Source organism: Muscardinus avellanarius (genome assembly GCF_963383645.1).
Source record: "Muscardinus avellanarius genome assembly, chromosome: 8".
Taxonomy (NCBI): domain Eukaryota; kingdom Metazoa; phylum Chordata; class Mammalia; order Rodentia; family Gliridae; genus Muscardinus; species Muscardinus avellanarius.
Window position 1 is genome coordinate 80,219,089 of NC_137794.1, and position 144,179 is coordinate 80,363,267.

Below are 144,179 nucleotides of genomic sequence, written 5' to 3' on the forward strand. Positions count from 1 at the left end.
AAAATGGGGGTGGGGGGGGAGAGGGCACCAAATATAGTTTAAATGTATACTATTTATGTTCAATAAAAAAAATTGTTAAAAGAAAAAAAATAAAATGTTTGGGACCTTAAAAAAAGTCTCAATTTTTATTTTATTACTTGGGGTAAAGTTTCTTTTTATTTTTTCCTTTGGTACTAGACATTAAACTCAGGGGCATTTTAACCTCTGAACTATGCCTCCAATTCTTTTTATCTTTTTTTTTTAAACAGAATCTCGCTAAGTTACTGAGGACTTTGCTAAGTTTCTTAGGCTGGCTTCAAGCCTAAGGTCCTCCTGTCTCAGCCTCCCAAGCACTGGGACAAGTGTGTGTCACCATACCCAGCTTCAGCTCTTTTATAATGTGATCCGTATATACCACTTCAATGTCAACTTTCATTCCTTGTATTTCTGTTCCCAACCTCTCCCAATGAACTTGTATTACATTCTCTCCTTAGAAAGTATTCATTCTCTCTTACTTGGTTCACTCCCCTCACCACCTCTAGTCAGTTGACCTTGGATCATATTTTTCTGTGGCATTATATATAGACCTAATTATAACAATACTTGCCTGATGCCTCTACTGAAATCTGAGCAGAGGAAGGCTGTACCTCTTTGCTATTATTTTTCTTCCCTGTATCACTTAGTCTCACTCAGTTGATATATTTTAAAGAAATGATCAAAAGTTGAAGATAGCTGAAGGAAGCAGAGATATGTAAAGAGATAAAGAAAATTCTTTTATTGAATAATATGATTTAGATTTAAATGTCCCCCAAAAAACATGTGCTAAGGTATATAGCCATGTCCAGAGGTGGAACATGGCTGGAGGTGGCCCCCAGAAACATGGGTAGAGTGCATGTATTTTCTTGGGACCTACCACTGCAGCAGTCTCTTTCCTCCACCACTACTAGGTGACACAAGCGCCCTCTCTTTCTCTCTCTCTCTCTCTCTCTCTCTCTCTCTCTCTCTCTCTCTCTCTCTCTCTCTCTCTCTCTCTTTTGCCCTGAGAACTTATAGCTGTGTTCCTCATAGAAGCTATTCTAGGGGACTGAACTCTCCAGAACTGTGAGTCCCAAAATAAAATCCATCTTCCTCTAAGTTTTTTGTGTTAGGTATTTGGGTCACAGATGTGAGCAGAATATTCAGCTTGGTCTCAAATATTTAATTTGTGAAGGTCACTACTAAACCATAATTTGAGAGTGTACTTAGACCTTTGCGTGTGTGTGTGTGTGTGTGTGTGTGTGTGTGTGTGTGTGTGTGAATTACTGGGAATAAACACAAGGGTGTTCTATCTCTGAGTTGTACCCCTAGCTATTATTTAAATTTATTTTTACAGTTTAAACAGGATCTTGCTAAGTTGCTAAGAGTCACTCTAAGGTGCCAAGGCTGGCCTTGAATCTGGAATCCTACTGTCTGAGCCTCCAAAGTACTATGATTATAAGCCTGCACCATCACACCCAGAAGGCCTTCATTTTTATGTTAATTTATTACATGCTCATTCTTGCAATTAGATTAACATTTTTGTGAGGTGGTTGGTTAAACAGAATGACCAAGTCAAATTATTCCATTGTTTCCCCTCCTACACATACTCTCCCTCTCTCTTTCTCTCTCTCTCTCTCTCTCTCTCTCTCTCTCTCTCTCTCTCTCTCTCTCAATGGGCAACAATATCATGCTCTTACAAACTGAAATAATCATCCTAAAATCCTAAAGACCTTTTCTTTATTTTCATGCAACAGCCAATAGCAAATGAACCAATCAACAATAGCAAGTGAACCAATCAATCAAATGATCAATTAAGAAGTTAATATTTGTTCTACACTCAGTACTGCACTAAAATATTCAATATATACTAAATGAATATAAATCTCAAGAATTTGGAACATACTCTAAAAAAATTTTTGTCTAAGAAAACAAAACTAAAGATAAAACAAGAAAAAACTTGCTAATGAGGTGCTTCTGAATGCATACATTATAGTAATTCAAAAGGACATATCAACTTGCTATTGAATCAACAAATATCAAAGGAATATGCTCACCTACTAAAACTTCATAAGTAAGTAATAAGTAAATGACATTAACCTATAAATTAGCCCAAGGGAGTTCATGCGGTAGATGTTTACTCACCAAACTGTCTCAGTAGTCAGTTAGGGCACAGTCATGAAGGCTTGTTCTGTTCTCCTCACTATTTACACAAAAAGCAGAATGCCAAACACAAGGCACTCAGCAATCACTGACTCAAGTTGTAATCTTCAGCCAAAAACATTTTGCTGCATGGGAGCTGTGGCCAAGATGTTTTGGTCAGGCACTGGGAAACTGCCTTGGCTGACTAGGCTTTATGTGACTCTGGTAAGGAAATAGTGCCGTCTTGCTGCTCCACCACTGAGCTCCAAAGGAAGAAATGCCTTCTTGATTTCAAAGAATTCAATTATCTTAAAAAAAAAACACACACATTCAAATAGTATAACCTAATGAGATATAAATTCTCTTTCTAGTTTCTCTTCCCAATCAATAATTATTTTTTAAAATATTGAAAGAAAATATGACAGCATATATAATAGCTCTAGGCAAATAAAAAATTTCTTTGATTGGGAACTATTTTACTTTTATCAACTTTGAGATGACTTAGAAGCCATAGGAAATCAAAAATCCTACTACACATCTGGGTTGCTAATGTTGAGGGCTGGGATGCAGTCAATAATGCCATGATGAACCAGGATGAAAGGAACAAGCAGAATCAGAGAACCTGGACTATTATATACTTCATTAGTCACTAGGGTTATTTATTGATGTGAGTAAAATCCTTTAAATTGCCTATTCTTTTGATATTGTAAGTATGAGACCAATAAGGAAGCAAAAACACTTGTGTCTAGATAATAAATAAGTATTATTCACATTATATGTGTTATGTAGGGTTGTCTTGATGAATACAACAGTAAACATATAGAGAATGATATGAGGAAATTTATTGATTTAATTACAGGTTCAGAGGCTAGATAGTCCACAATGGCTGTTCAAATATCGGGGAGCTGGAGGAACCAGTAGCTGCTCAATCCAAAATGATGGATATCTCAGAACCAGAGAGAAGCATGATACAGCCCCAGTCTGAGGCTGAAGGCCTGGAAGACCCTGGAGAGCTGCTAGTATAAGTCTACACTGAAGGATGAAAGAAGCTTGAGTCTGTGTCTATGGGCAATGGCAGCAGCGAAAGACACACCCACTCAAAAATGGAGCTTGAAAGTGCTGGAGGGTTTCTGCCTTCTGCTTTTAATTCTTCTGTGTCCCAACCCTATTAGATGGGGCTACACATATTCAAGAAAGGTCTTCCCTTCTCAGGTTGCTGTCTCAAATGCCAACTGTCTCTGGAAAAACACTCACAGACTAACCCAGATGTGAGCTTTACTCATTCTCTAGGCATCTCTCAAACCAATCAAGTTGATGAGCGAGATTAGCCATCCACAGTCCTTTGGATTAAATTAACTCAAATTAAATTATATAGAGGAGTATGACAGAGCAATAAGGAGAGTAAATGAGTCGGTTTGCACTTGACCAGTGTAAATCTTGATCAATTTGTTGAACATCACCATAGTTTTTTCCAATTATACTAAATGGCATAAGGGGGTATTATAGAGCAACAAGGAGAGGAAATTGAATTTGGTTAAGACGTGCCAGTGTTTAATTTTTGGCAATTTGTTGAACCTCTCCAATTCTTTCTTTCCCCATTAGTAAGAGAGGATCGATAGCAATGTCTACTTCATGGAGCCATTCTGAGAATCAGTTAAGGTAAGTAATTGTCACAGTGCCTGATATATGATAAGCTTTACTATATATTAGTTATATATTAATATACTTATACCTTTCCTGTTTCTAGTTCCTTGACATTATCTATAGATTGAAGATAAATTGACTTCGAGATCATGGGGTCTTGGCACTTCCTTTAGAGAACAAGGGAATCCTCCTATTATCTCTTCCTGAGTGTCAAGAGACTCTTTCAGATCAGTGTACCTATGGGATACCAAGGTTGTCATGTTACATAAGTAAGCTACATGTGCAAATATATACAAAAGGTAATTCTTTTTAAGTATTTCTTGGATAATCCAAGGATTTCTCAAAAATGGAATCCAGACAATCTCAGTTTCATACTGTTTGTGATACTAGTAAGCAGAGAGAAAATGGAAGAGGGAGATTGGGATGAGCGGAGAAATTTGGGTGGAAATAGGGATTGGTGATTAGGAAAAACTAAATCTTAAAATTTATTAATAATTCAAATACTGGAAATAAGAATTAATAAGTATTTAGAACTGAGATAGCTGCTGGAATAATTTTATTCAATTCCCATTATTAACATCACAGTGAGGAAAAAAAAGCCTCAAAGTGAAGTGGCTTGCAGATTCACAGTCTGGCCACAGACAGGGCAGCAGATAGCTCCAATGCTTCCTGGCCTGTGTTCTGTTACAGCATCTCCAACAGCTGAGCAACTGTTTATTTGCTGTAACAGATCAAATTAAACACTTAGAAAATTTTAAAACTATATACTTAAGTATATTTTAAAAGTCACATTAATATTCTTTGCCCTGATTTTTAAGAAATTCTTTTTTTCTACTAATATTACAAATACAAGTGATCAGCAATTTTAGAAACAGGTGGTCTTTTTCTCTTCAATATGTGGGTAAAAATGGGTCAAGGCACCTATTTCTTATGTTTTGTTTCTCTTCTTTTCTTCTTTTCTCTCTGATTTCTCTTCTTTTTCTTCTCCAATATTCTTGCCACCTGACATATCCATTCTTCCTTCCCCATGGATCTAAAGTCTGTCTTCTTTATAAGTCAGTTGGGCCATTTACTAAGATCCTCCCAAGTTTCTGAAAAAATAAAATTAAAAAAAACTTCTTTTTTTGTAATTCATTTCTTTTTCTTTAAAAAAAAAAATGTTTGTGTGAGTCCATGGGTTTGCTAGAGGTTGAACCTAGGGCCTCTTACGCAATGCTATTTTTCTTTTTAATCCTACTGAAACTAGTCCATTTTTTATAGATTAAATAATTCTGAGGAGTTAAATTATGGTCAGAATAGGTAAGAAAAGGCCTTAAAAAACAAATGAATAGAAAATGCTTTTCACATAACAATGCTTAGTGCTTTGTTTCCCTAAATTAAATCACTGAAAAATTCATTTCTATCATCCACTGGGATTGAAGGCAAATCACTTATTCCCTCCTGCTTGTTTTCCTGTTTCTACAACAGCTTCCCTGAAAGAAAAGATTTTGAAGTGTTGGAGATATTTCTATGACCACAGCAGCTAATAATAACTGTCCCTTTTATTAACTAACTCAGTCAGCATTCAGTCTACACTGGTGTTTACATAGGTATCTTGGAAGCGGCTAATATCTCTTTATTTTCCAATAAAATGTTATTAAAGCATGACATGCTTTTCTTTTTTTTTCTTTTTTTTTTTTTTTTTTTTTTGGTGGTACTGGGGTTCCTGGAAGCCCTTCTTCCTCCGGGCTACACTCCCAGACCTATTTTATATTTTTGAAACAGGGTCTCTTAGGCCAGCGCGGCTGGCTTCGAACCTGCGCGATCCTCCTGTCTCCGCCTCCCAAGCGCGGGGATTACAAGCGTTCGCCACCACGCCCGGCAATGACATGCTTTTCTGAATGTGGTCTTTACAACACCTAAGTCACTAGCACCTGGGAAGTGTGCTAAAAATGTAGGTTGAGACTTAGCATCAGACTTCTGATGCTATAGATATGGCTCAGGCATCTATGTTTGATGCACTAAAATTTGAAGTGAACCAGAGGATTAGGGTGGGAACAAAAAAAAAATCACAAATGTGCACATGAACACACACATATCCAGCTTCAGGTTAGAGCAAGCTAAGTAAAAGCCATGGACCAAAACCAAATTGTTCATCTTCAAAGTTCTCCTGAGTTCTTTTCCACTTACTGCTCTGCAGGTTCATGGCACAAGTCATTTCTCACCAACGATTATTAACTTTCCTTATGTGATGAGATTTCCCTAGAAATGTAAAATCCTTCTGCCAAAAACATCGCCAGGATTTTCTGAAGAAGCTGGCTCCAGACAGGCTGCCGGCTAAGTGAGCAAGTGGACAGCTACACCTTGGTTTCCCCAGGGACTCCAAGAAGCCCTGTAGGGTTGGGTGGTCTCTGCAAACAGTAGTTCAATGAGGAGGACAAAAACACTAGATGTAATTTAATATTCCACATAGTCTTGGCCAGGACAAGGCCCAGGTCTGAGTCTGAGTGAAGATCAAATTACCTCTGTCCACAGAGGGACATCCAGTCCCCCCACCACTATTGGCAGCCTCTGTGGGAAAACGTACCAAGCAGCTGTGCTACCTTATCTAGTCAAAGGAAAGAAAGAGGTCATCAGATTCCAGGGCTGCCAGTTGTTAAACCTTTATAAGAACCACAAGGGGTTGGGGTAAGGGGAGCCTAGAGGGTTTTAAGGAAAAGAAACACAAAAATATTTCTCATTCCTTTGAGAACATAATCCAGGATTTATTTTCTAAAATAAAAATCTGGAAGGAAAAAAATAAACGCACATTAAACTATTAATGACTAAACGTCACTTAGGGATTTGACTCTATTTTCCTTCCCATAATAATGTTATGGAGCCAAAGCCAGAATACTCAGAAAGACTAATTACAAAAGAAATCGAGACTGCAAAGCATTTGATTTAGTTGTATGAAATTTATTTAGTAAATTAGATTGGGTTGCATTAGTAAGATATAAAATAAAAAACAAATCACTTAATCAAACTAAAAAATTGCTATTAAGTGAACCAAGAAAATCCACCTAGTAAAAGATTTAAAACTACATTCATAGTAAACTTTGCCTGGATAATAATAAATCTCATCTACATAATGCAACTGAGCCTAAAACACACTGTAAGCCTAGCATTTTATTTAAATTTTCCCTACAAAAGCCTAAACTTAGAACTTCAAGTTCTAAACTATTCTTGAATACCAAAGTGATGGGAATTTTCTAGAAGTCAGTTTATTTTGGAACTCTGCTTTTCCCAGCCTCTGGGGCCCATTGCTCTGCAGGTCCGAGACTGACTGCTTTACTGTTATCTTACATTTGTTTACTGATATCTTCAGGTTTAAGCCTTGTAGGTCAAGGTCCCTGTCTTTGGTGGTTTATACATTTTAGAGCAATATATTTCTCTGTAAATTATGTTTGCTCATCATATGACACTTCAATTGGATTTTCCCATAAAAGAGAACATTATTTAAAAGGTACCTTATAGGTAAAGTTCAGCAGAACATTTATTGAGTCTGTTTCTATGAGTTCCATCAGTATATACTCAACCTGGGAAACTGGAGGCATAGCACAGTTAAAATCACAATCAAGGAAATTTCAAATATTTTAGAGTCTGTGTTAAGGTCAGAGAAGTACTAGAAAATTCTTATGACTTATATAAAAAGTGATGACTCTGTTCATTATTGTTATTTCAGGATAATTTGAGACCTAATGGACTATTTTATTGAATTGACTATTAGTTTGGCTGTTAAGGATGCAGCCAGAACTTTGTTTACTAGCAGAGTAATTAGTACCTATTTGAAGCACTTCATTATATTTTGTTTGTCTGATTGATTTAGTTGTGTTGGGGATTGAACTCAGGAGCATTCTATCTTAAGCTACATCTCTAGACATTTTTATTTTGAAATGGGGTCTTGCTAAGTTGCTGAAGCAAGCCTTGAACCTGTGATGCTCCTATCTCAACCTACCAAATACTAGGACTGAAGGCATGAACCACTATGCCCAGGCCTTTAATTTTTTTCTAGCATGTATTAATGTTGTGATTTTAAACTCTATGGGTCATTAGAGTCACTGAGAAACATTTGCAAGAATTAAAACAGCCACAACCAGATTTCAGAGCTTTGCCTACTTATTGATAGGGCCCAGGCATCTCTATGTGTACAAAGCTCCAGAGATGGGTCTGCTTTCTAATACTCTTCCTTGTTTGAGACCCCTACTTATACCCAATACTCAAATGCCTTCCCATGATGTGCTGCTCTGCACTTCTAAGAACCTGGTGTTCTTCTGGTAAGTAATCCAGAAGGAGAACCTGGACACTCAACTCAGATTTCTGGTACACAGTCAATTTATCACCACGCAGACTTCTCACATGAGAAGAACTCACCTGGGAAGTTTTATCAGACACCCATGCTTGGTCTTTTTCTGATTTAATTGGTCTGGGGTGAGACCCTGGCATCATTATGTCTTAAAAGCTTCTCAGTTGATTTTAATGTGTAGCTAACTTTGAGATCTACTAGAAGAGATGAGAAAAATATTTTTAAAAAAGAGCATCAATGAAAGTACTCCATGATAATTACTATAATAGCCAACCAAGTACATGGCATAGAATTTTAATATTTAAGCCTCACAACAATATTTTGAGGTAAGGAGCCAATTCTAATTAAGCAAGTAAAGAAGCGAAATATTTCAAGTATGGTCCCCGCATCAGCAGCATCCACAGCATATGGGATCATGCAAAATGCAGAATAGCAGGAACAAAAACCAGGTTTTCTAAAGCAGAATCTAATCTATTAACCATATTCCCCAGTGATTCATATACATATACATATACATATATATTTGAAAGGTGAACTGTGAGAGGGAGAATTCATATCCATAAGGTTTGTCATGAGAGCTGGTGGTCTTTCCTTGCACACCCTTACCTTACAAATGGAACAGTTTGTATTAATTAGTTTCAACCAGGAACCTTTCCTTTGATGGGCATCCACTGAGCAGAGAATCCAGTATCATCGATTTCCTTATCTGTAATTTATTGTAGATGACTTAAAATAAGAATGGAGTAATTGATAAGAGATCAACTTTTGTCAGGTTACCTGAACTAATGGGTTGTGTTTCACACACCTTGCCTTTTGGTTACATATATGATGCCTCAACCCTGGTTTGAACCCTAAACTCTTGGCCCTAGCCCTGACTCTTTTCAAATCCCAGCAGAGCAGAAGGTAAAAGGATCTTAAATTCTATACGGAGATGAAGTACTTGGTTTGGTAATATTAATTCATCCATTATTCACTAACACTACACTGGTGTTGATTCTAAGATGAAGAGCCTAGCATTCCTCATTTTAAGAAATTCATAAATTAGTGGTAGAGAAAGACAGTAACAGATCGCTATGACACACATGACAAATGAAAATTCTGTATGTTGGTGAAGGCATATAAGTCTTAACATGTTCTTGAATTTTCATAGTTTATACATGACACATAGAGGAACCAATGTGTGAAGTTTAGTAGGGAGGACAATATCAGATTTATACTTTGAAAGTTTACTTTGGCTGACTGTAGGGAATGTATTTGAGGGGCACAAACTATAATCAGGAAGATTAATTAATAGGCTGTTACAGCAATCTCACATTTTTCTAATCTAAGAAAATATGATACCTTGGAGTAGAGCCATGATTATATCTGGCTACTTTGAGCCTACTACATTTTTAGCTCTCTCAGATGTACCTTTTGTAGGAAACAGAGATGGCCTATTAACAGAAAAAGATTTACAAATATATTTGCCATGATAATGTTTATAGTACTTAAAATAATAACCAACCAATATCCAAGTTATCCTTAAATCATAATAAAACCATTTATAGAACTTGTACACAATAATTCAAATAACATTCATAAAGAATTTTAATGAAGCCAGTAGAGGATATTCCAGCAAGTTTTGAGTGCAGTGTACTACTTACACAAGAGAGGCATCCTACACAGGAGTCTAAAGTCACATAACATCCTCCTGGACTCTGAAGCAAATGTCAAAGTCATTAACTTTTGGCTGAGCTGCCACTTCAAGGCCAGATACACGCTAACTACCACCTGTGGCATTCCCTGCTACTGTACCCCAGAGGTCTACCAGGTCCAAGGTAGAGCTCTGGACCCTGGAGTTTATCCTCTGTTTTATGCTCATAGGCTGCATCTCATTCACCAGCACCTAGAAGCAGTTGCAGAAAAAAGCATGGCAAGGAAGAAATTTGATGCCTCCTCACGTCACTATCCAGGCATAAATTTTCCTCGACTGCTTATTGACTCTTAATTTGGATGTGAGGACCATGGCAAATGAAATTTTGGCTAAGACAGGGTAAGGAGCATCCACGTCCTCCTAGGGAGCTGTTCCCCAAACTTTTGCATCCTGCAATCTTGAGAGTCATGCATTGCCTGGGTTGTAACTAGACCTGGCTGTAAGTGTCCAACAGTGTCCAACACTGACAATATAGTGGCTAAAAACCTGCTGATCCAAGGCCACGTGAGCCAGAGCAGGGTGCACATTCCAGTCTGGGCCCAAGGTGTGGTATGTCATGCTGCCTCCATCCCTGGAAGATCCTTCCTTTTTTTCTTCTACTATTCAAGAGGAGAGCCAGACAACCTGACCTTTGTGTCTTCCAGTTTCTGTCTTCTAAGGACACACAGTAAAGACATAAGAACATAAAAGACAGCTTGAAGAGGACTCCCACTCTCAGCACAGTCCCCAAAAATGGCCCTGAGATCCTCCAGGTCAGCACCCTGAAAGCCCATGCATGGTAAGCCCACCTCCAGGACCCAGGACTACAGAAGACCTGGAGGTGGACCACTAGCAGGATTGTTACCTGAATCTTCCCTACATGTTGCTGCTGTGTGCTGGCTTCTGGAACCAACAGAGTCATTCCAGAGAGAGGGGGCAGAGGTACCTCAGACTAATGAGCAACAGAATTGCTCCAGAGAAACCAGAGAGAAAAGGTGGATGAAACCAACTCCCTGGATCCTTACTTTGTCCAGAGTGGACTCAGCTGCAGAATGAGGTGCTCTAACTGCCAACTGCCCCAGGTTTCTCCACACAGATTCCCATGGAGAGGCCCCCTCCTGGGAGAAACCAGAGATGATTTTTCCCAGGAAACTCACTCCCCTTTTGCCTGAGATGATTTTTAATAAATTGTTACAAATTTTATAATAAAGGTCAGATGCTTCTTAAAATGAATGAATGAATGAATGAATGAATGAATGAATAAATAGAGTGTTATATACAAAAATAAAGGTAATGACATGCTCATATCTGAGTTTTGGAAAACTGCAAGTTCATGAGGATTCCAAATAGGAGAACCTGGAGGCTGGCTGTTCCTAACTGGGTTTCATGCATCCAGAAGTTCAACTGAACTCTAGATTCATAACATTCAGGCCAAAATATCCATGTATGAAATGGAGTTTATCAAAGTCATATATTTCTCCCATTAAATAAATACATGATTAGCTAAATATACACATGAATGTTCAAAAATGTTAAATGTTCAAAATAACCAGAATTGGAGAGGTCTGAAGTGCTGTACTGGGGTTCATGTGTGCTGGAAATTTAGAGCAGATGAAGAAGATGCTCTGATTTGCCAGCTGGCTGCTGGGCCTCATGTTAAGGAGAAAGACACAGAAGGCCACGTCTTGAGGTAAACCTCAAATTCAATCCAGACAAGCTTCCCAACTAAGTCTTGGAAGGAGTCTAGGCAAAGAGAGATAATGTAGAAAAGAAGGGAAAACAGATGAGGCCGAAAGATCTGAAACAAAAGTGAGAAGAAAACTGAGACACAAAGGAAGTGTCTCAGGTTGACTATGACAATTTTCTAAAGAAAGTTTAATGTATCAGGCCCGGACAATGAAGATGTCCAAATCACTGTTCTTATCTTTCACCTTTTGTCTTTCAGAATAAATCCAATTTTCTATCACATTTTTCTATTGTGTTTTACTTTAAATATCTTAGAATCATATTCTATAATTTACAAAAAACCCTTCCTAAAATATTTATGCATCTTTAGAGCTAACATTTTCTAATTTCCTATATTCACTCATCCTCTCTCCTCTGTTAGCTTAAACTTATCTATTGGACTCAATGTCTGTTTTAAACTATTTCTCTTATTCCATCTTCATTTTTTCTGGCTTCATCCCATTGCAATTCATGCTCATATTCCTTGTTTTTTTTTTTTTTTACTGGCATCATCATATATAAGCCTTTAAATCCATCTCCTGCCATTGACATTGCTTTTTGATATGTGATACACATAATGAAAAGTTTTCTAAACCAAAACCCAACATGAACATGAGGTAGTGGCTATACCAGCTGCTAGAATTAAAATCATGCCCTGAACCTGTTCTTGGCTGGAGCCAGATATTCACTGAACCTTTCCCAGATGCTTTCCTACTCAAGTTCTTTCATCATAAGAGGTTCCTTAGTTGTACTACATATTTTGCTCTTTAATTAATACCATGACCCTGTAAAGTGACAGTAGCCGATTTAAAAAAAATATTCATTTAGCTTGTAAGAAGGTCTGGCTTGCTGATGGCCTAACAATTAGCAAATCCAGATATAGAGTTTATTGAGATACATTAATATTCATTTGTAGAAGGTGGGGAGTTTCTCTTAGAGTGTTATTCCCATTGAATGTGGATGAGGCTTTGCTCAGCTTATACATTTTTATAGCCTAAGTTTGTAAGAGAGACAATAGTCTACATACTGAGGTTTCCATAGAGAAGAAATATTACTTCAATGCATTGTTCTACAGAGTTCTATTCTGATTCTCAGAGGAGTACAACATGCCTAACCTTTGCTTTCTTGATAAGTTAATCTTATAAAAAATTAAATGGGCAAACAAAAAATTCAAAATAAATAAATCTATCTCACATTTTTCCTGAAATAATGTCTTGATACTGCACGGATTCATTGATGAGTCCTGGGCTTCAGTAAGCTCCAAAACATGCCCCCAGTTTCCCTTCCACCAAAATAAAAGGAGACTTCCTTTTATTTATTGTTATATTTGAAGAGAAATTTCCCATACAAAGATTGAGAGTCACTTCTAGTTTTGTGTGAATTTTAGATAAAAATGAAAACTGTAGAAGTGACTTTCAACATTTATATGGTAAACTTCCCCAAAAATGTAATTTAAAAGATTTTTAGTTAAAACTCACTCTGTGTAGTCTCTGTGTATATCCCCACCATGTAAAGTAATTAAAACTCAGAAAGTTTACTTTATACCACTAGGATGGCTAGACTCAAAACAAATAATTGGAGGGGAAGATGGCGACCGAGAAAAGCGGGGCTTAAGAGCCCCGCTAACAACAAATCTCCATTACCACAAAATCAGCGCCTTTCATAGCCAGAAAACACCATCACCAGTGAAACAAAAAATCACCAGGCTCCAGAGAGAAAGCGGACTGAGAACAGAGCTACAGAGGAGATACACCGGCCTCGCGCCCGAGGACGCAGCAGACGCGGCAGCAGCGCCATACTGCCGGAGGCACCGGCGAATTCACCAGATGGCTACAGCAAGCCGAGGTGAGCCACTGTGGAACAGCTAGGTGGGATTTCTCCGCGCAGAGAGCATCTAAAGCTCCCAGTGGCCGAGCTCAGCACACGCTCAGGGATTCAGAGTAGAAATCAAAATCAAGAAGAAAAACGCCAGCCCCATAGCCGAGGGCGTAGCAGCGGTGCCATATTGCCACCGGCGGCAGCAGCAGCGAATTCAGCGAGGCCAGTACAGCTACATCTGCGTACTCAAGAACAGTGAGTCAAATTGCGGGCCACAGAGGAGAAATCCCAGTACTGTACTCACTGGGACTTGACCCAGTGGGGGAGGGGCGGTGGCAGAGATATCACACCATAGGAGAATGTGCAACCTGGCACCCCCCCACAGTCTAAAGCAGCCTCTATCGACTCTCTGGGTCGGAGACTCTGTGATAAAACCCAGTAAAGGAGTAGTGGGGTCCGAGATACTACTGACTCGAGATACAGAACACCTTAAGTGAAGTCATAGTGACCCAAGGGAAGAACCCAGAGAAGGCACAAACATCGGAAATCATGGGAAAGAGGAATAATACTGGAGCAATTAATGCCCACATCCCCACAACATCAGAACCCGATAAAACAGAAAATCAGAGATTTCTAGAAGATCAAATCAGGAAAATAACTGTAGAAATAATAGAGGTGCTTCGAAAAGAACTCAGAGAGAGCCAAAAAGAGATAAAGGATGCAATTAATGAAGTAAAGGCCTCAATTAAAAGCACAAACAACCGATTAGACCACATGGAGAACAGAATCTCGCTCTTAGAAGATGAGCAATCCAAAAATGAACTCATAGTTTCTAATCTAGAAAAAAATATTTGACAGCAGGAATCTGATATTGAAGAAATATGGGCCCATTTTAAGAGAGCTAACCTAAGAATAATTGGAATAGAGGAGGGAAAAGAAAGTGAAACCAAAGGGATCAACAATCTCTTCAAAGAAGTAATAGCAGAAAAATTTCCAAAGATAGAGCAAGAGGTTGATACAAAGGTCCAGGAAACGTATAGAACTCCCTTTAGACAGGATCGGAGAAGAGGATCCCCACGCCACATAATTGTCAAAGTGACCACTGTGGAAGCCAAGCAGAGAATCTTAAAGGCAACAAAAACAAAGGGCCAAGTGACATTCAGAGGCAAGCCAATTAGAATCACTCCAGACTTCCCAAACCAAGTCATGAGAGCCAGAAGGGCTTGGAGTAACATATTCCAAACTCTGAAAGAAAACAACTTCCAGCCAAAAATTTCCTACCCAGCAAAACTTTCTATCAAATTAGATGGAAAAATAAGAAGCTTCCATGACAAACAGAAACTGAAGGAATTTATGTCTTCAAAACCAGCACTAGAGAAAATACTCAAAGAGATTAACTACAAAGAAGAAATAGGTAACACACACCAGAACCAGAGAAACAAGAGTTTCCATCCAACAGACAATTAAGATTGGTTATCTGTGGAGATTCATTACTTATGTTAGTCTTTTACCTATCTCTAAATGGTATTGTTTGCCTTTATTGTTGTTAATTTTTAGGATTTCTAGTTGGAATATTAATATACCTTCAGATATAGCATCTGGAAATATTTTATCCCATTCTATTAGTAACTGTTAACTCTGTTTACATTGTCTTTGGATATACAATTTTTATTTTTTTATTTTTTAGGGAGTCTGTATACTCCTCTGTTGCCTGTGTCATTGAAATCATAACCAAGAAATCACTGCCAATTTCAATGTTGTGAGGTTTTATGACCCAGATTTTCTCCTAAAAGTTTATAGTCTTAAGATTTGTATTTAGGTCTATTATCTATTTTGAGTTAATATTTGTATATGGGATTAGGTAAGGGTCCAATTTTATTCTTTTCCATGTAATTATTATTTTTTAACAATATTTAGTTAAAAGATTATCATTTCTACCACCAGATGTTCGTGGAAACCTTGTCAAAAATAACTTGACAATATAGGGAAGAATTTAGCTCTAGGCTTTTATTTAACTCCAATGGTTTATATATCTGCCTTTAGAATAGTACTACACTGTTTTAATTATTGTAGCTTTATATGGTTTGAAATCAGAAAATATATATCTTCTAGTTTTGTTCTTTTTCAAGATCGTTTTGGGTACCTAGACTCCATATTCCATATTAGGATAGATTTTTTTCTGAAAAATAAATATATAAATATATCATAGTTTCACCTAAAAAATAGAAAAAAATATTCTCTGGTAAGAAAGAAAGCAAAAAGAAACATTGAAATGTTATCTTTAAGTCATCAAAAGCTTGGTATCAGACAAATGAAACTGTTATGTGAGATTATCATTTTTAATTTTAGATAAATTGCCATAATACTAGATGTCAACTACTAAGCCAAGCATGGGAGGGAGGGATAGGGAGAGAATGGGGTGGGGATTGGGTGGGGGCTGACTGGGAAAAGTGTACATGTATGTCTACAAAAGTATGTATCCTACTATGATGTATGAATACAGTGCACCAATAAAAAATAAAAAAAAAAACCAAATAATTGTTTTTTTTGGTGGTACTGGGATTCCTGGAAACCCTTCTACCTACAGGTCACACTCCCAGACCTATTTTTATATTTTTATTTGAAAACAGAATCTCTTAAGCCAGCGAGGCTGGCTTCGAACCTGCGTGATCCTCCTGTCTCTGCCTCCCAAGCGCGGGGATTACAAGCATTCGCCACCATGTCTGGCTTCAAAATAAATAAATTGATGAACAAGTGCAGAAGATGGAGTACTTGTGTATTGTGGGTAAGAATCTAAAATGGTAAAGCCATATAAAAATATTGTATCAATTCCTCAAAAATTATAACTAAAATTATGTATATGGCCCAGAAATTCCACTTCTACATATATTCATGCATAAATCAAACTAGATGACTTAACATTGGAGAGGATAGATTTTTTTTCTTGTTTCATACATGAAAGTGACTATTAATGATGGGATCTAGTGGAGAGAATTAAATTATTGTGAACTACATAATTTTAGCGATTTATCTTTTATTTTAGTGAGAAAGATCTCTGATGAAAACTAAAGATATCAAAATAAATGCATTCATGTGTGGAAAGTTCTATACTGAACTAAAATACATAATTATTAACCGGGCATGGTGGCGCACACTTGTAATCCCTGCACTTGGGAGGCTGAGACAGGAGAATCGCACAGGTTTGAAGCCAGCCGCAGTGGCATAAGAGACCCTGTTTTAAAAATATAAAAAAATAGTTCTGGGAGTGTAGCCCGGGGGTAGAAGGGCTTCCAGGAACCCCAGTACCACCAAAAAAAAAAAAAAACATAATTATTTTAGTTGATCAAACTGTCAGTTCACAGATTTGAAAAAAAATCAATGAAGTTGACTATGTGATTCAAATGAACTGTTATTTGGTTGATGTTATCATTCTGTTATTTCGCAGCTAAAATTTTTCTACTATTACTATAGAGATCCATGCTTCATTTGAAGTTAATAAAAACATATTTGATGATTAGAAAAATTTTAATATCAGTTTAAACAGCTTCAGTTCAGCAAAAGTTTATGAAAAAAACATCATGTAAAGGGCATGTACAAGTCAGGAATAAAAATAAGATGTGCTCTACAGTTCTATGAGATTGTGATTCAAACAAGAGAGAACATCATAGTAATTGTTTGCCCCATTTAAAAATAATGAAAGGAATGGCTCCATGTGACAGAAGGAACATACATATCCACATCATCTTATGAGTAAAGTACCATGAAATAAGGAAACTTGGCACTTATATTTCTTATAATTATCCCTATATCTATCTCTGGATATAGTAAGAAAGACTATAATAATCTTATTTTAATAAATTCAATTTATGAGAAGGATTTGAACAAAAGGAAGAAAAAACATATATGTCCAGTTGCTCTTCTTTCTAAAATACTATAAGGTAAAACATTCTTATATTTAAAATAATAAATCTGTAGTAGCTCTTGAAAAACAAAAAAAGAGCTTAGAAGTAGCCTATGAAATTTGAAATATTTTTATCTTTCACCAAAAATACTAAAAGCAGTTTATGAGAAGCATAAGTAGAAACCATATTCAGGTAGGCAAGAATAATCACATAGAAAATATTTAGAAAATAAAAGATTATGAATAATTTAAGGGAAATTATGACAAAGAAACTTCATGTAGGCAAATAATTGTAAAAAGCAAATTCAATAAAAGTAAAATTTTAGAAATAAGCTCAGTACTTTTAGTCTACATCCAAAAAAGGAAATACAGATTCTGGAAATTAAAATTAGGAAATTAGAAATGGCAAAATAAAACCTCTATAAATGAATTGAATAGCAAATGGGCCCAGCTAGACAGTAAATCCATGAGCAAGAGGGTAGAGCCAAGGAAACCTCCCAGAACACAGCACAAAAGAACAAAGAAATGGAAATAATGAGAGAAAAGTGAATAGACAAGGAAAAGAAATCTCAGTATCTATTTAACACAAGTTCCAGAAAGAACAATGAGAATAATAAAGTGGGAAAAAAGACAAAGACATCACAAAGTATAAAAAAAAAACTGGATCTAATGTTACAACTGCAAGGGAGTATAGAACACCAAGAAAGATGAATAATAATAAACATCAACCTAAATCACCAGCCTGCAGTTTCATAAGAAAAACCTACTAGATTTCAGATGGAAAAAAAATAAATCAACTACAATGAAATCCCTCACAATTCAGATAAATTCAGATGGACAAAAATGATCTTGGCAACTTTAAGCACCAAAAGGTAATGAAGCAACAGCCTTAAAATTATCACCCCAAAGCTATTCGAAAGCTCAAATACTACACTCAGCAAACTGATTCAAATCGGAGGGCAAAACAACATTCTCAAATGTGTAGTGAGTGAGTCAGAAAGTTTGCCAACCACGGTTGTTCTCTGAAAAAATTAAATTCAAGTTAACATAAGAAAGTGGAACTCAAGAAATGAGCTACCAGGAAAAGGATGACCAAAAAGAAAAGTTGACCTTTGTTGACCTAACATAATTTATTCAAGAATCCAATCTTCAGTGGTTCTGGGTGGTACACCCAGCATTTGGGAGTCTGAGACAGGAGGATGGTGTTTCGAGGACAACCTCAACTAATACTTACTAAGGCCCTTTGCAACTTAGTGAGACCTTGTTTCAAAATAAAGACTAAAAAATAGGACTGAGGGTGTAACTTGGAGATAGAATGCCCCTGGGTTCCATCCCTAGTACTGAAAAAAAAAAAAAAACTGCTCTTTTTTTTTTGGTGGTATTGGGGTTCCTGGAAACCCTTCTACCTCTGGGCTACACTCCCAGACTCTGTGTGTGTGTGTGTGTGTGTGTGTGTGTGTGTGTGTGTGTGTGTATATTTTTTTTTTTTTTAAATTGGAAACAGGGTCTCTTAAGCCAGCAAGGCTGGCTTCGAACCAGCGTGATCCTCCTGTTTCCGCCTCTCAAGCGCAGGGATTACAAGCCTGCACCACCACTCCCAGCTTGTGCTCTTTTATTCTATAAGGATTTCTTGCTTAAAAGAAATCATCACTCTGGCCTCTGTGTTTAGTCTTGCCTTTCCAAATAATGCAATAGTAAATAATTACTACATCTCACTTCAATAAGATCTGTGGAGATGATAAGGCAGGGAGATAATACTCTCAAGGGTAATTCTATGGACAGAATACTCTTCCCTAGTTTGGCATGGTGAAGCATGCCTGTAATCCTAGTATTTCAGAAACTGAGACAGGAAGATCACAAGTTCGAGGCTAGCCTTGGCAATTTGACAATACCCTCAGCAATTTAGAGAGAACCTGTTTCAAAATAATAAATAAAATAGGGCAGAGGGTATAGCTCAGAGCTAGAACATCCCTGAGTTCAATTCCCAGAACAGAAAAAAAAAAAAGAATGGCCTTACCCCTAATTAGGTTTGGATAAAGTTATAAGTATGGGACTTTGTGATAAGATTACTTCCCTTCTAAGAAGACACACCAGAAAGAGACTGCAGCTTTCTTCAAGCCAGGAAAAGAATTAGGTACAAGAGCCCGGTCATGCTGGTACTCTGTGCTCAAACTTCCAACTTCCAGGACTTCAAGAAAATTAATTTCTGCTCCTTAAGCCATTTATTCCATGCTATTTTGTTATGGCAGCCCAAGCTAACCTATATAAATAGTATTGTGAACAAGTCAAAGACAAAAAAGATGTTCTGGGTTAACTAGGTTCACATATAAAGATATAAGGATGAACTGATCTCGATGTAAATTCATGTAGCAATATATTTTTAACTCATCAGACATTAATAAAATTCCCAATAGGGTAGTGTCAAGTAATACCAGTAGAGGTCTTTTAAGTGCTAACTTCTTTGGTAACCTCTTGGTTTATTCTAATCAAGTGAATTGTATAGATCCTGTGTCATAAACTATGTCCTCATAAACCCCACTCTTGGCCAAATTCCTCGTAGTTCCTTTCCCCAGATTTCTGTGTGAGACCCCAGAGACACCTCTCTTAACCTAAACAAACTCTCAGTAAGCATGCAGCTCTAAGAAGTTGTTGCCAACATTTTTTTCTTTTTCTAACTTTTGCACAAATATGAATGAAACAGAATGTGTCCCACAGGCACACCAAGCCCATTAATTCTGCTACTGTGGCTAACTAAATAGAATAGAATCCTTATAACAAAACACATCTTACATACCACTTGGTAAATTGGCATCTTACATACCACTTGGTCCTCAGCTCTCTAAAAACTATATACCTATAGCTATATACCTACAGCCCTTTTTAAATTTTTTGCTCTGTGCTTCTTGTCTCCTTTTGCATATCTTATTTCTTCATAGATTTTAATGTTTAATCACCCCACTCACGGTAGTATTTCTCCTCTCTATTCCCCATGTTTAGTCTGCTCATTTATTCTTTTTCATCCATTTTAAGTGACCTACATTTTTTTCTTAAAATTATCTTTCTCTCATTCATTACTTCAAAACATACATAGTTGTTAGTTGAAAAATTTGACTACATCTCTTACTAAACATGATCTATTACATTGTCCATCTCTTCAAAAATGTCTGCTTCTTCCCATAGCCCATAAACCTCCAGTTTATTTTTCTGCATTTTCTATTAACAAAGATGATTTTTCTCACCACACTAAAAAAATATTAAGGGCCAAAGTGGAGTAGAAGGAGTTTGAGAGAATTAATGAAGGAAGAAGGGAAGGGAGCTGTCCTCATCACTGAAAGATTGCCTATTTCTTGGGTACCAAGCATGAAGCCTTGACAAATGCTGTTGGCTCATTCCTACTGCACTCTGCCAAAGCCTACATTCCTGTGTACCAAAATTAAAAACGTGTGCTTGTATTTTTCATATAAATGCTATTTGGTTTAAAGAGGGTTCTTGAATCTGGACCCTTTACCATAGACTGCTTAATTGCTAATTAATCAATTAAAATAACCATATATATATATATATATAATCAAAAATTCATATGTTTAAGACTCTTTTTTTACAAAACTGAAATGTTCAGGTTTTAATAATCAGAATAATAAGTAGAAGATTATATAAACTTTTGGTTGCTTATTCAGAGGTGATTCTAGGATGCTGAGACTTACTCTGGTGAATAAAGATTCTCTAATACTGAAATCCAAATCTGGCCATTTCTTTGAGTAATTAAATGTTTTGGACTAATTATAACATTTAATATTGGCTCAATTTTTCTGGCCTTGAGTATTAATCTACTATAGTAAAGCAGAATACACAGTGGTTGGAGCCCAGATTATATCCTCTAATGCTGTCCTAACTTCTCCATTCATTTGTTATATGATATTGGGAAAATTACTTCTTGTAGCTTCTATTTTCTCTTCTATAAATGGGGATATCATTTATACCTCTTTTTTGGAATTTTTAGAGAATTTAAGGAGTTAATACATGAAAAACTTAGACTATTTTTTGTTACCTACAAACCACTTAGTGTAACTTAGCAATTTCTTAAGACTACTTCAGTTGTCCCCCTTAACGTAATATTGAGTCCTTCAAGTATCATCCCATATATCTCTGCTTAGTCATTTAAAGTTATGTATTTGCTGGGCGTGGTGGGGCACGCTTATAATCCCCACGCTTGGGAGGCAGAGACAGGAGTATCGCCCTGGTTCGAAACCAGCCGTGCTGGCTTAAGAGACCCTGTTTCCAAATAAAAATATAAAAATAGGTCTGGGAGTGTAACCTGGAAGTAGAAGGGTTTCCAGTAACCCCAGTACCACCACCATAAATAAATAAATAAATAAATAAATAAATAAATAAATAAATTTATTTATTTATTTTTCAGTACTTATGATAAATATCTTAACCTCAAGATGGGTGTGATGGTGCATGCTTGTAATCTCAGTACTTGAGAGGCTGAGATCACAGGTTCACAGCCAGCCTCAGCTACTTAGTGAGGCCCTCTGCAATTTAGAGCCTGTTTCAAAATAAAGAATAATAAAAGGGCTGGGAGTGTAGTTTGGAGGTAGAATGCCCCAGGGTTCAATCCCCAGTACTGAAAAAAAAAAACCTCACCTAGCAGTTGAACAACAATAATGTTATGAGTAAAGGTTCTGAAGTATGATTTTGTCACCATGAATAAAGAAATAAAACTGGAATAAGAAATTATAGAAATTGAGCAACCTTTTAAGAAAGACAAGTTGTGGAAATTAATCATGATATTTATTCATTGATTTCAGCATTTATAAAATGTAAAATATAGAAACATATATAGAGATGTACAGATATATAGAGTAAAATACAGAGCTGAGCCATTGTGTAACATGAACTTTAAATTATAAATGAATAATTCAATTCAAGAAAATTGAAATTCATTCAATAAAATTGAAATCACACTAGCTTATTTGATATCTGCATAATGATTAACAGTGCCAGGCAGTTGTGCAGAAATAAGAAAGTATCTTTTTTGCATTGCTTTTATAGGACCACATACAAATTTAGGGTTTTTTAAAATTATTTTTCAGAGAAGTTGCAAGATGTTGGGCTATGGAGCCAGACAGCTGGCATTCGAAACCCATTTCCACCACTTTCTGGTTGTGGGAAGCTCCAGTAACAACCCTTCTTTCAACCTTAATCCTTTCATTGTCAAGTTGAGAAAAAACTAGTCTTCCTCAATTGTGATGAGAAATAAATTATACAATATATGCAAAGCTCTAGTCATATAGTAAACACCCCAAAATTATTAGTTTATATCATTATTTCTCACTTAGCATTTTATCTGGTCGACATTCAATATTAGTATGAATGCTTTTCTTCTCAAACTTCATGATATAATAATGATCACTTAAATTCAATCCATTTAAATTGAATATTTAATGGCAATCTATTACCTCACCATTACACACACACACACACACACACACACACACACACACACAGACACAAACACACACACACACACACACACAGAATTATATTAAGGCACGATGAGCTTAAGAATATACTCAGAAACACATGCACATGTGCAAGAGACAGAAAAAGAGTATGATGGGTTAAGGCACAATGGGCTTGAGAAATATTCTAACTAGACTTCTTTGGATCATGTCCATGGTCCATGGCTTGGTAGCACTTATTTAATTTATATCCATCCTCTTTTTTTCAACAGAACTCTGTGAGCTCATGTTTGGCATTTACTAGTCCAGGATTAAGTGATTGTGGGCAGAGGGCTTAGGGGCGCAGATCCTTAGATTCCCTGTACCTTGAGTCACCTACATCCTTCCTTGAATTGTCTATAGATGCAAACATTTAGGAAGATAAAAAGAAAAACTAAAAGTTCAGAGATGAGAGCACAGAGGGATGAGAATGAAAGAATCAGTGGAAATGGCTTTAGAATCCAGGTAACATCAAAGCTTAGGGAAAAAAAAAAGAAAAATGGGAGAAAAAAGGGTTTTACTAGTCCCATTAGTTTTGAATATTTATTATCAGACACCATCCAGGCTTCCTCTGATCACTCAATCAATTTACGCTTGTGGCTGGGAGCTGGAGAACAGTGTAATTGTTCTTTTGCTTTAATTCTTCAGTCAATTTTGTTCCTTCAGTATGCCATTACACAGCACTTTCTCTGGACTAAGAAATCATTCTATTAGTATTAGAAACTGAAGAAGAAAGAGGTAGTTGCAAAGATGGAAAAAGAGAGGACATGATTCCCAAACTCAAAGTCTTTATAGGTTGGTGGCAAAAACTAATAAGAGCACAGAAACAGTACAGTGACCTTGAGTTAATGAATGAGTGGACAGAGGAGGAAAGACTAATAGGTCTGAGGGATCTGAAATATTTTCACAGAGGATTTAGGACTTGAGGAAGTCTCTAAGGCCAAAGAAATATTCCTCACCCCCAAAATATTTTATATTTTGCAGGACCTGAGGCATGCAAAAAGCATGTTATGTTTTGGAAATAGTAGGCCATGATGGTTGGAAGAGAGGGAGTGTGGGTGGAGCAGAAGATGATTAGGAAGAGATGGGATAGATGAGAAACCATGTGTCCAAATAGGTTTAATATGTCTCTTTCATCTTTCTCCTCCTCCTCCCAACATCCTTCCTAGTGTGACTAAAGAAGAGATGCGTAGAAGTTCCTATTTCTGGTTGTGAAAGGCTGTGAATCAATGCAACTCTGAGAAGAGTGGCCCAGGGTGACCTGAGCATCTGGAAGGGTTGTCTTCCGTCTCTGAGCTGGGCCTACTGAGTTGAGAGTGGTGTCACCATGTGAGTCAGCAGGATTGAAATCTGTAATGGAACTGTATCGTGTCATAGCTAATAGTGCCAAAAATATAAAGCATTACTTAGAAATTATTGTCAGGTGGACATTTTTAGTTGCTTTTTTGAAAGTTTCATGTATGTTACATTGGTATAACCAGTCCTCTATGTGTGTGTGTTTATATTTCTTAGAGATGCTGAGACTGGAAAGACATGACCAGTTATTTGTTCTCTGGTGACAGAATACGGCAAAGGCTCTGTTTCCTCTAGCCAATCATCTCTCCTACTCTGGCCTTTACAGTATGATTAAAACAAATACTCCTTTTTCATGTATAATCTATTCTAGATTGTTCAAAATCCTTTGATCTGTTAAAGAGACAGGCCATTCAGCCCAGAGATTTTTTTGCCTTGTTTTCCTGGGTTCAACCCAGAAACACTCCCTGTAACTCTGCCTGCTGGTCCACACTAAAGAACTTTGAATGGCTTGGTAGAAAAAGAAACTGATACGAAAAGTGAACAGGAAGTTGCCAAAAGAGACTTTATTTTCACAACAGCACAAAAATGCCAAAAGGCACAATTAGTTAACAGGTTTGTTAATGCTTTAGGAAGTAACTCAATTTCTTGCTACCTAAAATGGTGTCAAGTTAGGAGGAAAACTTTCAACATATGATGCTCCACAAACTAAAAGTTCCATATTTCAGCATGATCTACATTTAAGGTATCAGAAACTAAAATTTAATACATTTTCCGTTGGCATCTTATTTAAAAAGTTCTTACAGAATCTCACTCTTAATAGTTCAGCATCAACAGTACCAATTTTGTGCAGTTCTCCTGAAACCTTTCAGCAGTAAATCTCTAAAAATGTTCACTTAAGCAGTAGAAGTCATAAATACTTCGTGAGAGCAATAAAATAGAACAGAATTTTGGAAGTTATAATTTTAGTGGATATAACTGTACTATAAAAGGAATGCCCCTGGGACCCAGAATAAATGCAAAACTCTGTCTAAGTGAACTGCAGTGCTAACCCATCTGCAAGTGGTAAATTATCCCCAGTCCCAGGTGTGGTGCATTATCCTCAGGGTGTCCAGTGATTAAAGGTAAGAACGTGGCTAAAATCCAAGGGAGCACTGAACATTAATGATGGCTGGAAATTGTCAACAATTTCTCTGGAAGTTTGATTCGTTTCTATTTGCTCCTATTAGCCAGGCCCAAAGTTCAGCAGGTTACCTCTGATCAGTTCCTGGTGATACTCTGGTGAGAGAGGCCTCCAGGGTGAAAAGTAGACTTTGGCGCTTCATTTGCCCAGGAAGCAGTTCATACAGGATAAAAGTCGAGTGATAATCCCATTACCTATAATCCTTTCAGACTTCCACAAAGGATAGACACTCACTGAAGGCCATTATTCTAAAATTCAACTGATGCTTGTAAAGCAATATAAAAATGTCATTATGCTGTGCTTTCTGTGATAACAGCATTTATTCTGTTTACTGCACATTTGCATAAATCTTCTTTTACAGTGAAATCCATGTGGATCTTAGAAATTACAAAAGGGTTAAATATATATCTAAGTTATTTCTTAAACTCACCTCCTGCACCACCCCCACCCCACACACTCATATACACATTCTTTCTGTGCCTTTTGAAAGGAATTGACTATTTTTCACATCTATAATTTTTTGCTAATCTTTGGAGCCAAAAATGTCCTTTATTCTTTCCACCAAGTTGTTGAATTTTTCCCTAAGTACCAAACTAATTTTGATTGCCATATTCTAGCAAACTTATTATTACGATTTCAAATAAGGGTGGCAGGGATAAGAAAGTTACATCTGAAGAACAGATGAAGAAAATTTTCATGCAAAGAGGTCCAAGCTTCCAATTTTTAATCAAGATTTGATTGTGGCCTATTAAAATGCCAAATCGCTCGGCAATAGTGTGCTCTGTCTTCACAGCTTAAAATAATCGCTGTGAAATAGTCATTCCACCCCAGTTTCCCCATCTGAAAATAATAACACATTGTACCTTTTGCTGTTGCTTCTCATTTTGGGGGTTTTATTATTGTGTAACTGAAATGTCAGCCTCCTGCCTCGAAGGGTCACCTTCTGGTTTATTTGGAAAATAAAGGAATAAGAGGGTTTGTCTCGTGTCAACTCCTGAGTCATGGGCTTGGCAGCAGCTGTTCATATCATGTGTCTTCTCACTAAGCCTTGCTTTCTACATAGTCTTTGGTCACTGCTTCGCTCACTGCTATTCACCACCTCAACCTTGGGTCTTCCTTGGAGGTGTGGAACCAATCCCAGGACGGCCACACTTTCCATCAGGAACATATCTATCATTTTGCTCCTATTAATACCTAACCGTAATGTTTATGTGTGCTACAGATTCTGCTGCAGGTTTGGGGATCAGTCCAAATCAAACTCTCCAGTTCTCTAGAAGGAAAAAAGAAAAAAAAAAAAAAGAATGTGCCTGATCTTCACATGGATTGGTTTCCCCTGAGGCTTTTTCTCAATATGCGTACCCCTAAGACACCATAATCATCTCCTAGAGCAGATCCCAAAGCTTTGGAGAGTCCACAGTCAATGAGTGACAGCAGGTGTGAGAGCTGGATCTGGGAGGGGGAAGGCTGCAGAAGATAATCTATAATGGGTTTTGCAGCTTAAAGCTTGGTTACCATCCAGTCCTCTGAGCCGTGGAAACTGAGGCGAGCCTAGGCTCCTGGGTGGACCTGTGTTGTTTGTGCATACCCAACATTATTCTCCTGACTTAAAAGAGTGTCTCGCATTTCCTTGGGGATCAACCACACCCACTTTCATTCCATGTGGTTTAGGTGGGGCTGACTCCACCTCTCTCGAATCAGAGGTGAGGTCATGACCTAGATGGGGACAACTGATACTGTGGTCTGATGATCATGATTGGTTAACTGTTGCTATAATTAAAGTTGTCCCAAGAATTTTTCTGAAGCAGCTAAAAAAGATAAGTTTTATGTATGTGCATTTCCCAAGAAAGCTAGTAGAGAAGATGAAGCCAGTCTAAAATGCCATCAGGCACCATAAAAGCAAAAACTAAGGGCAACTAAGAGGAAAACAGAACTGAGATGTGAAGAGAGGCTGGCTCTGATGATGGCATTTGAGACCCCTGGGTCCAGCCATGATTAAAGCTGGTGCTGCTGGAATTTTCAGTATGGGAGCCAAGATTCTTTTTTTAACTTAAGCTAATTTGAGATGATTTCCTGTCACTTACAATCCAAAGGTTTCTGAATAATATATTCTTGAATGTTTTTTATTTACACCAGATCTCCAATGTATAAAAGAATAAATTCTCCCCCCCCTCTCTGTCACTTTTACACACACACACACACACACACACACACACACACACACTCCCCCAAGGATAAACAATAATTTCAAAGATCTTATAATGAGTTATTATAGTGTAACTCCACATCAAGTATGAGAATCATTTTATGTGAAGGTGCACAGAAATCTGTGTGAACAATGACTATGGTACTATATACATACATATAAATGACAGTTACCATCTTTTGTTTTTAGACAACAATTCTAGATCTTAGTGATATATAAAAGAAGTGAGCTCCAGCTGTGTGTGGTGGTGCACACTTGTAATTCCAGCATTTGGGAGGCTGAGACAGGAGGATCATGGTTCATGGACAGCCTCAGCTACTACTTAGATGAGGCCCTTTGCAACTCAGTGAGACCCTATTTCAAAATAAAGAATAAAAAATAAAAAAAATAAAAAAAAAGAAACTGTCTCAAGATACTGTTTTATTCTTCCTTTTAATAGTTATTGCTATTTGGTGCAATTGGATATTATATTCATTATTTCTCAATTTTGCCTGCTATAATATAAGCTCTAATTAAAATAAAAAAAATAGGGCTGGGGTGTAGCTCAGAGGTAGAATGCCCCTGGGGTCTATCACCAGTACCACGGGAAATTATATTTCAAAAGAAATGAGTTCCTCTAGAATTCTAAGACAAATAGCATATTGATGCAGTTCTTTCTTTTTTTAAATTTTTTATTGGTTCATTATATTCATACATCATACTGGGGTAAAAAACTTGTGTGTACATACATGTACACATCACTGATTTAACCCCTACCCAATTCCCACCCTATTCCCTCCCTGTCCCTCCTTCCCTTGCTTGACTTAGTGGTTGACTTTGATGTGTTTAAGTACATTGTGTGTTTTAGAGATTCCCCCCCCCCTTTCTCCTCCTTTAGGTTGCCTTGTTTGCTCCTCTATAGGATTTCCTTTTTCATCTAGAGTTCCTCCTATGACCCATTTCTCCCTAACTCTCACCTATTAGGGAAAGCATCTGATTTCTTATTTTTTGTGACTGTCTAATCTCACTTAGCATAATGTCCTCCAGTTCCATCCATTTCCCTGAAAATGATGTAATCGAGTTTTTTTAATGGCTGAGTAAAATTCCATTGTGTACATATCCCAGTTTTGTAATCCATTCTTCAGTTAATGGACATCTTGGCTGGTTTCATAGTTTGGCTATGGTGAATTGTGCAGCTATGAACATAGATACATATGCATTAGTTTGATAGTTTGGTTTCCTATCTTTTGGGTAAATACCCAGAGATTTGTTCCCATTCTTCTGAGGATTCTCCATACTATTTTCCAAAGTGTTTGCACTAATTTGCAATGCCACCAACAATGTTTTAGAGTTCCCACTTCTCCACATCCTCGCCAGCATCCATTGTTGTTTGTGTTTTGAATGATTGCCATTCTAGTTGGAGTTAGGTGAAATCTCAGGGTAGTTTTGATTTGCATCTCTCTGATTGCCAGTGATGTTGAGCATTTTTTTCATGCATTTATTGGCTATTTGAATTTCTTCTTTTGTGAAGTGTCTATTTAGTTCATTTGCCCATTTTGTTACTGGATGCTTTGTTTTCTTAGTGTTGAATTTCTAAAGTTCTCTGTATATTCTAGATATGAGTCCTCTATCTGTGGTGTAGGTGGTAAAAATCTTCTCCCATTCTGTTGGCTCTCAACTGAGGTTCTTGATAGTTTCCTTTGCTGAACAGAAGCTCTTCAGTTTCATGCAATCCCATGTATTGATTCGCCTTTTTATTTGTTGTTCCTTTGGGGTCTCAGTTCTTTCATTATCCAAAAAGTTAACTGAAATTGAAATGAAAACTTTTAAAATGCAATGTCAATTTATTAGGTAGGCATCCATCCTCTTGCCTCACTCTTTCACTTTACAAGCAGGAGATCACAGGATGGGATTTATTTCTGTGTTCAAATTTCTGAGGCTAAAGGAATGAGGGAGACACAGGGAAGAACCAGAAAACTGGTTCTTCCAGAAACATTTTTAATTTAGACAACTTTAACCATCGTTTATAAAGAACCCAAAATCCATTTGCGTTATTTCGGATTCATTATGATCTTTCTCAATACACATATATTCATCTCTATTTATAAGAGTCAAGTGGTTTATATCAGATAAAAATAAACCAATAGAGGGAGAAAAAGTTGAGAAATCACTATACAACTTTAGAACAGATGGCTTTTGTTGGAAAATCTTTATCATTGAGTTGAAGACATGACTTAATTCATTATGCTCAACTTGAAAAGATTTCCAAATTTTCTTAACTTTATGTGAGAATATTTGTCCAAAGGCTAAATGTTCTAGCAAATCAGACTTTGGTTAACAATACTATTAACTTGTTCCTGGTGTGGCATGTGTCTTTGTGTACATGGTGGTAATGAAGGGAGAGGAAACAAGAACAAACAAGGCATGGGATCCCTGTTAGAGCATCAGAGATTATTTCTATTTTAAAGATCCTAGTCTGAGCCGGGCGTGGTGGCGCACACTTGCAATCCCCACGCTTGGGAGGCTGAGACAGGAGGATCTCGCGGGTTCAAAGCCAGCCTCAGCTACTTAGTGAGGCTCTCAGCAACTTAGTGAGACACTGTTTCCAAATAAAATATAAAATGGGTCTTGGAGTATAGCCCGGAGGTAGAAAGCCTCTGGGTTCCACCCCCAGTACCACCAAAATTAAATAAATAATAAATAATAAATAAAAAAATTAAGATCCTAGTCTGGGTTTCACACTAATATGACACCAAATTGCATGGAATTCTGGTCATGATAGGTAAGGTATAACACCCTGCCACCAGAATCCTACCATCCATATTAAATATGTTTAGCTCATCAATAATTTGGTGGCTTTTAATTCAATGCACATTCTGATCCAACATATGTATTTAGCTGAGTTGTCTTTTTAAAATGTATATCAAAGTACTATGGTCTCAGGAACAAATAATTTTGTGCTTTTTATTTATTTATTTATTTTTATTTTTAATTTTTGGTGGTACTGCAGTTCCTGGAAACCCTTCTACCTTCGGGCTACACTCCCAGATACCTATTTTTTTTTATATTTTTATTTGGAAACAGGGTCTCTTAAGCCAGCGAGACTAGCTTCGAACCTGCGTGATCCTCCTGTCTCCGCCTCCCAAGCATGGGGATTACAAGCGTGCGCCACCATGCCCGGCTATTCTGTGCTTTTTAAAATACCTTTTCTGGTTTCTGGTATTCTGTTTCAAGCAGTTTTTTTTCTTAGAAGACCTAAAGCATAAGGGATATTTTAAATTTAATCAGGATAGAATACAAAAGTTACTTGCCCTAGAAATTTTTAACTGCCTCGATCTTATTTTTTGAGACATTGTTGACTTATCCTAATCTGTAATGCCTTTCTTTGGAATGAAAAATGTTCTTTTTCTGTTCCTGTGACTTAATCCCTGTTTGACTTGACTGCTCAAGTCAAATCCCTGTTTGACTTGACTTGACTTCTCTAGGCCTCTCCACTTTTAACTGAATCCCTCATTGGCTCACCTTCCCTTCCAAAAGTAAAATTCAAAATCTTTAGCAGAGTACTTGAGAATCTCCATTATTTTAAATCCTCTCATTTTAGTAGACTAAACCATCTATATTTCCCATCCAGACTTCCATGTTCCTGGTTTATAATATTGAGGCAATTCTCTATTAATGCAATACCATATACAAACATGATTATGTTGACATTTTATTCAACAATTATTTTTAATCAGTGATTATTATTTAGTAGCATGCTTACTATTTTTCCTGTTAAGGTGTTGGATTCTGCTAATAGTTAACTTCATTTTAGGAAAGTTTGCTTCTTAGAATAAACCCCATATGGTCACACAGAATGGTATGTTCTGTTAGAATTTCATATAGAATTTTCACACTAAAATGTTCATAAACAAGGTAAAATCGTGTAATAAATTGGCCTTTTTGGGTTTGGGTACTAAAATTAAATATATCTTATAAAGTCAATGAGATAGTAATGTATTTTACTTTCTACATTTTTCAAGTTATGTAATATGGGGAACATTATTCTATAAAAGTTTTGGACAATAGTCCTTAGGGAAACAGTCTCAAATAATAATTTTAGGAGTAATTTCTTAACATCCCTTTGGTGATTTTAGATTATGGTTAAAGGAACTCTTCTGTTTATGTAATTGTTATATTTTCTTATAAAATGAATTACGTTTCCTTTGCCCCATGCTAGGTTGTAAATGGATCTAAAGGGGATATGTTACAGTGGTTAAGAGCATAGATTCCAAAGGCCAGCCATGTGCTGCTTATTAATGTCTACTGAGGTATTAAACTTTTCTGTGCCCCAGATTTCTCATACCTAAGACAAGGATGATGATACTAATAGTTCTACATAAATCACAAAGTTGCCCTGGAGGTGGATTTTAGTAGACGGAACACTTATACGTATATAGTGTGTAGAAAGTACAGTGATTTCTTTTTCTACTGTTTTTTTTTTTTTTGTGGTACTGGGGTTCCTGGAAGCCCTTCTACCTCTGGGCTACACTCCCAGACCTATTTTTACATTTTCATTTTGGAAACAGGGTCTCCTAAGCCAGCGCGTGCGGCTGGCTTCGAACCTGCGCGATCCTCCTGTCTCTGCCTCCCAAGCGCGGGGATTACAAGCGTGCGCCACCACGCCCGGCTTCTACTGGTTTTTTAATGAGCACCTTAGAGTTTCAAAACAGACTTTTGATTTACTATCCATCCCTCCAAACTGCTCTTTCTATAATCTTCTCAGTAAAATGTGCCATATTTTTACAAATTTGCTTAATACAGAAAACTACTTGCAATCACCAACTCCTCTCTTTCCCTCATCTCTTGCGTCTAATTCATCAGAAAGTCTCAACAGCTCTAAATTGAAAAATACCTTCTAAGCTGACATTTTCACTGTTTCCATCATTGCTGTTCAAATTCACAACCCTTTCCTTTTTCCTATTGCTGTGGCCTCTCTGATATAGCTGGTCCAACTCCTGTTCCACTTCATTCCCTTTCTCCACACAGAAGCCAAAATTTCCTACTTAAAGAAAAAGTTGATCAAATTATCTCCATAAGAAAAATCCTTTTGTTCTTTCTATAGTATCTAGAATAAAATTCAACTTCTTTCTTCTGATCTAAAAGGCCTGCTCATACCAGCCCTGCCCTAGGTTCCCCCAACCTTGGCCCATGTCAGGCCCTGCTTGCTCTGTGCACACTGAGTGTGTTCACATATACCAAACTGGTTCTTCTTGTGGTCCTGAGAGTGTGCTGCTTGTTTTGCCTAGAATGCTTTTTCCCAGATCTCAAGTGGTTAGTTCCTTCTTTTAACTTTGATCCCTGTCCAGATGTAATTACCAGACAGTTCTTCCCTGACCATCCATTCCAAACTGGTCCCCTCTATAATTATTTATTCTGTTCATATTTATCATAGCTCCACTAAACTTAAAAGTGTATTTTAGCTGGCCATGGTAGCACATGCCTATAATTTCAGTACTTGCAAAGCTGAGACAAGAGGATCACAGGTTTGAGACCAGTCTCAGTAATACAGTGAGACTCTCAGCAACCTAGCAGGATTCTATTTCAAAATAAGGAGGAAAGAAAAGGAAAGAAAGAAAGAAAGAAGAAAGAAAGAAAGAAAGAAAGAAAGAAAGAAAGAAAGAGAAAGAAAGAAAGGAGGAGAGAAAGAGAAAAGAAGAAAAGAAGGAGCTGGGGATATTGCACAAAGGTAGAATGTCTCTGAGTTCAAATCTCCAAGTATAAATAAATAAATTTTTTTATTATTTATATAATTATGGCCTTTCTATCACCTAAAAACCCAGAGACTGGGACAAAATCTTTCTGTTTAATACTAAAACACTCATTGCTCATCATAATACTTAGAGCTTTCTAATATATATGCTATATATATTCTATATATATATGCCATATATATATTTGCAGTACTGAGGATGGAACCCAGAAGCATTCTACCTCCGAGCTACACCCCCAGCCCTGATTTTTATTCTTTATTTTAAAACAGGGTCTAGCTGAGTTGCAAAGGGCCTCACTAAGTAGCTGAGTCTGGCTGTGAACCTCAATCCTTCCATCTCAGTCTCCCAAATGCTAGGATTACAAGCGTGCACCACCACGCCCAGCTCTCAATCAATATTTCTTCAGTCGTTATTTTAATAAATATTGCTCCCCTCCCTCCTGGTATCTAGGTTTTTCTTTATAGCAACTGAATTCTTCTCTTCCATGTTGGAGGGAATCAGGCCTTCTGCTAGGAAATATTTGTGGTTTCCTGTATTGAGACTTCCACCTGGTTTAAACATCTCTCAAGCAGAACTGATCCAGGTTTACTCAGCACTTCAACATTTGTGTGGAAAGCAAACACAGACCACCACGGGGCTGTCAATACCTGGCACAATGACATCACTTCACTATGGAAAAGGCAGGATTTGGAGTGATAATTTGTCCTCATCTGTGTTCTTATCCAGTGGAAAATAACAATACAGGAAACTATAGCTATTGCTGTATCTGGAAGAAATGAGACAGAGAAGGTATAAACAAAGAAAAAGTGAGTTGCAGAAAAATCTATCGAGGCATTCTGAAAAGCTCCGAGTCTTAGAATCAAAAAATACCAAAACACAGACTTTTCTGTCCACAGTTCAATAGGACATATCCTTGTAAATACAATCTTTGGTTTCTATTTGCTATGGAAAGGGAAGGAAATGCAACACCGATACACCCAAAGCAATAACTGAAAGGGCCACATAACAAGATCCAGTAACCACCTTTGAAAACAGTCTTACCAGAAATTAATCATGAAAAACAGGAGTCCAGTTCACTGCTTGTGTTGGGATGCTTTTCCATCCACATAGCTGGGCACCAAAGCCTTCGGTGCTGCTCCTCCCCTGCTTTCTTGATCTCACATTTCTTCCAAGGTCCTCCCTTCGCCCTGTCACCATCTTTGCACACAGAGCAAAGATAAATTAAAATCCATAAATTGAATTTGCATTACATTTACTTTTGAATGATGAATTTTCAAGACTGCCACTTCCTCCATAAAAGTCGTCCTCATTGTCAATATTAGTCCTCTGTCATAGCATAATTTGGGTGCATTTATAGTCGACCTGAAATACCAATATTTCCATATAGATACAAAAGATTTAACTTTTTATATTATCGCTCAATTTAATCATTTTATATAGTTTTACCATTCCATCAGAAGATAGAGAATCAAGTCAGCATTAGTAAGAAAAGGAGTTTTGCCTTTAAATTCATGAACTTATTATAAGAACTAAGTCTACAAAATATGCTTAAAAACAAAAGGCCACTTAACTTTTGCCATATAATACTAAAGACAAGCTAGTCATTAAAATTTTTTCTTGACTTACACAGTTTATACTGCATATGTATTGTGAGAAGTTAGGTTGCATAGTAAAAAATAATGAAAATAGGATTAAAAATGGATCACAGGCAGTATTATTTATGTTAAAATTTCATACGTTATATGTCTTTTAACCCTTCCCATACAGTCTTGTCGTGTAGAGCTGCAGTTTAGGTATGACTAGAATCACGGAAAGCAAAGTAACTTGGCCAAAGGTACAGAATCAATGAGCAGCAACCAGAGGTCTCTATTCTTGTCCTTTGGCATGCAGCACTTATGCCTTGAGTGTATGTGTGGCTTATTCCAAATCTGTATTTTTAAAAATTTATTTATACAATTTAATGTAGGAGAAATAGTTGTGGAATAAAAATGTAATTAATCATTTAAAATAAACAAAAACATTCAAAGGATTGAATTGAGTTGCTGTTTAACCCCAGCTGTAGAAATATTAGGCATACTGAGGACATTCTAAGAAGTCTTAAATTCTATGATAGCATATATGAGCAGTGGACTTACAAAATATTTCGATTGATATTTATATGTCACTGATCTAAGTGAGAAGAAATTTATTGAACATAAACACAGGTTATTTGTTGAGTCCACAATATGCCTGAGGGAACCTAAGCATAGGAAAGTTAAGTGATATTCAAAGGTCACTCTCTGGTCAACTACTATAAACTGTAATAAATCTGAAAATCTGAATATTAACTACTTTGTTTCCTCTATGAAAATGATCTTAGAAATGTAATCTTTTGAATTATTTATCTCACTGAAAGGTCTAAGATGAATTAGGAAGGATAGAGGTAGAGTTTAAGTATTTTCCACCTCAGGCATATTCCCAATATTTCTTGGTTCATAAACACAACAAATATTGGAATTGCCAAGTGTTAGATGTAATAATATTTATTCCAGGGATGTCAAAAATGGTACTGAATACATGTTAAATTTTCATAATAAGTGGTGAATTGTTTAATTATTTACAGGAGGATTGAAGGTTTGAGAACAGTCTCAGCAACATAGCAAGATTCTTAGCAACCTAGTAAGACCCTGTTTCCAAAGTATTTTAAAAATGGATGGAGGTATGACTCAGAGGTAGAAGGCACCTGGATTCAAACCACAGTACCAAAACAAAGAAGTAATTAAGATGAATAAACATACATCTATGCTTATGTCTATCTATATTTATGTAAAATATGACTTTCCAATAATTCCTAAGTAGGGACAAAGATCCATACCACTTTGCAATCCTAGTAATTCTTCTATTGAATTACTAACAGAGAAATGACCATATAAGTAGTAATCTTTACTGATTGGGGGGGGGGGGAGAAACATACACAACTAAATCTCTTTTTGTTACTAAGTGGTTTATTTAACCCCTATTATGAAAACAAAGTCAATTCACAACAGACGGCAGAAAAAAAAGTTGTTAAGAATTAATCCTTCTGTCTGTTGCCAAAATAAGAGTCATCTTTGTGACAAATTTTATCCTCACTGAAAAATCCTTGCTTTACACAATACTAGAGAATCTCCATCAGTTGACATTCCATAGTATTGATATAGATATAGATATAGATATAGATATAGGTATCTTAAAGCACTCATCACCTTGGTAGCAATTTCAAATGTATCTATATCCATCTTTTTTCCTCCAGCAGACTTTTTTAATGGCATAAATTATGGCTATTTACCTTAGACCCTTCAATTTCCAACAAATTTTTTGTCACCAAATTTATACTGACAAGAAAAAAAAGTGCTGAGTGAATGAATGAATACCTGCAATTTTAAATCCAAGAAGTATTTTGCCTTATTTCTCTACTAAAATAATTGGATACTTTTGGAAGTTTTTTGAATTTTTTATTCTTTTGTCTAATATGTAGAGAGGTTGTTACCATTATTTATGCATGGAAATATTAAAAGTGATTGACAAACTAAAACATAACTGCTTAAAGTCACTTTGAATAAATAGGATATGATAGAAAAAAAAACATCATAGAAGGGGGACAAAAATCACGGAGATTTGATATTGAAGATTTTTCTTTCTCCCAAGCACCAAGACATGAAACCCTGAATTTACTTTTGCTTTCTACTCTCAAGGAAACACAAATTAGTTAAGGATAATAAAACCAACACTCAGTGTTATGTTTGTGGGTTGAATTGCTACATGGAATCAGAATATCTTTTCTGTGGCATAATATTTTTATAGTGAAGCAGCCAAAATACCACAAACGCATAGCATGGGCTGCAAGCATTCTGTTCCTTCCAGGCATTTCTGTGGCTTGGCGTTGATAAATGCAGGTAACATATAGGCTGCAGTTAGGATCAAATTACCACAAACACTGCTTTTTCCAAAAACCTAAGAGTTGCTAAAACAGCTTCCCTATTACCTTGGGAGGGGATGCCTGTCATTCAACAAGCCAGGACATTAAAGGAAATTCTCACAATTGTATCTTTTCAGTGGGCACAGTACCTGAGCCTAGTCAAAATAAAAACAATAATAAAAGACCCTTGCCTCAACATTTCCACAACAAGCTTATGGGGTGAACACCAATGCATTGTGACTCTCTTGTCCTTTTATGATCCTGCTCTATTCTTAATCATATCCTTTTGCCTGCTACTGAATTTAGGTATAAAATGATGCCTTAATTTCAGAAATGATAAAAAATGTGTAAGAACAATCCTTATATATCCTATGAAAACATTTCCAATAATTTCTAGGCCCACCAAACCATGGCATATATCTAGTATATGATTTTCTAATCCACAGGTCATCATTTATAAGCATATAATTTGTTCATGGGTTGTGTGCGTGCGTGTGTGTGTGTGTGTGTGTGTGTGTGTTTCCATTAATTACTTCCTGATTTGGTTACATCACACAACAAAATCATTTGGTGTGGAAAACAGTATGCACATGTGACAACACAGTACCTTCCAGTTATCCATTGATAACCGCCTATTGGCAATTTAACATAAGATACACTCTTTTGAGAATGAAAAAGTAAAACATCTGTTTTGTATTCATATGACTCTAATTTTGGTATCATAAATATAAATATGAAACGCATTCTGTAGTTCTCCTGAACTGTTATTGGAGTTCATGCTGTACTTTCAGTTATTCTTTGTGACTGGTTATCTAGGATGAATGTGTATTTTGGAATGATGTGGCTTTTCTGAAATTGATAGGCTTTTACACTCACCACGTCTCCTATGCATCAGCTTCTAAGCATTTGAGAAATATTCCTGGAGAATAAGAATATGGCTCTTTATATAGCAACTAAAACTATTATTGTATTTCAAACAATGAACCAAAGGTTCATACATTTGGCACCTTATAAGGTAAAGCTGTACTAAACATAGTTCTAATTTATGAGAGTAGAAAACAATACTGTTTTAAATGATTTTCACAGAAAGAAATCCTCACACATCATCCATCATTTTTCTTTGTTTTATTTCTCTGTGATGTCCCTCCGTACCACTTTCCACAAATTCCCTGTGGATATTTTGACCTTAAGACAACTACCACCATTTTTACAGCTACAAAAAAGACATTTATTACAGTCAGATCAATGCAAAACTGATGTGGTTAAACCATCTTCTAATTAGTTCCCTCCCCAATTAATCTCTGATGAATGCTTTCCACTAACTCAAACGTTCCAACCAACTGATGTTTTGTTCTTTTGTTTTTTATTTTGACAAAGACAAATTGAAGTTTTTCATTGCTCAGGAATATACTTGCAACCATCACAATTACTTATATGTGCATTGGTAAAAATTTCAACCCTCAAGAGCATTTAGTAATAGAGTACTGCTCATGTTGGAAACAGTAGAAAGATAGTTACCACATAGTCTAAATTCAGCCTTTGTATTGGATATTTCCATTAGCAACGTAGAAAATGGTGGGTAAGTTGCTGGTAATCAAATTGAAAATATGAATCAGAGGGGACAAGATAGATATTAGGCAATGAAACAGATTTCTAACTTTCCCATCATTTATATATCCCTATGAAGTCTAATGGAATCTAATGGTCCGTTGCCTTCTGATATTAGAACCAAGAACTTGTGTTCTGAAGTTAGGAAAGAGTCTGGGTAGCTTAGACATAGTCTTGACAATGCCAAAACAAGCTTGGAAAGGGAAGTAGTCAGACTAACCAAAGATTTGGCAGCATAAAAACCCAACAAATATGTTAATTGATGTTTGTTTTAATATTGAATATTGTCAATCCTTTTTATGTAAAACCAACCCATTAAAGGAGACAAGCTCTGAAGGAAAATAGTTGAGCAACAAAGGTCAAAGTGTCAACTGAGCCATTCTTCCTGAAAAGTAATAAAAAGATACTGAAACTCTTTTTGATGAGGTTTCAAAATAAGAGAGAAGGGAAAAGCATATGAAAATTATGTGTCCCTTTAGATCATATTTGTCATCATTAGTCAACATATGTACAATGAGAAAAATTTTTCTCATCATATTTTAGTTCTCAAAGGCTGTGAAGTATGCATGTGTTTGATGAATATGCCTTTTCAATATGCCTTTGAAATACTAACAGTTTAATTCAAGAATAAGTCTCTTTGTAGGTGTGAAATATTATGCACTGAGATTCTAATTGGATGAGGGAAACTTTTCTCCATTAAAATATAGTGACGCATGCTCGTAATCCCAGTACTTAGAAGGTTGAGACAGGAGGATCACAGGTTCTCAGCCAACCTCAGCTACTTAGTGAGGCCCTCCACAACTTCGTTAGACCCCTTTTCAAAATAAATAATAAAAAGTAGGATGGGGGGGTGTAGCTTGTAGGTAGAATGCCCATGGGTTTAGTCCCCAGTACTGCAAAAAAGCATATATATATTATTGCCCTTTTTCTCTTAAAACTTTTTTACTTTGTCTAGTTTTGCTAACATGCTGTTGCAAGATGTGTAAATTCAGTTAGTAAAATTATGACATATATAGGCACACTATTAATTCCTAAATAAAATCATCATATTCAAGACCAAAGAACCACATGACCCTTAACAGGTAAGAGATTATGACTGACTGTACTGTGGACTAATCAAGGACTATGGTAAAACAAGGTAAATGTCACACATCAGAAAACTTAAATCTAGGATAATAGCACTTGCACTTAACTAGGAACATAATAATGTTACCATTAATAAGTGCTAGGGGTGGTGGCATCCAGTGCTTGGGAGGCTGAGGCAGGAGAATTACAGATTCAAAGACAACCTCAACAGTGCTGCAAGACTCACAGCAACCTAGTGAGACCCCATTCCAAAACAAGATAGAAAAAGGCCTGGGGGTATGGCTTTGAGGTAGAATGCCTCTGAGTTTAATCTCCAGTAACACACACACACAAATTAATTAGATTAAAAAGCAGTAATAACAATAACCATATATCAAGGACCCATTGAATACCTGACTCAGAATATGGCAATGTAGATATTCTCTTTAAGCAAATCTTAAGGTCAGTATTATTATTTCCATTTTATAGATAAAAAGCTTACTATGGCTTATTATACCATTAATGCAAAGATGAAACTCAGATCCAGATCTGACTGTACTGAAAATCTAGGCTTTTTGTACTCAGAAACCTTGAAAAAAAAGTAAAACTTTTGCTCCCAAGAGAGAATGTGATATCTTCCAGTTAAGCTCATGCTGCGATTCTATACTTTGAAAACACACTCGCCTGCCCCTACCCTACCCAAAACACAGTGACTATAAACAAGAATTCCTTTTTATTTTTTAAGTTTTGGAGAACAATTACATAATGGAACCAAATTTAGGAAAACTGAGACAGAGATCTCCGTAAACCAGAAGTAGAACAAAAATAACTAAGGATCTCTCTCCTCTTCTCTTCTCTTCTCTTCTCTTCTCTTCTCTTCTCTTCTCTTCTCTTCTCTTCTCTTCTCTTCTCTTCTCTTCTCTCTCTCTCTCTCTCTCTCTCTCTCTCTCTCTCTCTCTCTCTCTCTCTCTCTCTCTCTCTCTCTCTCTCTCTCTCTCTCTCTCTCTCTCTCTCTCTCTCTCTCTCTCTCTCTCTCTCTCTCTCTTTCTCTCTTTCTCTGTGTGTGTGTGTGTGTGTGTGTGTGTGTGTGTGTGCGCGTGTGCGCGCGCGCATGCTGGGGTTGGGTTAGGGCATGATTGCCATCTCCCTGTTCCTACTCCAGTTTATTCCCCAGTCCCACCTTTCTCTTGTCTGTATTGCAGGTAGCCATGTTTCCCTGGGGTCCTCAACAGCTGCTTTGGTATGCTTGGGTTAATGACAAGAAATTGGAGAGCAGAAAAAAGAAAAACAAAGATAATCTGACTGCTCCCTCTTCCTCGCTGGCATCTGGCAGCAACAGTCCCTAAAGCCTCAAGCTTCCGCCAGACCCACTTTGTCCATAGCCAGAGCCCACGTAGGTTGGTTCTAGTTTCTGTCCTGTGGCCCCATTGGCCTCTGCAAAGAGCAGCTGTTCTCATGTCTCTCCAGTCACCAGAAGGTATCATCTTCTCTCTGATGATAATCTCTGGGATGACTTACTGCCCTTTGTTTATCTTTCCAACTCATCTGTGTAACCAATCATCTAGACTTCAAACCCTCTCTGAAATAACCAGAATGACTTCTGTCTTCTGATCCCTGACAAATATGGTATGAGGTGGTAGCTGGAAGTGGGAAAACTAAAAGCTGAAGCCTTTAGTTTATGACTTCAGAAGCCACAGGAAGTTTAAGACCTACATATTTCATTTATTAAATTATCCCATATTCAGTGTAGGAGTAAATAGACTATAGGAAACTGGCTTGAGGATGATATTAACAAAATCTCCAAGTAATCATGATATAGGAACCCAAAGCCACAATATAAGCTATGGTGCTGTAGCAGAGGTTTTAGGATGAAAGATGGAAAAAGGGTGTAAGTGGAAGCAGCTGTAATGTAGGGGAAAAAGAGAGAGAGAGAGAGAGAGAGAGAGAGAGAGAGAGAGAGAGAGAGAGAGAGAGAGACTTCTATTTAGATGGTGAGCATCAAAACTAAATTTTCAAACCATTGAACTAAATAATCTTAAGAATGGAAGTGCCTACAAATCCAGGGTGTTAATTCACTACAGACAAAAATTAGGATAAAAACAATAGAATAATTTCAAAGGAATGGCTATAAAATTACAAAATTGTTTAAGACAATTAAAGAAATAAAATAACAAGATCAATTTAAAAGAATTATAAAAAGAGCATGATTGTGAAACTAGAGCTGTTGTGAAAAAATAAATGGAAACAATAAATACCATATACTTAGCTCCCCTTCCCCAAATCCTGAGATGTCAGAATTCCCCACGTTTTTAAAAAAAGGCAATAACTATGTTTAATTCCACTCAACTGAGTAGAGCCAAATGCTTTGAGCATGCTATAATATTCTTCCAACTGCACCATCCTGCAGTAGGTTAACTCATTAGGACACTGACAGCAATTCAATTCATATTTATGGAATCTCCACTTTTCTCATTGAACGAAACCAAATACATTGTGAACTCATTCTTTTATATTTAGGTTGCCCTGGATGACATATCATGGTTTCTGATTTGAAAACTGTGCAAGTAGAAATCAGCTCAGCTGTGTTTTAAGTTGTCAACTTTTGAGGATTTTTTGCTTATTTATTCATATACTGTAAAGGATAATAGGCTAATTTTTATTTTTATTCATTAATTTACATCTTAAGGCACTGCCTACGGATATTAGTGTGGTTAATCACTGTATAGAGAGGCTTGACTATTTATTTACATAAGAGCATAGCTAAGATCCTCAATTTTCACAGTAAACTTATCAATTCTGGCATTTACATCATTTCAGTAGATAGACTTTCTATTGATAAGCAACACAGAGTTCCTACAATTCAAGCTTATCAGAGGACAAATCTTAATTTTTCATTGTCCTTTATTAAAAAATCCAAATGACACAGAATATCTTTATAGAAGGAATTTTCAAAACTAAGTAATCCTCTAGTCTAACTAGTTGATATCCTTAATTTTAATTGCACCATTAGAAAGCCACAAACACCAAAATACACCATCCTAGCTCTCTTAGAGACCTATTGTCACTGGAATATAGCTTAGTTTTGTGTCCTAGACTTGTGCTTTGGGCTGCTGTAAGAAACACAAAACAAAACAAGCGAGGCTGAGACCAGAGAATGGCACTTCACAGACAGCCTCAGCTACGTAGTGAGGCCCTCTGCAATTCAGTGAGACCCGGTTTCAAAATCAAGAATAAAAAATAGGGCAGGGGGTGTAGCTTGGAGGTTGAATGTCCCTGGGTTCCACCCCCCAGACCTGCAAAACAAAAAAACAACAACAACAAAAAAAAAAAACAAGCAAGTTCTTTGGGTAAAATAAAATAAAAAGCTTTAACAAACAGGCCCAATAACCTGTCTGAAAGACATTATAAGCTCATTTCACAGTCACATATCAGTCTGAAGTGTGTGCTCTTGCACAGATGTTCAATTCTCACTCATATAATGATATGGAAATATGGTGTGGCTGTGTCACACCCTAGGCCCATAAGGCATCCAACCTATAGAAGACAAGGAAGAACCAGAAGTGGCACATCTCCTCTTAAATGCCCTTGGCCACCAAATAGCATCACATCTTACACTCACTTTCTATGGATAGAAATTAGACCAATTGTCACACCTCACTACAGAAAGTGCAGGTCGATGTGTTTTCAGCTAAAAAAATCTTCAGATCGATATCTCTACATGGTGCACAAGAAGAATAGAATTTGGTGGGCAGGTACATAATCTCTGACCCACTGTTACCTGTGCTAATTGCAGAAATACACTTAGGATTCTTACTTTGGAAAGATACAAGCATCAGTTGTTTGTTTGTTTGTTTTCAAATATAAGCCAGAGAAAGCATCATGTCCTTTAAGAGACTGGGGCACCTTTCCATTTGAACAGTACAAATCACATAAATAATTATGCCTTTGATGGTTGTTTTGTTCAATTCCTGTTTTTTAATTCATTTTTATGTTTTGCTCTGGTAAAATAGAAGCTTCAAGTAAGATTATGACTAGAATTTAACAGATGTGCAGGATTTGGGGATTACATAAAATAAAAATAAAATAAATGCATGTATTGCATAGATAATACATTAACATGGCAAAAATTCAACACGACAAAACTAAGTAGTTCCTCTCTGTGGAGTCACATGCTTGTACAAGATTTTTTAGTACACTTCAGAGATACTCTCTAAATAAGCAGCATATGAATTTTCCTTCATTTTCCTAAAACATAAAATTTCTTAGTTTCTTTTCTCTCCTGCTAAATATATATGTATAGAGCCGGGCGTGGTGGCGCACACTTGTAATCCCTGTGCTTGGGAGGCGGAGACAGGAGGATCGCACAGGTTCGAAGCAGCCTCTCTGGCTTAAGAGACCCTGATTCCAAATAAAAATATAAAATAGGTCTGGGAGTGTAGCCCGGAGGTAGAAGGGTTTCCAGGAACCTCAGTACCACCATCACAACCACCACCACCACCAACAACAACAACAACAACAACAAAACATACATATATATATATATATATATATATATATATATATATATATATGTATATGTGTGTGTGTGTGTGTGTGTGTGTGTGTGTGTGTGTGTGTGTGTCTAGGAAGAGGTAGAAAGGAAATAGGCAGATAGGGAAAAGGCCTCAGTAGAAAAAAAGTTAATTTCCTGAGTTGCCTGAGTTTCCTGAGGGGCGATGAAGTATCTGAAATTCCAAGGGCTCAGAGATAAGAAGGACCAGAGCTTCACAAGGCTCAGAGATAAGAAGGACCAGAGCTTCACAAAGCCATTGGTTTACTAATCAACAAACCCAGAAGCTCAAACCCAAGAGCAAGTCTCTCACTTCTGCTGAAAGGAGATTCTTCAAGGACTTGCAAATACCCTATGCAAATTCTGAGAGCTACTTCCCAGAATTCCCATCGTCATCCTAACCAAAAGAGGACTCGCAAACGGTCAGGCCTTTGTCCTAGTCGGATGGCAAATTGGGGCTTTTCCCTCTTGGGACCCCCTCCTCTTTTGGGGAGCTGTTCTCTCTTGAAGGTCGTGTTAGCCCTGAGAGAAGGCAGAGTGCAACTGAGGGCACGTGGCTCAGGATACTCTTGGGTAGTGACCTGAAGGCCTCTGCTGGACATCAAGGCTGACCAGGGCCCGTAGGGGTGACCTGCTTCTCTTTTCTGGCAGATCGTGTGGACTCTGGGAGAAAGTAGTTTGCAACTGATGGCACTTGGCTCGGGCGACACTTGGGTAGTGACCTAAAGGCAACTACTGGACACCAGAAGACCCAACAGCCCAAGTGGTGTTCTGCCTCTTTTCCTATTCTCTTCTGGCAGATCACGTGGACTCTGGAAGAAAGCAGCCTGCAACTGATGGCAATTCGGCTTGGGCTACTCTCAAGTATTGTCCTGAAGGCAGCTGCTGGACCCAGAGTTCCAGCCCCTTTGGGGTGTTCAGCCACCCTTCCCCATTCCCTGCTGCTTCCAATAAACCTTTTACTCCCCTTCCTGAGGTCTGCGGGTGTCATTCTTCGCTCACCGTAGACAAGAACCCTGTAAGGAAATGCCGAGTTTCTTCTCAAGAAACTCTGTTTCACCTATGATGAAACCCCAGGTTTCTTCTCAAGAAGCCCCCGTTTCATCTTGGGGGCTCAGAAGAAATCCCTGTTTCATCTATATATTTATATGTATAAATAAATGTATATATGTAATATATATATATACATTATATATATATATATATATATATATATATTTACACATCTCATTAACATTATTCCTAATTACTTTTGCCTCTACTGTAAATGGGGTTGTGAAGACTTTCTTTCTATTTTACATTCCAATTGTTTACTATATGACATGTGAAAACTACTGTTTTTTTCAGTCTCTTAGGTTTTATAAGTATTTTGTTCTACCTAAACTTCTATAATTGTTTTACTCCAACCTGAATGATTTTTATAGTTACATTTTATTTCTCTTACATAATTGAGTTAGTACTTCTGGAACAATGTTAAATAAAAGCTATAATGTTAATAGATTTGTCTTGTCCCAACATTATTGGAAAGATTTCTAAGATTTCCCCCTTTTAGCATTTATTGGTTGAAATAAGATTTTTTATACCATGAACATATTTAATTTAAAAATGACATTTTAATTTAAAAATGACATTTTTGTTTATTTTTAGAAATTTGCTGTCAAGTTTACTTATGAAAATTAAACAGTTCAAAAATTTCTTTCCTCTTTCTATACTCTAGAACATTTAAATATATTAGAGTTTTCTGCTCCATACACTAAGAATCATGGGCTAATGGATGGGGGGGGGGGAATCAGCAAAATTCGAATTCTTCCCTTGCCTTTATGACAGTTCAACTGCTTACATATTTCTATCTTTTGGGAGCTATGTTGGAAATCTTTTTAGAAAAGTCCTATTTGAAAGCTGGGCATGGAGGTGCACGCTTGTAATCCGAGCATTTGGGAGGCTTAGACAGGAGGATGGCAGGCCCTCTACAACTCAGTGAGACCTTGTTTCAAAATAAAGAATAAAAATCGAGTTGGGAGTGTAGCTCAGAGGTAGAATGTCCCTGGGTTCAATCCTCAGCACCACAAAAAAAAAAAAAAAAAGAAAAAGAAAATTTCTATTTGAACACAATGAGCAAAATCATTAGAATAACGTTAAATGATATCATATCATCCTTTAAATTTTTTGCATACAGTAATTATTTCCTCTCTCATCAATTCTTCCTTGTGCATTCATAATTTCTTCTTTTTATTTTGTCTTATCTATTTACCTAGTTTTTTAAAAAATGTTCTCTTGGATTAACTCAGTAGTTCTTTATTTTCTCGTTTCTTAACTTTTTCTGTACCTCTCCCACTTTACTTGAGGCTCTTTTGTTGTTCCTTTTGAACATTTGCATGATAAATGCTCAATTGATTTCATTATTTCTTCTTTAGTAATTTAAATATTAAGCCTGAGAAATTCCCTACACAGTTATCTAGCTATAGTTCACTGATTCATAGGATATTTTTGTGACATTTTCTTTCCTTTGAATTCAATTTTCTTTCATTGTTTAAGAACAACTTTTGTTTGTTTTTATTTCCAAGTGGTGGCACTTGTTACTTTCAATTTGGTTATTATTTCAGCTTGTATTGCATTGTGACCCAAGAATGTTGTATTCCCTGTTTTTCCTCTTTTACATGTACTGATACATTTTTGTATCATATATAATTAAGTCTTATAAACAGCCATTATGCCTATAAAAAGTACATTTCTTTTGTCTCCAAGTCACATAGAGAGTTTGTCATATCAGTTAGAACTAAATTATCTTTTGCTTATTACTTAGGTATTCATATCCTTAGGAGTCTTCTCTAAATTTTTCAAGGGCTAAGAATGAAAATAAATTAAATTAAATTAATAAATTTCAAGCGAATGAAAATAAATTACCAATGTGTTCTGTGTATTTTTCTGTGCATGTGATTTTATTTTTGCTTTAACGATGTCATTGCTATAGTTTTTGCTGAATAGATATTCACAGGCGTCATATTTTCACTGCAAAAAGCACTGTTAAAGATCACCATTAAAGATTCTTCTTTCTCTTATTTAATGTTTGTTCCTTATTTTCACTCATTTATAATATGATTGTATATTTGAATTCGTATAGTATGTTGTTCTCTATCTTTCCTTCTCAATGTCTCTCAGTTGCTTCTTGTTAAATATCCATGCTATTCCTCATTTTCCTTGTAATACAACCTAATAATGCTCTTTCCTTAATATTGTGGTGAGCTTCATTCATTTGCATCTGTCAGTATGGGATTATATATGTTTATTCTTGTTTGTCTTGTCACGTTTTATGTTCTGGCTTTTATTTTATAGTACATTTTGACCTTCCTTTATACTTTATCATTCCATTCAAATTGCATTTTCCCTAGCTTGGAATTTTATTTATTTGTGGGTTTTTTTTTTACTATATTGTCAAGCACTATTTGAAATATATTGTTGAATAAGATGGGGTAAATATAAGCTTATGCAGATAAATGTGTACATATGACATGTATATATTTATATATACAAACTCAGTTTTTAAATCTTTTGTCAAATATTTTCAAATTTCTCATGTCACAGATGGCTAAAGTGGTAGTTCTACAGTAGAAAAATTACTGAAATGACGCAAAAAAAGAACCTGGATTCTTATTCTGGTTTGAAATTGTAGTAGCAAAATATTTTGGGTTATGTCACTACACCTTTTTTGTATTATTAAAAAAAAATAGACCTGTCCTATATACCTTAGGGTGAAAGTTGAGAGATACCAACATTGCAAAATTTCTTTAAAAAGAAAAAAATATTTGTTAAAATAATATTTGCCTTTCGGTTTTTCTAAATTTCTCAAATGATCACCTGAAACAACAAAATTAGAAGTCAAAACCTTAACCTTCACATAATGAGTGAACCATACTTGCAAAATGAAAATTTCATAGCCTCTCTGAGATTTATCAGATCAGTAGTTCTCCGAGGTGATTTTGACACATTCCTACGTTGAGGTCACCTTTGCTGTTGCATATAGTCTGCATACATGCTTTTGGTGACTTTTAAGAACAAGCCACAGAATGTACCTAATGACTGCCACCCTGAGAACACACTGTTGTGTGTTATGAAAGGACAGCAGGTGATTCTGGGCCTGGAAAGTGATGGGTGGCACGTCCTCGGTCACTCAGAGATAATCATCAGGCTGCAGGAAGGGGATATATGCATTGCAACAGGAAAATAAAATAGCAAACACTTCTCACACAGGAAAAAATCAGAAGACAGACCAGAGTGTGAAATGTAATGTGAGCATAGTTGGTGTCTGGGCCAGTATGTCATCCCTGGGTCCTTTGTTGTGCCTCAAAATAGAAAACAAAGGCGGCCCGCACCTCCTGTACCACCATCCAAATCTACATTAATTTACAATCTCAGTTTCCTTGTCACCTAGGAGCCTCATGGACATAAATCATGGCTGTAATGTTACTGTAAATAACAGCTCACTGGACTGTTGTTGATTCATGAACTTCTCACTGTTTCCAACTGCACTTAATTTCATGACACACGGGATCTCCACAGGCATGAAGGAAAGGGAATAAGTAACAATAACAGGACACATCATAACGGTGTACATGTCATGTATGGCCAAGCTCTTTCTTTCTCTAAATAAAAAGAACACCAATAAAAAAAAGAGAAAAAAAAAGAACACATGATTGTTTTTAGAGATAAATAAGATATTTATGATAATTGCCTATTATAGTTTGCAAATTGTTACATGTACAAGAAAAGTATAGTTTTTATGTGTATCTTAAAAAGCATGAAATAGTTTTATTGAAATCTTGAAATAAAAATTAACAGATTCTTTTCAAAGATAGAAAGAAACAACAATCAGTTACTACCTTCTAAATGTACTTAAATATGCTCTTTTCAAAGTAAATCTGCCAATTGTGAGTTAGTATTCTTGCTTCACAGGTGAAAAAATTGGGCACAAACAGGATAATTATATTTTTTAAAGTCACTCAGTAAAGGAATTGAAAGTACAAGAGTCAAAGTCAGGTTCTTGTTTCTAGTAAAACATACTATTTCTTTGGGAGACCTATTAAATAAGATTCCCATCTCTTCAACTAATGATGTTTAAACACTTAATACAGAGTATATAAAACTATTAAACCCTAAAAAATAGAAAATAAAAGTCCACATACAAATAAAATACAAAATATAAGAAGAAATTTAAATAGTATTAAGAGATTAAAGGAAGGTGGATATCAAATTTGATTTGTAAAGTTCATAAAAGATTTCATAAAGAAGGTTGCATTTCAAATCTTTTTTAAAGACCAACCAGAAGAATTGTGTAAAGAGAAACTGAATTACTAAGCATCTCTTATAAATTTTATTACATCAGATGTGTTATCGACTTTCTTTTTTATTTCTACTAAGGCAAATAGTCTTCTTACCTGGTGAGTTTTGTGAAATAATTCTTTGATAGAAAAGAGATTGTTGTAGGTTAAGGTTTATTAAGTCTACACTTAAACCATGCTACGAAAAAATTGCGTAAAGAACCTAGGTTATCATATTTGTATCTGAGCCAAATTTAGAGTAATGAATCTGCTCTTGCTTAGAAATGAACATGCCAAAAACAGTTTCAACAAACCCACCACAAAGAAGAATGTAGCACGACGGTATGCCAATTAAAGATCAGAGGTATCGATTACTGGTGCATATATGTTGAATACCTGGATAACTTGTTGACATGTGTTCCTGGGAAATTGCTCTAGCAGTTTAAAGTTCAGCTGTGTCGAGGTTCTGGGATGAAGACTGGACTTAAAGGACCTCAGCAAGCCAGGTGATCTGTAGGACAGTGGGCCAAATTGTCACATACAACTGCTACTGACATCCAGCAATGGATCAGACTTCAGAGGCAGGTGACCTTGAGTGGTTTGGGACAGTGCCTGCCCTCCAACTTATTGTGTTATTATGTCATCTATGTTTTTATTGCATTACATTTTAAAAAATATATTTTCATTTTAATTGGCACATAGCAATTTTACTATTTATGTATTTATGAGGTACAGTGTAGCATTGCAAGATATGTATAAAATGTGTAGCCATTAGATAATTGGTGTATGTATCAACTCAAATATTTATCATTTCTTTATTTTGAAAACATTAAAAATTATCTCTATTAGCTATTTTGAAATATTCCATTAGTGTTGTCACTGACAGTTACTTGTCTTTCTTACAAATATATTTTTCATTGGTGTAATAATAACATTGCCTCTTTCTTAAACACAAAACAAGGTCCATGATTTTTCAGTGAGATCTGAACATTTACTTACACCTTGTTTTTTTGCCTCTCTTATTTTAATTTCATATAGTAGACGCTGAGTACTACGTTACCTGAAGGTGGCACTGAAGCTTTTGAAGCAAGGAGAGCAGATGCAGCACATTACTAAAAGAAAATCGATCCAGAAATGGTGGGATACTCCTGTGATTCCAGTTCTTAAGAGGCTGGAGGCAGGAGGACTGCAGGTTTGGGGACAGCCTCAGCAACATAGTAAGACTCAGAGCACTGTAGTGAAACCGTATCTCATAAAAATATACAGAGCCAGGCATGGCAGTGCACACTTGTAATCCCAGCATTTGGGAGGCTGAGACAGGAGGATTGTGCTTCGTGGATAGCCTCAGCTACTTAGTGAGGCCCTCTGAAACTCAGTGAGTCCTTGTTTCAAAATAAAGAATATATATATATATTCTTTATATATATATATATATATATATATATATATATATATATATACTCTCTCTCTCTCTCTCTATATATATATATATATATATATATGTATATATATATACATACATATATACACAAAGAGGTCTGGAGGGCTCAGTAGAATGTCCCTTTCAATCCCCAGTACCATAAAATTTTTTAATAAAAAATATAAAGAAATCAGAAGGTTCCACAGTTTTTGAACAGCAAGGGTACAATGGAAGTCCCTGGGTGAGTGAACATCTGAAACCCCTTGCTTCCTTTAGTAGCTTCTACTTTTGCACTTCTCTCTTCATCTTTGATGCTCCAGCCAGAAAAACCCACCTGTAGCTCCTGTCAGTCAAGCCAAATAGCCAAATCTCATCTTTAATCCTTTTCTTGTGCCATGACCCAGACACTATCTATTTCAAGTGGCTAACCTTATTAACCATTCAGGTTACAGTCTGACCAGCACTTGTCATATCACCCTCCTTTTTACTCACTCCCCTGCATAGCCTTGGTGCATGCCTACAGTTCATGCACCACCTTTACTGAGCCCCACTGCTGCAACTGTCTGCATATTGGTTTGGATATAATAAACTCAGTAGGAGGCATGTACTTGGTTGTTCCATATATATATGTATATATTATATCATGCTAGGCACATGGTAGGCATGCAATGAATATCTAGTAAATGAATAAATAAATGAATGGCTTTCATATAGTACCTGTGCTAACTATACCAAAATAATACTGGCCAACTTTATATAATAGTGTTTCTCCAATTTATTGCTATCACAGCTAGCAGACACGAATCAGAACATATAACATATTGTGGCTTTTAAACAAGCTACACAGTAGATCAAGCAACTGGGCATAGATGGAATTTCCTGTGCAGGGAGGATTAAGAAAATTAACTTTCTTGATGGTTCTGAATTTACCTAATTCTTGTAGAGTCCATCTGGTCTAGTCTTTCTTAAGTTATTAAAAATTCCAGAGCAATTCAACAGGAGATTAAGTCCATTGAGAATTTGTGCTGGCTGCTTTATGCTGGCCAACAGTGCTAGACTGAAGAAAAGTGACAAGTTTAAGACCACACACCTGAGAAGGTGTTCTTTTTCTGCACCCACCTGTAAGTACACTTAGTCAGAATGTGGGACTACTTCTTACTGATAGAGTTATGTCAGGCATCCAGTCATATAGATCACTTTAAAAGCTTCAGTGCTCTCCTGGCTAAATACTGATGGATTGTATGAGACAACTTTAACCTTTGCTGTGCTTTCTACTTTCTGACATCTGTGAATGACACATTCACAAATTTAATGCAATTTCAACTTTGAGATAAACTGGAATGTAGAATATTTAGGGATCTTGGGGCTAGAGAAAGGAAAGAAACAAGATGTTGGAATTTAAAAAGGATCTGTGAATGGAAAGGGACCAGGACGGCAAGGGAGTAAGGTTGTCATGTGTAATGAAGATTTAGTGTTTCAGCAATAAATCTAATTCGGCTAGAAGAGCACGCTGCCAAAACACCGTGCAAAAAATACCCCCAAGTTATCCAACAGGGTCTTTTTAAACCCTGTTCACTTCACGTTGCATATTTGAACACAGACAGTTGGAGTTCAGAGAGCACACATCTGGGTCACTGTGCAAATCCCCACTCTCCTTTAAAAAAAAAATAAAATACACGCACTCCACCTACTCTAGACTCTTTCTACTGCTGAGTCTGCCAAGGAAAACTATCCCATTTTGGAATACAAAAGCCAAAACACAAAGTGGAACCAACCCACACAGAGTCATGCTCTGCTACTTTATATATCCAAAGAAAGAAAAATATTCACAGCACAAATTCTCAGATTACTACTCCAACAGGCAACTGTACCCAAGGTTATTTTTTTTATTACAATTGTCTTCTCCAATGAGGACCAGAATTCTCCAGGAAATCATGAGCTTTAACAAAGCAATATCCAACTCTACCTACTCTTGCACTTAATGTAGAATTGAGCTTCATAATCACCATTTGACTTTGCCATGCTACTGATCCAATGTTTTTAGATTTATCTTGATAATGCAAGGAGAAATTCTGTATGAGCTTTAAAATGTTATACGTAAAAGAAAGAGGTTCTACGTTGGCAAAGTGCTTTTGTCTAATATTATTTTGCACTTTGAGACTTCTTTATAGGAAAGAAAATGTAGGACTGTTTCATTACTAAGATTTTCAAGGCCAACTCTTTGTATGGAATTGCTGTGTGAAAACAGAACCAATGTGAACCAGCACAAACATTGCTTCTAATAGGGATGATACACAGCATCAATTTAAATAGAACCTACAGCAAAAGTTATGTTTATCCTATCTTGGATTGTGTTCTTTTAAATGTAATAATGACCATATCTGTTCATTTGAGAATTCATATCTCTTACAACCAACCTTCAATCTACTATCCTCACCACCTTTCAACAGTTATCTCAGCAACATAATCCAAACACCGAAACAATAGGCTAAGAAGAGCTACATCATCCCACAGTCTAATTTGTCTTATTTTCACCTTATGTAAGGTCATATTTACTTTGGATGAGTGATGGATACCCAAGAAACTCAACCAAAAGGCTTATAGAACTGATCAACAAATTCAGCAAAGTGTCTGGATACAAAATTAATCTTAAAAAATAAGAAGCTTTTCTGTACACCAACCATAAATCCACTGAAAAAGAAATCCAGAAAACACTTCCACTCAGGATTTTTCACAAAAAATAAATACTTAGAAGTAAACTTAACCAAGGAGGTAAAAGACCTCTACAAAATAATTATAAAACATTAAAAAAAGAAGGGATTACGGACAAAGTCTAAGAAGGTCTTTATAATAATGTAGGCATAATATAATGATGACTTAGATTAGAAATAAGACAATGGACATTGAAAATTTAATAAAATACTCAGGAATAAACTTAACCAAGGAGGTAAGAGGCCTCTACAAAGAAAATGATAAAACATTGAAAAAAGAAATTGAAGAAGACCTTAAAGATGGAAAGCTCTTTCATATTTATGGATAGGCAGAATAGATATCATCAAACTGGCCATACTTCCAAAAGTGATCTATAGATTCAATGCAATATACCCATTAAATTACCAAGATCATTCCTCACAGACATAGAAAAATCAGTCCTTAAATTCATTTGGAACAATACAAAACCCAGAATAGCCAAAGTAGTTCTCAGCAACAAAAACCATGCAGGAGAAATGATAATCAAGTATTTTGGTTTTAAATATATTTAACATTACTTACATTTGATTTATTTACTAAGAAGTAAATTGAAAACACAAAGAAGCAAAACTTCTTAATTATGATTGACCCTCCCATAATTGCCATCTGTCACCTTGGGACAAAATGATTTTTGCCTTCCAAACTGAAAGACACCAAGCATAAATACTTGAAGAGCTACATAATTTTAGATACAGCAACTAAAATATTTAGCTATCATAAGAAATGTTTAGATAACCAATAGTAAAACAGCAGATCACTGGAGAAAACAGTGGACTGAGGTTCTAGAAACCTCTGGGGTATCATTTCATCATCTCACAATGTCAATGCACTGGCTGTTGTATTTGTAGTACAAATAAGTCTAATCTGAACAGTTTACAGATAGCATTTTATAGTGAATTAGTTCATGTAGAAGGTACTAAAGATTAATATTATTTTAATGTCTTAAATATTGGTATTAATATTACCTTCCTGACCTGCTACTCAATATGCACAATTATTTTAGGCTATGAATGCTATAATGAATCAACTACAAACTATCTCTAGTGGTAAAAAAAAAAGCTCTCTCTTGCTTTTAAATATTTTATTAATAATAAATATAGGGTAGCAGGAATACATTAAAATATAGATAAACTAAGAAAATATAGAAAAGATAATTTTGGACAGGCTTTAAATAATTTAGCTAAGACATTTAAACTAAATGCAACTGATAAAGTTTCATTGCAGTATTTTAAATTAAATTGACATAATTCAACTTGTGTTTCATAAGATTAGGAAAAAGGCAATTCTGGGGAATAGACTTGAGGAAGAGAGATTAGCAAAGCCTTTGCAGTGGGAATATACGGACGAAAATAAAAACAAAAAATATTTAAGCATTGCTTCAAATGTGCCAGACAATGTTCTGAGCACATTATGCATCTTAACTCATTTAATCTTTAGTACAACCTTTCTGGGTAATAACACAAAGCTTACACCTTAACACAGCAGCCATTTATTTAGCACATAACTGCAGGTGGCAGTTCTTTCTGGCTGAGATCACACATAAATCTGTCATTTGCCAGGTTGACTGGGGACCTGGGGAAGGGGTGGTCTACATTTGCATCATCTGGGAGGGCTTGTCTCTACCCCATCTCTTGTTCTGTTGAGGGTTAAGCCAGGTTTATTTACAAGGCAGCTACATAGGTTTGGAGAGAGGAGAAGCAATCAAGGCCTCTGAAGAGGCAGGTTCAAAACAGGCACACTATCATAGCTTCCTCAGTCTATTTACCAAAGCAGATCACAGTCCAGCCTAGATTCTAAGGTGGAGAAATCAACTTCTATCACCTGATGATAGGAGCTGCAAAGTCACGGTGCAAAGGGAAAGAGTAGAGGGGAGAAGAAGAGATTGTAGGGATGTTTGCATTCTACTTCAGACAGATAATTGTCATTATCATGCCCATGTTACAGATAGGGAAACAAAAGAACATCGTTGTTAAGTAATTTGCCTTAGGTGGTCCATCTAATAATTTACCAAACTGTACAGCTTCAGTGTCTGTTGCCAAAGGAATATACCTAAAGGTCTTTAAGGAACTGTTTTGTTTTTTGTTTTGACACAGGACCATTCGACATCTGCATTTTACATTCTATGGCCCTTTTTATTATTTATTTATCTATCTATTTTGCAGTACAGGGGATCGAACTCAGGGGCATTCTACCTCTGAGCTACACCACCAGCCCTAGTTTTTTATTCTTTATTTTGAAACAGGGTCTCAGTGAGTTACTGAGGGCCTCACTAAGTAGCTGAGGCTGTCTCCGAACTGCAGTTCTCCTGTCTCAGCCTCCCAAATGCTGGAATTACAAGTGTGCATCAGCACACCTGGCTTTATTTATTTATTTATTTTGAAACAGTCTTGTTACTTGCTGGGTCTCACTAAGTTGCTAAGGCTGGCTTCAAACCTTAGCAACTTCTTTGAGATCCTCCTTTCTCACCATCCCAAGAAGTGGGATTACAGGCATTCAGCACCATACCTTACTTAGCTCCAAGATTCTTAAAAAGAAAAAATAAAGCAATATGAGCATAAAGGATCCATATGATTTAATAATTGATTCGACTGGGAGTAGAGACTCAAAGAAGAAATAAGAGAGAACTTAAATTTGGAAAAAATAGTGACACCATTGAGAAGTGGCAGAATTCATCGACAGAACTATCTAAAAATTAAAAACTCAGAGAAAAGTAAGCAAAGTAAAAATTTGACGGGTGGAATTTTTAGTAATATATTAACAATTAAATAGATAATTGATAATCTGAAAGAGGGACAAGAAAATATAACCAGAATAAATCACAGTCTTAGCATGAAAAAATAAAAGATCATAAAGGTCACAGTGAAAAAGGCTACCTAAAGATTTTAGAAAAACAGGCCGAGTAAAGGAAACAATAGAGAAAGATACTTGAACAGGTACTTCAAAAAGTCTATGTCCATGTGGCCAACAGCTATTTTTAAAAATGTGTTATCAGATTAACACCATTCTCACCTACTTGACAAAGTGAGGAAGATTTAAAAAAAGACTAAAAAATCCCAGGTTTAAGCAAAGCAAAACTGTAGAGTAACATGTATTTCCAGGCACATAGGGAAAAGAAGAAGCCATTGAGGAACAAGACCTCAGAATGGAAATTATGCAAATATACAAGGCCAGGGGAGCCCTGGAAAGGTGAAACCTACCTTATCTTTGAGAAGAAGAAATGATAGCGAGAGACACAAATTGACTTTGGGCCAAAATGTTAAAGAAGCTTTGTGTGAAGAAGTTCAGAATGGGCTCTTTGTTTTTTTGTCAGCTGGAGTGAGAACACTGATAGAGGGAGAAACACCATGATGGGTTGGGAATTTGCAACTGCTGGGCAAAAATTTGGGATAGCTTTACAAAGAATGAGAGTGAGAGTTGACCAGGCATGTGTAGGAAGTGGCTCCGAACACTGAGAAGTGGGCTGATAATGGAAACAGTGAAGTTTATGAAGTTTATGTGCCCCCAATATTAACATCTTAGAGATTTTTCTAGTCTTGGTGATGCAATAGTATTCAAAGCATCAATTCAGCTGTATGCAAGGCCCAGTATCTTCATTCCGTGAGAAATGTTTCTACACTATACTGATTGTACCATTGCATTTCCATTATCTTTTTGGAAACAATTATACTTACTTATAGAGAAAAGCATGCAAAGAAAGTGAAAGCTGAGCAATTACCTTGAATCTGGAATCGAGTGGTAAACTTAATAGTGGAGAGCTGTTTAATCCATGTACTTGCTAGAGGCATGTAAACCACCGTAGATACTATGGCTTCTGTGTTACTTAAGCCATTTAGAAATAGTACAGATATTAAATAGCTAGACATGATCACGTGAGGTCACCTGGGATGAGCCAGAAGTTTACTTGCAGAGGCTTGCTCACCTTAAAAGAAACACAGGGTCACTAAGGTGTGATGTACAAACAGCAGTCAATCACCCCACATGTAATAAATATAAAGGGATCCAAAGGGACTATGAAACACGAAATGTGGAAGAAACAAGCTGCTCTCTCATGCTGGGGGAGTGGACTGCTTCAGAACCCATCTCTGGAGTGTAACCTATTGTCCCAGGATACCTTTCCATTTCCTGGAATGTCCCATTCCAGACGCTTCCCTTGAACTACAGCCATTCTCATATGGTGCCTTCACAGGGTGTCTAAATAAACCTCCTGTATTTCCCATTTATGCTTTCTGTTTGAATGTTTTCCAAGCAGATAAGCAAGGACTGAGGTTTATGAATAGTTTTAAAATATCCCATCCAGTAACACAGGCCCTCAAATGTCACCAAACTCTCCTACCAAGAAAGACTCAACCATTGTGGTCCATTCTAATTTATCCCAATTCTCATGGCCTGGGCATACTTTCTTACATGTTTCATGGTCTATTTAACATTCTCCTAAGTCTGGAAAGCCTCAAAAGCCTGTTGACAGCAAGGATTTTTAAAAGTCTCTCCTAAGACAACCAAAACTGTAGCTTAGAGCCTGCATAGAAACCTTGATTTTTACAAGCAGACCGGTGATATAGGTTTCCCTCCCACACTCAATTACATGCCTTCATTTTAGTTCAGCTTTGCATATGAGTTTTACAAAGCTGAGTTTGAAGAGATGAAATGTTGTTAGGAACTAAAAGTCAGATCATGGAAACACCTCACCAGAGATACATTAAATTAAAATGACTCACCCTAACAGCACGAGAACAGGTAAATTTTGTAGGTTGTTCCCCAAACTAACTCTTCTCATTACCCCAAACTTCATGCAATCTTAAAAAAGAAAATAGTTTGACCCAGAGTACATGAGATCTGGAAAGGTAGCCATGTTTAGTTTGCTTGGTATCCTTTTGCATTTTGTTATCCCTCCAAATGCCAGAACAGTCAGGATAAAGTTTGCAAGCCCAGGAGACTTTCAAGAGCAACCTTATCTTGTTTGAAAATTTGCTTCTAGGTCACATGGGGCGAGCCAGAGTCCAGCCGACAGTGTGTCAAAAGGCCTTAGAGCTAGTGCAGAAAGCACCAAGTGCACAGAGGTCGAGCATCTTTGGAAGCTGGCAAATTAAAACAAGATGATATGCCTTGTCTAAAAACATATTCCATTTTCTAATTTTACAAAAGCAGTTTGCAGCCAGATTCCTAGCAGCAGAGAAAATGAAAATGAACAAAAATAAGGTAATGTCAGACTGCTGGGGTTTTTTCTTTCTCTTTTTTCTTCTTTTTTGGGGGGTTGGAGGTAGTGTTGGTAAAAATAAAAATAACACAAATACATACATATTTAAATATGTAGACAACAGTTTCTACAAAAGTGAAAGTCTGGGACAAACTACCATCTACTTGGTGGGAAGCAGGACAGCATTATATTTCACAGATAGCACCAAAGGCAACTACTAAAGTCTAATCCAGGGTCACATTTCTGCCCAATGCCAGCTAAGTACCAGTCCAATCTCCTGACTTCCCTTGTTCTGTGTTTCTTCATTGTTTCAAGCCAGGCAGAGACTTATCTTAATAATGGGTCAATCCTCAGCCAAATGTGTTCAATTGAAGGCCACCATGGGAGAATGGCAGGATATTGTCTTTCCAACAGCAAGTGAATTGCAGGCAGCTTAAGGCAATATCCATTTCACTATAATGCTGGTTTATGTTACAGCCCTTTTCAAACTTCTAATTGCCCTGTATTGCTGACATTTATAGACATGCCCTATTTTAAATGAAAACACAACACTAAGGTCAGGAGGAGGTTCTGGGACAGCAGAGACCCTAGGTGAAGCCAAAGGGGGAAATTACTTTAAAACTTCTAAATGCCAAACATGTTTTGAGAAAAAGAGGGAAAAATAGTCTTGGGGCAGAAAAAACATTAATCATGACCCCATGGTATAAATTAATAATAGCTATATTTAATACTCTTATGTAAACATTCTATGGTTGGATTATATAATTTTTAAATGAAAGTAAATATTATTCATTTGGCTTGGTAAGTCTGGTAAGTCTCAGATTATATGGAATAACTTTTGAGTATGATTTTTTCTCCCTATTTCACTTTGATTTGTTAAAAGCAAATACACCAAACTAACCAGATTTGTCAGCTGCTTTTGGCAATCACTATATGTTATGAGTCCTTCAGATCATCCTAAAAGTCACAATGAATAAAATATTTCACATTTGCACAAGGTTTCTCACCTAGTATCTCATACTTTTATAAGCAGTAAACAATCCATTCCAGAGTCAAAAGTAAGGAGTCTCAAATGTCATTCTAATGACCAACTTCTCCCAGGTAGCTCCAGAAGAAGCAAGGTGCACCTAGAGCATAGTCATTAGCCCTTGCTTAATCACACATTCATTCACTGTGTTTAGGCATTGATTCATAGCCTGCACAAATATGTATTGCATCTGTAGGTGTGTTTAACACTGTAGATTGCAGGCTATATAAATAAGTATTAAAGATTTGCAGTCTAGGTGGGTTCTGGTTAGGAAATCAATTAAAATCCTACTCTGAATAGCCAAAATGAAACTTTTCAACATTCTAACCTCTTATGCTCCCTAGAACATTTTATTAAATAAAAGGAAGCTTAGGGATCTGGGTGTGGTGGTGCATGCTTGTAATCCCAGCATTCGAAGACTGAGATAGGAGGAGCGTGGTCGGAGGACAGCCTCAGCTACTTAGTGAGGCCCTTTGCAACTCAGTGAGACCCTGTTTCGAAATAAAAAATAAAAAATAGGGCTGGGGCTGTAGCTTGGAGGTAGAATGTCCCTGGGTTCCATCCCCAGTACTGCAAAAAAAAGTAAACTTAGGAATAGATGATACCAGTTTTCTTTTTATAAAAGTTACATACATTTATATAAAAATGTAGAAAATGAAGAGAAAATAGTGAAACTGAAAAGTGATGTTTTTGAGGAAGTCTTTTAGCTAAACTAAACAAAAAAAAAGTAAAAAAGTTAGATATGGGAAAGAGAGAAAGGAAGAGAGAGAGAGAGAGAGAGAGAGAGAGAGAGAGAGAGAGAGAGAGAGAATTGCTAAAATCAGCACTGCGAGGACCTCTTTCTAACCTAACCAAAAAATAGGATTATGAAAGAGCACTATGAACAATATATCCCAACAAATTATATAACTTAGAATAAATAGACAAATGCTCAGAATAACACATACTAAAAATGATGAAATGAATAGAAAATTTGAATAGACTTATAACTAGTAAGATATTGAAGCAGTAGTTAAAAAAAACCTACTAAACAATGGAAGAAATCACATGCTCATCTCAATAAATGCTCAAAAAAGTATTTGGCAAAATGCAATATCTTTTTATGATAAAAACCTCAATAGTTATGTTCAATAAAAATTTTATTAAAATAACACTCAATAGACTACAAATGAAAGGAAACTTCCTCAACTTGATAAATGGCTTCCCTTGGAAAAACTACACCTTACATCATACTTAATCATGAAAGACCAAACATTTTCTCTTCAATATAAGGAATTAAACAAGGATGTTCCCTCTTCCACATCTATTCAGCATTGCATGAGAGGATCTATCCAAGACATTTAGGCTTGAAAAAGAAATAATGGTATACAGATGGGGAAGGAAAAAAAACAAACTATTTCCATTGGTTAACGACATGTGTTTGTATGTGGAAACCCCTAAGAATTCACAGACAAACATATACATACACAAACCCTTAATGTTAAAAAATAATTTAATAAGGTTGATTGTGAGATATGATAGATACAATAAAAAATCAGTTGTACTTCTGTATACTATCAATAAACATTCTAAAAGTGAAATTAAGAAAATTTCAGTTGGGTATGGAACTACATGCCTGTATCCCAGTACTTGGAAGACTGGGACAGGAGGATTGCAGGCTTGAGGCCAGCCTCAGCAACTTAGTGAGACTTTCATACACTTCTTGAGACTCTGTTTCCAAATAAAAAAAAAAAGGGGTAGGGTTGTAGCTAGGAGGTAGAATGCCCCTGTTTCAATTCTCAGTACACACACACACACACACACACACACACACACACACACACACACAGGGGTATGTGCTCTTAAATTGGAAATATTGATGGTTAAGGTCATAATACTCTTCAAATTAATTCTCAGAATCACTGTAACCTCTTTCAGAATTCCTTTTATTTTCTTATATGTATGGACAAGTTGACCTCAAATTTATGTGGAAATAAAAATTACAGAATAGTAAAAATTATCTTGAAAAAGAGAAACAAAATTGATGAATACACAACTCCTTGTTTCAAATTCTATTAAAATAAAGCTATCGCAATCAAAGAATATGGCACATGCATAATGCTAGACAATATATAATGTGATAGAACTGAGAGTCTAGAATACACTCCTGTGTCAATGTTCAAGTGATTTTCAACAAGGATGCCAAGATCATACAATAGGGAAAAAATAATCCTTAAAATGCATGGTTTGTGACAACTGCATAGCTTCATGCAAAAGACTGAATTTGGACTCCTGCCTAATTCCATATGTAAAGAATAGCTTAAAATGAATGAAATACTTAAGAGCTAAAACTTGAAAGCACAAGAAAACATAGTTCTAAGTCTTACTGAGCAGGGGTTAGGCAGCAATTTCAAAGATATGACATAACTCCAGCAACCAACAAACAAATAGAAAATTGGACTAGACTATATAAAATATAAAACATTGTATATTAAATGATACTATAAATAAAGTAAAAATCCACAAATTGTTAGACTACCATTGCCAGATATATATATATATATATATATATATATATATATATATATGGATATACTATCCATAATACATAAATAACTATAGAACTTAACAATAGTCAAATAGCCCAATTGAAAAATAGGCAAAGGATATACAGACATTTTTCCAAAGTAGACATTCAAATGGCCAAAAAGCACACGAGATATTCAACATCATTAGTCACTAGAAAAATGTAATTCAAAACCACAATGAGAGAGCATTTCACAGTCACTGGGATGGCTATAATTTAAAAATAAAATAGAATAAAATAATGGGTTTTGGTGAGAATGTGGAGAAACTAAAGCTCTCATACATTGCTAGGGAAAATGTGAAATGTAGTTACTGTGGAAAATGATTTAGAAATTCTTTAAAAATAAAGTACAGAATTACTATGTCATTGTGATTCTTCTCTTAAGTATATATATATATATATATATATATATATATATATATATGAAAACTGAAAACTGTTATTCATACAAACCTAGTGCATGAATATTCATAGCAGTATTATTCATAATATCCCAAAAGTAAAAACAACTCAAATGTCCACCAACCTAGAAATAGCAAAACAAAATGTAGTAGGTATATCTGTAATGGAATACTACTGACTAACAAATAAGAATAAATATTCGTAGATACCACATGTGGATGAACCTTGAAAACATGTTGCTATGGAAATAAGCCAGACAAAAAGGCCTCATTTTAATAATTGTATTTATAGTAAGTATTCACAATAGCCAAATTCATAATAACATATTGTAGATTAGTGGTTTCTAGGAGCTAGGATTGTAAAGGCATGGGTAATGGCTACTAAAAGAGCACAGGGCTTCTTTAATAGAGACAGAATGTTCAGGAATTAGTAGTCCTGATTTTACACCATTGTAAATATACTAATAACTACTGAATTATACACTTTAATGTAGTATGTGAATTATAATCCAATGTTTTCAAAATTGGATTTGCTAGATATTGGCCAACACATTATAAAGGCATGGCTAATTGTAAAGAAGTAAAATGTGAAAAAAATGTATGGAAATAATAAAACAAAAAAAGAAAGTGCATAAATTAATATATCTTCTTACTTAGAGAAAAAAAGGTAATATATAATGATAAGAAAATATAATCAAGCCAATACTAAGATAAGGACCATTGTATTTTCAATGTGGTTTTTCCTCATATATAAAATATCTGATCCAGTGCTGGTGTGTGTGTTTGTGTGTGTGTGTGTGTGTGTGTGTGTGTGTGTGTGTGTGTTTGGGTCTTGCCAAAATATAAGACATGGATAGCCATCTTTCTTTGCAACTCAGGTCATTCTAGAAATAAAATTCACAAACTATGTTTTTACTTTCGTACTATTTCCACAATTTTTTCTCTATAAAATTTAACTAGTAACTTCAGAATATTACAGACTACTTGCTTAATCAATAAATGAAGTACTGGCTATGTATTAAGATATTGCTACATGCAAAGAATTCTAAATGGCTTTAAAATTTGCTCCACAATTTACTCTGATAGAGTCTCTGGTCAAGGTAAGGGGACTTAAACTGTAAGACATAAAAGTGATTTTTATCACAGGACACAAAACAGTGTCCCCAGTTTAGAAACTGAAGGCTAATCATATGCGTAGTTATTAAATATTAAATGCATATAATACTACTGCTACACAAATACTCGTTATACTATTTCATGATGGCTATTGGAGTCATTTATATTAGGTTGAAAGTTCTTAGTTGCTAGGAATATATGTTATTCTTTTCTGTTGCAATTATATCACTTTAGTGGAATGTAATATGAGCACCATCATCACACATATTAAATATGAGAAGAAAGAAAGGGAGAGAGAGCAAGAAGAGGGGGAGAAGAGAGGGAGGAGGTAAGGAAGCCTGGCTGGAGCATAGATTCAATACTGCACTGTGCACTACTCTGGCCAGCTTTGAGCAGACCCTCAAGCTTTCAGATGTACTATATCTTAAAACTAAGTACTCATTAACGTCCACTTTTCTATCCTTACAAGTCAGTCAGAAGCGATGAAACATTTCAATTTACCGTTTTAGGTTCTCTAACCTACAAAAGAGAAAAAGAAATTTTATCAAAAAAAACATAGTTGAATATGCCAACGCCCAGAGGTGACAAGTCATCAGAAGCTTCCCTTACAGGACATTTGCAATGAAAAGAACAAAAAAAAAAAAAAAAAAAAAAAAAAAACCCAAAATCCAGAGTCACTCTATACCGGAAGTAAGGAAAAGGAAAGGTTAATAATATTGGTGATATTAGGATAAAAGCTCGAGTTAGGAAAAGTATTAACAAACCAACCGTTTATTTCTAATGTGAGAAAGGATGACCAATGAAATGAGTGAGACCAAATCATATCTTGTCAAAATGAAGAAAGAGAACACTATACAACTTTATTAATTCAATACTCTGTTTCTTGGTTTTATTACTTGCTTCATTATTTGTAAATTAATATGTTGTCACAGGACATTTTAGCTTTTCATACGTGCGCAGAATTGTAAAACCTGATTGCAAACATTCAACCGAATGTTGTCAGCATTTTTTGTTTTTCCTTTTAAACACTTAGCAATTGCTTGATTATGCATGTGCGTGCACGTGTGTCTGCTAGGATCACCGTGAAAATGACAGGCAGGGAAGCAAACAAAAACAGACAAATAAGGACCCAAGGTACTGAAATCTCAAATACCCAAGGGGCCTTTCCACTGCTGCTATGATTTTCAAAAATGGAGGCTTTAGCGGGAAGTGGTGGCGCACGCTTGTAATCCCCATGCTTGGGAGGCGGAGACAGGAGGATCGTGCAGGTTCCGAGCCAGCCTCGGCTGGTTTAAGAGACCCTGTTTCCAAATAAAAAGTATTAAATAGCTCTGAGAGTGTGGCCCGGAGGTAGAAGGGTTCCCAGGAACCCCAGTACCACTACCAAAAAAAAAAAAAAAAAAAAGGTGGATTTAAAGTAGCCTTATATCAATTTAAATCTGATGATTCCTGGGAAACTCAGTGTACAGTCATCATCTTATCCCTGTGGGTTCCACATCCACTGATTCCACCAAATATGGATATAAATTATTCAGGAAAAAAAATTGTACTGGAAATGAACAGACACTTTTTCTTATCATTATTCCTTAAACAATACAGCATAACAACTATTTGCATTGCATTACACTTTATAAGTAATATAGAAATGGCAAAGTATGTGGTAGGATATGTAAAGGATATATGCTAATATTAAACTTTTGAAATAAAGGATTTGAACATCTATAGATTTTGGTGCCCACTGGGAGGTGGGGTTGCTAGAACCAATTCTCTAAGGACCTCAAGGGACAACTAAATATAAAAATGTTTCAAAATGCTTGTAGTTTTGCATTATTTTTTTTATTAAGTCTCAGCTGTTTAAGAATTGGTTTTTCACTTTTGTTATACCAGAATGCTCAGAAGCCACAATGGTTCCTGAGACAATTCTCCATTGTATGTGAAGACATCACTCACTGCAGGACATCAAACATCCCCATCTCCTGCCAAAGAAATAGAAATAGCAATAAATTTAAAGATGTGGTTTGTCTATGTCTGTTTCTTGAGAAGATCAGATCAATTAAGCATGACTCTAGGGATATAGTCCCTAGCATAAATTGATTTGGAAAATTTCAAAGGCTGTTAATAACTCACATTAAAATCTCATTATATCAGGATAAAAGGCCTTAAACACAGGATTTTAAAATTAGTAGTGCATTATTATGAAGAAGGAATAACTGAGAAATCACAGTTGCTTACCAATGTTAGCTTAATTACAGTGTATTATAATCAATTCTGGCACCAGTAGTTTACAGATCCTTCACATGTCAACTTCTTTTAAAGGAACAATTAAAATCCCAAAAGGCTGCATCTCTTATCAAATCATATTGACTAGGGTACAAAATTAACTAACATAAAATTCACATTAAGTAACAAATGTTTATTTCTTTCCCCACCCAGCTGTATGTAGTTTATAACAAATAGATGTAAGAACTATTATGTGATACATACATACCTTGAGACCACATATTCTAAATTATTTTAATCTTTGAAATGTGTGAAACTTTCTTTAAGGCCTGATACGCGTCATATTTATAAATGTTTCATACATGTATGTTGAACTAAGATGAAATTTCCATTCCCAGTATCTCCCCCAAAGGGGCCAAGTGACAAAATCTATAAACATAAAGGAGTAAACTTTCAGTGGAACAAGCTTTTTAACTAATGGGAGACAGGGAGTGGGGCGGAGGGAGAACAAAAAGATGATGCACTCTCTCCTTTTTCCTGTTTCAAAGCATGGTTTTCTTGCTTAGGATTTTCTGGAGATGCTTCACATGCCAAGCAACTAGATACCATTTTATGTTCACAAAGCAGGAGGCAGCCTGGTAACCTATTACCTCAGATTTACTTCTAATCTTTCCTTATCTCGGTTCCCTTTTCTGCTAGCCTAGAATTTTGCGTTCCAATAAACATTTGTTCTTTAGACATTCTAAACTTTTCCACTTAAAGAATCCCAGCAAAGACAAAAGTGCAAATGGAATTACATGTAGACAAGTAAGATAGCATATCTGCTTGGTGAGAACTGTGAAATACATCTAATGGGAACAGCATTCAAACTGAACCTGGAAGAGAATTGGTATCATTTCTGTTGGCTGAAGTGAAGAATAGAAAGTAAAGAAATAGAAAATTTTCAGGTAGAAGAAATGGCATAAAATATTAGGGGCCAGTGTGTAGATTGTTTATTAAAGGGCTGGTTCTAGATGTTAAAGAGGCAAACTATAGAGTTTAGAGGGTATGGTTTCAGGTATCAAAGACAAGGTTATTTGAAATTTGATATTTTATTACCCAAATGAATTCTGAATAGAGGAGAAGGCCAAGTTGGAATAAAAGAGTTTTCTGATGAGCATGTATATAGGCAGAAGGATATCTTCTCCTTAACTGAATCCCTGTTTATCATTTGTCTCCTCCTTGGATGTCCAATATTTGAGTACTATGTTTAGCCTCCCTGCCTGTTCTATCAGTCAGCACAAACTAAATAAATGCTGCCATCACCCATAATCTCAGTGGGTTAAAATACCAAGGGTTCATTTTGTGCTCATGTTACCTGTCATTTCAGCTTGTCATCGTCCTTAAATCTAGAATTCATGCAGAGGAAATAGCTGCTGTCTATGGCTTTCCCATTTACAGTAGCAGAAGGAAAAGAGAGGCCATGGTACCAAAGGAATAGCTTCTTAAAAATTCTGTCTAGAAGAGACAGAAAAAATCATATTCCATTCCTTATTGATCAACAGAAATCACTTGGTTAACTCTGACTACGGTTGTGCAGGGAATATAATCCTTTCCCAATAAGAACAAAAAGAACTTGAGGAACAAGAACACATTCTAACACAGAAGGCACCTCAACTTAATTCCCTGCTTCTCCATAACTTAATCAACTGAAACTGAGATAAACATATGTCTAATACTATTTTTAGAGAAGTTTTAGGGTCTCAGCAAGATTAAAAAGATAAAGATTTTTCATATATCATCTCCACATGTGCACAACTTTTCCATTATCAACACCCCCCCCACCAGAATGGGTGCATTCTTACAACTAGTACACCTACATTTACACAACATAATCACTCAGAGTTCATAACTTGCATTATCAGAATCCACTCTTGGTGTTCTACTCCGTTATATTTTATATCACATGATTTTCACTATCTATAAGGAACCAAAGAAGGAAATATTAAAAGAGTTAAAAAGTTAAAAGATATCTTTAAAAGTACTCCTTACACTAATCTCTGACCACTGAAAACAACTTCATTGTTAGCCATTTCTTTTGGGTCTAGTGAGGAGCATATTGACTGTGATAAAGATCATTTACCAGCATCTTTTATCCATTTAATAATAGTATCCTTATAGGAAATGACGATATTTATGCTCTGCTATGGACTTAATTTCTAGTCTTTTTTGCAGCTAGATTTGACCCAAAATATAATTATGTGCCAAAAGATTGAAAGTGGAAATAATGTGTGCAAATCCTGAGTAATTTCTCTGTCATGTTTGGACTGTCCCCCAAACAGCTCATGTGTTGAAAGCCAGATCCCCAGTGCAGGAAAGTTTAGCATGGCTAGAGGAGATAGCTCACTGGAGGTGTGGTCTTGGGGACTATATATGGCCCTGGCCCCTTCTTTTACTTTCTCTGCTTCCAGCTACCATGACTGAGAGTGGTCCTGTCACTGTAGTTTCTGCCTTAGAGCTGGCTGACTATGGACTGAACCTTTAAAACTTAACCAAATGTATTTTCTTTTCTAAGTTGTGTTTGCCAGGTATTTTGATCACAGTGTTGGAAAAGCTAACACATATCGTAAAGATAGAATAAACTTCCTTGGATGGGACTGCTTGAGGAGTTGCCCATTGGCATATGTTGGAAGTTGCAAGCATATAAATTAGAAATAGCAGACTGTGCCCATGAGCTCAGCTGCCCTTCTGCATTTGATCTGTTGTGTATTAGAGAAATAAACTACTGAGGATGGCGACCGAGAAAAGCGGGGCTTAAGAGCCCCGCTAACAACCAATCTCCATTACCACAAAATCAGTGCCTTTCATAGCCAGAAAACACCATCACCAGAGAAACAAAAAAATCACCAGGCTCCAGAGAGAAAGCAGACTGAGAACAGAGCTCAGAGCCACAGAGGAGATAACCAGCCTCACACCCGAGGATGCGGCAGCAGGGCCATACTGCCAGCGGCAGCGGCAAATTCACCAGACGGCTACAGCAAGCCGAGGTGAGCCACTGCGGGACAGCCAGGCGGGATTTCTCGCCGCAGGTAACATCTAAAGCTCCCAGTGGCTGAGCTCAGCACACGCCGCAGGGATTCAGAGTGGAAATCAAAACCAAGAAGAAATACGGCAGCCTCACGGCCGAGGGCGTGGCAGCGGCACCATATTGCCACCAGCGGCAGCAGCAGAGAATTCACCGAATCCAGTACGGCTACATCTGCGTACTCAAGAACAGTGAGTCAAATTGCGGGCCACAGAGGAGAAATCCCAGTACTGTACTCCCTGGGACTTGATCCAGTGGGGGAGGGGCGGTGGCAGAGATATCACACCATAGGAGAACATGAAGCCTGGCACCCCCCATAGTTTAAAGCAGCCTCTATCGACTCCCTGGGTCAGAGACTCTGTGATACAACCCAGTAAAGGAGTAGTGGGGTCTGAGATACTACTGACTCGAGATACAGAACACCTTAAGTGAAGTCATATTGACCCAAGGGAAGAACCCAGAGAAGGCACAAACTTCCGAAATCATGGGAAAGAGGAATAATACTGGAGCAATGAATGCCCACAACCCCACAACATCAGAACCCGATAAAACTGAAAATCAGAGATTTCTAGAAGATCAAATCAGGAAAATAACTGTAGAAATGATAGAGGTACTTCGAAAAGAACTCAGAGAGAGCTAAAAAGAGATAAAGGATGCAATTAATGAAGTAAAGGCCTCAATTCAAAATACAAACAACAGATTAGACCACAAGGAGAACAGAATCTCACTCTTAGAAGATGATCATTCCAAAAATGAACACATAGTTTCTAATCTAGAAAAAAATATCCAACAGCAGGAATCTGATATTGAAGAAATATGGGCCCATTTTAAGAGAGCTAACCTAAGAATAATTGGAATAGAGGAGGGAAAAGAAAGTGAAACCAAAGGGATCAACAATCTCTTCAAGGAAGTAATAGCAGAAAATTTTCCAAACATAGAGCAAGAGGTTGATACACAGGTCCAGGGAACTTAAAGAACTCCCTTTAGACAGGATCGGAGAAGAGGATCCCCACGCCACATAATTGTCAAAATGACCAATGTGGAAGCCAAGCAGAGAATCTTAAAGGCAACAAAAACAAAGGGCCAAGTGACATTCAGAGGCAAGCCAATTAGAATCACTCCAGACTTCCCAAACCAAGTCATGAGAGCCAGAAACGCTTGGAGTAACATATTCCAAACTCTGAAAGAAAACAACTTCCAGCCAAAAATTTCCTACCCAGCAAAACTTTCTATCAAATTAGATGGAAAAATAAGAAGCTTCCATGACAAACAGAAACTGAAGAAATTTATGTCTTCAAAACCAGCGCTAGAGAAAATACTCAAAGAGATTAACTACAAAGAAGAAATAGGTAACACACACCAGAACCAGAGAAACAAGAGTTTCCATCCAACAGTCAACTAAGATTGGTTATCTGTGGAGATTCATTACTTATGTTAGTCTTTTACCTATCTCTAAATGGTATTGTTTGCCTTTATTGTTGTTAATTTTTAGGATTTCTAGTTGGAATATTAATATACCTTCAGATATAGCATTTGGAAATATTTTATCCCATTCTATTAGTAACTGTTAACTCTGTTTACATTGTCTTTGGATATACAATATTTTTTTTTTTAGGGAGTTTGTATACTCTTCTGTTGCCTGTGCCATTGAAATCATATCCAAGAAATCACTGCCAATTTCAGTGTTGTGAGGTTTTATGACTCAGATTTTCTCCTAAAAGTTTATAGTCTTAAGATTTATCTTTAGGTCTTTTATCTATTTTGAGTTAATATTTGTATATGGGATTAGGTAAGGGTCCAACTTTATTCTTTTCCATGTAATTATTATGTTTCAACAATATTTAGTTAAAATATTATTATTTCTACCACCAAATGTTCGTGGAAACCTTGTCAAAAATAACTTGACAATATAGGGAAGAATTTAGCTCTAGGCTTTTACTTAACTCCAATGGTTTATATATCTGCCTTTAGAATAGTACTACACTGTTTCAATTATTGTAGCTTTATATGGTTTGAAATCATAAAATATATATCTTCTAGCTTTGTTCTTTTTCAAGATCGATTTGGGTATCTAGAGTCCATATTCCATATTAGGATAGATTTTTTTTCTGAAAAATAAATATATAGATATATGATAGTTTCACCTAAAAAAATAGTAAAAAAATATTCTCTGGTAAGAAAAAAAGTAAAAAGAAATATTGAAATGTTATCTTTAAGTCATCAAAAGCTTGGTATCAGACAAATGAAACTTATGTAAAATTATCATTTTTAATTTTGTATAAATTGCTATAATACTAGATGTCAACCACTAAGCCAAGCATGGCAGGGAGGGATGGGGAGAGAATGGGGTGGGGATTGGGTGGGGGCTGACTGGGTGATGTGTGCATGTATGTCTACAAAAGTTTGTATCCCACTATGATGTATGAATACAGTGCACCAATAAAAAAAAATTGAAAAAAAAAAGAAATAAACTACTTATTTTGCCCAGTGTTTTTAATGTGTCTTTGTTACAGCAGCTTGGCTTGGGCCATACAGAACACTCATGGGTTAAATTTTGTCCTACCCTTAGTCAGAGTCCACCATTTTTATCTAGTGTCCCAAAGTTTGTCTGAACCCAGGCTTCTTGCAAGGTAGGAGGTATAGTCACTCAGAGGTGACCATCATAATTGTAGGATACATCTAATTCTTTCCTACTATCATACAAATCTTTCAGCTCTCAGGCTTCTTATAAGTTGCTTGCTTTCCATGTGAGAATAGCCTCTGTTCTGAATTCATTTTCAGAGTATATTTAAACACCAAACTTAAAGTTCAAAGATTTCCTTGCTTAAAATTACTAGATTTTTCCATTTTTCTGAGTTCATATTTTTCTTTTCACTTAAGTCAGTGCTATTAATCATCATTGAAGAAGGTGATTTGCCAGAGAATTCTACTGGGCTAGCTTTAATTTGCCAAACAGTCTTAAACATAAAATTTAAAAAGCACTTATAATTTCTTTGAGGAAGTGGAGGTCCATTTTCCCAAGAAGATTTAACTTTATATTAGTTGTCCCATTTATTCTACTACTTAGTGGGGGTAATGGAATTGGCAATAGGGACATATTGTCCCTCCCTATCTAATATTTAGAATCAGAGAATCTTTATGGATAGTAATCTATTATATTTTTATTTTCTTTTTAAAACATTAGAATCCCAATGTTCCTTAGTTATTTCAAAGTGCTAATGAAAACATGCCCTTGGCTAGTATTGTTTTATAAAATGTCTATTGTTCATATGACACAAAAGAACTCTTCTAAATCACTAACAGTTCATTATGTCATAAATTTGGTTTAAGTCTTAAAGTTGTTTAAAGCATCCAACTGCTCCTTTCTTTTGTCCTCTTTGAACTCTACAGAGACTACTATCAATATGCTTATAATATAGATTTTATTGTGGCCTCTACATCTGGCTCCTGAGCTTCCCGAGGTCAGGGATTCTCTCTCTTCTGCCCCTGCATTTCCAATGCCAGTTTTCTGGCAGGGCTTTGGTTATAAGATACCGAATAGTAAAGCATGAATGCATGAGGATATAGATACATGGGTTTACAAATACGGGGGGAAAAAATCAAGTCCTAAGGTTATCTGGGCTCATAATTAGTTTCTCTTGTCTAATAAGCATATATTACCTAATATTACTTACTTTATTATCAACACCAAGGTATTGACTAGATCTTAATTTGGTACAAAGTAAATTTTTCTCTTAACCTCAAAGTGCAGGTAAAGATGGTCCTAAATAAAATATGAATGGAAAACAGAAATAGAACGACATTAATTCATACTCCCCCTGGAAGCTGAATCTGGGGTGAGAATAAAAACCATGGGGTGGAGAAGTCCATGGAAAACATCTGCCAGTAGTGTTTCAAAGACTGAAGAGGACACTTTTTGTGAGCGCTATTGCCAAAGCCCCCCAAAACACAACATCAATGGAGTGCTGTTTGTTTTTTCTCTAGTCAATAGATCAAAAGCCTGAGCAGCAGTGTGATCTGCTCTTTGTAAGGAGAAAAGGTCTACCCAGAGAAATAGGGGAACACATCTGGAAATATCTGTCTATGAAGCTGCTTGAAAAATCGCCATATAGCAACAATAGGAGAAACATCTGTGCAATGTGCAACAGACGAGCGGAGGCGAGGAGCTCAGGGAAGAGGACCACATAATCAAGACAAAGGCTGGGGTGGAGACAGGCACCCCTCCAATGACAAAGCTTCCCAGATCCCACTCGAAACACATGTCATCAATAAGGACAGTTTTCTCTTCCAAAGTATTTAGATTAGCAGCACCTGCTCCATGCCCAGCAGGGTAAATGCAGAAAACAACATACTAACCACTCAAAGATACCTCCAAATGCACTCAAGAGCAGAGTCCACAAGGAATGTGTTCTTTGTGAAGTTCTAAATGCTAATTATTCTGAAAGTCAGTAGAATGCTGATAAATGTGCATTTTAACCCAAAATACCATAAACATGATTTTCTTACACAACTTATATACATGAGTTTTTAATCAAAAGGAGTTTGAAAACATAATTTTTCACAAACACAAATTAATCACCATGGCACCATCATACCAGTTTTCTAAAAATAAATGTGCAAGTGGATATTCAGTTGCGTGCTATTTAAAATGCCAATTCACTAAATTATTTCCCACATTTCATTTTTTTTGATAAGTTAAATTAAACCAAATCTGCTATTCAAATATCATACAAAGTTAGAGAGTCTTCATTTCTATCCACAATTTTAAAATATTACATCACTATAAAATTACATTCGAAGCACACTCAATGTTTTTGTTATCTATGAAATTTGGCCTATAAACATGATGTTTCCAATATTGGTGTTAATTAACAAGTTGTCACTTTGCATTAGGCTGGAGATGGCTTGATGCTGTGTTTATACTACAAAGTGCAACATGGAGGAAATTATGTAGATATTTTAAACCAAAACCTATTTGATGTTGAGGAAAACATCAGGAATTTTTTTCAGAATCAGCTACCTTGGAGTTCCCCATGGAATCATTTCACTAGAAAATAGTTTAACTCTTCCTTTTTCTCAGTTTATGTTGCCAGAATTTAACCTGAAAAAAAGATTATTTTAATTATCAAGATATTCTCCATATAGATTATCCTGAATACATAGTTTACAAATTAGTTTTATATGTTGGTTCATTTAATCCTTTCTACACATTCTATTAAGGTTTTATTAATCTGACTTTATAAGTGACAAAATTTGAACTGTGAAGACTTAACATGACGCTGATGATTTGGATAAGTATCTCTCAAAGGCCCATGTGTTAAAGTTTGGAGCCCTGCCTGTGGCACAGTGAGGAGGTAGTGGAACTTTTAAGAAGTGTATCCTTGGCTAGGCATGGTGGCCCAGGTTTATAATCCCAGCATTCAGGAGGCAGAGACCAGAGGATCACAGTTCGCAGACAGCCTCAGCCACTTAGTGAGGCCCTTCGCAACTCAGTGAGACCCTGCTTCAAAAAACAAAAGACTGAAAAATAGGGCTGAGAGTGTAGCTCAGAGGTAGAATGACCCTGGGTTCTATCTCCAGTACAGAAAAGAAAAATAAAAAAGAACTCCGTTCATATGTGAGTACAACCTAGAAGGAGATGTTAGAACCCTGATCACTCTTGATCCCTCTTCCTTCTTTCTTTAAAAAAAATTTTTTTTTATTTGTTTTTTTTTTCAGAGACAAAGACAGAGGTTTATTTAGGAAAGTGTGGATACACATTCAAGGGAGAATGCAGGCCATCTCAAGAGAGTGAGAAATATCTCTCTCTCTCTCTCTCTCTCTCTCTCTCTCTCTCTCTCTCTCCCTCCCTCCCTCCCTCCCTCCCTCCCTCCCTCCCTCTCTCCCTCCCTCTCTCCATCCCAACCAATAAGAGATAAGCAGCTTGCTCCACTGTGTATTCCTGTCATGATGTATTCAGGACCAAAGGCAACAACAGGACCTAATTACCATGGATTGAAGCCTCTGAAACCATAAGCCAAAATAAACCTTTCCTCTTTATAAGTTGTCTATCTTAAGTATTTTACTTCAGTAACTAAAAGTTGACTAAGATATTTGCCTCAAGCTATATAACTGATAAGTAAAAAAGCTACCCTTTAAATCTAAATCTTCTAGTTCCAAATTCAGTACCTTTTGTTTGTTGCGTGTGTGTGTGTGTGTGTGTGTGTATGTGTGTGTGTGTGTGTGTATTACTGGGGATTGTATCTTGGGGCATTCTACACCTGAGCTCCACCCCCAGACCAATTTTATTTTTTATTTTGAAACAGGATCTCACTAAGTTGTTGAAGGATTCACCAAGTTGCTGAAGCTGGCCATGAACCTGTGATAATCCTGTCTCAGCCTTCCAGGTACTGGGATTACATGCACTAAGGCACCTGGCATGCACCAAGGTGCCTGGCTTGTTCCTGAATACTTTTTAAAAATTTGACAAAGCTATCAAAAATAGCTTGAGAGCCGGGTGTGGTGGTGCACGTTTGTAATCCCCGCGCTTGGGAGGCAGAGACAGGAGGATCACAGGTTCGAAGCCAGTCGCACTGGCTTAAGAGACCCTGTTTCCAGAAACAAAAACAAAAATAAGCAAACAACAAAAAACATAAAATAGGTCTGGGAGTGTAGCCAGGAGGTAGAAGGGCTTCCAGGAACCACAGTACCACCAAAAAGAACTAAACAAAACAAAACAAAAAGATAGCTTGAGAGAGTAATCTACAATTATAGTCTCCATAAACTCTATACCAAATGATTTATATGTTATTTAAATTAGTATATGTCAAAATCTTGTGAAGAGGTATTATTTTCTTTCAGACAGGCAGAGCAAATTTTGTAATAAAGGTGTCTTGGCAATTAGGGAGACTCTGATTTGATTATGTTTTTTAAGCTAGTATAATCAGATGGAACAGTTGAGAAAAGGCATTTCACACAGGACGTGCAAACACTCCAACATTGTGAATAACGTGACGGGTACAGATGGCCCTGTATAGGTAAATCAATGATTGCTAGCTTCTGTAGAAAGACAAAGCTTTGTTTTTCTTCCAATCCAATTTGTGAAAGGGATGAAGACCATCCCCATATGGTTGACATTCACCTAATTCAGTTTTTCTTTCAATCTCCCAAAGAAGGCAGCCATTTTACTGGGTTGTGGATACATAAAACCAGTAACCAGATAACCATCATTTAGTCACCTCATCTACTAATGTTACCATCATTTTCCCTACACCAATTTTAGAATATATTGTTCCTTCACTCTATTGTCACTAGGTGTTTCAGATTATTTTTTCTTAAGGATTTTCACTTTTTTAAATTTTATTTTTTTATTTTTTTATTGGTGCATTGTAGTCATACATCTTAATGGGGCACATGATGGTAGAAACATACATGCACATCACCCAATTAGTCCTTACCCAATTCCCACCCCATTCTCTCCCCTCCCTCCTTCTCATGTTTGGCTTAGTGATTGACATTGATATGTTTGTTAAAGAACATCATGTGCATTCGAGAATTTCCCTCTTCCTCCCTCTCAGCCCCTCTGTTAGGTCTCCTTATTTGTTCATCTATAGTATCTCCTTCTTCATCCAGAGTTCATCTTAGGACCCATTTTCTCCCTAGCTTCTGCATATTAGGGAGAGCATCAATTTTTTTTATTTTTTTTGTGCCTGACTAATCTCACTTAGCATAATGTCCTCCAGTTCCATTCATTTCCCTGTAAGTGATGCAATTGTATTTTTCTGTATGGCTGAGTAAAATTCCATTGGGTACATATCCTACAATTTTGTAATGCATTCATTTGTTGATGAACATCTTGGCTGGTTCCATAGTTTGGCAATGGTGAATTGTGCAGCTATGAACATAGATACGAATGCAGCAGTTTGATAGTTTGGTTTCCATTCTTTTGGGTAGATACCCAGAAGTGGTATATCTGGATCATATAGTAGATTTGTTCCCATTCTTCTGAGGATCCTCCATACTGTTTTCAAAGTGGTTGCACCAATTTGAAATCCCACCAACAATGTCTTAGAGTTCCCACTTCTCCACATCCTCGCCAACATCTGTTGTTGTTTGTGTTTTGAATGATTGTCATTCTAGTTGGAGTTAGATGAAATCTCAGGGTAGTTTTGATTTGCATCTCTCTGATTGCCAGTGATGTTGAGCATTTTTTCATGCATTTATTGACTATTTGAATTTCTTCTTTTGTGAAGTGTCTATTTTGTTTCCTTGCCTATTTTTTAATTGTTTATTTTTCTTAGTGTTGAGTTTTTGAGTTCTCTTTATATTCTAGATATTAGTCCTCTATCAGAGGATCAGTTGGCAAAAATTTTCTCCCAATCTGTTGTCTCTCTATTGAGGTTCTTGATCATTTCCTTTGCTGTACAAAAACCTTCAGATTAATGCAGTCCCATGTATTGATCTGTGTTTTAGTTTCTCGTGCCTTTGGCGTCTTGCTGAGTAAGTTTTTGCCTGTGCCTATGTGTTGAAGTGTTACACCTATGCCCTCTTCAAGGAGCTTCAAGGTCTCTGGTCTTATTTCCAAGACTTTGATCCATTTTAAATTGACTCTTGTACAGGGTGAGAAAACGGAGTTTATCTCTATTTTTCTGCATATGGTTAACCAGTTCTGTCAACACCATTTGATGAACAGGCTATCTTTTTTCCAGTGTATGTTTTTGGCCCTTTGTCAAAAATCAATTGACTGTAAGTATGGGAATTTGTTTCTAAGCCTTCTATTTTACTCCTTTGGTGTTTGTATTTGTTTTTGTGCCAGTACCATGATGTTTTTATTACTATGGCTTTGTAGTATAGTTTAAGTCAGGTATTGTGATTCCTCCTACGTGGTTTTTGTTGCTGAGAACTACTTTGGCTATTCTCGGATTTTGTTGTTCCAAATAAATTTAAGGACTGATTTTTCTATGCCTGTGAGAAATGACCTTGGAAATTTAATGGGTATTGTGCTGAATTTGTAAATCACTTTTGGAAGTATGGCCATTTTGATGATATTTATTCTGCCTACTCATGAACATGGAAGATCTTTCCATCTTCTAAGTTTTTTTTTCAATTTTTTTAATGTTTTATAACTTTCTTTGTAGAGGCCTTTTGCCTCCCTGGTTAAGTTTATTCCTTAGCATTTTATTAAAATTTCAATGTCCATTGTCTTATTTCTAATCTAAGTCATCATTAGGTTATGCCTAAATTATTATAAACACCTTCTTAGACTTTGTTCATAATCCCTTACTTCTAAAAAGCATCTTGTGAGTCAGGCATAGTTTCGCACATGTGTAATCCCATTACTTGTGAGGCTGAGACAGGAGGATCCCAGGTTCATCCTCAGCAATGTACCCAGGCTCTATGAAACCTAGTGAAACTCTGTTTCTAAATATAGAAATAAAATCAGCTGGGGGCATATCTTGGAGTTAAAATGACTCTAGATCAAATCCCCAGAACCATAGTAAATAAAAATAAATAAATAAATAAATAAATAAATACCATCTCATGCCTTTCTGACTGATTAAGCCTATCAAACACCACATCCCCCATGCTGTTTCCATCTCCAGCTCCAGCTCCTCAGAGGCTGCCCACAATTTAAGATTGAGCCTCTTAGTAATACAGCCTAGTTCCTTTTCAATCCAGTCAGTATTTACTTTTTTACCACTTAAGTTTCTGAATGAGATACTAATTGTTGGCAAGAATATGGAATGACCAAAACTCTCAAAGATATTTAATACAACTTGGGAATAATATGGAAATTTATCATAAAACTAAACACACACCTACCTTATGACTCAGTGATTCAATCCAATGAATTCCTACTCTGTCACAAAACAGAACTAATAAGAGAACAAAATGAATTAAAGAATAAAATGAATTAAATAATCTTAAAAGTAGTCTGCTCAGTCAGAAATATTTTGCACAAAAGAAGATATCTTTATATGAAGTCCTGAGAAAGACAAATTAATCTATGGTCGAAAATGATCCAAACATTCATTGTATCTGAGTTAGCAGTTATAAAAACTGACAAAGGAAACAAGAAATTTGGGAAATGAGGGCAATATTACATATTTTCATGAATGATTGTTTTTATAAATGTACATGCAGTTATCAAGCTCATTAAGTGGTACACTTAAGATTTGGGTATTAATATTAATTAATATTAATTAAACAAATATTGAAACCACCTACCAATATATGCAATAAAATGTTTATGGGCAAAGTATATTGCTGTTTACAACATAGTTTGAAATGAAGTCATTAATGATATCAGTTGACTTATAGAGAGGGAAATATATATGATATATTTTCCATAGGTGGAAAATATGTGATAAAGCAAATATACTAAAATGTTAGTAGTAAAATTTAGATAGTTGTATATAAATGTTTACCATATAATTCTTGCAATTTTTCTGAGAATTTGAAACGTTCTCAATAAAATGTTGGGAAAGGGGATGTGACTTCCCATTACATCCCCAGTCCCCATATATCCCTTCTCCTCTAACTAATGTGTTCTACTGCTATTTGAACATCTTTTTTTTAATCATCTCTGAGCCTCTACCTTACATACAGCCCTCATTTTCCTTCATACTCAACCCAACTTTATTTAAGCTACAGGCTAAACTCTTCAGAATGATATGAAGATTCATTACATCTAAAGCAGTCTCTTAATTAGTTGAATGCTTTTCATTTTTGCTTAATTATACATGTTAACAAGAGACATTTCAAGTAGAGTGAGAGAGAGCGCCTAAGTCAGGCTTGGAGACAAGCACCTCCACAACTTATCACAGAGCCTCTGGCTTCAAATTTCTTCTCTATAACCACACAAAAAAAAAACTGTCCCTTAGATAACTATTATGAGGAATAGATATGTTAATTTGTGTTACTGTCTTGTGTCTGACTCAAAGTTTAATACATGCTAATAATTATTATCTTTATGCTACTTAACTAATATCTTATTCTATAACTTAAATACTGTAAGTTGCTTCAGGAGAGGTTGACATAGACATAATGTCTCATATTCTTTTACAAATATGTATCATACTGCTAAACCTAGTCTCTAGGAATATATTCCTTAATGAATGAAGGAAAAAAATAAAAAAGTGTTAGTGTGTTTTACCAGTGTACTATGCTATCTCTGTTTGACCCTCCTTCCCAGAAATATAGCTCAATTAAAAAATCTCTTCTAGACGGCATATAACAGAATTGTTTACAAATAGAACACTAAACTTTTTGATTTAACACATGCTTTTTCAGTGTTGTTTTAGAGTACACCTCTGTTTTGGCTGCTTTTAGAGTCATAAGAAGAAATCTTTGGTATTCATTGCTATTTTGCCAGTGGTTTTTTTTTTTTTTTTTCTGTCCTAGAATCCAATTAACCATTCATTCATCTTCTGGACCAGGGAGTTCTGGAGCTGCAAGGATGCTGCACTTTGAAGGCCTGTAATACAGAACAGAATCAAACAAACACAATTTTTATGTCTTTTCCCTTTCTTTGGAAAAATATGAAAACATTGCTGGAAGCTGTAATTTTATGAACTTCAAAAGCTAAAGGAAATCAAATATCCTACCGGATCATAGGAAGTCTAACCCCCTTGATCAGCACTACACCACAGCGATGACAACACAATCATTTTTTCTGGGATACAGAAGTATCAAAAGCCTAGGATAAACTGAGTGAGAAAATTAACAAGTTACACAACCAGTAGGAGGTTCCCTTTTTCCCACAAAAGCAGAGAGAAACTAGAAATCAGTGTAAATCTACTAGAGTGATGAATTTGGGCCTCAAAATTTTATGTACATTTTTTCAGAATTCCAGAACCATGGAATATTTCCTTGAGTGCTATCATGTGAACAACCTCCTTTTTTATGCATAACAATAATTTAAGAATCAAGCACAGAAGAGCTTTACAAGGTTAACATGGCTATTCTGTGCTTTCCAATAGCCAGAACTTTGGGAGGAGCTTTGGCATCTATAATTTAAGTGTTTGGCCTGACCAAACATAATTCTAGACAGAGCCAATGTTGTTCTCCTTTGATACCAATGTACTTTATTCCTTTCCTCTTGGAAAGAAGGTTTTCTCAGTCATGAAAAGACTTATGAGACAGATGTGTTTACAAGCACAGTATTGGGCTAGCTTAAGATAAAAAGGCCTAGAGGTCTGTGTAAGTAAAAGTATGCATTTGGTATGAAGGGATTATCTACTACTGACTACAGACTAACTTGGCACAGCAATAGACATTGCTTTGTGTTTGCATCAGAGGAAAAAGCCTAGCCCAGGTCCAAATGAGGTCTTTAGGGGCTTACCTTAATTTCCAGACTGTAGGGCTATGCAACCAGTCGTGTCAATGTTAGTGGTCTTTTACTTATGACCTTTTATTAACAATTGACACTAACATTCTTCCCTCTGCACCAGGTCTTGAACTTCGTAAGTGTCCACCCATATTTACCTGCATAAAGACAGTCAGGGCCAACATCTCTGCCTCTCATCTTCTCATTGTTTTTTCTAAGTGTATATCTTCCTCTCCATTGTCTGTGTTAAAACTCCCTCTTTTTTCTCTCTTATACAAAGACATGGTAGATTGTAAATAGTGTTTTCCTATGACTCCAGAGGAACCATTATTATAATATAAAATACATTTGATGTTACATATTAAGAACTGAAAGAGTAAAGCTAATATGATAAATTGGTTCAATGCTTGTAATTTTTAGCCAAAAAATAAAAATGAATAAATAAATGAAAGTACTCAGAAACTAAATGACAGTCCTCCCTTAGCTAAAAGAAAGTATAAGGCTTTCTTTCTTTAAATCATGGGCATGCCATGGTGTTTCACAGAGAAGGATATTTAAGATATACTCAGAAAATAGTTTTTGATGATGCTAAGTGAAAATGGACTCAGAAATAAGTTGTAAGGGCCCAGGGAAAGCAGTGAGGGCCCCCTGGTCCACCTAACTCAGACTGGATAATGAAATAAGTCACACTCATGAGCCTAATGTTAAGATTACTATCACAGCTTTAGAAACCTATACATTTAATTTATGGAATTTTTTTATATTTCTTGAACTTTATATGTTGATCCCTTCCCTCATTCAGTCAGTCTATACCTATTTAATGATGACCTAGCATGTACCAGCCACAGAGTTAGGCTGTGCGGATGTAACCCTAACAAAATAGGCAGAGTCTCTGTCCTTCTTGAACTTACAGTTTGGGGATGTGATTCCTTGACTATTAGTAGCAATTTGCCACCTTTCATCTCTGTGAAGAGGAATTCAAGGCCAATAATTTTTCAAGAATATAGCACAAAGAACACTGGGCGTGGTGGCGCACGCTTGTAATCCCCGCGTTTGGGAGGCAGACATAGGAGGATCATGCAGGTTCGAAGCCAGCCTTGCTGGCTTAAGAGACCCTGTATTTAAATTAAAAAAATAGGTGTTTGGGAGTGTAGCCCAGAGGTAGAAGGGTTTACAGGAACCACAGTATCATATATATATATATATTTATTTATATATTTATATATATATATCATAATTATAGATAATTATATCATAAAATAGAGAAGACCTAAGACAATGTAAAACTAAAGGAAGCAAGGCAGAGTGATTTGATCATCAGTGTCCCTCTACTTAAACTCTTACAGGGAAAACTGCATGCCACTGCTAAATTGTGTTTCAATAAGAAAATTAGAATTGCTATATAGCAGAGATCTTCAAAGCCCTTGGAGATGCTAAAGAACAGCGCAAGGAGCCCCCTCCTGTGCCTGTTCCCAACAGACCAGCTATTTTCATCTGTTTTACATCTTGGGCTTTTAAACAAAGGATTCTGCAACAAGAACAATGGAGTTGAAAACTCCTGATGTAGATGAGAGGAACAAACCCCATGGTGGCCAAGAAACTTCTGCAATGGCATGCATGGGAAACAGCTCAAAATCTGTGCACAACTGTGGGTTAGGTACCATTTCAGGATAAAGTATTGATTGTTCAACTAAAACTTAACCAATGACAAGGACTGGTGTGTATGATGACAGTCTGATTCTTCCTGGTGTTTGGTTTCTTCCTCCTGTGACAGGAACGATAACCAGAAGGAGAATGAAGAAAGGCAAACTCTTGTTTCTCACAGTTCACCTATAAAGTGATAATTTTCCTGCTCATGTTGCAAATGTTTTTTTTTTTCCTTCTTGAAGCCCTTTACATTTTATGAGTTTCTGAAGAGCTGGATTAAAAAAACAGGATCATAAAAAATTTCATGTCTGGGTAAAACGGTAAAGGGGTTGGGTTGAAATCTGGAAGTTTGATTGAAACCTCTCCTCACCCATTATTCTATATTGCATCATTTTTACTATCTTATAACCTTTTTAAACTATGAGTGCAACTCATATTTCCTAGACAACACTATCCTCTAGATAGAATAAGGTAAGAACAACATAGCCATCAATATATTTGGGCTCTGAATTGGATTACTGCTCAACGAAGACTTCAGAAAATGCTTACAAGTGGTTCTGAGTATTCCTAGGTGGTATGATGTGCTTTGTTAACAATATGGTGCCCTTTCATTCTTGCTCATGGTCACAATTTCTTTAGGAACCTTTGATGTCAAGGGCGGCAACTGTACCACTATGATCATGGAGTCACTTATAGTAAATGAACTGGCCAGGAGTTCTAGCACATTAACTAACCTTGCTCAGACTTTAGTTGTACCAAGACCTAAAGACATTGCAAAGATGCTGCAAGCACTGAGAACCAGATGGAACAATGGGTTCATACTTGTACAAACAAACAACAATAAAGGCCAATTTGTGGATCCCTGTCCCCCAAGCCTTGACATTACCTACCTGAATGCTTCAGGGTCCAAATACAACTCTGGAAATAGAAGTGCAGAAGATATTGTCTCAGTACATGTTTCTGCCACCAGAGTAATGTTCATAAAGAAAATAGTTTTATTTTTTGATCACCTGAGCTCATTGACATAAATTGTCCCCATTACAAAAAATTATATATGCCTAATTATATAAAATTCATGATTTGTATATAAAATAAATAATTTAAAAGCAGTACAGATTATTAAAGTACTACTTATAATAATGAAGTAGAAACATTATGCATAATTATATTTATAAAATACCAAAATTTATATCATATACAATTAATTGTATATGATAATAGTATATGATAATTAATTGTATAATTAAGATAATTGTACACTTAATTGTATGTAATTAATTATCATATACAATTGATTGTATATGGTATAAATTTTGGTATTTTATAAATCTTTGGGGATAATTCATTTAATTATCTAATATTCTTCAAAGACTTTTCCCATTTTTTCAGTATTTTGTTGTTTTATAAGTGGTTTATTATTTCATTTGAGTACTTGCACTATATTTCCTAGAGAAAATATTATGTTTTCTATTTCTATGAAATAAGAACCAAAGCTACAAAACAGACAACGGTAAAAGGGGGAAAGCTCTTAAGTCTAGAGTCCTGATGAGAAACTTCTTTTAAATAGATAAGTTACATGAAAACATATGACCTTTCAATTGCTGTGACTGGCTAATGTCACTTAATATAATATTCTTGGGTTCCATCCCATCCATTGTCCTCCAAATGACATGATTATGTTACTTATGCCTGAGTAAAATTCCACTGTGTGTATATATTATAATTTCATAATCCATTCATCTGTTGACAGACACTTAGACAGGCTCCATAGTTTGGCTATAGTGAACTGTGCTGCTATAAACATGGAAGTGCATATATCCCTATAGTAATTGGACTTCTCTTCCTTTGGAAGATTTCCCCAAAGTGGTGTGGCTGGATCATATGGTGGTTCTGTTACCAGTCTTTTAAGGAACCTCCATACTGATCTCCATAGTGTCTGTATTAATTTGCAATCCTACCAACAATGTATAAGTATTCCTATTTCTCCACATCATTGCCAACATTTATTATTACTTGTATCTTTTTTTTCAGTACTAGGGATTGAAACCAGGGGCCTTCTCTTTCCAAGCTACACCCCAGCCCTATTTTTATCTTGTATTCTTGATGATTGCCATTCTAACTGGAGTTAGGTGGAATCTCAGAGTCATTCTGATTTAGTGAGAAACTGGTAAAAAAGAGGATTTCATATAAATGAAGGGAGACACTAGCGTAATGAGAAAGGCAGATTTGGAGAGGGAAGTAGGGAAGAGAAAGGGGAGATCTGATAATGGAAACAAATCAAATAATCCTTAGTTCATACATGAAGTTATCTGTATAAATATGAACATTGTTCATGTGGTGGGGATGGGGGAGCAGGAGGGATCCAGGTGAAAACATACAAGGAATACTATGTGCATGTATGTTTTCCTCACTCTGAACCTCACCATGATGTGTAATTACAATGCAGCAGTAATAATAATAATAATAATAATAATAATAATAATAATTAATAATAATATATCACATGCTTAGATAGTATGCAGATATATCAATTTCAAGATAATGTTAATCAACCTTAGGTAAGGGAAAGAAAACAAGAAGGTTGGTAGATTCAATTATATCTCCAGTAATTTGTTTCTTAAAAATTATATTGTAAATAAATATCATAATGATGTTAAGCTTTTAAAAATCTAGGTAAGTGCAGACTATCTACTACATTATGTAATTTCTAAATATATTTTTTAATTTTAAATATATTTAAAACATTAAACACACACATATATGTATATATGTATGTATATATATATGTGTGTGTGTGTGTGTGTGTGTATGTATACACACACACACATATATACATATTGAAGTTTCTCTTTCTCAAGCATTTTTCTTAATTATTTAAGGAAGTTTCAAGCTAATCACTTTAGGTATAACTGAAAACTAATTCTGCATCTTCTAAGTTTCCACTAAAGAACCAAAAAAAAAATACCACTGGAGGGGTGAAGACAATTCCCTACCACCACCCTAGGCCAACGCATGAACTGCTGCACCTGAAAATTTCAGCTATGTGCGGGAGATTGGGCAACAAAGAATTGTTTTAAGAGAACAATAGATCTTCTCATAGATTCACTAGAGATATGAGCAACAAGCAACTACTGGAAAGTCTGGTAAATCTTTTCATGCATCTGGAATTGATAGGAAGAAATGACATAGGACCATTATTTGTCATATAAATTCAAAAAGTCATCTTGTTGAGCACTTCATTTTTTTCCTAAGGATATTTGTACTTTAACATAGGATAGCTCTTTCTTGTACACAGATGTACATGATGGGTGAATAGAGCAAGGGCCTATGGTTTCAATGTTCTCACCCTCCAGAACTGAATTATACCAAGATGCTGCTAATTACACAATAGTTCTCTAAATGAAAGCTCACAGCAACAAAACTCACAGTAGGGGGTTCAGTGGGTAGTATTATAATATTGAAAAAATTGAGTCTTTAGCTCTTGAAATGGTTTTCAGTTCTTAAATGCCACCAAACCTAGGATGGAAAAGGAGTCATGATTAACTAAGAGAAGAAATGGTAACAGAAAAAAAATTGTTCTTCATATTTTCTTTTCCACCATTTTGTTCATTTATTACCAAAGAGTATTACCTTATTTACCATCCTACTAAGATTTAAGTATTAAATTTACTGTTTGTGCAGGGGGCACCTATGACACTTTACCTCTGAGCTATATCCCCTAGTCATATTTAATCTACTTATTTTTATTTTGAAAAGAGTCTCAGTAAGTTACTACACACTGGCATGGAACCTGTAATCTCCCTATTTTAGTCTCCCAAGCACTGGATTACAGGTGTGCACCACCATGCCTGGGTTACATGGGAATATTTTATATGTCACATGAAATGTAATAGCCACTGGATTCAACACAATAGAGGTCATTATTTTTCTTATGCTAAGTAATTACACTATTGCTAGTGTTTTTTATTATTATTATTATTATTATTATTATTATTATTATTATTATTGTTAGCTACCATGCTTTAAGCACCAAATCATTGTAGTAGGAGTTTAACACAAAACTTCTTTTCTCAATAATCCATGTTGTACTGTAACATTATTTTTAGAGAGAAAAATGGAGGAAGAGCTTAGGTCAAGGTCACACAGCCAAAAATGGCAGATGAGGGAATCAAAGAGATCCTTCTGAATCTATGATACTAAAGATTTTACTAAATGGATACTAGACTTTCACTAAATTCTAGCTATAACATTTTTACAAAATAAATCTTTCCTCTTAAAGATATTTTTAATTTGTTTTAATTTTCTTACTTAATTGGGATAGTAGAAGTGCTCAAAGTCATAAACAGATTCTGGTTCTAGATCCCTTCTTAGGATCTCAAATTTCTATATGAAATAAATTGACATCTTTTATGAGAAAGGTCTGGTACCTCAAGAAACTCATACAGAGCTAGGTTTTCTTCGCATGAAATATCCTTAGCAAAGAGCCAAGGTGACATCAGGTTTCTGCCTGGATATTCTGCTCAACTTTGAGACAATCTTAAATCTCAGTCTTCTCACCAGGCACCATTGGTTAAGGTGAAACAAATCTTTGTAGTGCTGGACTTTCTGAATCATTGCAGAACATTTGCATTCCTGAATGCCACCCAAGATATAACAATGATGTCAAAAGGCTTCACACATGAAGACAAACCTCCACCCAGGGATGACATTGTCTCATTTAAGAAGCAATGAACTCAGTCTTTCAATGTTCTATAGTCATCAGGCAGCTGCCTTATAACTGCAATGAGCAGTCCTGGGCTTTCTGTGCAGTGTTACATTATTTTGGTCCTAGCCCAAGAATGTCAGGAGCAGATAACATGCTGTCATGGGCAAATTTGGACTAAGCCTCTACTGTGGAAGAAGGTTAGGGAGTCATATCAGAATGTGTGGAAGTACGAAGATGTTCAATCTCCATACTGAGTCATAGACATCAGTAGGAAGGAAATGAAGGAAAAAACAAAGTTGGACGTACGTGTCTCCAGTCACTGGAAGAACGGAGCAGAAGTAAAGTCCAATTCTGGCTCTATCTGGCTGGCTGACAACTTCCTGCATGCTATTGGCTCGTGATATGGCAATTCTCCATCTGAAATCCAACTGTCCCTTCAGCCTTTACAATCACTCCTCCATCACCTAGTAACTACCCGTAGGCCTCACAGAAGACAGGCCAACTGTCTACTTTCATGTCTGTTGTAACTTATTTTTGAAATATGTCACTATGAAAACTAAAAAGCTTGATGCCCCGTTCAACACATTTTGAGTTATATTTTTGAAAGAGGATGTTTGGGCAATGACACACAAATTGCATGCACAAAGCAAATTAATTATTTGCAGATATGTAGTGTAATTATAAGGGTTTATGCTATCCATCTGTGAACCTTAGTCTCCCCTGGTGCAAGCACTGCTTATAATAAAAAGGGTTTAATAGCTTTAAGAAAAATGTATCATGCTTACATTTGCACGAGAGTCAACTCTTCATTATTTGGTGGCTTTCATGGTTTCATATGGATGCAGGGAACCTTGAAGGGCCAACCAGTCCATGCCCTGGTATTCAAAAGGGAAACTTTTCAACAAACCATGAAAGATGGTGTTAAAGAAGTGCCACAGTCACTTGAAAACTTCTTTATTACTTAATGTCTTTCATCCTTGGGAAGTTATGTTACCATATCTACCTTCTTGCAGGAATATAGGCAATTTGCAATCACTTGGAGCTCAATGATCCTGGATTATGGCTGGTTGTCTCATCTGTGTTAAAATGGGTCATGCCTAATGCTTCCACCTCATCTGTCAACTGATTAATATCACTATACCTGCGCTTTCCTTATAAGTCTTGGTTGGTAAAATTTAATAATTTCTAATAAATCCCACACAAATGGGGTTTCATTTGTATGGGAAATTCATGAACTTTTTGTTTTTTATTTTTGCACTGCTTGGTAAAGAATCTAGGGCTTCATGCACACTAGATAGGCACTCTCCCTCCGAACTACATAACCATCCCTACTATTCTTATTTTAATGATAAAGAAAATTCTTCAGTAAGACTCTGGTCAGTGCAAAGATGGTATATCATCTTTTATGCATTTTTGTTTAATTTATTGGCATCATGCCAGCTTCTAATGGGCATCATATGATCAACTATGTGCCTTCTGTGTCCAAGATCTTCATTATTATGGTGAAATAGCAGATAGGCTGACTTGGCATATGTGCAAGATATGAAAATAGGTAGAAGAGAGGATGATTACCTTTTCCTGGGTCTTCGGGGATGTTTTGCTGAAGATGTGACCTTTAGCTTAATTTTCAAGAATGAGAAGATACTTCCCAACAGGGAACAAGAGGTTATTCTTAAAGGAGATATATAAAAAGGCATAGATGGGTAGAATCAAAAAAGACATCCAGCCGGGTGTGGTGGCACACGCTTGTAATCCCCGCGCTTAGGAGGCGGAGACAGGAGGATCGCGGTGGTTCGAAGCCAGCCACGCTGGCTTAAGAGACCCTATTTCCAAATAAAAATATAAAAAAATAGGTCTGGGAGTGTAGCCCAGAGGTAGAAGGGTTTCCAGGAACCCCACTACCACCAAAAAAAGACATCCAAGGTATTTCCAGTAAGTCAGCATGCTGACACATAGACTTAAAGAAATAAACAAAAAAGGATCAAAGTAAAGTGCACTAAACATTGTGAATATTGGATACATCACACTCACGGTTCATTTATCTTCATCCTGAATATATATGCTGACTGCCAGGTGTGGTGGCACACATCTATAATCCCAGAACTTGGGAGGCTGAGACAGGGGATCACGGGTTTGAGGACAGCGTCAGCAAGTACTGAGACTCTTATCAACCTAGGGAGACCCTGTTTCCAAATAAGAAATAAAATTGGGCAGGGAGTGTACCTCAGATATAATGCCTCTGGGTTTAAACCCCAGTACCACACACACATACACACACACACACACATACACACACACACGAATATGTATGCTGACCCACATTTTATCTAGGAAGAATCCAAGGTTCCTAGGGGCTCACATTTTGTTCACAGTCAGGCAGAGAGTGAGCATCAAAGCCATAAATAATAACCCAGCACTGACTGATGGCAAAGCACAAATTTTGTGTTTATCCCTCTGTCGTTCCAAGAATGGTAGAGACCAGTCAGATTATGGGGCCTTGCTCCTATGGTTAAGAAATTTGACCTCTCTTTATAGCTTTATAGACCAAAGAGTTTGGGAATATGTTTTTAAATAGGACTTGGGCTTTAGCTCAGACGTATAATGCCTCTGTGTTCAAGTCCCAGCACCACACACACACACACACACACACACACACACACACACACACACACACAGCTGTTTTGATAATGGAAGTCAGAAAGCCAGAGGTTTAAAGTAGTAGAAACAGTTTTAGGGACATGCTGAAGGAGCCTAAGGTAACATCCTAGGTCAGATCTTATGAGGGCCTAACCTCAGGCAGTAGCAGTGAGGTTGACATGGAACAGAGCTGTTCATGAGCATTTCTAAGGTTTTTATCTCCAGGCTCTTTGATGTGGGATAAAGGTCCATGAGGAGTCTGGGCTCTATCCCAGATTACTGACTCCAACAGAGGGTGTGGTGGCTAATGGTAGAACTATAAATTAAGGTAGTAAATGCCACAAGAAGTGGTCAGTTTGGAAGTAAATGATAAAGAGTTCAGTTTTGGGACATACTGAATTTGAAATAGAGGTGTCCCATAGGTAAAGAGTTTTCTGGGATTAGAGTTCAGAGAACTTGAGGGTTGACAGAAAGAAAAAAAAAATCACCCTGAGGAAAGACATGGAAATAAAAGAGTACAGACTGAGTAGTGAATTTCCAGGGTTGTCAACTCTTTTGTAAAGCAGAGAATGGCTATAAAAGAGGAAAAATTGCAAAGAACTAAGCCAAGAGGTAGAAAATGAACCAAGAGGCCTGAGATCACAGAGAAATGTTGTGGAGAAAACAAGCGGTATTAGGATTTATAATAGTACATCATTTTGAGAAATTATAACATTAGTGGAAACTCAGGAGAAGTGATTTGGGCTAAACAATAATGGCAAAGCACTGAGGAATTAATGAAAGGTGACGAAATAAAGATAATGGATACGGTGTGTGTGTGTGTGTGTGTGTGTGTGTGTGTGTGTGTGTGTGCACGCGCACGCGCGTGTGTGTGTGTGTGGTACTGGGGTTCCTGGAAGCCCTTCTACCTCCAGACTACACTCCCAGACCTATTTTATACTTTTTATTTGGAAACAGGGTCTCCTAAGACAGCACAGCTGACTTCAAAACTGCGCGATCCTCCTGTCTCCGCCTCCCAAGCGCGGGGATTACAAGTGTGTGCCACCACGCCCAGCATGGATACACTTTTAAGAGCTTTGATCATAGTCAATAAAGAGAATATGTAACAAGAAATATTAAGATATTTTCATGAAAGTAATTTTACTATCTCTTTAAGCCTCCTTGCCCCTATATAAAAACAAGGGTAGATTCCTTTGTTTTAGTTAATGACAGAAAAAGAAAATTTCTAGGGACAGTTCCAGTCACAATTGCAGTCTCATTTCAATAACTAACATTATGCAGAACACTATAATGAACACGTTTTGAACATTCTATCAAAAGTAAAAATGTGAACCTCCTCTTTCAGCAAGGAAGGGAATTTCAGGCAGGTACCTCATCCAGCCGCCACCTGTCTTCCAACTTCAGGAGCCAGCTCAGCCCCATTGCAATCCTGTCTCCTGATGTGACACCCTCATCCACCTTCCTCAGGTTTGCCATGCTAGAAGGACGGCTTGCCCTTACACCCATCTGATGGTATCTGTGGAGACTGACCCTCCTGCTACTTCTACATTTGTGAAAAGGTCATAGACTGCACTGCTGGGAACAGAGAATGGAGTTCCTAGCAGGTATATATTAAGAACACAACCTAGAAGCCTGAAAGATAGGAAATTTAACTCCTCCTGAGTTGAACAAAATCAAACAAGAGACAAGAAAGGGCCAGTAGGTAAATGCGTCTTCATTACTTCCTTTGGGAGAACAGTCCCAGGCACACTTGGTTCCCAAGGTTTGTCTGAAGATGCAGGCTGGGAACTAGCAACCAACTCTGTGTCCTAATGCAGCTGTGGCCTGCTCCATAACACACGGGATCATAGAGGCTTTTCTGCCCTCCCTTGCCTCATTTTTCTTCTTCTTGATCTTGCTTTCTCAAGATGGTCCTTCCCACTCAGATCTTAGCAGAAAGCTTTCACTAGGGCTTCCTTCTTTGGGGAACCCAGACCAAGACAGAGGTAGTTGGCTTCTCCTCTCTCCCTCCACACTGATAGCAGTCTCTTCTCTAACCCCTTGAGGGCAGGATTTGGCTTTGGCCTGCACTATACTATGGTTCAGTATCCTGTTGAACCCCTGTGTTTTTTTTTCTTCTTCTTCTTTAACTGGGCACTTTGTGTAGACTCCTGGGTGGTTCTTCTGACTTCAACTCCTTTGATTCAGGTAGTGCCTCTTCTCATATGTCTGCTTTCCAAACCCTGTTCTGTTGTCTCCAGTGACCCAATTCACAGATTCTTACTGCTGGGCATCCTAGGTCATATTCTCCAGTTGTGTCCTTGAGGTCCCTTTTGTAAGACTCAGAGTTAAGAGGTTGCACCTCTCATTCCCATGGGCAGAAGGAAAGGAGACTCCCAGCAGCCCAACAGGACCCCTTAAATTGGTCTAAAAAATAATACTCCTATTGGGAGTGGTGGTGCACACCACTACTTGGTATGCTGAGACAGGAGGGCTGCAGATTCAACAACTTAAGGAGACTCTCACAACTTAGTGATACTCTTTCTAAATAAAAAAAGGCTGGGGGGTATATAGCTCAGAAGTAGAAGGACCCTGTGTTCAATCCTCAGTATTAATAATAATAATAATAATAATTAATATTAATAATAATACTCTTTTTCCATTCTGAATGCATTTATATTCTTAATATGTGAGAAGTAAAAAAAAAAAAACGAGTAAAGTACTTTTAGTTATATACCATAAAATTTTTCACATGATTATGTACCATAAAATTTTTCATTTTACCTCATTTGAAATTCAACACGTTAGTTGTTTTACCTAATCAAAATCCAACTTTAATATCTTTTTATAATAAAAGAACAAGATGTTACCTATACAAAGCTATAGAGATGAAGTAGTACTTTTAAATGTTATTTTATTTTGATGTAAAACAAAGATTTATAGAGGTTTAAAATTTTGTTTATAAGAACCCACTAGGTAAGAAAACTGGTCTTGTAAGAAAATATGTAAGACACATAATAAAAAGGTTGTTAGTTTTCTCTTGGTTCATCTTCTCATCCACAAAATGTAGCTAATAATATCTATACAGAAAGGATGTAAAAATAAAATCAAATAGATTGTTAAAGGCATCTGATATAACCAAGCATATGTAGAATAAGAGCTCAAAGAATCTAAAATTTGAATATTAAGCTAGACGAAGTGAAATTATTTTTCTTTTCTTTTTTTTTTTTTTTTTTTTTTTTTTGCAGGTCTGGGGATGGAACCCAGGGGCATTTAACCTCCAACCTACACCCCCTAACCTATTTTTTATTCTTTATTTTGAAACCGGGTCTCACTGAGTTGCAGAGGGCCTCACTAAGTAGCTGTGGCTGTCTGCAAACCGCGATCCTCTGGTCTCAGCTTCCTGAATGCTGGGATTACAAGCGTGCGCCACCACGCCCGGCTGTGAAATTATTTTTCAAATCATGATATAGAGCTCTCTTTTAAACTCTGCTATGACTTTGTTATTTCTCTTTTGCTTTCATTTATTTGGTGTTTCAGTAATTTGGATTAGACTTATTTGAGAGAATTTATTATTCAGAAATCTGAAACCCTTGTCTTTTCAAGGTGCCTGCAGATTTTCCTATCTGTAATTTTCTATGTCATTCATATATGAATATACAAAATGTTTTAGTTCATGTTTTTTTCCCTTTTCAGAAATATACTGAACCTTTGTGGTGCTCCATATTAACTAATATCCCTTGACTGACTTAATCCAGTTGTTTTATTAAACTGCAAGTAAGTCATAGAGATCTACAAATTTATATTTCAATTGAGGTAGTATATGCCTTTACTAAAATGATCATAATAAAAAAAATCTAACAGACACTGAATTCTTCATTATGTGTAAGATTTCAGAAGATTACCACAGAAGATTTCCTTTGCTAAGGTTACTTGCATGATCTAATTTAACACACAATGATCTTATGAGGAAGATATTTTTACTCTCCCTCAGCTTTCTGTTATTTTCACAAATACTCAAAGTAATAGGTTTAAAATGAGGAAAGGTATATTTTGGTTCACTGGTTCAAACAATTTAATAAGATCCTAGGAATTTACCCACACCCTCTTTAAAAAGAAAAAAAGAACTCGAAGTATAGCTCAGAGGTAGAATGCCCCTCAATTCAATCCTAAGTATCATAAAAAAGAAAAAAAAAATCTTACTAAACCAACAAAAGCCACGTAAAACAGGAAGCAATTCAAGAGTATCATTTGCATCTTAAACATGCTTTTTGAGCTGGGGATTGGCCATCCCCAGGGGCCTACTAAATTCACTATGTGCTTAAGTCTCATTAAGGCTAAGGGGTGACAAAGCAGATTTTGATCTCTACAAATAGTAAATAATTCAAATATTTTGAGGACTCCATCAAGAATTTTCCAGTTTGGTTTCATCCTGGAGTAAATTTGCCATTCATTAGAAGTTTAGAGTTTAAACCCTGAAAAGTCTGAATCAATCTATTCAGATTGCTATAACAAAATATCACAGACTAAGAGCTAAATGAGTGGTGTGTGCATGTATGTCTCTACCATCTTGTACTACATTAAGATGTATGACTCCAATGCACCAATAAAAAGAAAAAAAAAGAAAAGAAAAACATCATTTCCCTGTAATTTTAGAACCTGGGAAGTTAGAGATAAAAGCACTAGGAAGGTAGATGTCATTCTCAGGCCTCTTCCCTTGACTTGCAGGTTACCACCACCTTACTGGGTGCTCACAGCATCTCTTCCTGTGCATGCAGAAAGAGCCAAGGTCTCTAATGTTCCACTAAACCAAATGAATCAGAGCCCCACCCTTATGACCTCATTTAACCTTAATTACTTCCTTGTAAGCTCTATCTCCAAATTTAGTCACACTGGGAGTTAGTGCTTCAACATAAGAATTTAAGCAGTAAGGGCTCAATTCACTTCATAGCAAAGGCCCTTTGTATCATACAGGAAGCTGAGAGAGATAAAAGGGAAAGACAGAAACACAGCTCCCTTTTCAGTATGTCATACCTCTCTTCTTTTACTTTTTTTTTTTTTTGAAGGTCCGTGGATGGAACCCAGCTACAACCCCTGCCCTAATTTTATTCTTTATTTTGAAACAGGGTCTCACTAAGTTATGGAGGGCCTCACTAAGTAGCTGAGGTTGTCGGTGAACCTCGATCCTCCGATCTCAGCCTCCCGAACGCTGGGATTACAAGTGTGCGCCACCACGCCGGGCTTCTTCTTTTACTTTCATTCAGATTTTCCTAATGATATTGGTACTAATAGGAAATCTTGGGCCAAAACTTCTGCCAAAAACAGTTATTACTCTTGCAGAAGGCTAAGGGAAGATTTGGAGTTCATGAGATCAAGACCATGCATATTGCATATTTGAAAGTAAGTTTCTACTTGGAACAGGATCTGGTATCAAGACTTACTTCCTGACACTTTCCAATTATCAGACATAATGAAAATAAATCCCAATCACAAACTATTTTTTCTTAAATTCAAACTAACAGGCTTGAACATACTGATAATATAATTAAGAACTAAGACAAAGAATTTTTGGACACTGCTATTCATTGCTAAGTTATTCTTGCAAAGTTATTATTCCTTGCTAAATCAGTACTCCTAAATTTAAAAATTATAATGAATGTAAACAAAGACCTACATAAGAAAAAGAAACACTGTTTTATAACATTATTAATGTCGAACAGTCCTTAGTAAAATAATAACAACAAAAAACTTTCTGGCTTATATCCAATGAAATCAATAATACTCTAAGTCGGAGATGTAACTAAGTGCTTATTATTTTTATTAAGAATTTTTTAAAACATAAACTTTAGAAGCAGAAGTTAATCAAAAGCTGACCTTCTCTGTGAGTGTCTCTTTAGTTTTGCAGTCTATGCAAGGGGCAGAATTTTTGCATATTCACTAATATGCACCCAGTACCCACCACAATTACTGAGTGACAGGGGACAGGGGCTTAATAAACATTACATTAATAATTAATTTACCTCTACCGAATTCTTTAGGCGGAACCCAAACTACCCTGCACAGTAGCAACTAAATTTACAAGACTGTGGCCACTATCTTCAGAAATTGCAGCTAAATAAGGGGGTCAAGGTCTGCATAAGGCTATTAGGTGCTCATTAGAGAATAAATATCTTGAGATAACAATGCAGGATGATAAAAATGTGGCTAGGTGTGAACAACTGCACTTAATAAGCAGACTAGACAATGGTATAACATTTCATACACGGTATCTTAGAACAGTTCTCTTTCTCTTGTATCCAAAACAGAGGTGTCCATATTACACAGCTATTTGCAGGGTTAGGGCAATTCCAACCTTGAAGTAGAGACGACTGAACTTTGACTCATGTCCCAACATGCTTCTTTGTTAATGATACCCAAAAGTCTTGATTGAAACTAACAGGTGTCACCGTACTTATTTAGTTGCTGTCTACCCTCATCTATGAGGCTAAAATGTTTTCTGATATCTTTTATAGTGACATAATAGCTAATAATATGAGTGAACTGAAAGACTATCCCATTGTCCTTGCAGAATGTAGTGAGCCCTTCAGTGGGCCGTCAAGTTCTTTCTCCAGAAAAAGGGCAAACATTCTATGTAGCAGAAAATACAGAAGGACATTACCTAATTTTCATGAGGAGTTTTATTTAAGACTCAAGAACACTTTTGTTTGAGATTTGTTAAAGCTGCAAGGAATTAGCAAGCACAGATTAGAGCATGGAGAATATAACTTTTATACTCAAATGAAATTCCTTTATATCCAAAATAGTTTTGCTGAAAGCAAAGTGCCTCAAAGATTTCCCTTTGTTTAATCTAAACCAGTAGTTTTCCAAAAGTATTCTGTAGAGAAGCTTCCAGAGTAACACAAATGTTTGATAAAAATAGAATTTCTAAACATATCTTGACTATTTTAGGATCCAGAAAAAAACCACAATACAATATATAGTATATTTTAGCACACCAGAGAACTAGTGGTACTCATCTTGACTTCCAGGTTAATTTGTTTTTATGCAAATGTTGGAATGAAGTTTCTTTTGCCATCTCTGTGTATATTTACAAATTCTTACAGAGGTGGGAAGAAACTTCCTCACTAGGAAGTTTGTAACTTTACATCGGTCATGTTAAGTGTTCAGTCTTAGGCGTGTCCACTTCTATAACAACGGAAAGGGAGAACCACAGAGTGTCTCCATGTTATGCCACCAAAACAAATTATTAATAAGTGGAAGGCTGAGATTTAATGTAAGATAAAGCATTACTGTGAGTTCAGATTGCAACTTTTTCATTTCATCTGAACAGTTTCATTGTCTTTGTTTTCTTTTTTTTCTTATAAAGCATATTCATTTAAACTTGAATAAGTTTAAGTAAATACGTTTAAACACAAAATAATTTGTACTTGCATTTCATCACTTATAAAATAAATTGTATGGCTGGGCGTGGTGGCGCACACTTGTAATCCCCCTTCTTGGGAGGCGGAGACAGGAAGATTGTGCAGGTTCAAAGCCAGCCTCTCTGGCTTAAGAGACCCTGTTTCCAAATAAAAATATAAAAATAGTTCTGGGAGTATAACCCGGAGGTAGAAGGGTTTCTAGGAACCCCAATACCACAAGAAAAATAAAAAAAAATTGTATGTGTTTTTCACTTAAAATTTGTTGTTTACAAAATAAATTAAGCTTTAGCTTCTTTTGTCTTTAGAAATAACTTGCTTAGGGTTGTTAAGAATTCATCTGGAGTAGTATGATACTATTAAACATTTGCCAAAATCAAACCATTTTTGCTCCACTTTAGTTTCTTTCATAGTGTGAAAGAAATTACTCTGTATGAGGTCAATATGGAACTTAGCAAAACTAATCAAGCTTATTAAGCCCCAGTTTTTTCTGCTGAATATATTGTTCTCCACTATTTCCTTCAGTATCTTGTCCTTTATTGGCAATGGGCTTCTGAGTTGATTTCTCTTCTCTATTTGTGAATACATTAACAATCTAAGAATACATAATAGCATAAAACAACCTTTTTTTTACTTAGAATTTGGAGCTAAGTTCTGTAGAAAGGGCTCAGCCTGATGAGTCATATTTGATCTTTGGGTTGCTAGGATGGCTGGAGAACATACTTTCTAAAAGACTTCTTTAGTCCTTGTGTATATTCATATTCATTCTTCCTCTCCTCTTCTTCTCCTCTCCTCTTCTTCTCCTCTCTTCTTCCTCTCCTCTTCCTCTCCTCTCCTCTTCCTCTCCTCTCCACTTCCTCTTCTCTTCCTCTCCTCTCCACTTCCCTCTTCTCTTCCTCTCCTCTCCTCTTCCTCTCCGCTCTTCTCTTCTCCTTACCTCTTCCAGGGGCTTGGTTTTTCACATTAGAATCGTCTCAAGGTAGTTTTAATTTTTACATGGCAGCTGGCTTCCTAAGAGGCAGATGGCTGAGGTTTCCAGGTATTCAATATTCAAGGTCTGACTCAATATAATTTCCTATATGTGTTATTTTATTGCTGCTTCCATGAAAGATCAAGTATCCACTTTTATTTCCCTGACTTAGAATACCTTATTTCTTCCATTTCTCTCATTCATATCTCTCTATTCTATTAGACAGCATTCTAATGTGACTTATTTCCAGATTAACTTCACATCTCTAATGAGTCCTCTTTCTCAAAACTCAGACAAAATAATAATTCACAATAACTTATATATTATTATTTGCAGTGGGCGTCTCTTGCTTCTTGGCCATTCATCCTTGAGGCCCTCCCCTGACTACTAGTAATACAAATTTATTTGAGAAAGGGATCACTTTGTATATGTCTTAAGAGCTATTAGCCATGTCCTACAAAAGAAAGTCTTTTATTCAGGATTCTCCAGAGAAACAAAATCAACCTGATATGTGTATTTAAAGAGATTTATTTAAAGGAATTGGCTCACATATTGTGGAGGCTTGGTGAGTCAAAAAAAAAAAAAATCTGTTGGGGTAGACCAGCAGGCTGAAGATTCAGAGTAGAGTTGCAGTTTGAGTCCAAAGGCAATCTTGGCTGATGTCCTTTATGGTCCAGGGAGGTCAGTCATTGTTCTATTAATGTCTTCAACCAGTGAAATGAGGACCACACACATTATGGAAAGTTATCTCCTTCACTCAGAATTCACTGATTTCAATGTAAATCTCATCCAAAAGACATCTTCACAGAAATATTCAGAATAATGCTAAATCAAATATCTGTGTAGTAGAGCCCAGCCAACTTAACACATAAAATCAGCCACTGCAAAAGCCAAACAGATTTGTTCTTCTCCTAAGGAACAAGGTGCCAAAGAGTAGACACGTGGCTTGAGTTTAGTAAATCAGATGTTTATTTATTTGTTGAATCTTAATTAATTAATGCAATAGTATCAGGAAAATAGAAGGTCATATTTATTGCAGCAGTAGTCACAGCAATGCATGACATTAGATTTGTCCTGAGGCATGAATGTTGCTATAATTTTACTGCTTGGTCCTTGGCAGTTTCTTTGGTTTCTTATAGTTAACGAACCTGGTCCTCTCACCTCGCATTGGGTCTGAAGCCTCTAGATACACTTCTGATAAACTCATCATTTTTTCTAGAGATACATAGGATTAGATTATGATGCTTGAAATCAAGTTATGCTTAATACTATGGTATGCTAATTTATACATGAGTTGAGGTAAGCATGAACAAATTAATTAGTGAGAAGTATATTGAATAATTCCTAAAATATATGCTAAGCAATAATTTTTTCTTTGTTTTATTATTTTCTTTTATCTATTTCCTCATCCTTATTTTCTTATATCTATTATTTATAATTATTAATATTATTTATGGTCTCTGCTCTTCTCTTTGGACAGTCATACCTCATTTTATACAGCCAGACTTATAATGAAAAGATTTGGCCATATTTGGTTCCTGGTTACCAGGACTGTTTTTAGTTCTGTCAAAGTAGATATTGTCACCATCAATGACCCCTTTATCAACCTCAACTACATGGTCTACATGTTCCTTTATGATTCCACCAATGGCAAGTTCAATGGCACAATCGAGGCTGAGAATGGAAGAATCCCTCTCCATCTTCCAGGAGCAAGATCCCACCAACATCAAGTGGGGCAGTGCAGGTGCTAAAAATGTTATAGAGTTCATTGGAGTCTCCCACTAACAGTGATAATGCCAGCACTCATTTGAAGGGTGCTGTCAAAAGGGTCATCATCTCTGTCCCTTGTCCTGATGCCCCCATGTATGGGATGGGTTTGAACCATAAGAATTAAGACAATTCCCTCAAGATCATCAGCAATGCTGCCAGTACCACCAACTACTTAGCCCTCTGACCAAGGTCATCCAGGACAACTTTGGCATCATGACTCATAGTCACTGTCCATGGGATCACTACCACTCAAAAGATCATGGGTTTTCCCTCTGGGAAACTGTGTCATGATGGCTTTGGGGCTGCACATAAAACCATCTGTGTATCCACCAGAGCCACGAAGATTGTCAGCAAGGTCATCCCTGAACTGAACAGGAAACTCAATGACATGGCCTTCCATGTGGGTCTGACCTGCCACCTGGAAAAAGCTGCCAAATATGATGACATCATAAAGGTGGTGAAGCAGGTATCCAGAGGCCCCCTTAAGGCATCCTGGACTACAGGTCATCTCTTGCAACATTAATAGGTGACACTTATTCTTCTACCTTCCATGTTGGGACTGTTACCACCTATGATTACCACTTTATCAAGCTCATTTCCCAGTATGACAATGAATTTGATTACAGCACCAGGGTAAATGACCTTATGATTCACATGAACTCCGAGGAGTAAGAGCCCCTGGACTACCAGCCCAGTAAGGAAACCAAAAGAAGAGAGATCCTCGGATGCTGGAAAGCACCTGCCTCAGTTCAGTCCCCCAACACACTGAGAATCTTCCTTCCACCCAATTTCCAACCCAAAACCTTTGAAGAATGGGAGGGACTTAGGGAGCTCTACTATCATGCCTCATCAATAAAAAAAAAAAAACTGCCCCAGAAAAACAAATTTCAAGTATTTAAGTTATTTTCACATATATTATTATTTTCATGTGCATTAATGCATATGTATTATTTTCATATATACTACTCATATACATATGAAATATGATTCCTGGAATAAATATTCAGGACAAAACAGTACCCAGTAGTAGCCTACTTGGCTCATATATAATAAGACTAAAGTTTTGAAAGTCTAAGGGACTTAGGTCATTCACACAGTATGCTATCTACTTTAGTGCTCAACCCTAAACTATGCTACACTTTACTACATACTTGAAATATTTTGGTTATCTACAGAAAAGAATCTTAATAACATGGAAATTGGAGATGAAAAAAATCTAAGGTGATTTTTCAGAACTACAAATGTATCTTTATTCTAATTAGAAGTTAGAAAGAGGGTACCAGTTTTCTGAAGTCCCCATCAGTAAACTCACAAAAGCTAATTGATATGAGATTTTCTTTGGAGGTTGATAAAATTGTGTAGGAATTATATAGAGGTGATATGTGTGCAAGTTTTTATATATACATAAATTATGTATTTTTAAAATTTTATGGTGGGTAAATAACATATCAATAACAATGATTTTTACATGCTGTAAATGTCTAATTAGAGATTCAGTTTATGGGTGTCTATTTTATAGACAGAGCATTTGTTGCACACCTAAGATCCCTCTATTTCTGAAGGAAACTTAGAAATTGCTGTTATTTATTTCTTGGGCAGTTTCTAAATCTGTCAACTAATGTGTTCACTTTATTTATTATTTATTTATTTATTTATTTATTTATTTATTTATTTATTTATTTATTTTTTTGGTGGTACTGGGGTTCCTGGAAGCCCATCTATCTCCAGGCTACACTCCCAGACCTATTTTATTTTTGGAAACAGGGTCTCCTAAGCCAGCGCGGCTGGCTTCGAACCTGCGCGATCCTCCTGTCTCTGCCTCCCAAGCGCGGGGATTACAAGCGTGCACCACCACGCCCGGCCATGTGTTCACTTTAAATGAAAGCTTCATCATTCCGATTTCAGGTAAGAGTGTTGTGGAATTCAGTCATTCCTAATGGACACATATTTTATCATATCTGGAGGTTGATCTGGCAGCTACTTGGTAAAGTAAGGTCATGGATTGATTCCAACAATATTTGAAGTTATGTGGTGGGCCAAAGCATACAAAGTATAGGAATAAATCAATGACACCTTTCTATTTCTTCATCATAGCTGAAACACAACTAAGAAGCATCTAAACATATCCAAGACAGAGCATTCATCCTTATTTTTTCTATTTTCCAGTACATAAATGAAGACAAATAAAAGTTATATGCTAGTGATTTTGATGGCTATAAATAGGATATTAGGGACAACAAATATAAATTCTTTGACTTTATTGTATTACCTCTTTCAGAAACAGAAAGCAAAGTATTTCGAAATCCTCAAACCCAAACTTGAGAAATTTTCTACAATAATTCACTTGCTTGCATTCAGGCAGCCTGATGGAGCTTCTGAGACCATTCTTTAATGGAAAATGTATCTTTATCTCTAAAGCATGAGAAAAAGAAAAAAGGAGAAAGGATAGGAGAGAGAGAGAAGGGAGAATAACGGAGGAGGGGAAATAAAAAGAGGGGGAAAGGAAGGAGTAACAGTGGTTAAAACTGGCAGCATCTCAAGATTCAGGCACAGCACTCCACAGCATAAAATGGGAATGAGTCTCTCTCGGACTCTCCTTCAGTTCCTCTTTCTCTCTTTCCATCCCTCCCCCCCCCCATAAGCAACCTACTTATCATTGTGCCCAAACTTGATTAGATTTATAGTTTGTTTATCTGAGAGCTCAATGCTTTATTGCATCCAGAAGCCAAAATACGTGCACCTCCACAACCCAGCTGAATAAAACAAACTCATTTTGATCTTTGTGTACAAAGCCATCAGCACTGGTTCAAAGTGTAGCGCAGCCAGTTCTGGACAGCAGATGCAGAGTTCAGCTCTTCTCCCGGGCCCTTGGTTTCAATTAGGCTGTCTGCCAAGCAGCCCATGTGCCTCTGTGTGCTGAAACATTTCTTTGAGGCAGCTTTTTTAAATTAGGAAATAAAGACTTCCCATGTGATTTGCTATATATACAATTTATGACAATTGATTTTTATAGTTAAAATACGTACATTTTTTACATATTTCTCTTTCTGCAAAATAGCAGCCTTCTAACAAGAGAAGAAAATTAGCAAAATGTAAATAGTGCATTTCATTTATTCTTACTACTCTAAAAGTTATTTAAATATACATTGAAATGAAACTGAAAACCACGGAGTTTCCAAAATAAATTACTTCTTTGTCCTAAAAGAAGACGGGGAAAAAAGAACAGTGGAATACTAGACAGTATTTTTTAACTTCTAGGAACTATAAATAGGAAAAATAAATATAAAAAATAAATTATAATTACTTAAACTTGGCTAATCCCTCAACCAGAGTAGATGTTTTCCTTGCTTTCATTATCGTTTGAGCCATTAACCTTCTGAACTTCTAAACACCACCTTGTGACTTGGCAATAGATAGAATAAATTCCAAAAGCCAACTTCTAATGTCTAGCTGTTTTCTAGTGGAAGCATACACTAAATGCATAGCAAATGTCTATACTTCACACTTCCATGTGAGCATATTATTTATAAATAGACTTCTCATCAAGGACAGGCTTGCTTGGCAAAAACCTAGAAACCATCCCGAGCAGTAATCTAGTTGCCCCAGGCTATTAATTATAGCCCTTCTGTTGCTACTTAAACTAAAAGTCAGACAAATCCTATAAGACTGGTTGGGTAGCAACTCTCCTATAGGATGCCCAAACTGTGTAATACCTACCTCCTGCATCCCCCCCCCAACAAAACAAAATAAACAAACAAACAAAAAGTCACAACACAGAGCTTTTACAAGTATTTAGGATAGCTTTAAATAAGTTCCACACAGGTCTAGATTCTCCCTTAAGATGATTCAGGGCATTTTGCTGCTAAGGACATGGGCCCACAATTTGAGCCACAATTCAGCCATGTTAGCTGTCAAAGGTGCCTCTATTGTGCCAGGCCACTTACAGTGGAGACATACACATGTGGAAGACACTGAATTTTAGTTGAGAAGACATAACATTCAAATAGATAGTTATTTGTACTCATACTAGTCTATGGTCTTTTTGACTTGCTATAAGAAAAAAAGTTTAAAAAAAAATATATATATATATATATATATATATATATATATATATATATTAGTTTGGAGTGGAATAATTTGAATATAATAAAATGCCTGCTGTGATTATTATCCATAGATTTGGAACACATGCTTAAATATTTGTTCTTGGATTTTTGTCAGGATTGTTATCCAAGGAACTCTATCCTAGAAGTGGTCATTAAAAATAAATTTTCTAAGGCCAGACGTGGTGCCACACACTTGTAATCCCCGAGCTTGGGAGGCTGAGACAGGAGGATCAAACAGGTTCAAACCCAGCCTCAGCTACTAAGTGAGGCTCTACTAAGTGAGGCTCTCAGCAACTTAGTGAGACCCTGTTTCCAACCAAAATATAAAAATAGGTCTGGGAGTGTAGCCTGGAGGAAGAAGACCCTGAGTTCCCTTCCCAGTACCACAAAAGAAATGAATTTTCCAAATAGGACTCAACTAATTTTCTAAATAGGACTCAACTAACCTGAGATTACTGAAAGATCAAGTATGTTCTTTCCTTCAAAGACAACTTTGATTGCCGGGCGTGGTGTCGCACGCTTGTAATCCCAGCACTTGGGAGGGTGAGACAGGAGGATCGCGCCAGTTCAAAGCCAGCCTCAGCTACTTAGTAAGGCTCTTAACAACTTAGTGAGACCCTGTTTCCAAATAAAATATAAAATAGGTCTGGGATTATAGCCCAGAGGCAGAAGTCCTTTGGATTTCATCCCCAGCACCAAAAAAAAAAAAAAAAAAAGAGACAACTTGGTTATTTATCTTGTGTACCAGTACACTATTCAAACATTCATACATTAATATTCTTTAATATCCATGTAGTTAGGAGGACTTATTTAGAAATCAAAGAATCAGGATACCTCATGTTCCCATGGCCAGATAAAAACTGAGGGCTTGCCTATGTATTCCTTTAGCCAGCAATAAACCCCAGGTACTAACAATTTCTGCTTCATGCAAATGCCCTCATCTTCTGAAATTCAATTCATTGCTCTTACTCTTTTTGTGTGTGTGTGGTACTGGGGTTCCTGGAAGCCCTTCTACCTCCAGGCTACACTCCCAGACCTATTTTATATTTTTTTATTTGGAAACAGGGTCTCTTAAGCCAGCAAGGCTGGCTCTGAACCAGCGCGATCTTCCTGTCTCTGTCTCCCAAGTGCGGGGATTACAAGCGTGCACCACCACGCCCGGAGTTGCTCTTACTATTAAATCCTATTCCTAGATCCTGACTTTGACTTCATTAGAATTTTAATTTTTCTCACCCATTCAAATTCATCTCATTGGCTGATAGTGTATTGACTATTTCTTCAACACATGGCTCTGTTCACTTTCCTGATTTTAGTGTACACTACAGTTTTAGTGGTGATCATTTTCTCAAGTCATAGCTCAGAGAACTCTGGAGGCTCTAGATAAAGATCGGCATCAGCAATAGGATTTGGACACAAGGAAAAAGATACAAGAAGATATCTTTAAATATTGACCCATAATTGCCTGTGTTGCCATGACCTTACTATGAAACTTGATCCTTAAAATCTATACCATAAATCTTACAAAGACTCTCCTGGATGGTTATAAGCAATAGGATGCTATCATTTCAATCACAGAAATCAGGTGTTGGCCAATTTCCTTTAGCTTACATAGCTGCCAAACACCTATCACCGAAAATTAAGCGCTATCTGAAATCAGAGTTCAATGCTACATCACTGAAAAAATACTAGGTGCTGCAAACTTACCCTTCTCTTAAACTGAGACGTTGCAGGATGGTTGTAAGGTAGAGAAATAGACTTGGAAGTCTTCAATAGTCTCCTGAAGCAATCTTGTCCAAGTGAGGTTAAAAAAAAATAAGAACATGAGTTAAAACATTGACTAATTACTACCTGCTATCTCTTGGGTCTCAAATACCAACAGAGAACCTCATTTAGCTGATGGATTGAGCTGAACAACCCAGGCTAGATGCTAAACGGTATGCGTTTTCATGTGCCTTTCTGCTACTGCCAAAAAGTGGCAAGCAAAGGAGAGACTCCTTTACTCCACCCACATCAAGCTTTCTCAGAGTGGAGAAATGCCCTGGAAGGAAATGTCATGAGCCTCCCCATATTCAGTCTGGAAGAAGGGAAACATGCTAACTGAGGAACCGAATAGCAGATTCTCCCACTCCACCAAGTAAGTATCCTTGTCCAGGACTCCTCCATTTCTGTGATCTACATCCTTTGCCTGAAGTAGATTAAACATATATTAAGCACCCAATGGAGGCCAACATTATAGTACTGTTGATGGTGTTAATATTGGAGATTCCTGAAGTTGGTTAGGAGGATTTTTTAGATATAGGGACTATCTGAAATTTCATGGCAACTACGGTGGCAGCAGGGGGATCTTTGTCCTTAACAGATTGCATTAGCCATAAAGAATCCTGTATCTGACCCCACAAAATTTCTGGATATCCATAAATTCCCCTCTGGGAAAACCTAAAGGAAGAGCTTGTCATAGGACAATCAGAAACTTCAACAAATGTTGTAGGAATGGAAAGAAAACCAGTAACCAAAGAAATGCATGGATGCACAAAGGCAAAGCCAAGTTTTGACTTCTAAAAATCTTTATGTGGAAAAGAAAATGGCAATAGCCAACGAGACTTGGTCATTGTTCATGATTTATGGGAAGTAGTATTATATTAAATATATCAATTAATACAAAATAAATTTATAACTTGGCTATGAAGGCTAAACAGACATGATATAACTATCAATTCATTTAGAGAAGAGCATGGTGGCAACATGGAAACAAAAGTGAAATAATTTTAAAAAGCAGTATTGACTATTCAGATGTTTTATAAAATTACCTGTTGAATTCTCCAGATAGCTGAGTTTTGGTCCTTTCAGAATATAAAGACATGCCATTTTAATCAATATCCTTAAAAATATTTTCAAATTATTTATGCAATTTCTCAACATTTTAGAGTTTATTCATATTATGCAATTTTTATTTTAATTTACCTTGTGGAGAAACAACACAAAATTCTTCCTTATTTGCATTAACATAATGAGTACTTTTAAAAAACTATTACTAACACATATGGTATAGATTGATTATCCTAAATGCTTAGGACCAGAAATGTTTCATATTTTAATTTTTTATTTTGAAATGTTTACATTACCTAATGGAGTGGGGCATACTCCTAAAAATATAATTGATTGATGATTCATACATAGCTTATATACACAGCCTACAGGTAATTTTCTACAGTACTTTTAGTGTGTCTGTGGTTTTTGTTGTTGTTATTAGTGTTTTGTTTTCTTTGTGGTACTAGGGATTGAACTAAGATGTTCTACCTCTGAGCGGTACCCTAGCCTTATTTCATTTTTATTTTGAAACAGGATATCACTAAATTCCTAAGGGCCTAAATTTCTGAGGCCGGACACCAACCTGCAAACCTTCTGTCTCAGCCTTCCAAGTACTGATATTACAAATGCGTCCCACCACAGCTGGCTCACGTGTCTGTGTTTTAAATACAATGCGTTACATAAGCATAATTGTGGGATTGTCTGCACATGGTTGTCATATTGGTGCTGAAATAGTTTTAGATTTCACAGCATTTCAAATTCCTTATTTTTGGATTAACTATGCTTACCCTGTAATCAAAGTGCCAAACATTGTCCTTAGTATTTAACAAACTGTTTAATTCTTACAGCAATTATATGGGGAAGGTATTCTACCCTTCTGTATCAGATGAGTAAACTGAGGTATATAGGTTTCATCATCTGATCAAAGTAAGGCAACTAAAAAGTGGACAACCTGGGATGACACTCACAAAGCCTGGCTCCAAATCTCTGCTCAAGGCTGATATTCATTGCTAGTGCTATTGTTTTAACTCAATCTTCATGGCAAAATAAGCCTCTTTCATATAATGTTACAAATTGTATGTCTATGTGAATTTATGGTCACTTTTACACCATTAGCATTGTTTCATATTTTTGTATTGTCCTCACAACTATCACATAACTATACTGCATCCTATTGTGCTGATAGATCATGTTTCAGAAACACCTTCCCCATTGTGGAATTCCTAGATTTCTTCAGTAGTTTTGATACCACTTATATTTGCCTAGGATATATTTGTGTTAGATTTCATGACTCATTAAGTTCAAAGGTGGTACAATCTATTTAAAGAAGTGCTTTTCACCCTATCACATCACTAAATAAATATAAATTATAATTACTTATTTTATTCTTGAGGGCTCAAAGCCATTATTATATAATTCAATTTTTTAACTGTGATATACAACAGTGCTCCCTTGAGAAATAGCTGAATGGTGTAGGATATTTATAACTGCACAAAATTAGCAGAGTACCCTGCTTTATGAGTTATGCTTATTTCATACAGATTCATTTTTGCCTCTTTGACTTCTGATTTTACAATATCCATATCACCATTATTTTGAAATTATTTATAATTTTGTTATATTGTGAAAATAATGAATAAGACTTGAGTGAAGTTGGCAATGCTGTTTTATATCTGAAATGTACAGAGTTAGCTACACCTGTTTCATATGTGAATAATTCCTTAATATACACGCCTCTGTCTCATACAGGCCAAGGTGTCAAGCAGCAGTTCTGGTTCAAATTGAGCTACTGAAACACAGCTGCTCCTCCACTTACGATGAGTTACACCCTCATAAACCCATTGTCAGCTGAATAGATCCTAGGTTGAAAATGCAGCTGTGTATCGTGGCTCATGCCTGTAATCCCATTATGACAGAAAGATTGCAAGTTCACAGCCAGCCTCAGCAACCTAGCAAGACCCTGTTTTGAAATTAAAAAGAACTGGGGGTGTAGCTCAGAGGTAGAATACCCCTGGGTTCAATCACTACTACTACCACCACCACCACTACTACTACTACTACTATTACTACTACCACTACTACGACTAAATAAATGCATTGAATACACATAACTCACAGAACTGCACAATTACAGTGCACTCTAGAGTCTCTGGTTGTTTCTCCTTGGGATAGCAGGGCTGGCTGGGAACTGTTGCTCTCTGCCTATTGCCTGGCCTCATGGGAGCGTATCATACCACATAACACTAGCCCAGGGAAAAGATCAAAGTTCAAAGTACAGTTTCTACTGAATGAGTAACACTTTCACACCAACTTAAATTGTAAGACAAACCATTTGAAGCCAGGGACCAGCTGTATGTTAATAACAAGAGAACAGAGAAAATTTCACTGACCTAGGAAAAGGCAAGAGAGTGCATTTCTTTGGGATCCATAATTGACTATAAAATATGTAAGTAAACCTAAGGTGTTTCAAGGAATTTATGTTAACTTTTGTTCAAAAGCTAGGGTTATCTCCACAAGCTAAAGATAGACGATTCTCTACTAATTAATATTGACTTAAATATTCATATTTAAGGTCTGCTTTTTAATATTTATTATTGAACATCCATTATATCTCCAAACTATACAATGTGGTAAAGAAGGCATTTAAAAGGTACATTTGCATGATATTTCTTTCTAGATTCATCTAGATTCAAAATCTAGATTCATCCAAGACTAGCCATATGAAGCCATTAGAAGGTAATGTTGGAGGCCTAAAAATGACCATGAATGAGCAGCATTGACATGGGTTTCTAAAGAGGCTTGATGTTACTAAATGCATGTTTTATATTAAAATTTGACTGTCAGTGCCTTCAGGTACAGTGGATCCTATCTTTAGGATAAAAACAAATAAACAAATAAAAGTTTTTCAACTGTACAAAAAGGAGAAAATTATCAGAAAAGAAAAATATGCCCATAATTCTCTGGGACCCAGCAGATTGGTATGGTCTGGGCCATGATGGATTATGTTAGAATGTGGGAAGAGAAATACCACACATTGTTCTGTAACATTTTTCTTTTAACTGCCTCTCTGCCCTTTCTTTAATGTTTTCCTTTATATTAATAGTGACTGCTATAGAATAATCAACAGACTTGTGTGATAAATCCAAAGAGAAAACTGCAAAGAATTTAAAGATTTGGCCTCATATATAACCCTGCCATATAAATGGAAAAGAGCCAAAGAAATAAGATAAAATTAAAGAACTATACATTAGTTTTTATGCATTATATCCTCATGTAGAAATTTTGCTGAAATATAAAAATGTATGCCAAAAAATTCACAAAACTTTTCTGTCGGCAAGTGTAAATTACTAAGTGCCACAAAGAAGCAAAAGAAAAACAACATAAATTGTTTTAATCACCATCATCATCACGATTCATGTGTTAAGTTCATATATTTTCATTTACATTGAATTGGGTTGTTAACAGTAAATTAAATAGGCATGGTCCCTGTCCTATAAGAACTTATGATTTAAGACAGACTACATAACCAAGACAAATGTAAGAGCAGCATAGACAAGTACATACACCTCGAAGAGAGACACAAATTGAGTGAGTGAAAGAATAAATAAACTAACCTCTTTCTATTGTTTATAAGTTACAAGTTGATTTAAAAAAAAAAAGGAAACGGTGTGTCCCTGACATGTTCTGAATTTGGAGTTTAACTGCCAGTTGGTCTCAAAGGATTGACTTTGGGGAGATATTGTTCCAATAATGGTACAAAATGATCTCAGCAAATGAAAAAAATAAAAAAATAAAAAGACTAAAGCATTTGATATTCTGAACCAAGAATTAGGAAGCATTACTTTGCTCAAAGACAGATCTTAAATTATAGTTCCCTATTTTAGTATAATGGGAAAAACTAAGAAGATGTGTGATAAAAATTATAACAGTGGACTTCCAGGAAGATGGCAATGGAGAAAAGCAGGATTTACATGCCCCACTAACAACCAATCTCCACTACCACAAAATCACCGCCTTTCATAGCCAGAAAACACCATCAGCAGAGAAACAAAAAATGTAATTACAAGGGACAGAGAAAAAGAGGGCTGGAAAAACGAGACACCAGAAAGAAACCAGACCACAGTGCTGTAGCCGAAGCCGTGGTGCAAAGGGGAGGGTGCCATTTTCCCTTGCAACACCAGGGCCTAGAGAGGAGGAGAACTCAGAATGGAGCTCAGAGCCAGAGAGGAGATACATTGGCCTCACAGCTGAGCACACAGCAGCAGCGCCTTACTGCCGGCAGCAGCGGCAAGCTCACTGGATGGCACCAGACCAACGAACTCAACAGCCCACCAGGCTCCAGAGAGGAGTGGCGGACAGCGAACCGAGATGAGCCACTGCGGATCAGCCGGGAGGAATTCAGCAGATTTCTCGGTGCAGGGAGCATCTTAAGCTCCTAGAGGCTGGGCTCAGCACACTTTGCAGGGACTCAGAGCGGAGCTCAAAAAACAGAAAAGAAATAAGCTAGCCTCACGGCCAAGGGCATGGCAGCGGCGCCATATTGCCACCGGTGGCAGCAGCAGCGAATTCACCAAGTCCACTACAGCTCCACCTGCACACTCAACAACAGTGAATCAAATTGTGGCCCCTAGAGAAGAAATCCCAGTACTGTACTCCCAGGGACTTCACCCAGTGGGGGAGTGGCGGTGACAGAGATATCACACCATAGAAGAATGCCCAACCTGGCATCCCCCCCCCCTTGGTCTAAAGCAGCCTCTATTGACTCCCTGGGTCTGAGACTCTGCGATACAACCCAGTAAAGGAGTAGTGGGGACCGAGATACCACAGACTTGAGATCCAGAGCACCTTAAGTGAAGTCGTAGTGACCCAACTGAAGAACCCAGAGAAGGCACAAACTTCCGAAATCATGGGAAAGAGGAATAACAATGGAGCAATGAATGCCCACAACCCCACAACATCAGAACCTGATAAAACAGAAATCCAGAGATTTCTAGATCAAATCAGGAAAATAACTGTAGAAATAATAGAGGTGCTTCAAAAAGAACTCAGAGAGAGCCAAAAAGAGATAAAGGATGCAATTAATGAAGTAAAGGCCTCAATTCAAAGTACAAACAACCGATTAGACCACATGGAGAACAGAATCTCGCTCTTAGAAGACAATAATTCAAAAAAAAAAGAATGCATAGGTTCTAATTCAGAAAAAAAAATCCGACAGCAGGAATCTGACATTGAAGAAATATGGGCCCATTTTAAGAGAGCTAACCTAAGAATAATTGGAATAGAGGAGGGAAAAGAAAGTGAAACCAAGGGGATCAACAATCTCTTCAAGGAAGTAATAGCAGAAAATTTTCCAAACATAGAGCAAGAGGTCGATACACAGGTTCAAGAAACTTATAGAACTCCCTTTAGAGAGGATCAGAGAAGAGGATCCCCACGCCACATAATTGTCAAAATGACCAATGTGTAAGCCAAGCAAAGAATCTTAAAGGCAACAAAAACAAAGGGCCAAGTGACATTCAGAGGCAAACCAATTAGAATCACTCCAGACTTCCCAAACCAAGTCATGAGAGTCAGAAGGGCTTGGAGTAACATATTCCAAACTCTGAAAGAAAACAACTTCCAGCCAAAAATTTCCTACCCAGCAAAACTTTCTATCAAATTAGATGGGGAAATAAGAAGCTTCCATGACAAACAGAAACTGAAGGAATTTATGTCTTCAAAACCAGCGCTAGAGAAAATACTCAAAGAGATTAACTACAAAGAAGAAATAGGTAACACACACCAGAACCAGAGAAACAAGATTTTCCATCCAACAGACAACTAAGATTGGTTATCTGTGGAGATTCATTATTTATGTTAGTCTTTTACCTATCTCTAAATTGTATTGTTTGCTTTTATTGTTCCTAATTTTTAGGATTTCTACTTGGAATATTAATATACCTTCAGATATAGCATTTGGAAATATTTTATCCCATTCTATCAGTAACTTTTAACTGATAACTCTTTGGATATACAATATTTTTTTTATTTTTTAGGAAGTTTGTTTACCCTTTTGTTGCCTGTGCCATTGAAATCATATCCATGAAATCACTGCCAATTTCAATGTTGTGAGGTTTTATGACCCAGATTTTCTTCTAAAAGTTTATAGTATTAAGATTTATATTTAGGTATTTTATCTATTTTTAGTTAATATTTGTATATGGTGTTAGGTAAGGGTCCAAATTTATTCTTTTTCATGTAATTATTATTTTTCAACAATATTTAGTTAAAAGATTATTATTTCCTCCACCAAATGTTCATGGAAATCTTGTCAAAAATAACTTGACAATATATAGAAGAATTTATCTCTAGGCTTTTATTTAACTCCAATGGTTTATATATCTGCCTTTAGAACAGTACTACACTGTTTCAATTATTGTAGCTTTATATGGTTTGAAATCAGAAAATATACATCTTCTAGCTTTGTTCTTCTTTGCGATTGTTTTGGGTATCTAGAGTCCATATTCCATATCAGGATAGATTTTTTTCTGAAAAATAAATAAATAAATGTATGATAGTGTCACCTAAAGAAAAAAGAAAAAATATTGTCTGGTAAGAAAGAAAGCAAAAAGAAATATTGAAATGTTATCTTTAAGTTATCAAAAGCTTGGTATCAGACAAATGAAACTGTTATGTGAGATTATCATCGTTAATATTGGATAAATTGCTATAATACTAGATGTCAACCACTAAGCCAAGCATGGGAAGGACGGATGGGTAGGGAATGGGGTGGGGATAGGGTAGGGGCTAACTGGGCGATGTGTGCATGTATGTCTACAAAAATATTATCTTTATACCATTATGATGTATGAATACAGTGCACCAATAAAAAATAAAATAAAATTTAAAAAAATTATAACAGAAAATAAAATGTAACTCCACTTTTGAAATATGCTTTGAAATGCCACCAATTTTTTTAATCAGAATTATTATGGCAAATTGTTTACTTATACATTCTTTTATTTTATTTTTTTGTGGTGGGAATTAAATCCAAAATATTCTACCTCTGACCTAACCCCCATTCCAGCTTTCTGTTTTTATTTTATTTTATTTTAGATATGGTCTTGCTAAGTTGCCCAGGCTGGCCCTGAATGTGGTGGGACCATCCTGCCTCAAGCTGCCAAGCATTGGTATTATAGGTGTACCCTACTACACCCAGCTATATGTTATTTTAGAGATAGGATTGTAATTATATTTTTTTAGTCATGTAATGCTCTTCATTTAAAACCCTTACTATTCTGATCTGACCATAATTAAAATCCAGGTAAGGTAATTTAACAATTAATTTAAAATTTCAGTAGCCCTGAAATCAGTTTCTTAGATATTGAAAGTGTCTTCACTAAGAAAGGGCTGAATTTATAAGATATGAGATTTGATGATTCAATCTCCCTGATTCAATTTCTAAAAATAAGACCAGCATTATCAATATGGTTCTCTAATATTTTGCAATGTAAAAAGCAGTTGTAGAATAATTTTATAATTTTTAAAATATCCTTAGCATTATTTAGTGTTTCTTGGTGAAACCCATTTCTGTCTTGTTTATTTTTTAATTTGTTCTTCATTGCTTGCTTTGCAATAGAACATGTGTTTGCAATTGTATTTAGCAAAATTCATGATCTTAACATTGTACACCAAAGTCAATGTGCCTTCCTGGCACAAAACAGCCAGTATTCAAACACTTTTCTAATGTTTGGCGTTTCTGTCTCGATTGACAAAATTGAAAAATATGTATTAGCCAAGCAAAACCACTATCTCAAAGCCACGTTGAAAATTACTCCAACCTGTCAAAGCCAATTGAAATTCCCTTCCCAGCCCAATTCCCAACTTCACTTTGTATGTGAAATAGGAAAACTTGGATTTGATTATAACCACATGCAGAGAATCAAGAATTCACATATCTCTTATATTCCAATAGTGCATATTATTTTCTTTTCAAATAATTTTTATCAATTTAATAATTTTTATCAATTTCTTGTTCCATTACTTATTCCATCCCACCTGTTCTGAATGTCACTTATTTGTAGTATCTGTGCCTTGGCAGTTTGATTAGCAATGAACTGTGTGACACATTTCAGGAGTTCCAGCTGGACTACATACTTTTTTACCTCAAAGAAGGAATAATCCTAAAGGAAGACTTTAAGACTTGTCCCTAATGCAGATTCAGTAATTTGGAATGTTGTGTGATATCAACATATTTTCTATTATTTATTATATTGTAGTCCCACTGTAATTATCTTCTAAATATAGTGCCTAGTTGCTGTTAAATCAAACAAAAGGTCATTCTGGCTTTGAAGGAAGAACTATAGAAATAAGTTGTCTTTTAGGGTGAAAGTCAACTTTCTTTTGCAGCAGAATAAACCATGACCCCATATGCAGTGGACAAAAGACAAGGTTAGCTGAGGCACATGACTGAAATGCCACCCTGCCCCCAGTCGATGTTGGGCAATACAAGCTGCTTGAAAGTTAGTACCCATAAAATCCCTGGCAAAACTTATGAGAAAAACCAAAGCAAAATAATGGCACCAACTAGGGAAAATAAAGGCAGGTCACTTGGAATAAACAATATGATTTCCATCTATAAAATCACCCCAGCATCCATTATATTTAACATTTACAAGCATTATCTAAAGGAGAAGTAAAACATGTCCCAAGAAGTCTAAAAGCTTTGTATCACATCTAATTTCATTGCTATGTATTTTTTATTGATTTTTTATTGGCACAATGTATGTATACATAATAATGGGGTAAAAAACTTGTGTAGGCATAAATGCACACATCACCCAGCCAGCCCCCACCCAGTCCCCAGCTCACTTCCTCCCCATCCCTCCCTCCCATGCTTGGTTTAGTGGTTGACTTCGATATGAATAAGTACATCATGCACTTTAAAACATTTCCCTCTCCTCACCTCCCATCCCCACATTTAGGTTGTGGGAATTTGCCAGGGATTTTATGGGTACTAACTTTCAAGCAGCTTGTATTGTCCAACATCGACTGGGGGCAGGGTGGCATTTCAGTCATGCGCCTCAGCTAACCTTGTCTTGTGTCCACTGCATATGGGGTCATGGTTTATTCTGCTGCAAAAGAAAGTTGACTTCCACCCTAAAAGTTAGGATCTCTTTTTTCACCTGGAGTTCCTCCTATGACACCTTTCACCCTAGCTTTCACATATTAGGGAAAGCATTCGATTCCTTACTTTTTGTGACTGACTAATCTCACTTAGCATAATGTCCTCAAGATCCATCCATTTCCCTGAAAATACCGCAATTGTATTTTTTTAATGGCTGAGTAAAATTCCATTGTGTACATATCCCAGTTTTGTAATCTATTCATCTGTTGATGGACATCTTGGCTGGCTCCACAGTTTGGCTGTGGTGAATTGTGCAGCTATGAACATAGATACACATGCATTACTTTGATAGTTGGTTTCCTTTCTTTTGGGTAGATACCCAGAAGTGGTATTGCTGGATCGAATGGTAGATTTGTTCCCATTCTTCTAAGGATTCTCCATACTGTTTTCCAAAGTGTTTGCACTAATTTGCAATCCCACCAACAACGTTTTAGAGTTCCCTCTTCTCCACATCCTCACCAGCATTTGTTATTGTTCATGTTTTGAATGATTGCCATTCTAGCTGGAGTTAGGTGAAATCTCAGGGTAGTTTTGATTTGCATCTCTCTGATTGCCAATAATGTTGAGCATTTTTCTCATGCATTTATTGGCCATTTGAATTTCTTCTTTCCTGAAGTGTCTATTTAGTTCACTTGCCCATTTTTTGATTGTATGATTTGGGTTTTTAGTGTTGAGTTTCTTGAGTTCTCTATATATTCTAGATATTAGTCCTCTGTCGGAGGGGTAGGTGGCAAAAATCTCCCATTCTGTTGGCTCTCGATTAAGGTTCTTGACAGTTTCCTTTAATGAACAGAAGCTCTTCAATTTCATGAAATCCCACACATTGATTCGCCTTTTGGTTTGTTGTGCCTTTGGGGTCTTGTTGAGAAAGTTTTTATCTGTGCCTATGTATTGCAGTGTTGGACCTATGCCCTCTTCGAGGAGCCTTAAGCTCTCTGGTCAAATTTCCAAGTCTTTGATCCATCCTGAATTGACTTGTGCAGGGCGAGAAAGTGGGATTAATTTCCAATTTTCTGCATATGGTTAGCCAGTTTTGCCAACACCATTTGTTGAAGAGGCTATCTTTTTTCCAGTGTATACAACATTGTTATGTATTGATGAGGTGTTCTAGAATTCTCATCAAGACTTTGATGCACATAGTTTTCATTTTAGGTAAGGTAACTGAAATTCTGGTAAAATAAATGGCATGTTCAAGATTAGCCACATGATTGTTAAGGAACGACATTAACTGCAATCTTTTAGGCACTAGAATGATTTGTGATACTCCACTGCTTGAGGTGTGTGAAGGCTGGGATTCTAATTTGGGATGCATAAGTTTGTCATCATTTATAGTTGCTTAGGATGGACAGTGAATCCCAGGAGGAACACTACCTGTATGATTTCACAGGGTCTTTTTCCCTGCCTAGCAATTATGGAAAGAAGCACTTGCTCTGAAAGTGCCACACGGTCAAATCAGCCTGGGGCTCTGAGCTCGCACATGGAAGACAGCTGCCCTGGAAAGATGCCTGTACCCTCAACAGATCTGGAGAGAGCAAATAAATAAACTGTCGTGTATTAAGCCACTGAGATTTTTGGTGTCTGTTTCCAAATCACAAGGTAACCTATCTTGACCGATATCCGAGCCACTAAAAACTGTTGATAGATTTGTGTTAGCTGTCTACTATTATTTTCTATGTGTAGATATGTACAAAAATCAGATCATGTTACACATGTTTTGCAAACTTTCTGTTCCAAAGATTATAAGCATTTCCCCAAGCCATTAAAGGTTTTCCCTCAACACATTATTTTTAATAAGTACATAGAATTGAGCTAACAGTCTACATATTTTGTCTAACCTTTTGCTAATATTGGACAACTTTACTAAATAGTGATGTATATTGGCTGGGCTACTCCATGTCATTATGCATAGCTCAAATGATTTTCCAAGGATAAAGTCTCTAAAATGTGAATGCTGAATCAAAGTTTGTTTATATTTAAAGGCTTTTGATACACATTGCCAAATTGCTTTTCAGAAAATTTGCACCAATTTATAAGTTCTCTGGGAGTATATAAAATGTTGTTGGCATTATGCCCTTGATGGCCCCGAACATTGTAATTTCTTAAAACTGAAATTTGCTATGTAGACAGTCTCATTCTCTCTCTCTCTCTCTCTCTCTCTCTCTCTCTCTCTCTCTCTCTCTCTCTCTCTCGTACCGAAGATGGAACCCAGGGGCATTCTACCCCCGAGCTACAGCCCCAGACACCTATTTTTTATTCTTTATTTTGAAACAGGGTCTCACTGAGTTGCAAAGTGCCTCACTAAGTAGTTGAGGCCGTCTGCAAACCGCGATCCTCCTGTCTCAGCCTCACAAATGCTAGGATAACAAGTGTGCACCACCACATCTGGCCAGAACTCCCATTTTATATTTAACTTACAAGCAAAGTATTCAATTATAGCTAGCTTTAGGAAGCAGATCTTGAATTCAGTTATTTTCTGAATTGAATATTAGGACCACTTAATGCTATGCATTTGATTCCATATACTATGGTATCATCCTGAAAATATAATTGTGAAATATTACTTTATCATTGTTTTCATAAAGGCCCTGAAGATTTTATTTTATATTTAAGATAATTATTTAATGTCAATCTTTTAGCTTATTTTCCTGTCTTATATACCTATTACTGATTACTAGTTTTATTAATTTGTAATTTAAGATTAATATGTGTTATTTGGAGTTTTAGAATTTGTAAATATTTGTGTGTGTGTGTCCAAATAAATATCCACTGTGCAAAAAGTTTCTATTTCAGGCTCATGGATAAGGTAAGTATGGAGAACTTGGCACTCAGTTTCTATTACTAGGATGGCTGGAAAACTAAATCTCACATTCTGACAATTTAGGATATAGATATGAAGTCGATCACAGTGAAAATGCTCCATCTCATTATTTGAGATGGGAAGATGGAAATGAACTGTTATCCTCTTGTTGCTAATAAATGAGGATGGGAATCAGTCGTACCACCCCTACCGTCCAGCTCCTAACTTCAAGGACACTCACAGTGGAGGAATCCACAGCAGCTTCCTGTCCCTGGACCACCATCTAGGGGTGTGCGCTCAAACTTGACAGCTTGAGTGATATTCACCTGGTTATCCGCTTTACTAATTATGGCAAAGGAAGCAGGAACCCTGGCAAGCTTATTTGGCACCACGATTCTGGGACTCATTCCTGGGAAATCAGCCCACAGCCTGTTCTTCCTACTTTCCTAGCCATTTTATAGGAACTAAGTTGCCTGTGAAAAAGGCCTTTCTGCTTATAACAGCTCGAATGACCTCTCTATCTAATAACAGAATCACTGATTAATATAAATAACATTTATATCACCTTATCACCTTTTAGTGGTTTCTAAAATTTGATATAAAATTATATAATTTGAGCAAATATACTAGATTGTCTACATTTTTTGTTTGCCTATTTGTTTTTAAGAGAGAGGATGTTGTATAAAGGTTTTCTTCTTTTATCATTTTATTCATTTTCTATTTGATTTATAATGGTTTTTATTTAATCAATTTGATGGCCCATTTAGTTTGGCCTATTTAGTTATAAAAATTCTATTTGATAACACTTCATTGTGTCTGTTATCCTTCAGTTATTTAAAATTAGCCACTTTCTCCAGTTTTTCTTTTTTCTTAAGTTCCTTCTTGTATTATAACAATATTGAGACTTGAAGTTTCATACTGTTTCATTAATTTGATGTAAATGTGCTCATGTTTTATTATAATCTTTACAACTAACATTGACTTTATATATGCATAAATTCATTCATAATAAAACATTGGTGCTTTTATCTTGGGTTCAGTAATAATATGTTTTAGTAGTTAAAGTAAAAAGCAGAATTAATGTAAGAATAAAAATATTTTCAAGAAAACATAGTTAAAACAGAAATTTAGAGTGAGTTAAACTACATAACTTAGTCCAAATGTAATTCAATTTAGGAACATCACTCTGATCTAACACAAACTGGTTTAAAAAGTTTTTCAAAAGTAAAATTATCAACATGTAAGTTTTGCCTTATGCCATGACTTGAAAACTTAAAGTTTCCCTTAAGACACCTCAAGACAACCCCACTTTTATCTAGACCTGACTCTAAATATCCATATGCAAAAATGATCATGGCATGACAGCATTGACAAGAATGTTTCCTGTCAATGTTGATTCATAATAATAGCTTTATAAACACATGTTAAGCAACTATTAAGGATATGAAAACCATTTAATAAGAGATGACTTACAAATAACAAACAGTTCATTTGACAAAAGTCATTTTTAAAGAATACTTTGTTTTAATTAAGGATTCTTGGATAAAAAATAGAACACTAGGCAAAACATGTCTAAACTGAACATACAGGTATCCATGTAGAAGTGGCACACACACACTGCATTTACAGGGTATTGCCTTAATACACCTGACATCTGCTTCCTTTTGCTCCACGTTTCCACTACAATTAGTATCTTTGTCGCTCATTTTAGACTAATCATGTAAAGCCTTCTATATCATTATGTCTTTGATAGAAAAAAATACAAAAGAGGAAGTCAGGTGGCATTAGTTTATTTTATTGCTGCATAACAAATTATAAACCTAGTGCCTTAAAGCAACTTATCTCACTGTGTCTGCAGGTCAGAAGTTCAGGCACAGTGCAGCTGTCCAAGAGGGCCTCGCTTGATTGTAACCAGGGCTTCAGCCCAGCTATGTTCTCATAGGAGCTCATCTGGATTGTTGGTAGAATTCTAGCTCTTGCAATTGCTGGACTAAGGTCCCTATTTTCTTTGTGGTTCTTGGTCAAAGACTACCATTAGCCTCTAGAGGCCACCCCCAAGCCCTAGTTTTGTGGCCTTGCAACAATATGGCAGTTTCTTCTTTAAAAGCAGGAGAGTCTTCTTGAAGAGGAGAGTCTTCCAGTTACACATGGTGATGCAGTCACACATGGTGATGCACGCTTATAATCCCAGCATTTGGGAGGCTGAGATAGGAGCATCTTGGTTAGAGGACTACCTCTGCTTCTTAGGGAGGTCCTTTGCAACTCAGTGAGACCCTGTTTCAAAATAAAGAATAAAAAATAGGGCTTGGGGTGTAGTGACAGCCCTTCACACCCACAGATCCTGTCTACATTCCACTCAGGGGAAGCAGAGCAAGGCATGTGTGTGCCGTGGGCAACATGGGACCACCTTAGAATTCTACTCACCACATACTGGCTGAAAGCAGATTGAACATGGTTAAAAGCTTAGTGTATTTTCCTCTGTGCCACAGGATTGTGTAAAAGACAATTTTTTGTTCTGAAAAGTAGGAAGTGATTAATGAAAAAAAATTTAAAGTAGATATAAAGCAACTCGGGGAAAGTAAACCAAAGCATCAAGCAGTTTAAACTAAAATTTCGCTGTGATATTTACATGGTAGGTTTTCTTTTCCACAAAATCACTAGCTAGTGTTCAAATGATTGTGGCTTGATGTTTTCGAAGCAAAATAATAAGCAGTTGAGGTGGTGTGCTTTGTGACTGGCTGAGCATAATACAATTCAGACCGCATCCCCATCCTTAGTTTCTCACCCCCCAAAAAAGAAACAAAAAAAAAAACCCTAAAACTGGTTGAAATGACCTGCAACACTGCAGTTTTGATCTGCACAAAATCCAATCCAATCCAATATCAGGGCTACTCAGTGATCAATAAGTCAAATTTGCTTACTTTTCCTTCCCAGCTTATTATTTTAAAATGAGACAGCAAATGCTAATTTCTATACCACTACATACTATTTTTAATAAAAAATATCTAACAGCTAAAGATTACCCTTGCCTGTTAAGTCACACCTCAATCTCATTTTGAATAATACAATCTGATTAATAGTTCAGATATTTCTGGAATGTTTAAATCTCAATGGTTCTTTTCTAAATTTCAGATATGTGAGAGTATATTCTACAGTATAATTTGCTTTGCCAGCCTATATACTTTATTTTCTAAAAACATACTCCAAAAGTATTTTCAAAGGTTAGATCTTCTGTGTATCACATCGTCATACTAGTATATGAAATAACTTCTACTTCAATTGAGACAAAATTAAAGCACAAAAATACATAGTAAAATAAAAATGAACAATATACCAACTTCCAATAGAAAGGATATAAGACAAAATGTTAAATTTGTATGTGAAACATGGTGTTTTATTGCTTCAGTTTCCATGGAAATGTTCCTGAAAGATGCTAACAGGGTGCTTTGAAGCATAAAATACCATAAAACACAATTATATATATTTCAGTCAGTTATTAACTTACTACACACAGAATCACAGAAGCTAAACCACACACATGACTGAACAGACAAGATCGTGACCAATATGAAATGTTGATAATACAGCATTAGTGAGCTCTACATCAGGGACAAATTGTTCAGATATCTAATTGCACCATTTAAAAAAATGGTGCCAATTATTAGGAGCAGAATATTTGATTGAAAAGACAATCATTCTGTGAACAGATATTGTAGTCCCATTCAGAGATTTTTCCTCCAATGGATACAACAATATCACTTGAATTGCAAACACTGGAAATCAGCCTGATAGTTTTTTTTGTTTGTTTATTTCTGGTACTGGAAATTGAACCCAGGGGCATTATTCCTCCTAGCCATTTCACTTCTGCTGCTGGTGGTTTGTGTCTTTTTGCTTTTGTCAGTCTCACTAGAGGTTTATTGATTATGTTAGATTTTTTTTTCACAGTTCAATATTTATATCATTAAAAGTTATAAAATCATAAATTACATTTTAATTCTCTTATTCTGTAATTAAATTATTTTTCATACAATTAGGTTTGCCATTTTATGGTTGGGCTAGTTTTTTTGTTTTAAAACTTATTGGATATGTATGCTTTTCATTTTAGAAGAGGTGATCTACCTCAAAGATTTTGCTTTTTTTTAGATGTGTGTGTGTGTGTGTGTGTGTGTGTGTGTTATTTACCCAAGGATATTCAAACCCGGACCTATAAACCCTGCTCAATGTTGAAACAGGTTTTACTAAATTGTCTAGGCTAGCCTCCAACCTGTTATCCTCTTATCTCACTATCAAGTACTGGGGCTACAGGCTCAGGCCACCACACCAGGCTAGGTAATTATGCACTTTTACATTGCAAACAAATTATAATTTGTTTCATTAAAGTTGGTACAGATTCCCCATCACTACATCACCCCCAGCAGTTCCTTTCTCTGGCTTGGTATTTGGGCTGAATTCTCATGTCTCCTGCTTTATGGCACTCTTCCATGCTGCCTAAAAGCTATAAGCCAGTTTGAATTGCCTTCTGTGTATTACTCCTACATAATTCCCTATACAGGGACAAGATCAAATTGCCTCTTAAATTTAACATTTCATTTGCAAAAAATGTTATAATAAACATTAAATATGCTGAAGAACCAGAGCTCATTGTTAGTTTACTTCACAAACTGGATATTTTAGGGCAATAGTTTTTTCTTCTTTCTTTGGGGGGGGGATTAATATTTTTAAGTTAATTTTTTCAAAACATTAGCTTTTATTTCGTTAATTTTTCTCTATTGTGTTATTATTTGCAATACCGCAGTTTCTGCTCTTTATTAATTTCCTTCCTCCTACTTTTGTTAGATAGCTTTGCTCTTATTTTTCTACTCTCTTCAGATAAGATTTAAGAGAACTGAATTGTGGGCTTTCTGCTTTTCTGATATAATTGTTTAATACAACAAATTTCACCCTTTTCATAGCTTTAGCTCCATCCTTTTCATTTAGTTCTCTACACTATTCTTCCGCTACCATGAGATTTTATTTTGACCTATGAGGTATTTGAAAGCCAGTGTTTAATGTCTAACTCTTCAGAGATTTTCTTGTTGTACTTCTGCTACTGATTTCTATTTCAATTTCACTATGGTTATAGAATATGCTCTGTATCTTTTAAATTATTAAATTTATGGGCAAAGTTATAATTGAAGTGACTTATCATCTGTTTTATAAATTGTAACAACTGATATGTGTGTTTTATGTTGCTGTCACTTTGAGATATTTTTAAAATTTTTCTTGTTGAGAACAGGGTTATTTTAGTGGCTATTCTATAGATGTCGTGAAGTGCCTGTGCACTGCATTTACTTGCTAGGGTATTCTATAGCTGTCAACTAGATCCTCTTAGTTGCTACGTCACTCGGATTTCCTACATCCTTTCTAAATTTCCGTCTAATATTCTTATCAACTACTGAGGAGGTATTGAAGTTCCCACTGGTGATTGTGGAAGTGTCTGTTTCTTCTTTACTTTTCCTTCATGTCCTCTGAAGCTCTGCTGTTTATCAACCTCGCATTTAGAATTGTGGTATCTCCCTAGTGGGTTGTCCTTTTATCACCATGTAACATCTCTTTGATCCCTAGTAAGTTTCTTGTTTTTTCTTTTTTTTGAGGTCTAACTTATCTGATATAAATCTAGCTACTCTTGCTTTTTCAAAACTGAGTATCTTCAAAATACATCATCATTTTTATTTGTTTACATTCAATGTGTTTATAGGATTGAATTTGAAGTTTAAAAGTAACATAAAGTTGTGTTTGCGATTTTGGGTTTGATGTCTGACAATGTGTCCCCTCTAACTGATGTATTTTGACCATTTTATTTAAGATAATTGATATATCAGAACTTAACTTGTTTAGTTTGATTTGTTTGTTTTCTCTCTCTTATTCTTATTTCTATCTATCTATGTCTCTCTCTATCTTCCTCTTTCCCTCCCTCTTTAATTTCTCTGTGGGTTATTCAAACTCATGTTCCCATCTTACTTCATTGTTTCATTTAATTTTTGAGTCAGTGTATCTCTGCAAGCTTTGCTGATTGCTCAACTGATATCAATATTACATGACTTATAGTGAAATATAAAAGCCTTACTTTTATCTAGTTTCCTTTACCCTCCCCACCTTTAAATACTATTGTCTTCAGAATCAGACAACATTATCATCTTTTTCAATCATCAAAATAACACATAAAACTCATGAGAAGTCTTTTTATGTGTCAATAATTTTTGCTCTTTTATTTTTTATTCCTTGCTTATTATCTAATATCCTTACATCTCATCTACCTTTTTTCAAAGAGCTGCTCTTTACGCAGAGTGTGAGGGTAATGCCATGCTTAATCTGTCTGTGGAGCTGATGTACTTTCCTGCCATGATTACGGTGCATCATGTGGCACACTTGAATTTAAGAATGAAAGATTATCTAGGTAAACCTGATGTAATCACATGAGCCATTTAAAAGCTGGGAATTTTCTTTGGTTGGTCACAGAGATTTGAAGCTCAAAAAGGATAGGGCACTTCATTGCTGACTTGGAAAAGAAGCCAAATGTCAAAAAATGTGGGTAGCATTTGGAAACTAAGTGTGGCTATTGGCTGAGAGTGAGCAAGAAACAGCAACTTTAGTCCTACAACTACAAATAATTAAATTCTGTAAACAATGTGCTTGGAAGCAGATATATCTCCAGAAATTCAAACAACACAGTCCAGAAACACTTTAAATTTGATACCCTGCACCAACAACTTTTAACATCCTAAACAGAGAACAAGATTACTTTGATCCCAAATATTTGAGTGTTTTATGAGAAATGAATATTGAACTTTGTCAATGTTTTTGTTTTGTTTTGCATCTCAACAACCTCACTGTTTTCCTCTCACTGTTTTACTAGAGTGAGTCACTTTATCACAAATTAATCAAAAACTCAAACTGGAGTATTCGTTTTAGGATCTTCAAAACTAAGAGTGGTGTACACTTAGATTAGAACCCCCAAGCTCTATAACATTACCTCAGAGAGTTTTTCATAAGGTGTGCTTTTGGTTTTTATAAGAATATATGAGTGTCTAACACCCTAGCAAAGTGACACTAGTAGGCTAGGGAACGGACCGGAAAAGATAAAGGAGGATGGCTCTGTTTTGAGTTTCACCTCCTTGAGCATTAAAGAACTGTGATTGAATGAAACCAAAGGCATAGTGCTAATGAGATTCACAATGAAGTAAGCAAAATAACTGAAGCACCATCCATATGAGGTGCTTCATATCATAAGCATGGTGCATAGTCATGTGTTGAGGCTTGGTTTCTCTGAAATGGGTTACTGTTTTTGATGCTGCATATAAGAGAATTTTTTAAGGAACGATCAGAGAGCATGAGTTGCTTTATGAGTGTATTAGCTCTTCTGATGTGGTCTTTAGCAGTAAACTTACTGTATATTGAAAATGTGAAACGAATCATCTTTCAGCATGGAAAAACTTTCACACAGCAGTGATCTTTGGTAGAGAAATGAATAAGAGATAAAATTAACTCAGTGATATATTTTAATCCAGTGCCTCAAATTATCAAATATACTGTGATAAAAAAAAAAAAAGAATTTGCCGGGCGTGGTGGCTCACGCTTGTAATCCCCGCGCTTGGGAGGCGGAGACAGGAGGATCACGCAGGTTGGAAGCCAGCCGTGCTGGCTTAAGAGACCCTGTTTCCAAATTTAAAAAAATATAAAAATAGGTCTGGGAGTGTAGCCCAGAGGTAGAAGAGTTTCCAGGAACCCCAGTACTACCAAAAAAAAAAAAAAACTGAAGTTAACATTGTAAAATTTAGGTTTCTATTCTAGTATTCCAGCAATTATCTTTCATTAGACAATGTACATCCAAGCCTGGCCTAGCGTTCTCTTGATTAAGTTTGCCTTTGTCATTATGTGTTCTGGGGGAGTTCCAATAAAGTCCTAGTAGAATGTCAATGCCTTATCTGTTTTGTTCAGTAGCAACCAACTGATTTTTTGTTTCACACGTAGCTGGCAGTCTATTCTATCTGAAATGCATCTGTCAAGCTATTATTGTTCTACTTGGATCTTTTCAATATGTTCCTGTTGGCCACAGGATAAAGGACAGAATGATGAGTTTACATCCAAGGTTCTTGGGAATCTCCTACTGAACTGACGTTCCTACCTCATTTTCCAAGTTTTTTTTTTTTTTTTCAATTAATGACTCGATATTCAAGCCAAAGCAGCAGACTTCTTGCAACTTTTGAGAACCACATTTTCCACAGCTTGGTGCCTTTGATCCTTATTGTTCTCTCTTCCTGGAGTTCATCTATTTTCTATCATTTCGTGACAAAAACCTATCTAGATTGCAGATCCTAGCTAAAATGAAATATCCTTCAAACTCTTCCTACAAAATTACCAAAATGTTCACTGGATCATTTCCCATCAGCTCACTGGGAGTGGAGACCATTGTTTATCTGTTTTCACATTCAGGAAAACAAATAGAATAAGACTTGCAGGAAGTTAAAAGTCTTCAATGTTGCCATATGGATGCACGGTTAAATATTTACTATAAGACTTAATGGATGCCTATATCAATTTATCTCCAGCAATTACCTTTATAAAATGCAAGATCTATACATGAACATTATAAAGGTCTATTAATAGATAACAGGGAGATTTCCCATTTCCTGCAAGATGGCACAATAGGGATGGGCCAGATTTAGCTTCTCACCTGAAATCATCAAAAAACTTGCCAAAAATACATGGAACAGTGTTTTTAATGACACTGACCTCAGACAAAAAGATGATGAAAGGCCAAAGGCCTTTTTATGTAAGTATCCCAAATAGTAAAAATTAATCTTATTTGAAAAAAGTTATAATCATGTAACCCCTAATGAATTAATGGAGTGAAAAGTGAGAAAATATGCTTCTCCAATAGATCTGGTATTCCCAAAATAACTCAGTAAACTGAATCTGAATCTAATCAGCCTTCTAAATCTAAAGTGCAATTTATAGAAAATATAGAGAGAACAGTGAAACATGTAAAACTACACAACAGGGATATAATTACCAAACTCCAAAATAGTGTACCCTGGAGGACCCTTCTTCCTGGTACAGACTGTAAGGGGAAGAAAAAACAATGAGTGGGGAGAAAAGGATTATTAAACAGTTCAACAGATCAGACCGTATTTGCATCTTATTCAAATAAAGCACTAAGAATTAAGTAACATTTTTGAAACATTTGGAGTTTTTATAATTTTATAGTGTTTAGTTATTCCTAATGTAACCATAGGTTTTTAACCCTTATTTTTCAGTCATATATGCTAATATGTAATCTATAATATATAGATTATAAAATCTTTATCTCTCTCTAAATTTTGTTTCAAAATAAGAGAAGAAGGAGAATGGGAAAGCGTCTAGGTAAAACAAGATGAGACTTTGTTTCCAGTCTTTTTCTGCTACAATAAGAAAATGTCTGAGATTCAATGATTTATAAAGAAAAAAAAGTTATTTGGTTTGGTTTGGGGATTATTTATTTATTTATTTATTGGTACAGAGACTGAACCCAGAGACATTCCACCTTCAAGCTATACCCCCAGCCCTTTTTAAATATTTTATTTTGAGACAGGGTTTCTCTAAGTTGCTGAAGGTCTTGGTAAGTGATGGGGGATTATTTCAAACCTGTGGCCCTCCAGTCTTAGCCTCAAAGTACTTCAAGTATGTGCCATCCTGCTTGGCTAAGAAGAGTAGTTTTATCATGGCTCTGGAGGCCAGAAAGTGCCAATTTTATCCTGGCACTGAAGGCAGCAAGGGCTTTGTGCCATTTCATAATATGGCAGAAGCTGTAACATGGTGAGACACTGGAGGCTTGCAAACTTGGAGGCACACAAAATTCTCTTTCTCTTCTTATAAAGTCACTAATTCTAGCAGACCCATTCCTCATAACTTCATCTAACCCTAAATACCTCCCAATGGCCCCAACTCCAAATATCATCTGTATATAAACTTGGAGAATCTCTTCCACAAATGAACTTTAAAGGATACATCCAAACAATAGCTGACTTAAACTGAAAATTGTTTAAATAGATTTGACTATAATAAAAATGAGTTCCTTGACAGTGTGGTGGTGCATGCTTGTAATCCTAGTACTTGAGAGACTGACACAGGAAGATGGCAGGTTCTTGGCCAGCCTCAGCTACTTATTGAGGCCTTCTGCAACTTAGCGAGAACTGGTTTTAAAATAAAGTACAAAAAATAGGGCTGAGGTGTGGCTTGGAAGTAGAATGCCCTTGGGTTTCATCCTCAGTACCACAAAAAATAAATAAAAAAAAATAAAAACAAGAATAAAGTTTCTTAATGTCATTTTGCCCAGAGAGAAGGCTTTTTAGATGCTGATACTGTCCTATTTCTTGCCCATGTAATTACATGGATGTGATAATTTCAGAATAAGTCATATATTATAAATTTAGTGCGTGTGTGTGTGTGTGTGTGTGTGTATGTGTGTGTGTGTGTGTGTGTTCTGACTGGACTTTTATACACTGAATAAATGGATTTCTTCTCTGTCTTTGCTTTCCGCTCTATCTCTTCCTCTCACCGTCTGGACTGCTCAGGTTCCTTTCAGTGGTTGCTTTACCTTGAGGTTTTTCTGCTTTTGCACTATTAACATTTTCGGCCAAATAATTCTTTGTTGTGGGAAGCTAGCTTGTACATTGGCGGATGTTTAGTTTGGAGCCATGGGTTATGTGTTTAAATTCCAGCTCTTTCATTGTATAGCCATGTTGCCTAGGGGAAGAATTGTTTTATTCTGCTTGTTGATTGCTGTCACCCAAACATCTTATGTGAACAACAAAGAGGAAGAAAGGTTTATTTCAGCTCATAGTTTCTGAAGTTTGGTCTATAATTGAATAACTCTAAGGCAGACATCATGGTACCATGACATGAAAGGGGAAAGCCGAGTTCAACACAGTGGTGGCTCAAAACAGAGAGAAAGAGAGAGAACAGTAAGTGACCAAGGACAGATATAGTCCCCAAGGCTACTCACCCCCAGTGACCTGCCTATTCCAACTAACCCCACCTGTTACCACCCAGTAAATCCATTCAAATTGTTAAATTTTTAGTGTATTTATCTACTGGTGAGATTAGATCTCTTATTCAATTATTTCTCCTCTAAAAATTTTTGTATGGCCATGAGCTTTTATGGAGGGGCATTATATAGTCAAACCATAACAGGTATCTTTATGTTATTTTTCCTCAATGTTATGATTCTAAAGTAGAAATATTAATTTAATATATGTCTGCCCTAACTTTATACAAATTAGATTTATGTTTGTGGAAAAGACTAAAGAGTTTGTTATACTCACAGATAGCTTTATCATAAGCAACGAACACAGCATCGCAACAGCAGAACAAAGTTATTCATCCAAAAGGGCCTAGACATCTCGGGTACAACCTTACTTATCTATTTTCTACTGGACTACAGAAGATGAGCTTTGTTTACTAGTCTTATGTCATCATCAAACAAAGCACCTTGGTACCAAGAACAAAGTTCACTCAAGATGAAGGTCTCTTACAAGGAGATGATAACATAGGCACATGATGATAACAGAGAAACTTATTTTAAGGAAAGCACTAAGAAATGTGTTAATAAATCAATAAATACTAAAATCAATATTTAACTATATTTATGCTGTTACCATAAATATAGTTGATTTGATTTTTAGCTTATCTAAAATTAATTGCCTTTAACTAAAATGTTTATTACATTAATATTTATTAGGATTAATAAAAATTTTACTTTTATTTCTAGCATTGTTGTTCTTTTTATTTACTAAGTTTTCTCTTTCCCCTCCCTTTACCGTTTGTACTGGTTATACATTTTTATTTCATTTTCATACTTTAAATTTTTTTCCAGTGGTTACACTAATTTTTAACACAAAAAAATTTGCTTTAATAATTCCTATTATTAGTAACTTTTGTGTGAAAATAGAAAGTTTTGAGTCAAAATTTCATGTTGCAGCATTAGTTAAAATTCTAGTCAAAACTAGCTAAGCATGGTAGCACATGCTTGTAATCCCGGTCCTTGGGAAGGCTGAGACAAAAGAATAAAAAAAAAAGAACAAAAAACTAAATTCTGGTTTTACGAAAATAAGAAAAGTTTTGAGAACATTTATACAAATTTTTATGAGGGTATAAAATCTAAAAAGCATTTTAAAGTAATGCAAAGATTCTAGTTGAATGAAATCTTTACAGGTTCTATGCTTTAGTATCATAAAATTAAACTTATGAGTACTTTCTGAAATGAGAATGGTAAAACATTGGTTGCTTACTAGCTCCTAAGATTTTTCACAGTTTCCCATAGGATTTATTTCTGATCACAGTTTATTTTATTGAACTAATGATTACTCAATTGTTGATACATGTTTGGAAACCTAATTCCATATCATGGCCTTTTTCTATTCAATAATTTCTTTCTGAGTTCAATTTTCTTTCTTCTGGGATACATTGTTAAATATTTATGAGAATCTCTGAATGGAAAATATTTGTATTTGTTTGAAAATTATCTTCATTTTGCCATCATATATATTAGTTGAAAAATCAACTCTTTCACTAGAATGTGTAACAATATCAAACCTGATGTTTTCTTGATCCATAAATCTTGCACTAATCTTAACACTAATTGTCATGACAAAACCAAAAATTATATCTGATTTCATGATTCAGCTTCCCAAATGTAGGTGTCCACAAACGCAAAAATGACAAGTTAAGGAAAATCAAGTTTATTCAAGCTTGGAATCCAAAATTGTTTCCTTATTGATGTCTTTGGTATACACACAAACACAAACACACACAATTAAATAATATTTATACATATAAAACATAGATTATTAATTTCTTTCCTACTCATATAATATTTAATGTTACGTTATATCTTTCTATTACTAAATGGTTGCAACAATGCTGGTTACAACATCTAACTAGAACTTCTAATTAGAAGCTTGCATTTGCCTTTGATTCTTATAAAGTGAGGAACTAGCCAATTTTTATATAAGAATTAGTGGACAAAAATATTCAAATATATTTGAGAGTGAAGTGGTGATCAGATACAAGCAATCATAATTTGAATCATTGTCTCTTGACAATGATAATTTGTCAAAAATGTATCATTTCCCTTCACCTTTACATCTGGTATGTATATCTTTATCAGCAATTACCACACTGACATACAGGCCTAGTTAGGTGTTTACATCCCTCATCCCATTCATTTTTTTATACTTTATTGGTGCATTATTGTTTCACATCATTATGTAGTTCATAGTGATGGTGACATACATGCACACAACAGTTAGTTTTCCCCCAGCTCCCTCTCCGCTCTTCCCTTCCCCCACACAAGATACTGAGATTGGCATTGTGATTCTGACATAATGCATAATTTCATTGGAAGTGATTCCTCTCCCATCCTTTCTTCCCCTAGACTACCTCCCTGGCTCAAGTGGAGTTTCTCTTCCATTATATAAAGCCCCTCTTGTACACCAATTACTCCCTAGCTTCCACATATGAGATAAAACATTTGACTCTTCACTTTCTGTGACTGCCTAATCTCACTTAACATAATGTTCTCCAGGTCCATCCATTTCCTAAAAATGACAGAACTTTGTTCTTCTTTAATGCTGAGTAGAATTCCATCGTACGTATATTCCCCATTCATCTGTTGATTGACATCTGGGTTGATTCCATAATTTGCCATTTTTAAACTTCCTGTCTAAAGACTCATACTGGTATTCAGTCATAAACCTAACCACTACCTCATAGGATAAAGCAGATCAAATTAATTTCTTCTAATTTAGGAACAAATATTAAAGGAACTATATGATATCTGAGCTAGATTTTGTGGGCTTATTCTTACCTAGTATGTCTTCTTGTTATCTAAGTTAGAAAGTCACTCTTTGTCTTTTTGTTTTAATTTTTTCCCTCCCTGGTAAAACAGTCATGTTTTAAAATTTAGAATGCCCACAACAGCATAATCACATGCTTATCACTCAGATTCCATTGAACATGTTCTAAACATATTACTAAATAATGACAATCTTTTGTTCATTGAAATGTTCATAATATGTCAGGGACTTGAAAGTTCTCTTATTATCCTTCACTCCAGGAAGATAATTTGTTCTCATATGTTTGGATGAAGGTAAAGTCACTCTCTTCTTAAATATTGTGTTTGTCAACATTTTCACAGCTATAATCTAAAAGACTTGACCACATAACTTGGAGAAAGATTTATTAGCTCACAGTTTCAGGGTTCAGCCAATGTAAGGCCATGGCAGTGGGAAGCAGAGAGAGAGGGAACACAAGGCTTTGAGTCTCACATCATGGAGACCAAAAGCAAGAGAGTAATGGGGGCAGGAACCATATATAACCCCTACGGCAACATCCCCAGAGACCCACCTTCTCCAGACACACCTTATCAGCCACCAAATCCAAGGCATTATATTAATGGCAACTAGACTGTTTCAATCAGTACTCTTGCTGCTGTGACTCCAAGTATCTATGACCACAATTTAGAGCAAAGAAGATTTATTTGCTCACAGCTCTGGAGATTTCAGAGGTTTCAGCCCATGTTAGACCAGGTAAAGTCTGCAGAGCTCAGGGAATGGCAGCAGGAAGGAGAGAAAGCACAAGTAGAAGGGAGGGATTCTGCTCTCTGAGGCCAGATGTAGAGAAGCAGAGTGAGAGAGAAAGGGAAGGAAGGGCATATATATTTATTCTCCAAGACCATGCCCCCACAGAACCTTCCTCAGCAGCCTCGCCTCTCACATTACTTCCTTGTCTGTGATGTGAAGTCTGGTGGATATTCTAAATCCAAACCATAAAAAGGAATAGCATAAGAGTTTATTCTGTTGGTTTTATGCCCAGACTAGACATTGTCTTACACATCATGAACCAAAATCTTAAGATGTGGAAGTATAAAGCCAGTCACATTTCTTTCTGATTTTGTTCTGCCATGGTTTGCCAGTCTTATCTCCATCCTCTCAGAATAAACTGGAAGTGGCTCAGAACCAGCCACAAGGCAATCAGCCAGGGATGCCTAGATCATAATAGAGAAGATCCCAGAAATTACTGTGTTGTCTTGGCTTGAAAAAGGAAGGAAATCTTCAATGTTAGAACTAGAATCCTTGAACTATATATGAGCCTATCTGAAATTAATATAGTTACAGGTTTTGTAGTGCTGGAATTTTTAAATGTCAGAATTTTGTGCCCAAGGAATTACAAAAAAGTAGGAATTTTAAGCAAATTTTGATGATTGTTCTATTAATATCTATGGCCATAGGCTCAAAGCAACTTCTTCTAAATGTCATTCAAATCACACAAGTTTGAAAGCAACCTGAGTCTTATTCTCAAGGAAACAAATGGCACACAAACTTGATGGAACCAGAGAACAATGATAAATCCATTTCTATATAAAAGTAAGATGATACGGCAAATTATGATCCACACAGAGTATTCATTTTCAGAAAAAATAAAACCGTACACAAACAGCTGAAAGGTATTCAGGAAACATGGAATCACATGAGAATGAAGTACTCTGGGAATAGGAACCTAGAAAAGGAATGTAATGAACTACATGTCATTGCATCCAGTAAATGAAACACAGACCTCCACATGATGGTCAAGAAAAAAAAAAATAGTATGAGGCATGATGATTCTATTCATTAAAATGAAGTTCTCCCAACATCAAGTTCCTTAAACAAGGGAAATTATTGTTGGTTCAGAACAACTAGCTATGATTTCATATAAATCACTAAAGGAAATATTTTATTACTTGGACTGCTGTAGGTTACTCAGCATAATACAGTATGAAAAGAAAGTTTAAACTAGTGAATGTTCTGAAAGGCTTAGGTAGACAGGGTTTCTTTGTTATGTTAATGTTTAATATTAGAAAATAACTTGCACACAAATATTTATTCATGAATTTTTTTATTAAAAGACACAAAACTAATGGAAGGGAAATAGTCCAGAACATTGTGAAAGTTAGGTAATAAAATAAAAATTTGGGCAAATAATGAGTAATAGCAATCCAAAAAACAGAGCCCCCAGTAAGGTAAAGCACAACTACTATTGCTTTTGTAAGTATAGCAACACTGATTGATTATTCTAGCCACGGAGTTCTTTAAAGTAGCAAAAACTTTTATCAAAAAAAGTAGTTGGGTTTCAGTTTTCAAATCAGAAGTTAGTTTAAAAAAACACTATATTTCAACATAGAGAAATATAAAGATCTGGAGAAGTTTTCATGAGAACCCAAAGAAAGATCATACTGCCTCTGTCTTTGACTCACTTGGCTCAAGGTTTTACTACTTTAGATAATGATTTTCTAAATAATACAAAAGTCACTGCACTCATGTTCCTTTTAGTAGAAGGCTGCTTTGGCTCCAAACACTTCATCACCCAACATCCACAACCCAAAGAACCATCATCTTATCTTTGTTCCACTTTAAATCCATTGTTGTCATAACATCATACTTTAAAACACATTAAGAGTAAAGACATAATAGCTCTTTGGAATCAATGATCATTATATACCTATCTTAAATAGTGCCTGGCAAATACTAAAAATCCAAAACCTATCAACTGATCAAAGAGGAAGATCCAGAGAGCAGTTATACTCTGCCTTATTCATTGTGGGAATCTTTAATTTCTAGGACAATGTAGTAGAAGCTCAATGAATAATTGTGTAAGTGGATAAATGAATGAATTAATTAATTAGTAGATGAATTAATATATATTTTTACTACCTGCTGCGTTGTGTGTGTGTGTGTGTGTGTGTGTGTGTGTGTGTGTGTGTGTATCACTAGAGATTGAACCCAGGGGCATTCTACCTCTGACCTACACCCCCAGCCCTATTTTTTATTCTTTATATTGAAACAAGGTCTCACTGAGTTTCAGAGGGCCTCACTAAGTAGCTAGGGCTGGCCACAAACCTGTGATCCTCCTGTCTCAGCCTCCCAAATGCTGAGATTACAAATATGCGCCACCACACCTGGCTACAACCTGCTGTTTTTTTCTTAACTGACTCTTATTGAAATATACATATCTAAACTGGGCACTAGTGGCTCAGGTTTGTAATCCCCATGCTTGTGAGGCAGAGACAGGAGGATTGCACAGGTTCGAAGCCAGCCATGCTGGTTTAAGAGACCCTGTTTCCAAATAAAAATATAAAATAGGTCTGGGAGTGTAGCCTGGAGGTAGAAGGGTTTCATACACACACACACACACACACACACACACACACACACACACACACACACACATATCTAATGGATCTGCCATATGATCTGGCTAAACCACTCCTAGATATCTTTCCAAAGGGGCTGAAATCAGAGAAGTACAATAATATATGTGTACCCATGCTCATAGCAGCCCAATTCACATAGCCAAATTATGGAATCAACCTAGGTGTCCATCAACAGATGAATGGATTACAAAATTATGGTATATACATACAATGGAATTCTATTCAACCATAAAGAAGAACAAAATTATGTCATTTGTAATTAAATGGAAGAACCTGGAGAACATTATGTCAACTGAGATTAGCCAGTCACAGAAAGTGAAGGGTCATACATTTTCTCTAATATGCTCAAGCTAGGCAGTAACTGGGATACCAGAGGGACTCCAGATAATGGAGGAGAAACTTCAATAGATCCAGGGAGGTGGTCTAAGAGAAGAGGAGAGGGAAGACTGAAGATTGTTAATAGAATTACTACCAAAGACTATGTTGTATACATATGTAAAGATACCAATGTCAATCTCAGCACTCTGTATTGGGAAGGGGGGTAAATGGAGAGGTGAAGGGGTCACCAAGTGCTGTGTGCATGTATGTCACTATCAACATGATTTAGATTATGATGTGACACTATAATGCAAGCTTATTTTAAAAAATAAATATACATATCTCAACAAGAAATATACATATTGCCTTTCAGAAATATAACATGTATTGCATATAGAAATATAAATACATTTATCCTCGTGCTTGGGAGGCAGAGACAGGAGGATTGTGCAGGTTTGAAGCCAGCCATGCTGGCTTAAGAGACCCTGTTTCCAAATAAAATATAAAAAAATAGGTCTGGGAGTGTAGCCCAGAGGTAGAAGGGCTTCCAGGAACCCCAGTACCACCAAAAAAAAAAAAAAGAAGAAAGAAAAAAAAAGGAAAAGAAATATAAATACATTTATATAAATGTATGTTGTATTGGAGATATATTATATATGGAAATATAATATATATTGCCTTTCAGGCTAAACACAGAGCATTTAGAATATAGGAAAGATATATATAATCTTTAAAAACTTTTACATATGAACATATATAAGCACATTCACATATATAAAACATAGAAAATACACACAATTACATACTATCCTCCTCTCAGTACCCCAAGTACTGAGATTACAGTATGTACTATCATGCCCAGTTAAAATTAAAATATATATATATTATAAATTATGTTGGTTATGCCAACTATATAATTTGTGAGGTTCAGTGCAAAATGAACATATGAAATCTCTTGCTCATAAAGCATCAAAAATGCCATTAAAATTTCTAAAATAGAAAGCTATTCCTTTTACTTTGTAGTTTCTAAAATTGTCATGGTATTTTATTTGCTATTTAATGTCATTCTGAGTAAAGAAAAATAAATATTTTGAATTTTTAGCATAAACTTTACTGTTCACTTATATTGTAAAATGCATTTGGGAGCGCATTTATGAAAAACTAATGTGTTCATAGAATTATTTAAATAACATATTCTTTATTTTGTTACTCATACACATATAACATTTTGTTCTTATTAGAACAATGTGAATTCTATACAAAACGAATTCAATTGTTGTTGCTTTACTTATTGATACACACATTGTACTAACACTCTCTTAAACTTAGCCATGAGTAAGGAAAAAAGAAAATAAAAAATACTTTTGGTTGCCCTCTCTCTCCTTTCCTTCTATGACAAGTGTAATACACTAACCTGTACTTGCTGAGACTTGCTGAACCCCCACACATCATCAGCTGGATGTGGTTCTATATCAAAGGGAGGAATATCAAACAGGTCTATGTATAAATGAGACAGCAAGAAACTCTGAGCATTCATATTGCTCAGACTTTCTCTGTTAATGTGTATGTTCTACTAAATTCCAGATTTCAATTACAAAACACAAGTCTGAGGTAAAATTATTAAGAATTTCAAGACAATCACAACAGCACATTAAACAAAGTACAATGTCTTTGTGTGTGTGTGTGTGTGTGTGTGTGTGTGTGGTATTGGGAGTGGAACCCAGAGGCTTTCTACCTCCGGGCTATACTCCCAGATCTTTTTTATATTTTATTTGGAAACAGGGTCTCACTAAGTTGCTGAGAGCCTCACTAAGTAGCTGAGGCTGGCTTCGAACCCGTGCGATCCTCCTGTCTCAGCCTCCCAAACGTAGGGATTACAAGTGTGCGCCACCACGCCCAGCAAGCACAATGTCTTTTTGAGTGCATAATCTTGTGTGACCTACACAGTTAAACACTGGTGAAGCCAGGCCTGTGAAGGAGCCTTGTTGCCTTTTAAGCCAAATACAATGTCTTGTAAATGTCCTCACAGGCCATGTGACTTAAATTTTAAATTGGATTTGAATTTGGATGTTAAATTAGACTTTGATGATTAGTTGCGTCCAAAAATAATGTTATCATTTAACATTAACAGAGTGTTCCACAGTTAATGATTGTCAAAAATCTTGTAACTTTGAAGCTCATGTAGATGTTCTCTGTAGTAGCATAAGAGAAAATAGGCTCTATTACAGATACTTTTATATTTGAAGTACAGAAAGATTTTCTAGTTATAAGATGACTTCACTAGTGAATTTACTCATTCATTAGTGAATCTTGAAATCAAATTATGAGATTGTAGCCATTAATTTTTTAAATAATAAAATAAACCAAACAAGAGTAGAAAAGATTAGAGTATTTTACATACAAAATATGTATATATATGCATATAATGTTATGAAACTTGTTTATAGATACGCACATAGAAACTTGTTTATATATATATATGTGTGTACACATACATGAATGAACATACTGGGTTGCAAATTAAGATGTATTTAGGATTATGAATAATCATTTTAAAAGCCACGATCATAAAAATCAGTATCCTGAGCTGAATTTGATGGTTTTAAAGGTGATGAACTCTCTTTCTACAGTATAGCATAATTACAGAAAGGGAAGGACACATTTATGTAAGTCATCTTGAAATTTTTTTTCTACAAAATGTTGCCTGATAAGCTTATCTTCCTATAAATGTTTATATTTTCCAGAGTTTGTACATAATGTACCCAATGATTCTTAATACTTTCAACCTCCACCAAAACTAGGCATTTATAAGCAAAGCACATTTATTCATTTCTATTATGTGATTTAATTCTAAAAATAATTACTAAGATGGAGAGTTTCAGCCTTCTTTTATAAGTGAGGAGGCTGGAACTACAAGAATTTAATAATTTATGGAAAGTTGCATATTTTATTATTGACAAAAGAGGACTTGGAACCTATGCTGTCTATCAAAGACCAGCATGTCAGTCTCCTAAGGTGTTATAATCTTATAAAAATGCTGAAAAGATTAAAATTAAAAGGGGAAATAACATAACTGGTGCACAAAAATCAAGGTTTGATTGTGTTACAGTCTAGTGAAATATAATTTAATTTTGGGCTCCATTTTCCCACTGAACCATACCGTAACTAATAGGCAATATTCTTTTGTGAATCAGAGCCTCAGCGTTTGCGTTTTCTTGTGGTTACATTATAAGAAATAATGTGCAATGTTTTGATTTCTGCATACCCACAATCTAAGCCATTCCAAAACAACAAAATTACACAAAAGAGAAGGAAAAAATAAATCTTAGAGAATTTTGGAAAGAACAGTACCAACTTTTTATAGCAATCATAAGAAAATCCTCTACATTCATATCAAATATCGGGTTTCCAGCACAGGAAAAGAAACTGCAGTACCTGCCATTTTAAATTACTCCCTGTCATGTTTTTATTCCTCCTCCTCCCCTGGGATGTTAAAGTCTTGAAGAAATATGTGTGCACTCTGAAAATATTTCCTGAAGTCAGTGGATTCCATATGTTCCTAGGGAAGCAAATTATTCACTTTGTGGGTCATTCCTGGCGACATTTAGGTCTTCTAATCAGTACGTTTGGGTCCTGTGCTCTTTAGATTCTCAGAGCTCTCTTATGTAGTCCTACACAGAATTCATGAAGCATTTCATTGACTCAAACTCTCCTTTAACCTAAGGAACACACAGGGACATACCCGTATAGATATTCCCTCTCATAAACATTTAAATACACATGCACATAGACACACAAATATCTCTTCTTTGTAGTTTAACAACATTGGACATTGGTATATGAAAAGTAAGACAGCTATTTCAAACTAAGTAAATGATGTGTCCAAATTCAAGGAAAAATTTTTAAACGTACAAGGAAATGTCCTTAGTTCATATCATTGATTAGATAGGTAAGGGCAAAAATAATAAATGATCAGGGATACTTTTGCTTGATTTGTGTTTATTTTTCTACAAAAAATAACAACCTATAATTGAAGTGGGGATTTTGATTTTATTTGAACAAAAACAACAACAACAAAAAACAAAATGAAAAACTGGCTCTTGAGATACTTTCGTTATTGGGTTTCTGGACACGGTTCTCTTTCTGTTCTCTGAAATATTCCTTAACAATTATTTCAGTTTCCTACTTGATATCTGAGTATTCCCAGATATTTCATTGGCCCTCTTCTTTGTTATATTTAGAAATTTCATTGGTGTTTCCTGGTTTTGATTGTTATCAGTATGCTATAAACTCCCAAATACATACCTCAATTCATTCATATAGATCTGTGCCACCAACAAATCAATCTTAATAAAAGAGTGTATTTTTCCCTTATTTGGAAGGCATACTTAACCTTTCTAGTAAAATTGAGCTACTTTTTGTTGAATTTATCACAATACTGAAAAAGTGGGGGAAGAAATAAGTTCTTATCTTATCCCTCAATTTCACTCAGTCTGAAATCAAGTGTTGATAAAGGGGATTTGGTAGGATCAACATTTTTTAATGGAGTATTGTTTCTGGCCAGGTGTGGTGGCGCATGCCTTGTAATTCAAAGTATTTGGAAGATTGAGACAGTAGAATCACAGGTTTGAGGACAGCCCCTGCAATGTAGCAAGACTCTCAGAAACCTAGTGAGAACCTTTTTTGAAACAGCAATTAAATTAGGCCGGTGGATGTTGCTTGGAGGTATAATGCCACAGGTTCAATCCCTAGTACCACAAAAAAAAAAAGAAGAAGAAGAAGAAGAAGAAGAAGAAGAAGAAGAAGAAGAAGAAGAAGAAGAAGAAGAAGAAGAAGAAGAAGAAGAAGAAGAAGAAGAAGGATGAGGAGGAGGAGGAGGAGGAAGAGGAGGAGGAGGATTGTTTCTGAAAAAGAGCATTAAAAAGAGAGAAAAATGCTCATATTTTCATCTTTTAATATGTATATACAGACGATGAATATATTTATATTCCTACCCATTCTTCTTTCCTGAATTACTTTCTTTCTTTTTTGTTCTTGAGACAAGAGCTTACTAAATTGCTCTGGCTGGCTCCGAACCTGCTATCTTTTTGTCTCAGCCTCCTAAGTACTGGGATTAGAGGTGTGCTCCACTGTCCTAGACTCCTGAAATATTTTTCTACAGACTTATACATCCAGTAGTGTTCTAAGCATTGCCATGTAGATATCTGAATGAACTTAAACTAAATAAGCATCCAGAATAAATTCTTGGTTGTCCTATAAGTCCTGCTTCTCTAAGTAAATAAAAACTTCATCTTACTAGTTTCTTGCTTTTTACTAACTTTGAAGTCACACTGAAGTCTTTTCTGTATATCCCACATCAAGTCCTTTGGAAAATTGTTTTGTCTCTACCTTCTAAATATTTCCATATTTTAACAGTTATCACCATACACATACACACCACCTTGTCTGAACAATGTTGTCTCTCTCTCTCGGATTATTGTGAAAACTTTCTAAAACTCTCTCTTCTACTTTGTACCCTCAAAAGGAGCCATAGAAAGATGTTCTGCTCAAAATTCTCCAATGGTTTTATGTCACTTGGAGGAATGTGCCAAATCCATACTATGGCCTCATGGCTTATTTTCTCAATCAATCCAGTACTCTCAACCTTTTTGTTACTGGTCCCTTCACCATCAGATCCAGCCTACCTTACATGGCCCTCCTCAACTGATAGCTTCTTCTTTCACTAACAGGGATGAGGTAGATATTTTCTCTACCCTTTATTGCCATTTCTGAACTCCATCTCTAGCAAATAAATAAATACTTTAAGTACAGGCCACCAGACTCTGATATGTTGAAGACGTTCAACATCCTCCAGGTCATGTTCTCTCAGTTGCTGAGCATTTTATCGTCTGGACAGCCATGTATTATGTTTGGTGATATCATTATATTTCCAACACCTCACTCACTGTATGCTCTTCCTGTGTCATGCCTTGAAACCAAGCTGGACTATGTAAAGTTTGTCAAATACGCCCTTTTTTTTTTTCCAGTTTCAGAAAGTTTAAGTTCTTTTTTTTTTCTAGAATGCTATCCCTTGTCATCTATAACTAGCAAATTTATAGCCATTATGTATTGCTTGCCTAAAGGTCTTTATGCACTTTCTTGATTATCTAATTTGGCTGTGAACTGTCCTTCTTTAAAATCTTGTGACATTTTTATCATTGTTAGGCTTAAATTATACTCCTCAGCACTGTTGCCTTTTCTTCCTCTAACTCATAGAGATTTCTGCTATCATTATGATATGGTTAAGACCTTAAATGGAAAAGGTCCGTGGTCACATGACTTGATGAATCTGATATAGCCCTTTTCTTAAACAGATGCTTAATAATCCTTGGTAAATTGAAGAATTAAAATTTCTTTGTGTTAATTATCATTTAAGAAGTTCTAAGCCTCAACAGACAACTGGGGCCAGTAAAAAAACCATGGAGTTGGGCAGCAGGCTAGAGTAGCCACAATTTTAAACTCTGGGTGCCTACTACAGTGCTTTGATGTGCAAATAACTTATTGAATGAATAATTTTTTTTTATAGTTTTCTATGTCTAACACATTGAAATCATGATATGCCTAAGCAAAAGGCAAATGCACTACAAAAATCTTACAAGAAAAAATAGTCCAGAATAAATGTGATGGTAATACTCTAAAAATTACAATTTGTAACCTTGACCAATCATAAGAATCATCCTCAGAGTCTTGGGAGAAAAATTATATATATAAAATTATATATATGAGAGAGATCTTAGCTCCATTACAAATATCCAGATATAGTAATTAGAATCTCTGAAAGTAGAAACAACTAGCTGAATAATTAAAAAGTTTAAATGAGACTTTTTGAAAACCCCCTTGTAGGAGACATGGCTAAGAATCCCTTCATTGCTTGA